This window comes from Lactuca sativa, chromosome 5, assembly GCF_002870075.4.
Source record: "Lactuca sativa cultivar Salinas chromosome 5, Lsat_Salinas_v11, whole genome shotgun sequence".
Classification (NCBI taxonomy): Eukaryota; Viridiplantae; Streptophyta; class Magnoliopsida; order Asterales; family Asteraceae; genus Lactuca; species Lactuca sativa.
The window spans coordinates 26552093-26696271 of NC_056627.2; the positions used below are offsets into that span (position 1 = coordinate 26552093).

The 144179-nt window shown below is 40.0% G+C and overlaps 1 protein-coding gene across 3 annotated transcripts; it reads right to left on the minus strand.

Annotated features, from left to right (window-relative positions):
- Positions 1-104662: 104662 nt before the first annotated feature.
- On the minus strand, positions 104663-106554 carry LOC111889978 (heavy metal-associated isoprenylated plant protein 7). Of its 3 annotated transcripts, none has more exons than XM_023886128.3 (5): positions 106356-106554; positions 106036-106225; positions 105749-105954; positions 105568-105655; positions 104663-105264 (listed from the first exon to the last, which is right to left on the minus strand). In XM_023886128.3, exons 1-5 carry the CDS (start codon positions 106362-106364, stop codon positions 104831-104833), a joined length of 927 nt encoding a protein of 308 aa, XP_023741896.1. In that variant the 5' UTR covers positions 106365-106554; the 3' UTR covers positions 104663-104830. The 3 variants fall into 3 exon arrangements, with proteins under 3 accessions (XP_023741896.1, XP_023741895.1, XP_023741897.1); XM_023886127.3 differs by having other exon boundaries at positions 105568-105658; positions 106356-106553; XM_023886129.3 differs by having other exon boundaries at positions 105568-105658; positions 106361-106551.
- Positions 106555-144179: the final 37625 nt, after the last annotated feature.

Consider the following 144179-nt stretch of genomic DNA (forward strand, 5'->3'; position numbering starts at 1 on the left):
ATGTTAGAGCCAACATATCTGATACGGGGGTTCATACTGATGCAACCGAACCTCCACCAGCACCCGAAACCATAAACACAACCGAAACCCAAAAAGAACCCGAACCTACCCCTACACCTACACCCGAAACAACCCAACCCGAACCTACCCATACCAGTATACCACCAGCCTCACCACCACCACCATCTCCCGGTCACGCCTCTGACGGAGACGACACTTTCCTTGGCGGGGAAAACATGACGTTTAATTCGGTCTACTACAGTCCATTTCAAGTTCAGAGCGATGATGATGATGACGCTTCGGTCACAAAGAAACTGTTGGATTAGTGTCTAAGTCCATAACTATTTTGGTATGTACTTGGCCCGATGGTGCATGGTCCTTTTGGGTTGCCTTCACCAAAGCAACTTGATTGGAGAAATGAATAAAGAGAGAGAGGATAATATGATTTATTAATATGTTATAAGAATAATATATTAAAGGAGAAATCATATTTGTTTAATTAATATTGGTCAATAATTAATTAAGAATTAATTTTGTGATCAAGTGTAATTAATTAAACTAGAGGGGCTGAATTGTAATTATGTGATAGTTACAAAATAAGGTAAGAATTATCTTATAAGTATGGTGAACGAATTTAAGGTTGGAAAGCCTTAGAATTCGAGTATGATAAGGATTCAAGGATTATCTTATTGGTTGCTTAATGGATAATCAACTAGATAAGGATAATGACTGAAACCCTATCTCTACACCTATATAAACAACCCCAAGGTCATGAATTCGTGTATCCCTTCCCAAGAGGTCCCAAATACGAATTCTAACCTCCCTCCTCTCTCCTTATACCTTCTCCACTTGCTTATGGTGTTTGTAAGCCATTAGAGGAGTGACACTTGTGACTCTCTGCTTTCCAAGGTCAATTCAAGGAGAAATTGGATTGTTATTGCTACATAACAATCAAGGTATGTTCTTAAACCTATTTACATGTGAATTCTGATTTCCATATGCTAGTATTAGGGTTCTAAGTCTTGGATTCAAAGTATGTACAATAGAGAAACCTAGATCCGAGCTTTAGGGTTTGTATGAGCACATATGATGTCTTATGACCAAAACCCATCAGTGGTATCAGAGCCATGATTGGTTTCTATTGTATTGATGCTTGATGTAACTAAAAATCGTGTTTTGGCCTCACTGTTCGACCTGACTCGGCGAGTCACTCTTGGACTCGGCGAGTCAGCCCTACTCGGCGAGTTCCAGAGGGTGACTCGGCGAGTCGGTGCGTCAGACAGTGCTTATCTCGGGATTTCTTGCTGTTTTTGCATTGGGATAATTACCTTATCATGTTAGATTAATATTAATCCGATTATATGATATATTTGACTATAATTTTAATCTAATTGAAGATATTTATCAATTAATAGGATAATTGTTTCCTTGTAAGATAATTGATTAATTATTTTGAGTAAATTGATAAATTATTTTGCAAGAAATCATCAAATATGGATAATTATGTGATTAAATGTTAATTTGAATTATTTGTTATTTGATCCTTGTTGTTATGAAAAGTTTCATATTTGACCCTTTAGGTTTTATAGTTTAAATTTGAACCCCAAAAGTTTTGTTGTTTTGAAATTTAAATAGTTGAAACCCTAATGTTTTAAAAAAGGTTTCAAAACTTGCCCTCAAGTTTTGGAATTTAAATTTTGATTAAATAGTTTAATTTTGATGCATATTTAAATTCTAAACCCTAATATTTGAAATGTTTCAAAATTTGCCCTCAAGTTTTGGAATTTAAAAGTTGATTAAAAGTTAATTAGGAATGTTAAATTCTAAAACCCTAGTTTTGAAAAAGTTCAAATACATCCTTATGGTTTTATTAATTAATTAAGGTGTATAATTAAAAGAGATTTAATAAATCCATAAAAGTTTAGGTTAACCATTTAATTAATAGTATAATTGTTAACCACATAGTATTTTAAAGTTATAAAATACACCCTATACTATATATAACATTAAAAGTCTAACATTATATATATGTATAACTAAAGGTCAGTCTTACCGTTAGTAGGCCTCATTCACGAAGCTGGTCTATAAGGGGTGTTTAAGGAAATTGCCTATAAAATGGCGATTGAATGGGTATCCACTCTTACCCACCGCACTCTTGACTAGTGGAGAGTCGTTAGCCGAACGGGTAGGATAGGACGAAACCTTCCATTATAAGTATAATGAATTATAAAAGTAACTAAATGTTTTCAAAAATTCCTAATCTTAGTTACTTAGGCAAAAGTGAATTGATGCAATTCCATGAAATTACACTTTGTGCCCTTGCGAAGACGTTAGTGGAGCGTGTGTGGTTAACCGGCACACTAAATGGGTCTAAGCAAAGGTAGCAAAGGGTGACTCAATGTTTGTCATAGTTCGGTGGAGCGTGTGTGGTTTACCGGCACATCGAATAGGTGACTGTAACATGTGAGGGCACCATGTAGTTTGCATGGTTATTCACACCCGCTTTGTGATCCTCGGCATCCCAGTCACAAACAAGAGGGGCATATCGAGATATAAACATGCCATTGAAAGTTCAATGTATCTCAAAGGATCTAGGAGTTTTCATAGATTTAAAACTTAAATGTCTTTTCGTTTTTCGTGGTGAAAATTAGTGAATCGTCATTCACTTACCTTCAAATGTTCTGCAATTAGGGTTACGGCATCCCTCTCCCGAGTTGTAGAATATTGTGTTGGGTCCTAGCCTTAGTATCTCATTTGGGTGATTTACTAAGGACTCATTCAATCAACTAACTTGAATTCGTCTTCTCCCGTATTATAGATGTCAAAGTTCGACAACTATGGTCTTCCTAAATCCCGTGGAACAAGCATTCCACATGAAGATGATATTCCACAATTCGATCGAGGATCAAGAAATCATGCTACACTTCCTCCTCCTCCTACAATTATTCTCCCTAACCCACAAGATTGTAAAATTGAAAGGTTCGATATCACTCAAGCCCTATTGGCAGGTAAACATAAAGAAGGAAAGTCGGTGTGTGCACACGTCCTAGGGATGAAGTCGCGCATTGATAGACTAAGAATGATGGGATCCGTTGTTAGTGAAGAGATGGCTGTTGATTGGGTTCTTCAGTCACTTCCCAACTCATATAGTGAGTTCGTAAGAGAGTACTATATGACGAACCACAACGTGACCCTTATAGATCTCACCTATATGCTTATTGCTGCCGAATCAGCAATGGTTTGGCGCAATAGAAAAAGCAAGGTTGATTGGTGAATCTGCCTTCAAGAACTCTATGGATATAGACAATGGCAATGAAAGACATGCAATGATCGAAAAGTTTGATCATAAGAGAAAGGCGATGTCTGAAGTAGTTCCATAAGAGTCAATTTGCTTTTATTGCCAAAAGAAGGGGCATTGGAGACGAAGTTGCCCTAATTACCTAAGAAATCTAAGAGATAGGAGAGTCAAAGGTATGACTGCGCTTTAGGTAAAAATCCACTATCTAACTCCATTAAGTTCCTATTCATTGATTCTTAATACATGATGTAATAAGATTACATTTGAGTGTTTTGTAGGGTCGGTGAAAAGAAAGGAAGCTTGATAAGAGAGCAAGATGAATCTAATCACAAGAGATGGATTTCGATCGCATGGACTTGAAGATTAAATTTTGAGCTTAGACAGTTATGATAGAGTTGTTAGAAATTTTCTTTTGTATATAGTTTTCAATGGATTTTGCATTGTAAGGACAAATTTTTTCCGCTGCTTTTATAAATAAAATAAATTTTGTTTGACTTATTTATTTATTTGTTTATTTCCTTACAATGAAATCGTTATGAAAATTGATGTTCGAATATTTCTACAACAAATGGATATGATTCTTAGTTATGCTATTTATGGAAATGTCAAGAATTTACCAAATAGGGAGAGTTTCTCATCGCCCAAAGTTTCAATTGGACAGAAACTTGGAATCATGCAACTTGGTTGCACGATGAATGAGAAATTTCATATTTGGAAATTAGACAAATTCATTGACAAAGTGTCAAGTGAAGGACTAAGATATCGAGTACACAAAGTTGTGTGTTGATCAAAGTCCACCATAAGAGTAACAATGATATTCGTCATGATTTACTAAAGGTTTAGTAAATACGATTATACTTACAAGATTAAGTGTAATTCTGAATTGATTAAAGGGTTTAGATCAATAGCAGAACGAATAAGAAGAATCAAGTAGGCAGAAAGATAAACGTTTCTCCATTCTAAGAAGATGGGAGAGTACCTTTTATGCTTTATGATAGGTCTTAATGATTAAGAACCATATCTCAATTCATCCTCTAAGTGAGTCTTAGTACAATTGAATGTCTAAGAAGAGGAATCAAGAATTGAAGAAATGATTAATCAATAAGTCAATCATACTTCGTTCCAATAACAAATCTTAAAGTTAAGATTGTGACATTGAGTGAAAGGTATTAAGAAGGTTTGTAACTTTCATTAAATGTGGAAAGTTGTGATGTCTTGGATAAGACAAAGACCAACTAGGACCAATTTATGAAGTGTTTTGATAAAAGCTACACTAACTCTTGAATATTTGTTTGTCAAGAAATGTTTTTGACAAGAGAATCTTATATGTCAAGGAGTCAGTGGGAGTCTTAATGGTCTTGAAAGGTTTCAAGAACAAATCAAATAAACCTTATCAATCATCACTAGCACACGAGTTGAGGTTTACAACTTATCGTGTTGACATTATTTTGATTCTGTGCCAATCCAATCGAGTTAATTATGCATGTGAGTTCTATGAGTACTCATTTTGAACGCATAAAAGGCAAAGCACCTTAATCAATGAAAGGTACATTGATAGGAAAGGGTGAGCTACTTAACTACTTGGAAGACATGGTGGGCAGCGGTGCTACCATGAGGCAAGTAATCAAGATTAAGAAAGTTCGATCCATAAGAGTTTGAATTTGTCGTAAACGTTGGTTTTGACAAATTCACATGGATAGGAACATTTACACCGTTTAAAATCTAAGTGTCATAAGATTTCCTCCTTCATGAAAATGATTGTGAGGAAATACTTTCACTAAGAAAGATTTTAAGAAGATAGTGAAATTGCATTCTCGAATTCAATTATGGTTACGGCATCCCTTTCCATAATTTGAATTGTGAAGTTTGGCAATTAGTCTTAATTGTTTAGACACACATATGAACTATCGAAGGCAAAGGTGTATAAAGAATCCTTGATAAAAGATTATCAAAGCACCAAGTATTAGAAACATGAACTTAAGAAATTCAATAAGCATTGTTTTCTGAAAGTTAAGATGTTTATGAATACATGTCGAAGCTAGTGGGAGCATAAGTGTTATGTTTTATAATAATCATCAAGATAGTGGGAGCATAAAAGTTATGATTGTATGATTATTAAGGAAAGTATTGCAAGGTTAGCAATATTAATTATAGAAAACATGAGTCATACTTTGCAAAGTCGCAATAGTTGAAAAGTTGTTTTGCTATAATTAAGGGAGAGAATATTATGCTTCATTTCAAATCTAAAGGTTTAGGTTGAGAAATGTTAATAAATTTAGTCAAAGGTACAAAGTGTGTTCTTAAAATTTCGATTATGATTACGGCATCCCTCTTCACAATTCGAATTTTGAGAACATAGCAAATAAAACATTATGCGTCGTGTCCCATACGCTTCGGGTATATTATCGATTGCAAATGCTTTAATGTTTGACCACTCTAAAATTTTCCAAATGTCGAGCACATTTAGAGGAAAAAAGGACTAGAATCGGTTTAGACTAAAACAATTAAACAACTATCAAAGGACAATCCAAAGTTCGACGAGGATTGGTCGCTTGTGAAAGTTGGAAGTATAGTATTGGAAAATATGGAAATGTTTCCATATTGGATGGACCGTATCGACATCATTACGAATAGATAAGATTCTATTAAGAATGAGTTGTCATATGGAACATATGGAAGTGTGTCCATATTGGGAATTGAATATTGAGAAATCCATGACTAGATTAGAAACTTCTATGCAAAAGGATGTTCAAAGAAAGTGCTTTGAGTGAGAGACATCACATCTATGGAATTGTCTTGTAACAATCTCCGATAGAAGACTTTGTAATATCATTGGCAATAGTCTTTGTGACTTTGGTGCAGTGACATTACAAAAGAAATCATTGCATAAAATGTTAGAATCTAGCATATTCTATAAGTAGCAAGAATTTGATATTCTTTCACTTATGAAAAGGATTTGGAGTTGTGAAATGAGAATGATTGGAAATGTGTTCAATGTGATCTATTTCACAAAGTAAGAACCATAGGTAAACATTGTGTGCATGCTAGGAGCATGAGACAAGTGTTGGAATTCAAGTAAGAAGTTGATTACCCGAAACGACAAATAATGAGTAATCAATATGGTGATAAATAAAAGGTGTTTTATTTATACTCAAAGGTTTGAGGCCATATGGGATTAGTATTATTCTTGTGTTTCACATTTGCATGTTTTGACTTCCAGAGTAATTGAGTTTATTAAGAATAATCGAATTATTCAAACGGGCCACAGTCGTTCATATGTTGGAAGTAGATATGAATGAAGACTGTCGTGAATTGGTGTGTGGAATGTCTAGAAAAGTATTAGACATAAGCAAATGTTTGCTGCAATGTTCATGAGTGCTTATGAATGTGATTTGAGCATTGGATTAGACCCACGCTCACTTGGATCACTCCATGGATTGTATCACGAGTGATTGGTGAGACGATAACATCTTATATTCTTGAAACCGAGATGTGTGAGTTGTATCTTGCAAATCGGTTACACATTGATAATATGTAAACGCACCAGTAACTTGGTGTTATAAAACATATTGTTGTGTGTGATTCGGTGCGTGAGTACAAGCAAGCATTGTATCAAGGTTTATCCGTTCCTTTTATCCAAAGTAGGATAAAAGCGATATCTTTGGGCCCCTCGATGGTTTAGTGATGACAAACGTAAATGCTCGGCCGGGCTAGGGCTAATTTGATTTGTTCAATTAGTCAGTCGTCATAAATCGGAAATCGAGATATAGTACAAAGAGAATGATTTGAAATCATATCTCATATGATATCTAGAATGGAGGAATATATGATCCCTTATCTAAGGACACGCGTATTTGATATGATCAGAGTTGACAGCGGCTTTGGAAAGCTACGATTGCAGATCGGGATCCGAAGTCATACGCAGAATAGTTGTTAGACTTATCCAAGTGGGAGACTGTTGGATTAGTGTCTAAGTCCATAACTATTTTGGTATGTACTTGGCCCGATGGTGCATGGTCCTTTTGGGTTGCCTTCACCAAAGCAACTTGATTGGAGAAATGAATAAAGAGAGAGAGGATAATATGATTTATTAATATGTTATAAGAATAATATATTAAAGGAGAAATCATATTTGTTTAATTAATATTGGTCAATAATTAATTAAGAATTAATTTTGTGATCAAGTGTAATTAATTAAACTAGAGGGGCTGAATTGTAATTATGTGATAGTTACAAAATAAGGTAAGAATTATCTTATAAGTATGGTGAACGAATTTAAGGTTGGAAAGCCTTAGAATTCGAGTATGATAAGGATTCAAGGATTATCTTATTGGTTGCTTAATGGATAATCAACTAGATAAGGATAATGACTGAAACCCTATCTCTACACCTATATAAACAACCCCAAGGTCATGAATTCGTGTATCCCTTCCCAAGAGGTCCCAAATACGAATTCTAACCTCCCTCCTCTCTCCTTATACCTTCTCCACTTGCTTATGGTGTTTGTAAGCCATTAGAGGAGTGACACTTGTGACTCTCTGCTTTCCAAGGTCAATTCAAGGAGAAATTGGATTGTTATTGCTACATAACAATCAAGGTATGTTCTTAAACCTATTTACATGTGAATTCTGATTTCCATATGCTAGTATTAGGGTTCTAAGTCTTGGATTCAAAGTATGTACAATAGAGAAACCTAGATCCGAGCTTTAGGGTTTGTATGAGCACATATGATGTCTTATGACCAAAACCCATCAGAAACATCTTAAGGAGCTCCATGACAAGGTCGATTTGCTAATTGCCTCTTCTTCCACGTCTCAATCATCACTCTCTGAAGCTGCTATTCAGAAGATTGTTGATGCTTTCTCAAGGGCTCAGCAAGATTCTATCGCTTGTAATAGCCCGGAATCTCAGGTATTGTTAAATTATGTTTTTGGGGTGATTTAAGAGGGGACTCGGCGAGTTGGAGCCTAGACTCGCCGAGTAGGATCGCAGACTTGGTCGCGGGTTCGCGACTGGACTCGACGAGTCCAGATATGGACTCGGCGAGTCTACGCTGTTTAGCGAAAACCCTAACCATTCAGGTTTGGGACGTATAAAGGAGACTTATTGGCCGTCATTGTTCATTTTAGCCTTCTGAGAAGAACCCTAAATCGATTGTGTGCATCTCGAGCAAGGATTATAGGCCATTGTTGATTATAGAAGAGTGGTTGTGCAAAGAAGAGAAGGGATTGGCTAAAGGAGCAGCAAGGGAGTCACATTCTGAGGATTGGGGACACAGAGGATACATCATCCAGGTAAGAATTCGAGTATACTCTGCTATGTTGATGTGATTATGGAATTAGGGTTTATGGAACCCTTTTTGTGAATAGATTGAATGTTACCCTAGTCCCCATGTCGATTGTAACCCTGTATTGGGACCTTTGGAGGTCCAGAATGTCCCATGTCTGTGCATTTCGGGAAATGATGAAGGTTTTGGATTGGAATCCTTATGCCTTAGGTCAAAATGAAAAATTATGAATCATATGGTGTATCATGAGCACTGAAATGAGGACTTTACGTGATGGATCAGCCTAGGAAGGCCAGACCTAGGATTGGTCGAAGCAGTTCTGACCTTAGGATGCAGTTTGAGCGGTTGCATGGCATGGACTCGCCGAGTTCGATGAACAGACTCGGCGAGTAGCTTGAAGATTAACTGGGACTCGTCGAGTTGTTCTTCAGACTCGGCGAGTTGAGTCGGGGTGGCCCCGCGATTCTTCCAGGAGTAACTCGTCGGGTCAAGGAGGATACTCGACGAGTAGATAGGGAATCTCAGAGAGTTGGAGGACGTCTAGACTCGCCGAGTCGCCATGGCACTCGCCGAGTCCGGTCGAGTTGACCGTTGACCGTTGACCGTTGACCAGAGTTGACCTAAGTCTGACTTCTTAGGGATAGTCACACTTAGAAGATATAAGTGTTAATGAGAGATTTGTGATGTTATAGGGGGTTGTAGCTCGTCGGATTGTGCACGAGGGATTTCAGGATTTGCTAGCTTTCAGCATTCACGAGGTGAGTCTTCTCACTATACTGTACCCGGAAGGGTTTGACTGTGTGACCGGAAGGTCAGATATGATATGTGCTATGTATGCTATATGTGGTAAGCTGTTTGTTATATGTGCTATGTATGTTATGGGCCGGAAGGCGATTATATTATGGGCCGGAAGGCAATATGTTATGGGCCGGAAGGCAATATGTTGTGTGATGGATCGGAAGGTCGGCGTGAGTAGGACCGGAAGGTTTACCCAGCAGGGACGGAAGTCCCCTGAGACACATGGACCGGAAGGTCAGGGCCTGGAAAGGCGTATGTGCGTAAGTTGTATATTGGGGAACTCACTAAGCATTTATGCTTACAGTTGTTATGTATATGTTTCAGGTACTAGCGAGGACCGTGGGAAGGCGTCGGCGTGATCGGTACACACTGGAGAATGTTTTTATGATCTTGGGGTTTAGACAATTTGTATTTGATATGACACTTAAATTATTTATGCCTTGTTTTGAATGGGAATACTTTATTTATAAAATGAAAATTTTATTTGAAAATTTGCGTTGTTACAATTGGTATCAGAGCCTTGGTTTGAGGGATTCGGGTGCACCTTCGGGAGTAACTGAACTCAAACCGAGGATTTGAGGAAATTTTTTTTAAATAAAGGCATAAACTTTTGTAAATGGTTTTGTAGTAAGCAAGAAAGAAGCAGTGTGTACGATCAGTGAGCGCCCGAACGGTAAAGATCCCCAAAATACCTTACAGTATTATATGATATGAATTGTTATGCATGCTAGAAGACTAGGTATTCATGATAGGACTAGAGTGGCCTGATTTGTGATGCCTTAGTCTAGGGAAGTTTGCCGATGTGAGATGCTTTGCTAGTGTGCGGGTAGATAGTGCATAACAGAAGTAGAGTACTCACTATCCGGGGTTTGGGGAGGAAGATTTGGGATGAATGCTGATGCGGTGTGGTCGGTAGTATTGGGCCCGTACTACCGAAGACACCGGGTCAGTGGGAGACCCAAGTAAGAATCCCTGGATATCGGAGACTGAGTAGGGTTGCGTTATCGAGTGCGATTATACTCGATGGGGTCTCTGATAGTTTTATGTTGTATTTTAGAGACATCATGGTTAGACCACGCCACGGAGCGAGTTCGAGCGGTGTGAGTGACGAGGAGATTCGTCAGATGATTCACGAGGAGGTAGCTGCGGCGATCCGGGCCGAGATCCCGGAGATGTTTGGGTCTATTAAGACCACCCTGATGGAGACGTTTGAGGAGCGGTACGCCGCATTGACTGAAGCTGCAGCCGCTGCAGCTACCGCAGCTGTGGCCGCTGCTAGGCCACAGGGGGTGACTCGTTGCTGTTCCGAGAGTTCAGCAACACGAAGCCACTAGAGTTCGATGGGACGCAGGATCCGATTGCTGCGATGAGGTGGATCGCGGATATAGAGGGGTGCTTCTACACTTGTTCATGCCCGGAGCACCTGAGGGTACGGTTCGCTTTGAACCAGCTCCGTCTGGGAGCGAAGGACTGGTCGAAGTTCGTGACAGCGAACTTCACTTTGGCAGAGATTACAGCAGTGACTTGGGAGGGGTTTACTTCTATGTTCAGGGACGAGTACGTTCCCCCGGTGGAGAGGGAACGATTGGTTCAAGAGTTCTTAACCCTCAAGCAGGGTACTGATTCTGTTGCGGTGATCACGCGGAAGTTTCATGAGAGGGCGATGTTCTACCCCGAGCTGGTGTTCACTGATCAGGCTCGAATGAGCCGGTACTTGGGTGTGTTGAGGAGGGATATCAGGGAGTTTGTGTCAAACTCCACCTACCATACTTTTGCTGAGCTTCAGGCCAGGGAGGAGGCCGATCGAGTTGGAGACCCAGGCCAGGGAGGAGGCCGAGTCTCAGCGGGTGGACTGGCGACCGGCTCAGTCTCAGCCGGCAGCCAAGCGGATAAAGTCCGCCGATTCGAGGACAGGAGGTTCAAAGGGTCGCACTTGCGGGAAGTGCGGAAAGAGTCATGATGGGGTATGTCGATCTGGTGCTTGCTACAAGTGTGGCAAGGAGGGGCACATTGCTAGGGAGTGTCCCAAGGGGTTTACGGTTTGCTTTCATTGCAACCAGACAGGCCATAGGAAGGCTGAGTGCCCTCAGCTTCTTCAGGGATCTGCACCTGCTGCCAGAGCTACTGCGACTCGACCGGTGAAGGCCGAGGCCCCGAGGGCTCGGGGGAGAGCCTTTCAGCTGACTGCGGAGGAGGTCCGCGCTGCGCCCGATGTTGTGGCAGGTATGTTGTAATTCATGTAATTATTTTAATGTCGAGATGTTATGCTTATGTTATTATATGCGTAGGTACTTTCCTTGTGAACTCTGTGCCTGCCTTAGTGTTATTTGACTCGGGTGCGAGTAGATCCTTTGTATCTTTAGCCTTTAGTCAGCATATCAGCGTTAGTCGTGAGTCGTTGAGTCGACCTCTGAGGGTTTCTATAGCTGACGAGAGAGTGATTTGTGCCACGGAGGTTCTCCGGGGATGCGTGTTAGAGATTTTCGGGCTCGAATTCCCGATTGACCTGATTCCTATTGCGATGGGTGATGTCTGTGTCATCGTGGGCATGGACTGGTTGAGCCGATTCGGCGCTGTCATCGACTGCAAGCGTCAGCTGGTGACGATACGAGACCATAGTGGGGGAGTTCTTTCGGTGTACGGCGAGGGTACTCGTTCGGGATCAGCTTTCTGTTCGGCCGCTAGGGCGAGGCAGTGTCTACAGCAGGGCTGTAAGGGTTTTGTGGCGTATTTGATGGATACGCAGGAGGTTTCCGAGTGACCGAAGTCAGTTGAGGAGGTCCCTGTGGTGCGTGAGTTTCCAGATGTTTTCCCCGAGGAGCTGCCGGGAGTGCCCCCTGTGAGGCAAGTAGAGTTTGGTATCGATTTAGTTCCGGGGGCCGCGCCTATTGCTAAGGTACCTTATCGTCTTGCACCTCCAGAGATGCAAGAGTTGTCCTCGCAGCTCCAGGAGTTGCTGGGAAGGGATTCATTCGGCCGAGCAGCTTGCCATGGGGAGCACCTATTCTGTTCGTCAAGAAGAAGGATGGTTCACACCGGATGTGCATTGATTACCGGGAGTTGAACAAGTTGACGGTCAAGAACCGTTACCCGTTGCCGAGGATCGATGATTTATTCGATCAGTTGCAGGGAGCATCTTGGTTTTCCAAGTTCGATCTGAGGTCAGGGTACCATCAGGTGAGAGTGCGGGACGAGGATGTCCAGAAGACAGCGTTTAGAACGCGATATGGGCATTATGAGTTTGTGGTGATGCCTTTCGGGCTCACCAATGCCCCGGCTGTGTTCATGGATCTCATGAACAGGGTATGCAGGCCGATGTTGGATCGGTCAGTGATTGTATTTATCGACGACATTCTGGTGTATTCGAGATCTAGAGAGCAGCATGAGGAGCATTTGAGGGAGGTCCTTGAGGTATTGAGGTCGGAGAAGCTTTATGCAAAGTTCTCTAAATGTGACTTCTGGTTGCGGGAGGTCCAATTTCTAGGACATGTTGTTAATCAGAAAGGGATATTGGTCGATCCGGCCAAGGTTGAGGCGGTGATGAGTTGGGAGGTGCCGAAGTCACCCTCTGAGATCAGGAGCTTCCTTGGGTTGGCAGGGTATTATCGGAGATTCATTAAGGATTTCTCCAAGATCGCAGTGCCACTCACCAGATTGACCCGGAAGGGTGTTGCATTCTCATGGGGGCCCGAGCAGCAGACCTCCTTTGAGACACTTCGCCAGAGGTTGTGCGAAGCCCCGGTATTAGCTCTCCCGGAAGGGATGGAAGATCTTGTAGTATATTGCGACGCATCGATTTCGGGACTGGGTGCAGTGTTGATGCAGAGGGGTCATGTGATAGCGTATGCGTCGAGGCAGCTGAAGCCTCATGAGGCGAGATATCCCACGCATGATTTAGAGTTGGGGGCAGTAGTGTTCGCTCTCAAGATTTGGCGTCACTACTTGTATGGGGTTCGATGTACGATATACATGGACCATAAGAGTTTGAAGTATTTGATGGATCAGCCCAACCTAAATATGCGTCAGAGGAGGTGGTTGGATGTGGTCAAGGATTATGATTGTGAGATCCTGTACCACCCAGGCAAGGCTAATGTGGTAGCCGATGCATTGAGCCGCAGGGCGGAGAGCACTCCATTGCGAGATGTATGCTTGAGACTGACTGTGATGACTCCAGTATGGGATGCTATTCGTGGGGCACAGGCCGAGGCTGTGCTATCAGAGATGCAGAAGAAAGAGCGGGTTGTGGGGCTAATTTCAGAGTTCGTTAGGGATGGACGAGGGCTTATGACGTTTCAGGGTCGGATTTGGGTACCGTTCGTGGGCGGTACGCGTATTACTTTGATGGAAGAGGCTCATAGATCGAAATTCTCGATCCATCCCGGTGCTACGAAGATGTATTTGGATTTGAGGAAAGAGTATTGGTGGCCCTGTATGAAGAGGGACGTGGCATGGTTCGTTGAGAGGTGCTTGACCTGCCGTAGGGTTAAGGCCGAACACCAGAGACCGCATGGCAAGTTACAGCCATTGGAGATCCCCGAGTGGAAGTGGGAACAGATCACTATGGATTTCATCACCAAATTGCCGAGGACTGCTAGGGGAGTTGACGCAATTTGGGTGATTGTGGATAGGTTGACGAAGAGTGCACACTTCCTTGCCATCAGCGAGAGTTCTTCAGCGGAAAAGTTGGCGGAGATATATGTGAGAGAAGTGGTATCTCGGCATGGAGTGCCGATCTCGATTGTTTCAGACCGTGATGTGCGCTTCACTTCCAGGTTCTGGAAGAAATTCCATGAGGAGCTGGGTACTAAATTGCATTTTAGTACCGCATACCATCCCCAGACAGACGGTCAGAGCGAGCAGACGATTCAAACGCTGGAGGACATGCTTCGAGCGTGTGTGTTAGACTCCGGGGGTAGCTGGGATGCGTATTTACCCTTAGCAGAGTTTTCCTACAACAACAGCCATCATTCGAGCATTGGTATGCCACCTTTTGAGCTGTTGTATGGTAGGAGGTGTCGGACCCCCATTTGCTGGGGAGAAGTGGGACAGAGAGTGATGGGCAGCACAGAGATCGTGCTTCAGACGTCAGAGCAGATTCAGCAAGTTAGACAGAGGTTATTGACCGCCCAGAGCCGACAGAAGAGTTATGCAGACAGGCGCCGATCCGAGCTTGAGTTTCAAGTCGGCGACTTCGTTCTCCTGAAAGTCTCTCCTTGGAAAGGAGTGATTCGATTCAGGAAGAGGAGCAAGTTGGGGCCCCGGTATATTGGGCCATTTCGTGTGATTGCAAGGATAGGCCGGGTAGTCTATCGGTTGGAGTTGCCAGCGGAGTTGGGACAGATCCACGACACTTTTCATGTGTCGCAATTGAGGAAGTGCATAGCCGATGAGTCGGCAGTGGTTCCATTGGAGGATATTCAGGTGGATGCGAGCCTGAATTATGCCGAGAGACCAGTGGCCATCAGGGATCGGAAGATCAAGGTTCTGAGGAACAAGGAGGTACCTCTTGTGTTGGTTCAGTGGCAACACCGTAAGGGATCGGAAATGACTTGGGAGCCGGAACGTGAGATGCGGGAGCAGCATCCGGAACTATTTTCAGAGTGAGACTTCGAGGGCGAAGTCTAATCCAAGTGGGGGAGAGTTGTAATAGCCCGGAATCTCAGGTATTGTTAAATTATGTTTTTGGGGTGATTTAAGAGGGGACTCGGCGAGTTGGAGCCTAGACTCGCTGAGTAGGATCGCAGACTTGGTCGCGGGTTCGCGACTGGACTCGACGAGTCCAGATATGGACTCGGCGAGTCTACGCTGTTTAGCGAAAACCCTAACCGTTCAGGTTTGGGACGTATAAAGGAGACTTATTGGCCGTCATTGTTCATTTTAGCCTTCTGAGAAGAACCCTAAATCGATTGTGTGCATCTCGAGCAAGGATTATATGCCATTGTTGATTATAGAAGAGTGGTTGTGCAAAGAAGAGAAGGGATTGGCTAAAGGAGCAGCAAGGGAGTCACATTCTGAGGATTGGGGACACAGAGGATACATCATCCAGGTAAGAATTCGAGTATACTCTGCTATGTTGATGTGATTATGGAATTAGGGTTTATGGAACCCTTTTTGTGAATAGATTGAATGTTACCCTAGTCCCCATGTCGATTGTAACCCTGTATTGGGACCTTTGGAGGTCCAGAATGTCCCATGTCTGTGCATTTCGGGAAATGATGAAGGTTTTGGATTGGAATCCTTATGCCTTAGGTCAAAATGTAAATTATGAATCATATGGTGTATCATGAGCACTGAAATGAGGACTTTACGTGATGGATCAGCCTAGGAAGGCCAGACCTAGGATTGGTCGAAGCAGTTCTGACCTTAGGATGCAGTTTGAGCGGTTGCATGGCATGGACTCGCCGAGTTCGATGAACAGACTCGGCGAGTAGCTTGAAGATTAACTGGGACTCGTCGAGTTGTTCTTCAGACTCGGCGAGTTGAGTCGGGGTGGCCCCGCGATTCTTCCAGGAGTAACTCGTCGGGTCAAGGAGGATACTCGACGAGTAGATAGGGAATCTCAGAGAGTTGGAGGACGTCTAGACTCGCCGAGTCGCCATGGCACTCGCCGAGTCCGGTCGAGTTGACCGTTGACCGTTGACCGTTGACCAGAGTTGACCTAAGTCTGACTTCTTAGGGATAGTCACACTTAGAAGATATAAGTGTTAATGAGAGATTTGTGATGTTATAGGGGGTTGTAGCTCGTCGGATTGTGCACGAGGGATTTCAGGATTTGCTAGCTTTCAGCATTCACGAGGTGAGTCTTCTCACTATACTGTACCCGGAAGGGTTTGACTGTGTGACCGGAAGGTCAGATATGATATGTGCTATGTATGCTATATGTGGTAAGCTGTTTGTTATATGTGCTATGTATGTTATGGTCCGGAAGGCGATTATATTATGGGCCGGAAGACAATATGTTATGGGCCGGAAGGCAATATGTTGTGTGATGGACCGGAAGGTCGGCGTGAGTAGGACCGGAAGGTTTACCCAGCAGGGACGGAAGTCCCCTGAGACACATGGACCGGAAGGTCAGGGCCTGGAAAGGCGTATGTGCGTAAGTTGTATATTGGGGAACTCACTAAGCATTTATGCTTACAGTTGTTATGTATATGTTTCAGGTACTAGCGAGGACCGTGGGAAGGCGCCGGCGTGATCGGTACACACTGGAGAATGTTTTTATGATCTTGGGGTTTAGACAATTTGTATTTGATATGACACTTAAATTATTTATGCCTTGTTTTGAATGGGAATACTTTATTTATAAAATGAAAAATTTATTTGAAAATTTGCGTTGTTACATCGCTTCTGCAACCTCCGCCATCGATGCCTCAACGAAAGCCTGTCAGGCTGCGACCGAAAAAGTCGATAAACTATTGTCTGATGCCTCTGCCCTGTTAAAGTCGTTACAGGAGAGTGCTAATACCACCAAGACTACGTTGGAACCAATTGTTCAACAGTTGGTCACGTCTGTCTCTACTGAGTTGAAGTCCTTTGCTTCACTTCGTCAATCGCTCACAGACGACAAATCAGCCTTCCATGCTACTATTGACGAGCGTCTCTCAAAGCTCCAAGAAGATGCTGAGAACTCATTGATGGATGTTTTAGCAAAGAAGACCACTGCCCTGAAGGTCAAGAGTGCTCAACTCTCCCATTCTCAACAGCAGATTGACTCTCTTCGGTCCGAACGGGAGGTCATTAAGACGTGTGTTTCGGATGTCCACTCAGCCATCTCCAACATCCTCGAAGCACATGATCCTATCCTTAACCATTCTGTGAGGCATACCCTTGCAGAGAAGCTCGCTCCTGCCCTAGACCTATTAAGCAAAATTGAAGGGCTACCCGATTTCGTGTCCATTCCGAAACAAGGGGGAGAAAAGGAGTCTGTATCCCAACCACCTCATTCCTCAAAGGCAACTCACACAACCGAACCTCCTCCTGTAGACCAAGCATCTGGTTCGGGTGTGAAAGATAAAGGCAAGAAGATTGCTGAGGAAGAAGAGAAAGATGACGAAGAAACCATTGCCGACTTGTTGAAACGTAAAAGTCGACGCAATGAGGCTGATGATAGTGCTCGTGTGGCAAAAGAAGCTGGAGAAGTTGAACGCAAACAGAAGGAAGCCCACGACCTTCTCGAGAGTAGGAAAACTCTTTTTCCTGCTTGGACTCTCGAGAGGATGATAAAGGAAGCAATCGACACTCCAAGCATCTTGTCGCTGGAACCAGTTATCTCTTTTGGCTGTTCCAATACTGTCGACTCTCAGTTCGACATGCCACTGACCCAAAAGGCATTCATCTTTCACGCCTTCTCCAACGTTGCAGAGTTCCCTCATCCTCATCCGCAGATTGATCGGGACTTGATTGAATTCTATCTGAAGGTTGCTCAACCCCAATATCAAACCTGGAGCGCTCAGAAGATTATCAACGTTCGGGTCTTGAAACCGTACACTGAAGGGAAGTTCATTAACGTTCGGTTCAAGGTGCTTAGGGGATCTGCCAAAACCGAACATGCCATTTCTTTAGCAGATCTTCCGAACCTCAATCCCCATGATTGGATCATCCTGCACAACATCCTTCTGACCAATGAAGCTGAATATGGTCCGATCATTGACCATCTCAAGAGGATGCTGGTGTGCTACATCATGGAAGTTGCACTGATGGATTAGGAGATAGCAAGCGTCTTCAAGAAGAAACCAACAATATCTCCTGTTGGCTCGGCCAGTGATTTGAACCAAATGCAGATGGGCAAAATTGACTTGAGGCGAAACTCAGTCATGTTCACTAGGAATGAAGGACAAAAATGTCTTTTTTCCTTAGCTGATAAACATCTGTACACCACTGCTTGCCTAGAGCATGTGTTGGGGATCATCCACAGATGCAAACAAAACACAGCGGATGATATCAAGTACTTCGACGACATGATACACTGGTACATTCGGTTCAGACAAACGATCCTTACGCTTATCTCACGTCTGTTTGATACTGTCAAGAAGAAGGTTCCCGCTGCTGGCCCAAGCAAGAAGAAGAAGTAATCTCGCTCCAATTTGACGCAAAGGGGGAGATTGTTGGGTAGCGTTTTGTTATAGATTGCATCTATTGGGCTCGCTTATTAGTCCAGTTTTGTAACTCCGGTTTGGGCCTGTCCAACCGAGAGCTTGATAGGGTTTAGTATAAATATATATGCTTGCACGCATATTAGGTTAACGATAGAAAAACGATTATTACGATAGATCAGAGCATTATTTCTTTATCGTTCCTGTAACCCTAAATCCTCTACAGTGGAAGTTCTTTATCGAGCTCTGCTTAGGATTGTTGATTTAATCATTCGACACACTTTGATCCATACTTGTGTTATTTGCAGTTTTCGCATTCATTATTTTACCTGTTATAAAGATCCAAACGATCTTCAAGTTAGATTTATATCTTATCAGGGGTGATGATTGAGGATTCAGAGAACGAAGGGTCTAGTAGTTCATTATCTCTAAGAATGGAGATAGTGCTATTCTAGGACCGTCGAAATAATTTCAGGTGAAGACGGACGAGGTTCTGGGTGACTGGAGATAGTCATATTGGGTAGTTTCGAGGATTTCATTAGAGATTCGGGATATATGGAGTCGCTTGGTCTTTCTTTGGAAGATCATCCAGTGTTACGTAGTGCACTTCAAGAGTCAAGTTTGGTGTATCTGGTGAAACATTTGGTAGAGTAGACTGTTGATATGTCGATTGGTTATGGTTGAACCTTGAGTGGGGGGGGGGGGAATTGGGTATTATGTTGAGAAGATCAACAATCTGTTCAAGTTGCGGTTAGAAGATTTGGTTATGGGATCTGCAGTACGGACATTGAGACTTGGGTTTATTGGTAGATGAGGCAAGGGGCAGAGCGAGATGATAAATATTGTACGTGTTCAGAAAAGAACGAGTGTATCCACGGTGAGTAGCCATGAGTCAGGGATCTTATTATGGTCACGGACTCTTTGGGGTTGCAATGGTTGAGTTCGAGGTGACTGGTTCGTTGAGGTCTAGTTTCAATTGTTGGGATTTTCCAGTTCAATGAATAGATTATTATCTATACTCCAGGAGGAGCATCATCTGATTTGTCAATTAGTTTCAGAGTCGGTATGAGTCGCTTTGCATGGGTTTTGATCAGTAAGAGGATGGGGTTCATATGGTTGTCAATGTGTTCTCAGTCATTGACGATTCCTCTGTGTTTCGATTTTGAGTGGATTATTTTGAGGTTATGAGTTGTGCGAGAGGAAGATCAGTGGTTGAGGTAAGCGTGCGTGAGATTCTGTGATAGTGTATCGGGGTATCTGAGTATGATGCCCTAAGTTGTTGGATTATTTTGAGACTCGAGTTTATGAGATGGCGAGTGGAGTACCGGGTAACTATTGTTCCAGTGGGAACCCATCAGCTAATTGTCATCGGATGGGGATTGTCCAAGAATGTGAATTATATCAAGGGAAAAGTGTTTTTAACGGTAATTGTTGTTGGGGGTAGTGATGATTAACCTGGGTGGGTATGTGCACCTTGTTAGGTTTTAAGCATTCTAACACTCCTATGGTGTACATGCAACCCTATAAACCTTGGATCTATGTTTTCTCCATTATACATGCAAATAAGAACTTTCCAAGGCTTTAATCCTAACTAGCATACTATGAGGCAACTATACTACAAAGACTAGTTAGATGACATACCTTTTGGTGTAGCTTGATGTCTTCAAGCTTTAAGAGCTTAGCCCCAATAGTGTGGAAGCCTCAAGTGGAATCACAAATCACCAAAACACCTTGGAAGACTTTGAGAATGAGACTACTTTGGTTCTCTTTAGTGAAATCGGCAAGCCCTCTTAGTGTACCCATACTAGTGCCCATTTCACCAACCAAGGACATCTTTATATAGTGTGGAGACTAGGCTTAAACCCATGACCTTTCATTTCATATGATCCATGGGTTAAACACTCCATGGACTATCCATGAAAGCTTAGCCCAACCTAAATGAATTTGGCCCATCACACACATATATCTAACAGTCCATATTTAATTAGTGCATTTTGATCACTTAATTAATTCTAAATTAATTCTTGATCAATACTAATTAAATAATATAATTCCATATTAATATATTAGAAATTATAATATATTAATATAATCATAAATATACTATTCTCAAAAGATTATCCATATAAATTGTGCTGGTGAAGTTCAACCCAAATGGACCATGCCGGGTCGGGTCAAGTACATACCAAATATAGTTATGGACTTAGACATTAATCCAGCAGTCTCCCACTTGGATAAGTCTAAAACTATTATTGAGTATGACTTCAAAACCTAACTTGCAATCGTAGCTCTTAAAGCGCTGTCGAACTCTGACCTTTGTCAATGACTTGTCCATTAGATAAGGGACCATATATTCCTCCATTCTAGATATCATATGGACTGAGACATGGATTATAATCATTCTCTCTGTCCATTTGCTGTTTCCCGATTTCCGATTCATGATGACTGACTGATTGAACAAATCAAATCAGTCCTGGCTTGGCCAAGCACTCACATGTGTCATCACTAAATCATTGAGGGGCCCACAAATATCGCTTTTATCCTAAAGGTAAAAGGAATGGATAAACTTCGACTCATATGGCTTGTTCTACTACTTGTTGAATCATACACAAAGGCACGTTTTATAACATCGAGTTACCAATGCGTTTCCGTGCAATCAATGTACAACCAACTCATAGTAACAACTCATATCTCTATGTTTGAAGAATATAAGATATTATCGTCTCATGATCACTCGTGATAAAATTCATGAAGTGATTCCAATGAGCGCGGGTTGAATCCAATACTCAGAACTTACAAGCACTCATGAGTGTTGTAGCACAACTTTGTCCACCAACTTGGACCTCTACAAGCCAACCCATGACAGTCTTGATTCATATCTACTTCCAACATATGACCGATTGTGGATGGTTTGAATAACTTAGTCATTCTGGAAGAATAACCTAGTTTATTCCGGAAGTCAAAACATGCAAAATGAAACAAAAGAATAATTAAATCTAATATGGTATCAAAACCTATGAACATAAATAAAACACCTTTTATTTATCACCATATGATTACACATTATTCATTGCATACAATTTCAGCTATCAACTTTATTCTTGAATTAAAACAATAGTTGTCCCATGCTTCGAGCATGTACACTATGTTTTTCTAAGCAATAGCTTTGCCATACATCAAGTATGCACTCTATGTTTGTCTATGATCCTTACTTTGTGAAATAAACCAATTGACCAAACTTTCAATGACTCTAATTTCAAACTCCTGAATTCTTAAGGCAAATGCAGGAATTCCAAATTCATGCCATTTTACCAAAATCTGTTAGATTCTAAACTTATATGCAATGATTCTCTTGTAATGGTTATGCACAAAGTCACAAAGACTTGACAACAAACATTACAGAGCATTCCAAAGGAGATCGACTCCTTAGAAACATCCTTCTTGCATTAAGTTTCCTAATCTTACAAAAATTTATTGAACAACTTCCACCTATGGGATCATTTCCATATTCCCCTTTTGACTATCACTTCTGAACAGGAGTTGCCTTTTTTCAGAATATGTCAATATGGTCCTTCCAACAATTAACACTATACTTCCAACTGTCCTTGAGCAACCAATCTTTGGTAAACCTTAGATTGTCCTCGACAATTGCTTTATCACTTTAGTCATATCCAATTCCAGAACTTTTCCCTTCTTAATGCCCTAGGCATTTGGAAAATTTTAGAAAGGATGAATATAGCACATGTAATCGATCCTATATCCGAAACATATGGGACACGATTCATGATGTCCCACATAAAGACTAAACCAATCTTTTGCTATAATATTTCCATTTCTATTTGCCAAGTTCTCATAATTTAGATTATGAAAAGGGATGCTGTAATCATAATCGAATTTTAGAACGCAAATAATGAACCCATAAACGCAAATAATGAACCCATATATAGAATTTCTTTATGTTGAGCCATTCCAACATGAAATTCATATATATTCTTGACTAAATTTGATTAGAATCTCAATCTAAGCTTTTAGAATTGAAATGAAGTATAATTTCCTCTCCCTTAATTATAGCAAAACAACTTTTTCAACCCCTGCAGCCTCAAGAATTGGAACTTTTGTTTTCTATAATTAACATTGCTAACTTGAAATACTTATCATAATTATCATGCTCCCACTAACATGACGATTATTAGCATAACACTTATGCTCCCACTAGCTTTGACATGTACTCAGAAATCAGCTAGACTTCTACAAAAAACATTCTTTATTGACTTTTTTACCAAAGTTCAGATTTCTGATACTAAATTGCTTTGATAAAACTTTATCAATATCATACACCTTATATTAGATATCTCACAGGTGTGTCTAAACAATTTTAAGAACTATGAAAAGGGATGTCGTAATCATAGTCTCGATTGTTTAGACCTTTTCCACTTCTCACAAGTCCATGTTAGTGTGCCGGTGAACCACACACGCTCCACTAACGACTTTGAGAATGCAAATATCACAATTGCCATCTAGCTAAAATCTACTTAGTGAAAGTGTTTCCTCACCATCATTTCCACGAATCAGAGAGAAACCTTATGACACTTAGATTTAATGGTGTATGTGTTCTTATCCATGTGAATTGTCAAAACCATAGTCACAAGACAAGGATAATGACAAATCCAAACTCATATGGACTGAACTCAATCTTAATTTCTTGCTACCTGGCAGCACAAGGGCCTACCATTGCTTCCAAGTTGTTATGAAACCAATTGAGAACTCTAAGTACTCATATGCAAAGCCAACCTTAACTGGAATGGGCACAGAACATGTCAACATAATAGGTTATAAACCTCAAGTCGTGTGCTAGTGAAGAACTTCAGGTTTTATTCTTGATTAGTTCTTGAGACTTTCAAGACCTTTAAGACTCCCACTGTCCTCTTGACATGTAAGACTCCCTTGTCAAACATCCAAGAGATAGTGCGTATTCTAATCAAGACAAACACTTCACACAATTGGCCTTAGTTGGTCTTTGTTTTGTCCAAAACATCACAACTTACCAATTTCAAATGTACAAGAGTAGAAAACTTTTACTCTTACATTTGACTAGTGTTAATAAATCTACTTTAAGATGTGTCACTCAAGTTACAATCTTGGAGTATAACTCTAAGAGTTGTTTTTGGAACGAAGTATGAATCATCTTCTTGATTTAACCACTTCAACAATTCATAACTCTTCTTAGCTATTAGAATTCACTTAGAGGATGAATTGTGATAAGGTCTCTTAATCTTTAAGATGATCATATATCCTGATACTAAAGTACTCTCCCATCTTTTCAGATTTGAGAAACTTTTATGCTTCTACCTAATTTGATTCTTCTCATTCGTTCTGGCATACACTGAAATCTTTTCAATGCTTCAAAATTATACTTAGGCCTGTAAGTATAACCATATTTACTAGACTTAGTAAATTATGACGAATAGTCTTATCTATCTTTTGTGGTGGACTTTGGCTAGTGCACAAGAATGTGTACTCGATCCCTTAGTCCTTCACTTGACTCACATATACATGTGAACAAGGAACTAGTCTTAATTTTCCAAAGATGAAAAATTCTCATTCATCATGCTATACAACTTGCATGATTCCAAGTTTCGGTCCAATTGAAACTTGGGTGATGAGGATCTTTCCTTATTTGGTAAATTTAGACATTACCACAAATGAAAGAATAAATTTCATATTTCCACTCTTGCTATTAATGGAATCATATAATCAACAATTTTTTCCTCAAATTCCATTGAAAGGTTATTTTAAAATAAATAAAATCAAAATTTTTCCTCTTATTTTAAAACCTTTGCCGAAAAACTATCCTTACAATGAAAATGCGCATGAAAACTTTGTTGTTATCTATTCCTAAGCAATATACCACAACTCCTAAGAAGTAGCTCAAGAATCCGATCTTCAAACTATGCGATAGAAATCCATCTACGCGATCAGTTCAGCATATTCTTTCTTTAAGTTTCTTCACCTTTCTTTGATTCTTAAAACATCAATATGTGACTCAGTCACATCATGTAATAAGAATCTCAGAATAGAAACTTAACAGAGTTAGATAGTGGACTTTACCTGAAGTAGAGTCAAACTTATTGACTTTAACATCCTTAGGTAAATTTAGCAGCTTCGCAATCAATGACCCTTCCTTTGGCAATTTAATATATGGACTCTTTGATAATGGTACATGGGACTATCACATACTTAGCATTTCTCTTTACCATTTGGTCAACTGAATTGACTATGGCTGGTCCCTTTCCATTGGGAAGAGAATGCTTTTTCTGGATTTTCAGTGTCACCATTGTCAATGTCCATAAAGTTTTAGGAAGTTGATCTTAGCATATAGATAAGATCATTATGGGTCTTGTCATAGTTTGTTTCATAGGAGTCCCAAAGGAACTCACTATGTGACTTAGAAAGTGATCGAACCACTAACTTTCTCAAGACTTTGACACCCAACTCTCCCGGCTTGTCGATATGTGACTTCATCTCCAAGATGTGATCACACCCAGACCTTGCCTTGCGAATAGGGCTTGAGTGACCTTGAACTTGTGGGTTAGGGAGAATTAATTGGGGAGGTGGAGGAAGTGAAGTTCCAAGAGATTTGGGAAGATCATAGATGTCTAAACTAGACATCTTTTTGGGAGATATTCAAGATAGTTGATTTAAGTCCTTAATATAAAACCTCAATATGAAATATTAAGGCTCGGACACAACAAACTATTTTATAACTTGGAAGAGGGATGCCGTAACCCAATCTATAAAAATATTTGAAGGTAGGTGAATGACGATTTACCAATTTCCACCAAGATAAACGAAATATATTATTAGGTTTTAATTGGTTTTGAAACTCCTAGGTCTTTTGAGATTCATTGAACTTTTCAATGGCATGTTTCAATCTTGAGTGTGCCCTTCAAGTTTTGTGATTGGGATGCCGAGGATCACAAAACAAGGTGTGAAGTAACCATGCAAATTACTTGGTACCCTTAAGTGTTTACCCCTCAATCGATGTGTCGGTCAACCACACACGCTCCATCGATACTATGATAAACATTAAGTTATCCTTTGCCTACCTTGTTAAATACGAGTTAGTGTGCCGGTTAACCACACGCTCCACTAACCGACTTAAACAAAGTACGAAGTGTAACTTCTTGGATTAGCACCTTATTCACATTTTCCTAAGTAACTAAGATTGGGTATTTATAAAAGGTTTAGTTACTTAGTATTTATCATTAATACCTTTAATGAAGGGAGAATTTATAGTCATTGTCCTACCCGTTCGGCTAACGACCCTCCACCAGTCAAGGAAGCGGTGGGTGAGAGTATACACCCATTAAACTGCCATTTTATAGGCAGTAACCTTATACCCCCCTTATATACCGGCTTCGTGAATGAGGCCTACTAACGGTAAGACTGACTTTACTCTTATACATATATATTATTAACTTATAATATTATAAAGTATAAGGGTTGAATTTTAACTTTTAAAATTATAAGGGCTAACTTGGAATTAAAGTATTCATAAGAGAAAACTTTTCAAATTCCAAAAGTTGAGGGCAAGTTTTGTAAGTTTCAAAACTGTTCTATTCCATAACTTATGTGTTTAAAGTAGTTTTAATTAAAAACCTCTTCAAGTTCCATAACTTGATGAAAAGTTATGGAAGACTTTAAACTAATTAATAAAGTGACTCTTCATAATTCATAACTTATGGAAGCTTTATGAGTTTAACTAAGGTTACACATATTTTATTTAATAAAGACACTCTTGAACCTCCACAACTTGAGGACAAGTTATGGAGTCATAAAACCATTTAATGAGAACAAGACTCTTCATTTTTGTAACCTATGACAATTTTTATGAGTTTTAAGAAACTTAAATGTCACTTTTCATGTAACTTGAGGACAAGTTACACAAACACATTTAAGAATCAACTTTTAGATTAAAATGGATTGAAAACAACTATTCAATTAACTTTTCTATTAATCTAAGCAACTCATATGAACAAAGATAATTCACATCAAACTTTTTCATGTAATTAGCATAACTTTTAAACTAATACAAAACATGAATCTATTGACAATTATCTTTGAAATTGGATTAGCATGAACATTACCACATCAAAAACAAGTTTATAAGTTCAAAAACAGCTTAGGGTAATGTTCCTAGTCCAATTCCAGCCAAAAAAACACGAAAACAAGCTGTCAGGGGCCAAAACTCGTCGAGTCCTATAGAGAACTCGTCAAGTTCATGCATTAAACAATGAACTCGTCGAGTTTATTGAAGAAACTCGTCGAGTTTTCTGTCTGGACAGCTTCTTGGCTTCGAAAAATCTATTTGCATCAAGTATAAGAGAAAGTAAGCCTAGGCTCTGATACCACTGTTGGGTTTTGAGCATTCTAACACTCCTATGGTGTACATGCAACCCTATAAACCTTGGATCTATGTTTTCTCTATTATACATGCAAATAAGAACTTTCTAAGGCTTTAATCCTAACTAGCATACTATGAGGCAACTATACTACAAAGACTAGTTAGATGACATACCTTTTGGTGTAGTGTAATACCGTAAATTTTCAAAATAATTTTTCGCAAATATAAAAACATTTCTCATTTAATTTCATAAAACGTTAAGATTAAAATTCCAAATCATGTCATACAAATCCCAAGATCTCATAAATACATATCAAAAGTCCCCTGAGTGTGTACGGATCAAGCCGGCGCCTTCCCACGGTCATCGCTAGTACCTGAAACAACAACACTAACACTGTAAGCACGAAGCTTAGTGAGTTCCCCAAAATACCACACATGAAACACATATTGGCCACTCGAGGCTGTAACTCTATGGGTCCGTGCACCCAGACTCTGTGAACCCTCAGGTTCTAACTCTAGGAACCTTCCGGTCCCAACTCTGTAAACATGCACAGCATAATCACATAGAAATAATGCAGTACCACACATAGCATACACATAACATACACACACCAACACATAGCTCTGATTACCTACTCAAGGTAGAGTATAGTGAGAAGACTCACCTCGCGTGTCTCGGTATCTCACGAATCCTGGAAATCCCTCGTGCTCGATCCACCGAGCTCTAATCCTCCTATAATATCACATGACTCTAATTAACACTTTTTATCTCTAAGGTTGACTATCCCTAAGAAGTCAACACAGGTCAACTCTGGTCAACGGTCAACGGTCAACTTTGACCGGACTCGGCGAGTGCACAAGGGCAACTCGGTGAGTCTAGACGTTTCCACCAACACCCTAGGATTCCCTTTTTACTCGTCGAGTACTCCCCCTGACTCGACGAGTTCCACCTGGCAGAATCGCGGGGCCACCCCGACTCAACTCGCCGAGTTCCAAGAACAACTCGGAGAGTCCTAGTTCGACTCAGTCCACCTGTCAACCCTCTCTAACTTGCCCTGACTCACTAAGTCAACCCATGACTCGACTGGACCACTCACTGGCCGGTCCAAGGCAATCTTCAAGCTACTCGCCGAGTCTGTTCATCAGACTCGGCGAGTCCATGCCATGCAGTCGCTCAAACTCGCTTCTAAGGTCAGATCTGTTCCAACAATTCATAGATCTGGCCTTTCTAGACTGATTCACCACGTAAAGCCCCAAACTTGATGCACATACAACCTCTATATGGCTATAAATGAAGGAATACCAACAAATATCACTACCCAAGGTCATGACCTCCATTGCTCTCCATAAAGCTTGATGAATGAGGCTCTCTGGACCTCTATGGATCCAGATCCAAAGCCTCATCACTAGCAAGGGACTATTTGGCCATCAAATCAACTCAACAAGGCCACAAGAAACCCTAAATCAAACTATACTCCACAAAACAGAAGATGAACCGAAATCGTACCTCTAGATCGATGATCTAAGCTTCAAATCCGCAGAATAGCAACCTCCTTTGCCTCCTCTTGGCTAGAACCTCCCTCCTCTTTGCTAGACAACACACAAAGGTCAAGAAATGCTTCCTTTCTCTCCCAAATCGCCAAAGCACTCTAGGGTTTCTCTCTATGGACTGTTGGGTACAAATGACGGCCATAAGGCCCTTTAAATAGGTCCCAAACCCGAGAAATTAGGGTTTCATTAAACAGCGCGGACTCGCCAAGTCCAGATCCTGGACTCGCCGAGTCCAATCAAATCTCGCGTCCAGAATCGCGATCCTACTCGGCGAGTTTGAGCTCCAACTCGCCGAGTCCCTTCTCAAAACACCAAAAATCAAAGCAATAAAGGATACCTGGAAATCCGGACTGTTACAACTCTCCCCCATTAGAACTAGACTTCACCCTCGAAGTCTCGCTCTGAAAATAGCTCCAGATGCTGCTCCCGCATCTCGCGCTCCGGCTCCCAGGTGATCTCCGATCCCTTCCGGTGTTGCCACTGAACCAACACCAGAGGTACCTCCTTGTTCCTCAGAACCTTGATCTTCCGATCCCTGATGGCCACTGGCCTCTCGGCATAATTCAGGCTCGCATCCACCTGAATATCCTCTAATGGAACCACTGCCAACTCATCGGCTATACACTACTGCAATTGCGACACATGAAAAGTGTCGTGGATCTGCCCTAACTCTGCGGGCAATTCCAAACGATAGGCTACCCGGCCTACCCTCGCAATCACACGAAAAGGCCCAATATACCGGGGCCCCAACTTGCCCCTCTTCCTGAATCGGATCACTCCTTTCCAAGGAGAGACCTTCAGGAGAACGAAGTCGCCGACCTGAAACTCAAGCTCGGACCGACGTCTGTCTGCATAACTCTTCTGACGGCTCTGGGCGGTCAATAACCTCTGTCTGACCCGTTGAATCTGCTCTGTCGTGTGAAGCACGATCTCTGTACTGCCCATCACTCTCTGCCCAACCTCTCCCCAGCAAATGGGGGTCCGACACCTCCTACCATACAACAGCTCAAAGGGTGGCATACCAATGCTCAAATGATGGCTGTTGTTGTAGGAAAACTCTGTCAAGGGTAAATACGCATCCCAGCTACCCCCGAAATCCAACACGCATGCTCGAAGCATGTCCTCAAGCGTCTGAATCGTCCGCTCACTCTGACTGTCTGTCTGGGGGGGATATGCGGTACTAAAATGCAATCTAGTACCCAACTCCTCATGAAATTTCTTCCAGAATCTGGAAGTGAAACGCACATCACGGTCCGAAACGATCGAGATCGGCACCCCATGCCGAGATACCACCTCTCTCACATATATATCTCTGCCAACTTCTCCACTGAAGAACTCTCACTGATGGCAAGGAAGTGAGCGCTCTTCGTCAATCTATCCACAATCACCCAAATTGCATCAACTCCTCTGGCAGTTCTCGGCAATTTGGTGATGAAATCCATAGCGATCTGTTCCCACTTCCACTCGGGAACCTCCAATGGCTGCAACTTGCCATGCGGTCTCTGGTGCTCGGCCTTAACCCTGCGGCAGGTCAAGCACCTCTCCACAAACCAGGCGACGTCCCTCTTCATACAGGGCCACCAATACTCTCTCCTCAAATCCAAATACATCTTTGTAGCCCCCGGATGAATCGAAAATTTCGATCGATGAGCCTCTTCCATCAAAGTAGTACGCGTACCGCCCACAAATGGTACCCAAATCCGACCCTGAAAAGTCATAAGCCCTCGACCATCCGTAACGAACTCTGAAACCAAACCAATGACCCGTTCCCTCTTCTGCATCTTCGGTCGCACAGCCTCGGCCTGTGCCCCACGAATGGCATCCAATACCGGAGTGATCACGGTCAATCTCAAACATACATCTCGCAGTGGAGTGCTCTCCGCCCTGCGGCTCAACGCATCGACCACCACATTGGCCTTACCCGGGTGGTACAGGATCTCACAATCATAATCCTTGACCACATCTAACCACCTCCTCTGCTGCATATTTAGGTTGGGCTGATCCATCAAGTACTTCAAACTCTTATGGTCCGTGTATATCGTACACCGAACTCCATATAAGTAGTGACGCCAAATCTTGAGGGCGAACACTACTGCCCCCAACTCTAGATCATGTATGGGATATCTCGTCTCATGAGGCTTCAGCTGCCTCGATGCATAAGCTATCACATGTCCCCTCTGCATCAACACCGCACCCAGCCCCATAATTGATGGATCACAATATACTACAAAATCCTCCATCCCTTCCGGGAGAGCTAATACCGGGGCTTCGCACAACCTTTGGCGAAGGGTCTCAAAGGAGGTCTGCTGCTCGGGACCCCATGAGAATGCAACACCCTTTCGGGTCAATCTGATGAGTGGCACTGCGATCTTGGAGAAATCCTTGATAAATCTCTGATAATACCCCGCCAATCCAAGGAAACTCCTGATCTCAGAGGGTGACTTCGGCACCTCCCAACTCATCACTGCCTCAACCTTAGCCGGATCGACCAATATCCCATTCTGATTAACGAGATGTCCAAGGAACTGAACCTCCCGCAACCAGAAATCACACTTGGAGAACTTTGCATAAAGCTTCTCCGATCTCAAAACCCCAAGGACCTCCCTCAAATGCTCCTCATGCTGCTCTCTAGATCTCGAATATACCAGAATATCATCGATAAATACAATCACCGACCGATCCAACATCGGCCTGCATACCCTGTTCATGAGATCAATGAACACAGCCGGGGCATTGGTGAGCCCAAAAGGCATCACCACAAACTCATAATGCCCATAACGCGTCCTGAATGTTGTCTTCTGGACGTCCCCATCCCGTACTCTCACCTGATGATATCCCGACCTCAAGTCGATCTTGGAGAACCAAGATGCTCCCTGCAACTGATCGAATAAATCATCGATCCTCGGCAACGGATAACGGTTCTTGACCGTCAGCTTGTTCAACTCCCGGTAATCAATGCACATCCGGTGTGAACCATCCTTCTTCTTGACGAACAGAATAGGTGCTCCCCACGGCGAGCTGCTCGGCCGAATAAATCCCTTCCCCAGCAACTCCTGAAGCTGCGAGGACAACTCCTTCATCTCTGGAGGTGCAAGACGATAAGGCACCTTAGCAATAGGTGCGGCCCCTGGAACCAAATCAATACCAAACTCCACTTGCCTCACAGGAGGCACACCCGGCAACTCCTCGGGAAAAACATCTGGAAACTCACACACCACCGGTACCTCCTCAACTGAACTCGGTCTCTCGGAAGTCGCTCGCGTATCCATCACATACGCTACAAAACCCTTACAGCCCTGCTGTAGGCACTGCCTTGCCCTAGCAGCCGAACAAAAAGCTGATCCTGAACGTGTACCCTCGCCGTACACTAAAAGAACTCCTCCACTAGGGTTTCGTATGGTCACCAGCTGACGCTCGCAGTCGATAACCGCGCTGAATCGGCTCAACCAGTCCATGCCCACAATGACACAGACATCACCCATCGCAATAGGAATCAGATCAATCAGAAACTCGACCCCGAAAATCTCTAACACGCATCCCCGGAGAACCTCCGTGGCACAAATCACTCTATCGTCAGCTATGGAAACTCTCAGAGGTCGACTCAATGCCTCATGACTAACACTGATATGCTGACTAAAGGCCGAAGATACAAAAGACCGACTCGCACCCGAGTCGAATAACACTAAAGCAGGTACAGAGCTCACAAGAAAAGTACCTACGCATAACATAATATAAGCATAATATCTCAACATCAAAATAAATACATGAAAGGAAACATACCAGCCACCACATCAGGCGCAGCGCGGACCTCCTCTGCAGTCAGCTGGAAGGCCCTCCCTCGAGCTCTCGGCGCCTCGACCTTCACAGGCCGACTCTCAGTAGCTCTGATGGTGGCAGGAGCAGATCCCTGAGATGCTCCGCGCAACTGCGGACACTCGGCCTTCCGGTGTCCGGTCTGGTTGCAGTGAAAACACACTACAAACCCCTTGGGGCAATCTTTGGCCATGTGCCCCTCCTTGCCACATTTGTAGCAAGACCCCGCTCGGCAAACTCCGTCATGACCCTTGCCGCACTTCCCGCAAGTGTGGCCCTTCTGGCTCCCTGGTTTGGGATCAGCAGGCTTGGCCCGCTTGGCTGTCGGCTGAGACTGTGCCGGTCGCCGATCCCTCCCCTGAGACTCCGCCTCCTCCCTGGCCTGAGTCTCAAGCTCAATCTCCCTCTTCCGGGCATTTGCCTGAAGCTCAGCAAATGTCCGGTACGAGGAGTTCGCAGCAAACTCCCGAATATCCCGCCTCAGAATGCTCAAGTAGCGGCTCATACGTGCCTGCTTAGTGGACACGTGCTCAGGGCAGAACATCGCCCTCTCCTGGAACATCCTCGTGATCGCTGTAACTGACTCACTACCCTGCTTGAGGGTCAGAAACTCCTGTGCCAAACGCTCCCTCTCCACCTGGGGAACGTACTCATCCCGAAACATGGTAGTGAACCTCTCCCAGGTCACTGCCGAAAGCTCACCAGGCGTATAATGCGCCGTAACAAACTTCCACCAGTCCTTCGCTCCCAAGCGAAGCTGGTTCAGCGCAAACCGAACCTTCAAATGCTCAGGAGACGAGCAAGTGAAGAAACACCCCTCAATATTAGATATCCACCTCATAGCTGCCACCGGATCCTGAGTCCCATCAAACTCTGGTGGTTTTGTGTTGCTGAACTCGCGGAACAGCAACGCATCACCACCCTGCGGCCTCGCAGCAGCAATTACTGCAGTAGCCGCTGCAGCAGCAGCCTCAGAAAGAGCGGCATAACGCTCATCAAACGTCTCAATCAAAGTGGTCTTTATAGACCCAAACATCTCCGGTATCTCTGCCCTGATGGCCGCAGCCACCTCCTCCTGAATGATCTGGCGGATCTCCTCCTCGTTGTTACCACTGCTCTCGGGCATCAAACGTGTCCTCACCATGATCAACCTCTGAAATACAACATACGATAAATTATAATCCACACGAGCATACTCACACTCGACAACTCTTCCCTCCTCGATTCTTGGCATTCCAAAGATTCTTACTTGGGCTGCACACCGCTCCGGTGCTCCCAGTAGTACGGGCCCAATACTACTGTCCGCACCGCACCAGAATGCACTCCAAGTCCTCCTCTTCGGATCCCAAATCCCAAGTACTCTATCATGCGTAAATCACTCTCTAATAGATCTCCCATAAGCCCCTCACTGCTACCTACTCACTCTCAAGCATCTCGTAGCAGCTCACCTCTCCCTAGGCTAAGGCATCACAAATCAGGCCACTCTAATCCTAATAGTAATACCTCGCCTATTCTAGCATGTAGATACATCGTATCAATATTAACATAATATGAAGGTATTTTGGGAAACCACCGTTCGGGCGCTGACTGATCGTACACACCTCTCTTGCTCTGCGTTTTTCAAAAATCTTTTACTCTCTTCTTTCTTTCTTTTTTTTTTTTTTTGAAAATACATCTCAAATCCTCAGTTTGAGTTCAAATACGCCCGGAGGTGTATTCGAATCCCTCAAACCAAGGCTCTGATACCAACTTGTAACACCGTAAATTTTCAAAATAATTTTTCGCAAATATAAAAACATTTCTCATTTAATTTCATAAAACGTTAAGATTAAAATTCCAAATCATGTCATACAAATCCCAAGATCTCATAAATACATATCAAAAGTCCCCTGAGTGTGTACGGATCAAGCCGGCGCCTTCCCACGGTCATCGCTAGTACCTGAAACAACAACACTAACACTGTAAGCACGAAGCTTAGTGAGTTCCCCAAAATACCACACATGAAACACATATTGGCCACTCGAGGCTGTAACTCTATGGGTCCGTGCACCCAGACTCTGTGAACCCTCAGGTTCTAACTCTAGGAACCTTCCGGTCCCAACTCTGTAAACATGCACAGCATAATCACATAGAAATAATGCAGTACCACACATAACATACACACACCAACACATAGCTCTAATTACCTACTCAAGGTAGAGTATAGTGAGAAGACTCACCTCGCGTGTCTCGGTATCTCACGAATCCTGGAAATCCCTCGTGCTCGATCCTCCGAGCTCTAATCCTCCTATAATATCACGTGACTCTAATTAACACTTTTTATCTCTAAGGTTGACTATCCCTAAGAAGTCAACACAGGTCAACTCTGGTCAACGGTCAATAGTCAACTTTGACCGGACTCGGCGAGTGCACAAGGGCAACTCGGCGAGTCTAGACGTTTCCACCAACACCCTAGGATTCCCTTTTTACTCGTCGAGTACTCCCCCTGACTCGACGAGTTCCACCTGGCAGAATCACGGGGCCACCCCGACTTAACTCGCCGAGTTCCAAGAACAACTCGGTGAGTCCCAGTTCGACTCAGTCCACCTGTCAACCCTCTCTAACTCGCCCTGACTCACTGAGTCAACCCATGACTCGACTGGACCACTCACTGGCCGGTCCAAGGCAATCTTCAAGCTACTCGCCGAGTCTGTTCATCAGACTCGGCGAGTCCATGCCATGCAGTCGCTCAAACTCGCTTCTAAGGTCAGATTTGTTCCAACAATTCATAGATCTGGCCTTTCTAGACTGATTCACCACGTAAAGCCCCAAACTTAATGCACATACAGCCTCTATATGGCTATAAATGAAGGAATACCAACAAATATCACTACCCAAGGTCATGAACTCCATTGCTCTCCATAAAGCTTGATGAATGAGGCTCTCTGGACCTCTATGGATCCAGATCCAAAGCCTCATCACTAGCAAGGGACTATTTGGCCATCAAATCAACTCAACAAGGCCACAAGAAACCCTAAATCCAACTATACTCCACAAAATAGAAGATGAACCGAAATCATACCTCTAGATCGATGATCTAAGCTTCAAATCCGTAGAATAGCAACCTCCTTTGCCTCCTCTTGGCTAGAACCTCCCTCCTCTTTGCTAGACAACACACAAAGGTCAAGAAATGCTTCCTTTCTCTCCTAAATCGCCAAAGCACTCTAGGGTTTCTCTCTATGGACTGTTGGGTACAAATGACGGCCATAAGGCCCTTTAAATAGGTCCCAAACCCGAGAAATTAGGGTTTCATTAAACAGCGCGGACTCGCCGAGTCCAGATCCTGGACTCGCCGAGTCCAATCAAATCCTGCGTCCAGAATCGCGATCCTACTCAGCGAGTTTGAGCTCCAACTCGCCGAGTCCCTTCTCAAAACACCAAAAATCAAAGCAATAAAGGATACCTGGAAATTCGGACTGTTACATGTAGCTTGATGTCTTCAAGCTTTAAGAGCTTAGCCCCAATAGTGTGGAAGCCTCAAGTGGAATCACAAATCACCAAAACACCTTGGAAGACTTTGAGAATGAGACTACTTTGGTTCTCTTTAGTGAAATCGGCTAGCCCTCTTAGTGTACCCACACTAGTGCCCATTTCACCAACCAAGGACATCTTTATATAGTGTGGAGACTAGGCTTAAACCCATGACCTTTCATTTCATATGATCCATGGGTTAAACACTCCATGGACTATCCATGAAAGCTTAGCCCAACCTAAATGAATTTGCCCCATCACACACATATATCTAAGAGTCCATATTTAATTAGTTCATTTTGATCACTTAATTAATTCTTAATCAATATTAATTAAATAATATAATTCCATATTAATATATTAGAACTTATAATATATTAATATAATCATAAATATACTATTCTCAAAAGATTATCCATATAAATTGTGCCGGTGAAGTGCAACCTAAATGGACCATGTCGGTTCGGGTCAAGTACATACCAAATATAGTTATGGAGTTAGACATTAATCCAACACACCTGTCCATGATGGATCGCGGACCATGAATGTAGTGAACGCATTATGGTGATGGTCTAATGACAAGATTGTGGGGTGATAAGAGAGTGGAGGGATTCAGGTGGGAGTAATCACTTGGGATTATCGAAAAAAAACCATGGGGTGAGCCCATGGAGAGCGAGTGAGTGATGTAAGACTGCGGGGAGCCGTAGTAATCACGAGTCAGTGAGAGAGTATCGTAAGACTGCGTTGAGCCGTGGCAATAACGAGTCAGTGAGAGAGTGCTGTAAACTATGGGGAGTTGTAGTATTCTTTAGTCAGAGCGTGACTCAGAGGTGTTCTTAGGCTTGGGTAGCCTTAACGACTGAGACTTTGGGAACCTGTTGGTCGGGCTAGGGGCGAGACTGGGGTCTCCATGATGGTTAGATCCGTTGGATCTCAAATTGGGGAGAGGTTTTCGCAAATCGGAAGGAATTGGAGAAGTATTGTATGCGTAGATTTACGGATCGCGAGTTATGAGTTGAGTATCAGTTTGGATATGAGTGGTTCCAATTTTGTTGTCAAACTAGATCCTCGAGTTTGTGTTTGGCCCTATCTGTGTAAAGGATAGATGAGTTGAGATTTTCAGATTCCTGATGGATCTCATTTTGAGTGTTTATGGTATGTATCTGATGATCTTGACCTGGGAGGGTCAGTTCGATTGGTTTGAGAAGGACCACAACATGCATGAAGTTAGTGAGTGCTAGACGACAGAGGTCGGTAATAATGTGTGACTGCAGATAGGTTGTAATATTACTTGCAGTAAAGAGAACTTAATGGTTACATGTACAATGTGGTTGGTTGAGATAGTTATGTTGGATTAAACGGCTGGTGTTATGCTTTTGCTTGTGGCCATATCGTTCAAGTTGTCAGGCGTGTAAGGGATGGTAAGAATGATTTCAAGGACGAAATCTAAATTAAGTGGGGGGGGGGAGGGGGAGTTATAACATCCTGTATATTAAATAGACAAAAGGATAAGGGTTTATATGAATAGTAGCCTAAAATCAATAATAATATAGCAAGATGTTGGCCTCGAGGAGTTAATTGTCACGATTTAAGAAGTTGGGGGTTAAAAGTGTAGGTTCCGGAGTGGTTTGTAAATATTTACGAAGGCAGGGGATGATTGGTAAATTATTGTGACCTAATTTGAATAGATTTTGGGAAGAAAGGACTAAATTGTAAATTTCGAATTCAATTTGTAAAGATTTATGAGGGTGGGGGTTATTAGGTAAAATTTTGGACTTAGTTTGAAGAAAACCGGGTAAAGAGGGGCTAGATGTGATAAAAACGAATGGAAGTTTGGAGGGATGCGAGATCAACCAGTGATCTATATTCCCTCCCGTATACACGACTCAACCCTAACCCTAGGTCATGGGATTTCAGCCGCCACCATGGGAGTACCTTTCGTTGTCGTTGCAACGCCAAGACTCGTCGCCGCCGCTTCAGTGCCGACGATGTCGCCATCATGACAACTGCTGTTGGAGGTGTTGTGTGCAACCGGAGGACCACCGAGATCAGTAAAAAGAAGGTAGTGTTCACCACTGTGTGTGTCTTGAACGGACATAAGGCGCTCAATAAGAATCACAACCACCCATATACCTCCTCTCCTTTATTCTCTCTGCGATGAGCATTGTGCACGTTGATTGGGGTCGCCGGTGGCCTTGGGTCACCATTTCTATGCTTTTAGTCGTCACCTGCCACCCGGAGTGGCTATGTTGGGAGTATTTTGGTGTTCAGCTTGTGTTTACGAGCATGTGTGTGTGTTTGCTCGGTCGGGGACCAAGAGAATCCACCACCACCACCACCGTGCAGTGGTGGTTGTCGCTCTCTACCACCGCCTGCCACCGAGAGGGTGGCTGTGTGTGTGCGTTTATTGTTTATTTTGGGTGTATATTGGTTGTACTATGTTGTTTAAGCGATGTTTTGGCCAGGAAAGTAACCACCACCATTGGAAATGGTGGTTGCCGCCATGAGTCATCGCGGATCACCACCGCCCAGGGCGGCAGTGGGTGGTGCCCAATCTAGTGAAACCCTAATGGGCCTAAACACTTAATCTTGGACCGGGCTGCTTTGTGATTGGGATAGAAACCCTAATTAGGTTTTAGAAAACCTTAATTTTGAGTTTGTTGGTTTGGACATTTTGGGACTCGCGTTTGTACCGATGGACTGAAGTTATGACTCTTACCGATTCCATTGTGTGATGGCTTAGTGGAATAATGGACTTAATGGGTTAAGTCCTTAATAGGTTAAGTGAGAACACTTAACCCTGATCGCCATTTCATGTGAAAATCCTAATTTTGCTTGCGCCTTGAGTTGGGCCTTTTTATTGGTGTTTGGTGTTTAGGCTATTGATGGGCCATCCAAGAACAATCATGTGGAATAGAATATATATGGGCTTTAGGGTAAGGCCCATATGAGGGTTTGGGCCCAATTTGGAAAATTGAGCCATAGTTGGGCCATTAGTGGACCTTTGAGGACCCATTTGGTATTGAGCCTTAGTGGGCCCAATAGGCTTAGGTTATTTATGGGATGGGTTGGTGGACCATATTTAGACCTAATACGTGAAAGTTTTGTCTTAGATCCTAATGGGGTTAATTGTGGGTTTGACTTAGTGTTAGAAGCCGGAGTACAACAACAACATTTATATGATCTGTTTGCCATTCGAGGTGAGTCTTCTCACTATACTTACCTGTGTGGTAATTTGTGTGTGACCGGAGGGTCTTATTCTTGTTAATGACCGGAGGGTCTTATTTACACTATTGACCGGAGGGTCTTAGTACATTATTGACCGGAGGGTCTCAGTACATTGTAGACCGGAGGGTCTTAGTACATTATTGACCGAAGGGTCTTATTTGTTTATAATGTGATATGTGTTATCATGCATACTGTCTTTGTGACTTATGTTGTTATAGTAATCTGTGTAAATATTGATCGTATGTGCTTATACTGAGGTATGTGATATCATGCATTCTATTTTGTGATTTATGTCGTATATTATCTTGCACATTGTTGGGATAGGACCAAAGCGTCCACCCGAGGTGTGGAACCGGAGGGTCTTACTCAAGATATAGCCATGAGAGGCTAATGAGATGTGTGTGGTATTTTGGGAACTCACTAAGATTCTTGTTTACCGTGTTATGTGTTATGTGTTTCAGGTATTTCTCAAAGATCACGGAAAGACGCCGGCTTGATTGTACACACGAGATGGAGTTATGTTTTTGAGGATCCTGAATTTTATTCAAATAATTAAGAACATGTGTTTTAATAATTTGACATTTTGGGGATTTTGTAATATGTGTTGATATGATTTATGTGAATTTAAAACGAAAAATTTATATGAAAATATACGGTGTTACATATTAAGATTTTTTAGTATGTTTATTGTTTTTCATCTAAAATTCTAAATTAAGTCCTTAATTTGAATTTATTCGGTTTGGTTAACACAAGTGTTAATAGAATGTAGAAGATGTTCTAATCACAATCTGCAAGCCTCTATCTTTATTGATTATAATGCTTAGTTTCACAAGTTTTATACTTAAAACAATCTCTCTTTCAAACTATAACAAAAAAAAAAAGCTAATAAATTAATATATAACCAGTTTGGTTTCGAACTGCACATGATCAAAAATTGATTTCTAAATAATATAAAAACAAGAACATATTGCATTAAGCATCAACAGTAGCTATATGAATTCCTATTATCATCTATGTCACAAAGATTCTAGCATCGGGGAATCCCAAAATTGGCTACTTTCGTGAGGAAATTATTGTCTAACAATATAGATGTCGACCCGTATAAGTGATTCTTTCGACCCCAAATTAATTGTTCAAATTCCGGCCCTGCATACACCTTCCATTTCACAAATATCATCAACAAAAATGTTAAAGACTGTTTTAATAACTTTTAAATTTAGATTAAATAATAATAAATAAATAAAAGTATTTTTTTTAATTTTTTTCAACTTTTATAATAGTTATTAACATCATTAGTGTTTCATTAGTTTATTAGTATAAAGTTTGGCCCATAAAACATGTGATCCACAGGACATCAGGTAGTCAAAGTAGGCTAAACAATAGTTTCACCTAACAACCTATACTCTTGACTTGGGTCCATTCTTTGTGCTTTTTGTTTTATTGTTTTTTTTTTTTTTTTTTAAATCTGTACGCATATGAAACTTTGATAATTTATCCAACACAAAATTTTGTACTTTTTGTTATTTTTTATATGGATGTTAAATGAATTTCAGATTTAATTAGCCCCGTTTGATAGTTGCTGACTGAGAAATGTCTGTCTGAATAAAAAATTTTGACTGGTTAAGAAATCATATTGTTTGATTATACTTCTGATTCAACGTGCTGACTGATGCAAAATGACTATTTTACCCTGATATGCTATTTGTTTTTATACAATATAATAATAATAATAATAATAATAATAATAATAATAAAGATAATACAAATAATAATAATAATAATAATAATAATAATAATAATAAACAGTGTTATACAATATATAAAATGTTCAAGCAACTATAACAAAAGAAAGCTTCTAGTTTAGTGGTAAATATATTGGTATGTGAGTGTGAGATGATGGGTTTGATTCCCATCCTCCTCTTTTTCAATTAGATTTTTAAAGACCATGGTAAGTTTGAAAAGTCTTTCTCTATTTCTCATCAGCTATCTCTCAATCTCTTTCCCATTCAGATCTTGCTCACCGAGTCAGCCACCTAAGTTTTGTTTATCAAACAACTTCAGCTGACCGAGTCAGCCAAATATGTCTGAACTGACTCGGTCAAACACATATCAAACAAGGCCTTAGTGTGATTTGAAAACCGAAAGTTCAGAGAAAAGCGTTTTTCTGAATCTAGTTTACATATGAGTTTTTAATTTTTACTGTCGGATAATTTTTGTTTTCATTTTAGGCATCCGTTTTAAAGAAATGTCACTGTCATTCTCGAGTTCGTTGTTTTCATTTATAACCGTTTGGAAGACTTTCCAGCTTAATAGGAAGGAAGCTTAATCGAAATCAAGCAGAAGTTTTCTTCAGGTAATGCTCATCATTTCCCTCTAGACTTAGCTGCTATCGAAGCTCCATCTACATTTATAATTTCTGAGACAAAGTTTAAACCTTCAAACTTTAATAAAAGGCAACAAGATTGATACTTATACGCTAGAAACTCTTTGATAGGGATGAGCAAAAACCGAACCGCAAACCAAAAAAACCGCATAAACCGAAATGAAAACCGATGGTGCGGTTTTTAGTTTTGGCAAAACCAAAAATACTCGGTGCGGTGCGGTTTCTAGTCTAGCAAAAACCGCAAAAAACCGAACCGCACCGCGTATATATATATATATATATATATATATATATATATATATATATATATATATATATATATATATATATATATATATATATATATATATTAAGTGTTGATATTTGTAAGAACCAATAACTTATGACAAATAAATTTTCTATAAATATAAATATCTATTTTATCTATCAGATGATGATTGTATATTTTCAAGCATACGGTCAGTGGTATTTACAATAACAAATAATGTTTAAGACATTTTTTAACATTTAAATATTAAGAGTACTAGTGATGATAGTATCATTTTTATTAATACATTAATTGATATTATTGCATGTATATACGAAACAAATATTATATTAAATTCGTATTATGTTCAAGCATTAGAAACATATTGGATGAGTGGTTATGTAATTTGATTTCAAACCAAGAGGTGATGGTATTGGTTCATCTCCAAAAAATGATTAACACTCCTCATATGAGTCAAAGTAACTCGCCGAGTTACTTGAGTTTTAGTAAAAAGGCAAAATGAAAACACAAAAAAACTAACAAAAAACCGCAAAAAACCGCAATAAAAAACCGTAAAAACCGAACCGCATAAAAACCGAACGGTGCGGTTTCTAAATTTCAAAAAACCGAAGTTGCGATTTTCGGTTCGGTTTTAGCCAAAAACCGCACCAAACCGCACCATGCTCACCCCTACTCTTTGATAAGTGTCTCGTATGATAAATGGCTTGATTTGTTCAGTTTCTTTCCAACTTCGAAAATAAATGTGGTAATTTGACGTTATTATTAATGTTATCACGCATCATATTATATTGCATAAATACTTGCATACATAAAATATTCAAATATATTATTATGAAACCATATAAAAAAGATAAGGGGTCCCAAAAGATAAATCACACCTTTCAGGACATACAATATCTAAGGATCTTTATAATAGATATAGAGTAAATTACACGAATGGTCCCTATGGTTTAGGGTAATTTGCGCGTTTGGTCCTTAACTTATTTTTTTAACTCGGAAGGTCCATACTGTTTGTTTTTGTTACACGCTTGGTCCCTATCTTACCTAAAAAGACTATTATGCCCTTGGTTTTTTTAATTTATTTAAATAAATACACCCCTAATCCCACCCCCTCACCTTACCTCATCTATCCATCATTTTAACCTCTTTAAATAATAGTCTTTTTAGATAAGACAGGGACCAAACGTGTAACAAAAATAAACAGTAGGGACCAAACGCATAACAAAAACAAACCATAGGGCCCTTCCGAGTTAAGAAAATAAGTTAAGGACCAAGCACGTAAATTACCCTAAACCATAGGAACCATTCGTGTAATTTACTCATAGATATATAATTAATTGGCTAAAATTTACGTGTTAAAATATTTTATTAGATTCTTTTTATTTTTGAACGACGTGATTTATTGTTAGCTGCGTCTACACCAAAAATAAAACTCAAAAACTTTAATCTACAATGCATAACTTCTACCAAATGAATTACTCCCATGTTAGAAAGTTATAGTATTAAATTTAATTTAAATAATATTGTTCCTCTCCCTAAAAAGTTGACAACTTTTAGCAATTTGCAAATGAAATTGTGCTTTTTCGTGTTTAAAGTTCAATGGACAATAACATTTTTTAATTTGCTTGTCTATATTTTTATTAATATTTTGTCTTCCCCAAAAGTATTATTTAATACCTATTTATTGGAACAGAAATTCTAACTGACTAACTAACTGTTAACTTGATTTATAAGGTTCATTTATCCTACTTATTCTTTAAACATTTTGAATATAACATTGGCCCATAGTAGTATTCTAAAAAATGCTTTTTGAGTCTATTTTTTTTTATTTGCATGCTTAATCCAAAATTAAAATTTTCATACATATTTGATCTCTCAAATTAACTTCATCTAAAAAAAACTCAAACTGCATATTTATATGGAACAAGTTTACAATAAAGTTTCAATTTTAGACATGCAAATGAAATAATAATAATAATAATAATAATAATAATAATAATAATAATAATAAAACTCAAATTACATTTTTTGAGTTACCATATGAACAATTTTATAATTTATTGTAACTGTAAAATAATATATACAAAGTTAAATATCAAAAAGTTTACATCACAAATTTCAACGAGACCTAATATAAGTGGAGCATGAGGGAAGACGCTACAAAGTAAAATTGAAACCGAACCCACCGTCACTCTATCAAGTCTTGTCGATCTTATCTTCAGCTTAAAGTCAAATATTAAATGAAACTAAATAGTAAATCTTTGTATAATTCATCAAATATTCAAACCAAAGAAAGAACATATTATAAAAATATGTTTCACATTTACTTTTTGTATACAAAATGGGCCAGGATCCATAAATCTCTATCTGGCAAATTTGAACGATGGGACGTGAGAATTTTCTAACACCGGTAGTTGTTTTTGTGCTATGTAGCAATATTCATTTGTTCCAAGTTAACTACCAAAAGACTAATGTTGCATTTAACAAATAACTTAAAACTAGTTTTTGTCTTATAAATAATTTATAAGAACGGTCACGAAGAGGTGTGGATTATATGACAGCAGTCCGCAAAGATGATAGAACCCTTGTCGCCAGATGTCCAAAATATTTTTATGTAAACTGAAAATTCGTTTGTACAATATAAACTTGTTAAAAACTCAACAAGCTTATCAACAATCTTTTTAGTTTCAAAAACTATTTTATATGCTATTTTATTAGTCTAATCAAACACAAAATCACATAAATTCAAAATGACAAAACTGTATTTTTGGTCCATGTGGTAATCCAAAAAGTGTGGATAAGGTCCAAAATGTTTTCAACTTGCACCATTAGTCCAAAAACTGAAACTTTTTGTGGTTTTGATCCCTGAAAATTTTAAAGTTATTTAGAAAGACTATTTTGCCCTTCTATTTTGTTTATTCCATTTTTTATGTATTTCAGTAATTCAATAGTTGAAAAAAAAAAGAAAAAAGAAAATATTATCAACACCCCTCCCACCCCCACCTCTTATGCAGATAACCCTACCCCTCTCTTACTGATTTAATTCACAATCGTACACTAATACACATACATAAACTATGAACACAATGAAGTTCTGGGAAAAGATTATGCAGATTCAACGCATATGAGCACACATAATGAAGTTTTGGTAAAATTGGTGCAAATTAAACACACATATGTGCACACACATACGTCTCTCTCTTGCTTCTCTCGTTCTTTCTTCCTGATTCAACAAACACACACACACACACACATATTGATAAACCAGATTGAGAACATTGATAAGCCAACACCTCCCTCTATTACTCTCTTTCTTGAGTCTCTCATTCCAGCAAAGGATTTTAACTGTCTGTCGCACCCCAAAACCGAGAACGGCGGAAACATTCTGGGGCGGAGGACGTCATGTAAAGTATCACAATACAGTATAACAATAAATAAGCAAACAACATCATCCATTGCATTAAATATATAATTTTAATACAAGTGTGTTCTGTACAGTTATAGACACCAAAAAGTAAATCAAAATAATAAGATGAGTCTTGAATGTGCTCCATCTTCTTAAAAGCTGGCATCAGTACTTGTCTATTGATGATCTGAGAATACAAGTTATTTTGAAAGAGTTTATCAGCATTAAGCTGGTGAATTCATAAGTATTTTAGTGTCGGTGTTTGTATCAAAACGTTTGAACGTGGTTTTAAGCATAAGTTTGTAAACATTGGTGGTGAAAGTATGTGAATGTTTGCAAGTGTTTGTAAAAGTTTGAATCTCTCAGAAAAACCTATATTTTCTATTAAAAGTAGCCTTCTACCAAGGCGTAACTGTTTTGTATATTCGTTTATCGTAAAAGTGTGTAATTTTTCCAAGTGTAACTATCATTAACAAAATATAGTTTGTACATTAATGTTTAAGTGAAATGATCACTAAATGTATGAAAATGGTAAATTATTGTAGTACTGTAGTGTTGTATTATAGGAACTACTGCTGTACTAACTACCTTAAACCGGATTTATATTAAGGTATCATGTGATAAATTGTACCATACTATCGACTAGGTAACAACGACAAACGTAGGTCGTAAAAAGATATGACGTTTGGTACCCGCAGACCTGCAGGTCCGGCTGTAGCTAGTAGCAAGGTGTAGGATAGTCAATCCAGTATAGATCTATACGCAAACTCACGCTCTCCCTCCAAGAGACTCTGGCTACAACTCGGGACATGACATTGAAGGCATGCTCCGATACAGTGGATCATAATTTGTTAACGTACTCATGTATATGTAATGCATTGTTACTCGTTCTAGTATCGTTGTATATGTTCTCTTTCTAGTATAGTTGTATATGTTCTTCTTCTAGTATAGTTGTATATGTTCTCATAGTAATGTAATGTATAAGTTCTCATAGTAATAAGTATTGACTCATGAATGAACTGACTCATTGAACATCTCATTGACCTAGCAATTGTATAAGTATTAACCCGTGCTACCCATATGGTAACGCACTAATGAAGTAACTAGTACACATGAATATGGAAGAACTTTTATGACTATATATGTACACATGATATATAATTAATATTGAAATGACCTTCGGACGGTTACCCGATTTCCCACCAGGCCACATCCAAATCGAGGAAAAGGAAACAGGGCGGACAACCTTCCTAAGCCTTTTAAACATTGCTTATATAACTATACATATACGGGCATGCAATTTATAATAAGTATAAAAGAGTTTAAGTAAAAGTAATTGATAAGTAAAAGAGTTTGTAAAACAGTTTGAACAGTAATAAAATCATTGGTTTTGTAGTTATTAATCACATGTCATCGATGTAATAACTAAAAGTATTAAACTTGTATCCCCCCCCCCCCCCCCATTAAAGCATTTAAAACATTTAAAATTATTTCAAAGGTTAGTTAAAGGGGTATGAACTCACTTGTGGTGAGTTAATTAGATTGGAGTGTCGGATACTATGCTAGGTGAGAACGGAGACTTGTACACACGCACGAGCCTAGTTATCATATAATGAACATATATATATATATATATATATATATATATATATATATATATATATATATATATATATATATATAACTAATTAGCCAAATTATAACTAATAAATTAAGTTGGGACACTCTAGAACATGAAAACACTTTGTATAAGTGTTATAAGTCCTAAGGGTTGCATCTAAGTTGTTGTGGGACAAGGCTAAAGGGGTTTAGGGTTCTAAAAGACCCTATACATGAGTTTACTCTTCAATAAACCCCACACAAGGAGTTTACGGTCGTAAACCCTTGAATTTACGGCCGTGAACTCCTAAGCTTGGTGTCATTTTGTGTTTTGAAGTTCTAAATGATCCCTAAAAGCATTCCTACTTGGTGGATTAATTCTTGGAAGGGTTTAGGGCATTAAGACACTCCTTTTAGGAGTTTTCGGCCCCAAGGCCATTTCCTTTTGAGTTTACTGCCGTAAACTCATACGGAAATGGATATTTTTATGCTTTCAAGTCCCAACCTCATGTAGGATAGGTTCTAAACAGTTATCTAAGGCTAATGAAGGCCTTAGGAAGACATTGGTACCCGTTCTTGATGTTCACGGCCCAAGAACCATTACAATTGGAGATTAGGGTCGTAATCTCTCTTTGGGAGGGGTTTTTGATGTTTTAAGGTCCCTAAAATAACTAGGAATAAATAGAGGCTATTGTCCAAGGCTTTAGGAGTGATTAAAACACTCTTTGGCTTTTGATTTTGGAGTTCACGGTCCAAGAACTTCTTGGGCCGTGAACACCTAAATCTTGGTGTTCTTGGATGATTTCTAGTCTTAAATACACCTACATATAAGCCTAAGATAGTTACTTAACAACGGGAAGGGACTAGGCATCATTTAACCCCTATAAAAGAGTTTACTCTCCAAGAACGTTCTTGGGCGGTAAACTCTCAAATCTTGCAGTTTTGCTATGAAATCTATGTTATTAAACACATTATAAGCCATATAATACAACTAGAGAGAGGTACTCACGATTTGGGATGAAAACCCGAAGATCCGTGAGAGAGAAAATGACTTTTCTCTAGTTGGAAATGTAACTAATGAAATAATTTGGTTAAGAATTATATATATATATATATATATATATATATATATATATATATATATATATATATATATATATATATATATATATATATATATATATATATAGTCCTGGGATTTTTGGCAGAAAATATTATTTTTCAGGAACTGAACTCTATTATCATAAAGTTTTGAAATAACCGAGTTGCACAAACCCATGTGCATCCACTCTCCTGATATCTCCTTAAATGTAAACCCTGAAATACTCAAACTTATTCGGAAAAGTCTGAAAATTTACTCCAACTAATCTAACTTCTATTGACTTGATAATGTTCGTACAGAATGGAAATTTCGGGTTGTCACACTGTCAGAGCTAGGTTTTCATTCAGTGAACCTCCAAGAGCAAAGCGGCCATCAGTGTATATGTGTAGTTGTTCAGATCCGAGAGTTTAGGGTTTTTAGATGTTCAGGTGGTGTCAATTTCTGTGTTCATCGGTGTATGTATGTGATGAAGGTCTGATTATCAAGCACTTGTTCAGCACCATTATTTACATATCTTAGTTTTTTGACGGCCTAATCTTTAGATTTCGATTCAATTTCTTGAAGGTCCAATATGCAGATTTTGATTCTTTACAGTGACTCAAGTTCACCACCGAAAGGTGTTGCAGATATAGGTTTTAACTTGTGGTTGTTCTTGTGTGCGATGAACCCAATAGCGAAAGGGAGTGGTGGGGTTTACGAATTGGGAGGGTGGGTTAGGATGCTTTAGAAGATTGAGACCTCATTTTTCACGAGAATCATTTTTTGGGGGAATTTCATTTGAGATAAAAAAAAATTGCTCCAGTTCTAGGAATCAATTCAATGATAGTGGTGGCTTAAGGTTTTTTTTAAGGTGACTTTAAAATTATGTTACCTGGTGTTTTTTTCCTTGAAGGGATGAAGAAGGCGATGAGAGAAAGAGGGTTTTACAGGTGGAGAGAGAGAGAGAGAGAGAGAGAGAGAGAGAGAGATAGATGGGGGAGGATTTTATCTTTTTTTTTAAACATTTAAATACTAAAATTAATAAAGAAAATAGAAAAAAAAACAAATCAAATGGGTAAAAGAGTCATTTCAAATTCTTTAGGGACCAAATCCACGAAAAATTGGTGATTTTGGACCAGTGGTGCAAGTTAAAAACTTTTTGGATTCTATCTATATTTATTTACTAACCACAGGGACCAAATTTGCAGTTTAGGCATTCAAAATATAAGTTAGTTTATTTATTACAAACACAACCATAATCTCTTATGATATTTTAATACTAAGGATTTGTACCAATTTCATAATTTAATAAGAAAGTAGAGAAATATTATTTAGGAAAAAAAAGTAATAAGCAGTACGTATAACAGTATCCATGCATGCACCACCACTTCTTAAAAGACACAATTTTTTCCACTAACAAAATTTTCGCTTTTTCCTTTTTATCATTTTCAGATAAATATTTTATTTTCACCACTTTCTTTTCATTTATAAAAGCAATCTAATGTAAATTATATAGCTTTAAATATCAGCATGACTTCGTCAAAATGAATAATAGTTATACGCTCGTATTTGACCTCAACTCATGACAAATGTAGCCCCTAGTCATATATATTTATACTAGATTAAAACTCATAGAACCTATGGATATTAATTTTAAATAAAATTAAAAACTTAATTAATTATGTAATAAAGTAATATATCATTAACTTAGAAAACTTATGAATCGTAATATTTATTTTTTTAATAACTTTTTGAGTTGAAATCAACAACACAAATCCATTAACAAGACCTGAAAAATCGTCATATCTTTAAGAATACTTTTTCAATTCAAAATTAAGGTTTATTTATGACCCGTAATACTAAAACTGTTATTCACAACCACCATTTTGGTTTTTAAAATAATATAAGTTTGGCCAGCCTTTAAAAGATCACTAAATCTGAAAGAATTTTGATTGAAAACACAAGAATGATATTTTGTATCCTATTCAATCAAATAAATAACAATTATTTTATTGTTTGAAACATACGTAATATTGAATGAGTTATTAAAAATCTACTACAACAAATCTCCTCATCCATTAAGATCATTTCAATTGATAAAACCATACTCCCTCCGTCCCAAAATAATAGTTCATAGACAAAAAACACACAGTTTAAGAAAACATTAATTACAATTAACTTTATTAAATGAAATGACAGTCTTACCCTTCTGTTGCATTTAATTCCATGGTAGTTGCATTTAATTTTATGGTAATTTAACTAATAATGAGGGGTATTATGGTAAAAGACATATTTATTTTTAGAAGTAGACAATTATTTTGAGACAAACTAAACATGAAACATGGACTATTAATTTGGGACGGAGGGAGTATTATTTTATATAAAGTTCCACATTTTTACCACCCGCACTTTGATATGTGAATCATCATCAATATGTTTAATGTTTTTAGGTATACTTTATTACCTATATTCATTTAATGCAATTTGAAATTGAAAGTTAAGTATATATTTCATTGTTAAAAGAAATAAAATGTCGAGTTTCAGTTTAATAATTTGGAAAATAGGATCCTACTTAAAATTACACCCATCTTTGATTTTCATATGCGATTTTATATCATTATTTTTTATCCACATTGACCAAACGATGCATCCATAAAAAAAAAGTATCCAGGGGTAACATGAATAGTATAAGTAATCAAATAATAGAGGTAATATGGTACTTTTTTTAATTTAAAAATGTAAATTTTATGTTAAATGAAAATACATTGCTATGAATGGTAAAAGAAACAATTAACATTGTTTGAAATGTAATAAGTTTAAATATTTAACATTGTAGAAAAGAATAATATAGCATAAATATGTTTTATAGAAATGGTCCCTCGTAGATTTGTGGAAATGTTACATAAATGGTCCCTATAGCAAAAAAAAAAAAAATTAGACAATTTGTCATTTTGGTGAAATTGAAAGCTTATTGAAATTGAAAGTTAAGTATATATGTTAAGTATATATTGCCTTGGTAAAAGAAATAAAATGTCGAATTTCAATTTAATAATTTGGAAAATAGGATCCTACATAAAATTACATCCATCTTTGACTTTCATATGATATTTTATTCATTTACTTATCATCATTAATTTTATCTACATTGGCCAAATGATGCATCCATAAAAAAAAGATCCATCGGTAACATGATTAGTATAAGTAAGAAAATAGTAGAGGTAATACGGTAATTTTAATTTAAAAACGTAAATTTTTTGTTAAATGAAAGTACATTGCTATGAATGGTAAAAAAAAAACAATTAACATTGTTTGAAATGTAATCATGTTTAAATATTTAACATTGCAGAAAAGAATGATATGGCATAAGTATGTTGTAACACCCATAAAATTTACGCCAAATTTAAACTTTTAATACTAACAAAAGAGTCAATAGTAATTGTTTTTACAAAACATTTCCAATTCTTTTATCATCAGAGTGTCCCAAAATAGACCATGAGGATGAGGAGCGGTACGATCACGCCTTTTCCTTCCCTCGCTCTCCTGAAGTACCTGAAATAATAAACTGAAAACTGTAAGTCCGAGGGCTTAGTGAGCTACCCCCAAAATACCAATACCACACTGGCAGAAACCATAGCCATAGCGATCAATCAAACATCATACATACTGGGCCATCGGCCGGACTGGTCCGCCCTACTACAGTCTATCTGAATCTATGCCAAGCTTCGGCATGACTGGTCCACCGCGTGGGCCTACAATCTCCCCAGACCGCTCAGAGGATGTGTTGGCCTTCAGCACAAAGCAAGACCGCCTCAATCCAACCAACAAGCAACTAACCATGTACGCATACTATCATATACTGGCACATACGCATAACAAACATATCTATCTCATTTACCATCAATCATATAGTTTCACTCGTAACTAGAGTATCGACCTAACAGGTCACTAACATACCAATCCTTACGGATCATAAAAGCATAACATACTATCTATCCTGATTTTGATCTAACATATCAGAATCATATGTAGCATACCATGACAACCGATCTAACCGATCTCTAGCATAACAACCATCCTAAACAGGATGAATTCTAACATAGCAATAACATAACACCCATCCTAAACCAGGATGAAATCTAACATGGCAATAACAAAGCAACCATCCTAAACCAGGATGTAAATCATAAAGGGCCGGCCTTGGTGCCGTAGACCCTATCGATATAATGAGGATAACTCACCTCGCAGATGTCGATTCGAAATGCAAACTCCAACTATCGGATCACTTGACACCAGCTCCACCACCTATAACCATAGCACAATATACTCATAAGTTCTTACTCTTATCAGACACCCCATAACCTCTTAGTGATTCCTGAGCAAGGTCAAAACCCTTAGTCAAGGTCAACAGTCCATGTTGACCTCAACTCGCCGAGTACACTCGGTCACTCGCCGAGTCCATGGAGCACATTCCAACTCGTCGAGTCATCGGAGTGACTCATAGAGTTCCTTCGAATGCCGATCAATCCTTAAGGCTACCCGTCGAGTTTCCTCCTTGCTACTCGACAGGTACACACACATGCATATCCTAGGGAAAAGCCATCTGAATCGCCGAGTTGTTCTTCAACTCGTCGAGTTTTATGTCGATCTTCATCGGACTCACCGAGTTATTCATCCAACTCGCCGAGTTCAATCACCATCTTCATGTGACTCGCCGAGTCCATACAGACTTGTTTTGAGCCATGCAGCGGCTCCAAATCATAGATCCAAGCTTCTAGGGCATACTTACCATGTAAAGTTGCAAACTTTACGTGCATGCATGGTTATAAAGTGTAACATCCCCCTCTGGCATGTATCACAATATTGTCCGCTTTGGGCCACTCGGCACGAGGACTTCCCAGGGGGTCACCCATCCCGGTACTACTCCCGCCCGAGCACGCTTAACTGCAGAGTTCTTATGGGATCTGCTGCCCTCACGGCTTTAAAACGCGTTGTGTTAGGGAAGGTATCCACACCCCTTATAAGGAATGCTTAGTTCTCCTTCCCAACCGATGTGGGATCAGATCTAACCCACTTTCACCCCCCATTATAGGGTTCGACGTCCCCGTCGAACACATCGACCCGTGCCTTGGCTCTGATACCGTTTGTAACATCCCCCTCTGGCACGTATCACAATATTGTCCGCTTTGGGCCACTCGGCACAAGGACTTCCCAGGGGGTCACCCATCCTGGTACTATTCCCGCGCGAGCACGCTTAACTGCAGAGTTCTTATGGGATCTGCTGCCCTCACGGCTTTAAAACGCGTTGTGATAGGGAAGGTATCCACACCCCTTATAAGGAAAGCTTAGTTCTACTTCCCAGCAGATGTGGGATCAGATCTAACCCACTTTCACCCCCCACTATAGGGTTCGACGTCCCCGTCGAACACATCGACCCGTTCCCTGGCTCTGATACCATTTGTAACATCCCCCTCTGGCACGTATCACAATATTGTCCGCTTTGGGCCACTCGGCACGAGGACTTCCCAGGGGGTCACCCATCCTGGTACTACTCCCGCCCGAGCACGCTTAACTGCAGAGTTCTTATGGAATCTGCTGCTGTGAAAGTGGGTTAGATCTGATCCCACATTGGCTGGGAAGGAGAACTAAGCATTCCTTATAAGGGGTGTGGATACCTTCCTTATCACAACGCGTTTTAAAGCCGTGAGGGCAGCAGATCCCATAAGAACTCTGCAGTTAAGCGTGCTCGGGCGGGAGTAGTACCAGGATGGGTGAACCCCTGGGAAGTCCTTGTGCCGAGTGGCCCAAAGCGGACAATATTGTGATACGTGCCAGAGGGGGGTGTTACAAATGGTATCAGAGCCAGGGCACGGGTCGATGTGTTCGACGGGGACGTCGAACCCTATAGTGGGGGGTGAAAGTGGGTTAGATCTGATCCCACATTGGCTGGGAAGGAGAACTAAGCATTCCTTATAAGGGGTGTGGATACCTTCCCTATCACAACGCGTTTTAAAGCCGTGAGGGCAGTAGATCCCATAAGAACTCTGCAGTTAAGCGTGCTCGGACGGATCCAAGGAGGGTCCAGATCTGAAGTTACAACTTCAGATCTAGCCCATAGCTCATCATCCCAACTTGAAAATCCATAAAAAGCCCTAGAACTCAACAAAAAGGAAGAAAAGGAAGTAAGAATGGCACTTTGATACCTTCAAAAGATGCTAGCTGAGGCAAAACCCGCTTCCCACTCCTTTCTTGCTTCAATTTCCTTTGCACCCTTAGCTTCCTTCCTCCAAGATCCTCTTTTCCAAGCTTCAAACCCACACCAAGGCACACACACACGAATTAGGGTTTTAAGGGCTCTCAAAGACTGTACGGAGGCCTAAAGGAGGCTGAGGCTCCTTTAAATAGGGGTGCAAACCCCGGGATTTAGGGTTTCATCTGCCAGCTCCTACTCGCCGAGTCCCAATAGTGGACTCGTCGAGTAGGTCACTAAACACGTGTTCTCACCCCGCTGCTACTCGACGAGTAGGTCGACCAACTCGTCGAGTAGAGCTTCATCCAGAAATTCTTAATTAATTAATACATGAGGATCGGGGCGTTACAATTCTCCCCCACTTGAACTAGACTTCGCCCTAGAAGTCCGCTGAAGAAAACAACGCTGGGTAATGCTCGCACATTTCCGCTTCCGGCTCCCACGTCCACTCGGATCCCCTCCGATGTCCCCTCTGCACCTTTACTAAAGGTATTTCCTTGTTTCGTAGAATCTTCTTCTTCCTTTCCAAAATAGCTACAGGCCTCTCCACATAGTTCAGGCGCTCAACGAACTGAATGAATCAAATGATACCACTGCCTCCTGGTCCATGATGCACTTTCGCAATTGCGAAACATGAAATGTGTTGTGGATCCGGCTAAGTTCCTCCGGAAGCTCTAGCCTATAAGCCACCCTGCCAACCCTGGCAACAATCCTGAATGGCCCGATGTATCGGGGACCCAATTTCCCTTCTTCCTGAAACGGATCACACTCTTCCTGGGTGAGACCTTCAGGAGAACCATGTCACCCTACTGAAATTCCAACTCAGATTAGCGTCGATCAGCATAACTTTTTTGTCGACTCTGAGCGGTCTACAGCCGTTGTCTAATCTGTTGTATCATCTCGGTAGTTTGCAGAAATACCTCTGTCCGACCCATCACCCTGTGCCCAACCTCGCCCCAACAGATTCCGCCCATACAATAGCTCGAAAGGCGGGGCGCCAATACTGGAATGATAGTTGTTGTTGTAGGCGAACTCTACAAGAGGTAGGTGGGAATCCCAACTCCCACCGAAATCAATGACGCACTCCCTCAACATATCTTTGAGGGTCTGAATGGTCCGCTCACTCTGCCCATCCGTCTGCGGATGGAACGCTGTACTAAAATGCAGCCTCGTACCTAGTTCCTCGTGGAACTTCTGCCAAAAACGGGAAGTAAATCGGACATCCCGATCGGAAACTATGGAAACTAGAACCCCATGGCGAGAGACAATCTTGCAAACGTATAGGTCGGCCAACTTCTCTGCCGACGAACTCTCCCGTATAGCTAGGAAATGGGCACCCTTGGTCAATCGATCCACGATGACCCATATAGCGTCGAATCCCTTTGCTGTTCTTGGCAATTTCATGATGAAATCCATCGTGATCCGTTCCCATTTCCACATGGGAATATCCAGAGGCTGCAGCTTACCATGCGGCCTCTGGTGCTCGGCCTTGACCATCCTGCAGGTCAAGCGCCTCTCAACGTACCCAACGATATCTCGCTTCATACCAGGCCACCAATAACTCAAAATCAAATCACGGTACATCTTGGTAGCCCCCGGGTGAATAGAAAAACGAGACTTATGAGCCTCCTCCATCACTATCTGCCTAACTCCTCCGGTTATTGGAACCCAAACCCGACCATATCGGGTCAATAGCCTACGGCTATCCTGAACAAACCGGGCGCTTCCGCCCTTAATCCTTTCCAATTTCCTGTTCTCCGATTTCATACCCTCGATCTGAGCATCTCTTACCAAACCCACCAGCGGGGAATCCACCACTATCCTCATACATCTAGCTGGGGTAGAAGACCCAGCTGACTTGCGGCTCAGAGCGTCCGCAACCACATTCGCTTTACCAGGATGGTAAAGGATCTCGCAATCATAGTCCTTAACTACATCCATCCACCTGCGTTGCCTCATATTCAAGTTCGATTGATCCATTATGTGCCTCAAACTATTGTGATCCGTGTATATGGTACAACGGACCCCGTACAGATAGTGCCTCCAAATCTTGAGAGCGAAGACCACCGCTCCCAGCTCAAGATCGTGCATGGGGTATCTCATTTCATGTGGCTTCAACTGTTGCGATGCATAAGCTATCACTCGCCCCCTCTGCATGAGGACTGCCCCCCTAAGCCTTTGATGGACGCATCACAATATACCACGAAATCCTCCACTCCCTCGGGGAGTGTCAACACTGGTGCCTCGCATAAACGCTTTTGGAGGGTCTCAAACGCCCTCTGCTGCTCCGGGCGCCACCGGAAATCCACTCCCTTCCTCGTTAGACGAGTGAGGGGTACAACAACCTTGGAGAAATCACGAATGAATCTCCGATAATACCCTGCTAATCCCAGAAAACTCTTGATGTCTAAGGGAGATCTCGGAGTCTCCCACTGCATAACCACCTCCACCTTGGCCGGATCGACCAAAACCCCATCCTGGTTAACGAGATGTCCAAGGAATTGAACCTCTCGCAACCAGAACTCACACTTCGAGAACTTGGCATAAAACCGTTCTCGTCGCAACACCTCCAATAGCTCCCTGAGGTGCTCCTCATGCTGCTCTCGGGTCTTGGAATACACCAAGATATCATCTATAAACACAATGACTGAGCGATCGAGCATCGGTCTGCAGACTCGGTTCATCAGATCCATGAATACTACTGGCGCGTTGGTGAGTCCAAACGGCATCACCACGAACTCGTAATGACCATAACGAGTCTGGAACGCAGTCTTCTCCACGTCTTCCTCCCTCACCCTAACCTGGTGGTATCCCGATCTCAAATCGATCTTGGAAAACCAAGATGCACCCTGAAACTGGTCGAAAAGATCATCTATCCTTGGGAGCGGATAACGGTTCTTCACCGTTAACTTATTCAGCTCCCTATAGTCAATGCACATCTTGTGCGAACCATCACGAAGAGGATCGGTGCTCCCCTAAGTGAGCTACTCGGACGAATAAACTGCTTATCCAGTAGTTCCTACAGCTGAGATGATAGCTCCTAAATCTCTGGCGATGCCAAACAGTATGGTGCCTTGGCAATTGGGGCCGCACCTGGCACTAGATCAATCCTAAACTCAACCTGCCTCACCGGAGGCACTCCGAGTAACTCCTCCGGAAACACATTAGCAAAATCTCTAACCACAGGGACCTCTGAAACTGAGAGCTGCTCTCTAACCCACATATCTACCACATACGCCAAATAACCGGCACACCCATGCTAAATATCCTGTCGAGCCCTGGCCGCCGAACAAAACCTTGATCCCGACCTGGTGCCCTCACCATATACTACCAGTTCTCCCCCAGTTGGGGTTCGAAGCAGTACCTGCTGCCCCTCACAGTCGATCATGGCGCCAAAACAGCTAAGCCAATCCATTCCTACAATCACGCATACATCCCCCATGGGGATAGGAATCAAATCTATCGGGAAAGACACCCCGAAAATCTCCAACTTGCATCCTTGGTAGACTGAAGAAGCAGAAACCCCGTGCTCGTTGGCGTTCGAAAGTCGCAACGGACACTCAAGATCATCTATCAGCACACTGAACCCTCTAGAGAAGGTCTGAGATACGAACGACCAACTGGCCCTCGAGTCAAATAAAACTAAAGCAGGCAAAGAATTTACTAAAAACATACCTGATCATAGGCACAACCAATAAGCATAGTACAAATACAATAACTGAGATAGAGAATAAAAACATACCAGCAACCACATCCGGTGCTGCCTTGGCCTCCTCGTCCGTGATCTGGAAGGAGTGACCCTAAGCCTTCGGAGGCTCCATCTTGACTGGCCTCCCATCTCCAATCCTCACAGTAGCTGGCGCGGAATCTTGTGTCGACTTGGCGGCGAGCTGCGGGCAGTTGGTCTTCACATGAACAACCTGATGACAATGGAAACAAATCCTCATATCTGCTGTAGGGTCGGACTGGTGACAGTCCCTGGCATAGTACCCCTCCTTGCCACATTTGTGGTACCCACCTCCTACTCGACAAACCCCTGAATGACCCTTGCCACACTTTCCAAAAGTGCGGCTCTGATGACCCCCGGACCATGTATCAGCGGTTTTAGACCTCTTAGACACCGGCTGAGACTGTGCCGGTGCCTGACGCTGCTCCTTCAGCTACAACTCTATCTCCAACTCACGTCGCCGCGTGGCTTTTTGAAGATCCAGAAGGGTATCGCAACGCTGTGTAGCCACAAACTGTCGTATATCTGTCTTAAGCATACTCAGATAACATGTCATCTGAGATTGCTCCGATGCAAACTCTGGGCAAAACATATCCCTCTCCGTGAATATCCTGGGTAATCTCCATCACTGACTCCCCATCCTGTCTCAAAGTCAAAAACTCCTGAGCAAGTCGCTCCCGTTCCACGCGCGGAACGTAGCGGGTGAAAATCATATCCCAGAACTACTCCCAGGTAATAGCAGCCCTTTGATCATCAGTATACAACCCAGTCGTCAGACTCCACCAGTCCTTCGCCCCAAGCCTCAGCAGGTTCAGGGCACACCTGACCTTCTGGTCAGCAGGGCATGAACACGTGAAGAAACATCCCTCCACGTCGGATAACCACCTCATAGCCCGAATAGCATCCTGTGTACCATTAAATGTTGGGGGCTTTGTATTGTCGAAGTCCCGGTACTGGAAATCCCTTACAGCTCCTCCTCCAACCCCTGCAGCAGTTACAGCTGAAGTGGCTGCAGCGGCAGCAGTCTCTACTAGAGCGACATGCCACTCATCAAAATACTCAACCATCGCGGTCTTAATCGACCCAAACATCTCTGGCAGCTGCGCTCGGAAGGCAGCATCAATCTCGTCGTGCATGATCTCCCGAATCTGGGCATCCAACTCCTCAGTTCCTATCTGAACTACGGGCTCAGGTGCTACCGCACCTCCAATCCTCCATCTCCTGACCCTGATCCTGATCTTAATCCTGAAGCAACACGTCTCGTCACCACCATACTACAAACACACTCAATGTCTCAGACAAATCATATAATGACGGAAGACCAATTACCCTCAATCCCTAGGGGTTGTGACTTCCTTGATACACATATGGGTCATATGCTTTTAGTAGTATGGGCCCTTACTACCTTCCACATCTACCCATATTTGTCTCAAGTATCACCACAACGCCCTAAACTATATTTAACAAAATATGCGCTCAACCCTCACTAACAGGGGACATCGCCTAACTAGCAACTGATCCTGTAGTTCCGCACCACTCACACCTCCATGAAACTTCCATCATCTCCTTTAGCGCTCGTTTACACTGGTTGCACATAGCGCTAGACCTGATAGACTTTTGATTATCCGATCCTACACTAAGGTTGAATCGGACACTCTCAGGCTATAAGATCTTGACTACACACAGTCGTGATGCATGCACTAAACATCTACAGTTATGATGTTAATCCTATATACAAGAAACCCTAGGCTAATAGGTATCATACAATCAGGCCAATCTATCATGTGATTCCTGAAAATACCTAGCCTAGCACTAGCATGCTATGCTAACATATCAGAATATCAAATAACTGTATGGTATTTTGGGGCTTACTTACAGGCTCCGACTGATCGTACCCTCATCATCCTCCATCCTTTATTTTGAAAACCATTTTAAAACTTATTTTCTAAAAATCTCCTTGATTTGAGACTGGATTCACACGAGTGTTCCTCCAATTCACTCAAACCAAGGCTCTAATACCAACTTGTAACACCCATAAAATTTATGCCAAATTTAAACTTTTAATACTAACAAAAGAGTCAATAGTAATTATTTTTCCAAAACATTTCCAATTCTTTTATCATCAGAGTGTCCCAAAATATATCATGAGGATGAGGAGCGGTATGGTCACGCCTTTGCCTTCCCTCGCTCTCCTGAAGTACCTGAAACAAGAAACTGAAAACTGTAAACCCGAGGGCTTAGTGAGCTACCCCCAAAATACTAATACCACACTGGCAGAAACCATAGCCATAACGATCAATCAAACAACATACATATTGGGCCATCGGCCAGACTGGTCCGCCCTACTACAGTCTATCTGAATCGATCCCGAGCCTTCGGTATGACTGGTCCGCCGTGTGGGCCTACAATCTCCCCGGACCGCTCAGAGGGTGTGTTGGCCTTCAGCATAAAGCAGAACCGCCTCAACCCAACCAACAAGCAACTAACCATGTACGCATACTATCATATACTTGCACATACACATAGCAAACATATCTATCTCATTTACCATCAATCATAGAGTTTCACTCGTAACTAGTGCATTGACCTAACAGGTCACTAACATACCAATCCTTACGGATCATAAAAGCATAACATATTATCTATCCTGATTTCGATCTAACAGATCAGAATCATATGTAGCATACCATGACAACCGATCTAACCGATCTCTACCATAACGACCATCCTAAACAGGATGAATTCTAACATAGCAATAAAATAACACCAGTCCTAAACCAGGATGAAATCTAACATGGCAATAACAAAACAACCATCCTAAACCAGGATGTAAATCATAAAGGGCAGGCCTTGGTGCCGTAGACCCTATCGATATAGTGAGGATAACTCACCTTGCAGATGTCGATTCGAACTGCGAACTCCAACTATCGGATCACTTGACACCGACTCCACCACCTATATCCATAGCACAATATACTCAAAAGTTCTTACTCTTATCAGACACCCCATATCCTCTTAGTGATTCCTGATCAAGGTCAAAACCCTTAGTCAAGGTCAACAGTCCATGTTGACCTCAACTCGCCGAGTACACTCGGCCACTCACCGAGTCCATGGAGCACATTCCAACTCGTCGAGTCATCGGAGTGACTCGTCGACTTCCTTCGAATCCTGATCAATCCTCAAGGCCACCCGTTGAGTTTCCTCCTTGCTACTCTACGGGTACGCATGCATGCATATCCTAGGGAAAAGCCATCCGACTCACCGAGTTGTTCTTCAACTCGTCGAGTTTTATGGCGATCTTCATCAGACTCGCCGAGTTCAATGACCATCTTCATGTGACTCGCCGAGTCATCCTTGTGACTCGCCGAGTCCATCCAGTCCTCTTTCCATACAGACCTGTTTTGAGCCATGCAGCGGCTCCAAATCATAGATCCAAGATTCTAGGGCATACTTACCACATAAAGTTGCAAACTTTACGTGCATGCATGGTTATAAAGGCTCCAAATGTCTATTTTAAGTTCTTAATGGAGCTTCTAGTCCAAGAGGGACTTCAACCACAACCAATACAACAACTTTATGACTCTAGCATCTAAGGAGGGTCCAGATCTGAAGTTATAACTTCAGATCTAGCCCATAGCTCATCATCCCAACTTGAAAATCCATAAAAAGCCCTAGAACTCAACAAAAGGGAAGAAAAGGAAGTAAGAATGGCACTTTGATACCTTCAAAAGATGCTAGCTGAGGCAAAACCCGCTTCCCACTCCTTTCTTGCTTCAATTTCCTTTGCACCCTTAGCTTCCTTCCTCCAAGATCCTCTTTTCCAAGCTTTAAACCCACACTAAGGCACACACACACGAATTAGGGTTTTAAGGTCTCTCAAAGACTGTAAGGAGGCCCAAAGGAGGCTGAGGCTCCTTTAAATAGGGGTGCAAACCCCGGGATTTAGGGTTTCATCTGCCAGCTCCTACTCGCCGAGTCCCAATAGTGGACTCGCCGAGTAGGTCACTAAACACGTGTTCTCACCCCGCTGCTACTCGACGAGTAGGTCGACCAACTCGTCGAGTAGAGCTTCATCCAAAAATCCTTAATTAATTAATACCTGAGGATCGGGGCGTTACAATTCTCCCCCACTTGAACTAGACTTTGCCCTCGAAGTCTGCTGAAGAAAACAACGCCGAGTAATGCTCGCGCATTTCTGCTTCCGACTCCCACGTCCACTCGGATCCCCTCCGATGTTCCCACTGCACCTTTACTAAAGGTATTTCCTTGTTTCGCAGAATCTTCTTCTTCCTTTCCAAAATAGCTACATGCCTCACCATATATTTCAGGCGCTCATCGACCTGAATGTCATCCAATGATACCACTGCCTGCTGGTCCATGACGTACTTTCGCAATTGCGAAACATGAAATGTGTTGTGGATCTGGCTAAGTCCCTATAGCAGATTTGTGAAAATGTTACAGAAATGGTCCCTATAGCAGTTTTTTTAGATAATTTGTCATTTTGGTGATAAACTATTTAAAGATACTTTGTCAACTTTTACCGAAATTAATGATAGTCAACATGATATTTTTTGTATTTGTAACGATTGACAGCATACGATGGGTATTTTCTTAAAAAGTAAAAATTAATTCATCAATCATTAACAAATATGTATGAATTCATGGAAATGCTCTTTTGTTAGGATAAAAGTAAGATTCATGTTAGACATGTGTAAATGTGACATCCTCATTTTCACGGCCAGAAAAGACCGATTTGTTTATGCTTTATTTTGAAAATCAAAGTAACCTTTTTGTAACATCCGGATTCCCAGGTATATTATTTTATTTATTTATTGGTGAGGTTCGCTGAGTAACTCGACGAGTTGGTGCCTCAACTCGTCAAGTAGAGTCGCAATTGGTGATGTGGATTAATGAGCTGACTTGACGAGTCTGTGAGGCGACTCGCCGAGTCAGCGTTGCTAAAGGAAACCCTAAATTATCAGGCATGTGGCCTATTTAAGGACACATATAGCCTCCATTTTGTCTCACCGATACCCTTTCACCCTTGAGAGAAACCCTAACGTCCATAGTGAGCTTGAGTGGTGAGGATAGCTAATCTTGTGATCATTTGGGCTCATTTCCTTGAAGAGGAAGGAAGGTTCATCAAAGAGCAAGAAGGGAGGGCCATTAGATCTGCTTCTTCTTCATCTCAAGCTTCGAATCAAGGTAAAAATCTTTTACCTTTCTTGTAGGATGGTTAGATCTCATGCTCTTGAGATTTGGGGCTTGTAACACCTTCTTGATGGGGCTATGGATGCATCACACACCTTTTTGAGTCTATACTTTAGATCTGGACCTTGTGAGGTCCAGAGAGTCCAAAATTTCAGAGCAATAGTTGATCAACTAAAGAGTTTTGCATTTTGGAAGCATTAATGGAGTGGTGATGGCATATAGAGCAATATATGCCATGCATGGCCATCAAGATCGAAACTTTATGTGACTTTTGGACATTAGGAGGATAGATATAGAGGTTGGAGTTGCAGATCTGCTCTCAGGTGCCTAAATATGGAACCCAATTGGGTAAACTCGACGAGTCAGATCGGGTATGTCCCAACGTTCTTGACCCAGTGATAACTCGTCGTGTTGGGGGTCAACTCGATGAGCTGAGTGAAACCTTAGCAAGACCTCTGAGGATACAAGTGGACTCAGCGAGTCACATGAGTGCACTCGACGAGTTAGGTCAACTTTGACTGTTGACTCATATCGACTTCTGTTGACTTTGAGGATGGGTTAATTATGAGAATTTGAGACCATGAAGGGTTAAAATAGTCTTTTACTCATCCTAAGGGTTAGAAAGAGAATAAGAGAGCTTGTGGTGTAATTGAGTAAGAGTGGGGTATTGATTAGAGATGCTTATCTAATGTGTTAGGTGGAGGCTAGTTCGAGATTTTCGAGAACGTGTCTATTACTTGCTAGCTACGAGGCGAGTCTTCTCACTATAATTTACCTAGAGTGGTAATTATGTGTGACTAGTTGGTCGTATGTGCTTACTTGAGTTATGCTTCTTCTGTGTAATATGTGTTATATGCTATGTTATGTGATACTTAGACCGGACCGAAGGGTCCAACAAGCTATGAGACCGGAGGTTCCTCACTTAGCCCGAACCGGAGGGTCCAACGAGCTATGGGACTTGAGGATCCCACTGAGACACATTGACCATAGGGTCTTAAAGAGCTATAGCCTCGAGTGGCTAATTATTTATGCATGGTATTTTGGGGAACTCGCTAAGCTTCGTGCTTACTGTGTTATGTGTTATGTGTTTCAGGTACTTCCGAGGATCGCGGAAATGCATCAGCTTGATTGTACACACACATCTGAGCTGGAGTTATATTTATTTTGGATCCTGGATTTGCGATAAATGAATTTTGAAAAATGTACTAATATTTGATACTTGAGGTTTTTGGTAAAATGTGATATGTGTTTTATTGTGTTTGGAAAATGGAAAATTTTGGTTTGAAAATTTACGTTGTTACAAGTTGGTATCAGACCCTTGGTTTGAGGGATACGGATGCACCTTCGGGTATGTCTAGACTCAAACTGAGGATTTGAGAAAAAGTTTCAAGAGAAACGATTTTTCTAAAATGAGTAAGAGTTTCTAAGAGAAAAACGAGAAAGAGCAGTGTGTACAATCAGCCAGTGCCCGAATGGTGATTTTCCCAAATTACCCTTACTTTTCGTGTTATGAGATATTTATGAGATATTATGAGATATGTTATGCATGCTAGAGATTAGACTAGGTACTTCATATTTTAGGACTAGAGTGGCCTGATTTGTGATGCCTTTGCCTAAGAGTTACTATGTAACGCCTGCAGATTCGGGCTAGTCAATTTAGAGACAATAAACATCAAAAATGACTTTTTAATAAGAGATTATTTAGAATAAATAATCTTAACCAAGTTATAGTATATGTCACAAGGGTTCTGTACATATAAAGAACGCCAAAGTCCAAGTTATAAGGAAGAAGTTATGACACGTCGAAGTTTTACGGCAAAACCGACACAACACCGGGAATCGTAAAAGCGAATTTATGATAAAATACTTTCTAGACTTAGCGATCTAAACGAAAGTCGTAGTATATGTTAAACCGATAGTGTGCATAAAAAGAACGTCCAAATATGACTTTGTATAAGGAAGTTATGATTTTTCTAAGATTTAGCATAACAATAAACAGCCTGAAAATTCGAATTTTAGATCGGTCGATTTTTAGCCAAAATAATCTAAAACGAGAAATGAAGATGTTGTTAATAGGAGTTAAACGATAAAAAGACAGTAAAAAACGGAGCTCGTATGCGAAAGATATGGACGAAGCTTAGTCTCTACTCTTCAAGCGCGTCGAATTCGATGCAGATTTGTAAATCTAAGATAGAATAAGAATTGGACGACGATGTCTAAATGAAAGTTGTAGTACTCGTAAATACCAACGCATGGATATAAAGAACGTCGAGAATAGAGATCGTATGAGAAAGATATGTACGAAACTTAGTATCTACTCTTCAAGCGCGGCGAATTCGATACAATTTTGTAAATTTAAGCTACAATGAGAATTAGCCGACGGGGTCTAAATGAAATTTGTAGTATTTGTAAATACCAACATGTGGATATAAAGAATGTAGAAAACGGAGCTCGTACGCGGAAGATACGGACGAAACTTAGAGACTACTCTACGATAAAACCCCTATAAATAAAGGGTGAATCCTTCATATTTCTCACACCTTTCACCCTCTCTTTCTCTCTCTACTTTCTCTCTCTAAGCCCCCTAAAACCCCTAAGCCTAGGTAAATCCCTAGCACCCGAAGGAAGCCACGAGGCTCCCGAAGTCCCGAGAAAAAGGGTCTTTCGGTTCGGAAATGTTGCTCCAAGCGAAGCTCGATTTTGGAGAAAACCCGCTGTAAGTGAGCTACGCCTACGCTATTTTTAATATAGCTTTTAATTAATTATACTAATGTTATTAGGACCTTATGGTAATTATTTGGGCTATTATTATGGGTTATATAAGTGTTCTTGTAATATCTTTTTAACCACTCGCGGTATGGGGAATCTGGTTTGGAGGGCCGCTTGGGTTGCTGGATTCAGAAGTGCTATATGCCAAAATGATCATGCCCTCCGGTGTTTCATGTCTGGCCGCTGTCTATACATAGTGGGTGAAGAGTATTATTTAACGCTTATATAATATTAATAATAGCTAGACTATTAATTAGTCTCGGTAAAATGTTAGACTAAACTCTAGTGGTAATGGTACTAGGTTTTGTCGAAGGAAATTATTTTAAAGTAAACGAAGTGCTGTCCAAGAACTGCGTCACCACCTTATCAGGTGAGTGCATAGTTACTTTCATCTTACACATAGATACAAAGTATTTTATATAAATTACGTGCTATGTGTGCATATTATCTGAATACTTGCTGTCTATGTTGGATAAACAATTTTATACATGCTTTAAATGAATTAAACTGTATATGTATTTTATGTCTACAAAATATGTTGGGTAAAACATGGGTAGATGAAATATGAGTCGGATGATGAGATGAAATGTGATATAGACCATGAGATAAGGGTGAGAGGTGAACAATGAGAGAAGCCTTTTACCCAAATGATGGAACCTTCATCTAGTAGACTATGGATGACAACCACGGACTATTCTAGACAGTTTAGTGGAACACTAGCAGGATCGCAACCTATACGTGTTGTGTACGATGTGTTCACCCGATGTACTCTAAAGCTTGGCGACTATGCAGCCTTAGTGCCTAAACCTTGGCGATCATGCAAACTTGATGCCTAAACCCTGGTGACTATGCAAACTTAGTACCTAAACCCTGACGAATATGCAGACTTAGTGCATTTTGTATAAACCCTGGCGACTATGCAGACTTAGTGCCTAAACCCGGTGACGATGGACTTCGTGCCAATTCCTTAGGATAATCCTTAGGAATAAATAAACGAGGAATATCTGATTTTTAGGGTAGATCCTTAAGAGTAAAGAAGATAATGGGGATGGGTAATTGGGTTGATTAATTGTTTGAGGATTAAACATAATAATTATATTATTGTGGGTTGAAAACCCTATGTACTCACCAAGTTTCCCAACCTGACCCACTCAATTTATTTATATCACAGGTGTTGATATGAAGTCACATTACACTGAGAGATTAAGGAGATAGAAATCACTAGTGATAATGAATGTATGTTCTGTTAATGCTTATGTTTCTATATTGACGAGGACATCCCAAATGTTTTAAAATGAATAAAAATACTTTTCTTCGGAAATGCTTTGATAATGTGTTTATCATGTTTTACTGGGAACAAATTTCGCAATATTTTTATTAAAAGATGTACTCTGATTTTTATAAAGCATAAACAAAATCAGTCTTTTCTGGCTGTGAAAATAGGAATGTCACATGCTGTTACTTGTGATTTTCTTTGAGTACAAGTATGCAGCAGAAATGAACTTATGAGAGTAGTATGTGTTCGGCGAGATATAGAGTACTTGCGATCTGGAATCCTAGGAGGAGGACTTGGGGTGATTACAGATGCGGTGTGGAAGGTAGTATTGGACCTGTACTACCGGAATCACCGGGTCGGTGAGCAGTCCAAGTAACAATCCTTGGGATGCAAGGGAACAATTTGGGGAGTGATCGAGTGTGAGTATACTCGAGCAAGTCTCTGATTATTTTGTGTTGTGTTTTAGAGACAGCATGGTGGTTACGCGCCACAACCCTAAGAGAAGTGGAGTTAGTGATGATGAGATTCACAGGATGATTTACGAGGAGGTAGCCACAGCTATCCGAGAGGCCATCTCAGAGATGTTTGGGTCTATTAAGACCACTTTGATGGAGACGTTTGATGAGCGTTATGTTGCGGTTACCGAGGCGGCTGCTGCTGCAGCCACAGCAGCCGTTGCTGCTGCCAGGCCACAGGGGGTGACTCGTTGCTGTATCGGGAGTTCAGCAACACGAAGCCACCAGAGTTTGATAGGACTTAGGATCTGATTTCCGCGATGAGATGGATCTCCGACATCAATGGGTGTTTCTACACTTGTTCCTGTCCCGAACATTTTAGGGTACGGTTCGCGTTGAACCAGCTTCGCTTGGGGGCGAAGGACTTGTGGAAGTTTGTGACAGCTAGTTACACTTCTGCAGAGCTCACTGTAGTGTCATAGGAGAGGTTTACTACGAAGTTTCGAGATGAGTATGCTACCCTGGTGGAGAGGGAACGGTTGGACAAGGAGTTTCTATCCCTTAAGCAGAGGATAGAGTCAGTGACAGTGATTACGAGGATGTTCCATGAGAGGGCGATGTTCTTCCCTAAGCACGTGTTTACCGATCAGGCACTTATGAGTTGGTATTTGAGCATTCTGAGGAGGGATATTCGAGAGTTTGTGGCGAACTTGACCTATCGGAAATTTGCTGAGCTTCAGGAAAATGCCCGAAAAAGGGAGATTTAGCTGGAGACTCAAGCCAGAGAGGCGGCGAAGTCTCAGGGGACGGATCGGCGACCGACACAGTCTCAGTCGGCAACCAAGCGGGTAAAGCCCGCTGATTCGAGATCTGGAGGCCAGAAGGGCAACACTTGTGCAAAGTGCGGCAAGAGTCTTGAGGGGGTGTGTCAAGCTGGTGTTTGCTACAAGTGTGGAAAGGAGGGGCATATCACGAGGGATTGCACCAAGGGGTTTGCAGTCTGTTTCCACTGCAACCAGACCAGCCATCGAAAGGTCGAGTGCCCATAACTGCTACAGGGATCAGCACATGGATCTACCCATGCTGCTATACGAGATACAGAGAGCCACCAGTGAAGGCCGAGGTACCGAGGGTTCACGGGAGAGCCTTTCAGCTGACAGCGGAGGAGGTCTGCGCAGCACCTGATGTCATGGCCAGTATGTATTCTTTTACTTATTCTGCTTCGAGGTATATTGTGCTTACATTGTAATATGATTAGGTAATTTTCTTGTGAGTTTTGTACCTGCTTTGGTGTTATTTGACTTGGGTACGAGTCGGTCCTTCGTATCATTAGTGTTTAGTCATCACATCAGTTTCCGACGAGAGGCGTTGAGTCGAACTCTGAGAGTTTCCATAACAGATGGGCATGAGGTGTTTGCAGCTGATGTGATTCAGGGATGTGTGCTCGATATTTTTGGTGTTGAGTTCCCGATATATCTGGTCCCAATCGCGATGGGTGATGTCTGTGTCATTGTGGTCATGGACTGGTCGAGTCGATTTGGAGCTGTGATCAACTACGAGCGTCAGTTGGTGATCATACAAGACCCTAGTGGGGGAGTGCTTACAGTGTATGGTGAGGGTAGCCAATCTGGGTCAGCATTCTACTTGGCTTCTAGAGCGAGGCAGAGTCTATAGCAGGGTTGCATGGGTTTTGTTGCGTAGGTGATGGATACACGAGTTGTTGCTGAGAGACCGAGTTCTATCACTAAGGTTCTGATAGTGAGTGAGTTCCCGGATGTTTTTCCCGAGGAGTTATCGAGTGTGCCTCCCGAGAGGTAGGCAGAGTTTCGAATTGATTTGGTTCCGAGAGAAGCGCCAATTGCCAATGCACCTTATCGCCTTACGCCGCCTGAGATGCAGGAGTTATCCTCACAGCTCCAAGAGCTGTTGGGGAAGGACTTTATCCGACCGAGTAGCTCGCTGTGGGGAGCACCGATCCTTTTTGTCAAGAAAACGGATGGTTCACACCAGATGTGCATTTATTACCGAGAGTTGAACAGACAGTCAAGAACCGTTATCTACTTTCGAGGCTCGACGACCAGTTCGATCAGTTGTAGGGCACGTCTTGGTTTTCCAAGATCGATTTGAGATCTGAATATCATTAGATGAGAGTTCGTGAGGAGGATATCCATAAGATGGCCTTTAGGACTCGTTATGGGCATTACGAGTTCGTGGTGATGCCTTTTGGAGTCACCAACGCACCGGTGGCATTCATGGATCTCATGAACCGGGTGTATAGGCCTATGTTGGATCGATCGTTGATCGTGTTCATCGATGATGTTTTGGTGTATTCGAGATCAAGAGAGCAACATGAAGAGAATTTGAGAGAGCTTCTTGGAGTATTGAGATTGGAAATGCTTTATGCCAAATTCTCCAAGTGTGATTTTTGGTTAAGAGAGGTCCAGTTCTTGGGCTACCTCGTTAATCAAAATGGGATTTTGGTCAATCCGGCCAAGATTAAGGCAGTTATGAGATGGGAGGTGTCGAGATCCCCCACCGAGATCAGGATTTTTCTGGGATTGGCCGGCTAATATTAGAGATTTATCCGAGATTTCTCCAAGATTGTCGTCCCCTCACCAGGTTGACCCGGAAGGGTGTTACTTTTACTTGGGGTCCCGAGCAGCAGACCTCATTTGAGACTCTTCGCTAGAGGTTGTGCGAAGCCCTGGTGTTATCTCTTCCCGAGGGAATGGAGGACTTTGTGGTTTATTGTGATGCATCTATATCCAGGTTGGGTGCAGTTCTAATTCAGAGAGGGAACGTGATATCATACGCATCGAGGCAGTTGAAGCCTCATGAGACGAGATATCCAACCCATGATCTAGAGTTGGGGGCGGTAGTGTTCGCCCTCATGATATAGCGCCACTATTTGTATGGGGTTCAGTGTACCATATACACGGACCACAAAAGCCTGAAGTATCTCATGGATCAACCCAACCTGAATATGCGACAAAGGAGATGGTTGGATGTGGTGAAAGACTATGACCGTGAGATCATGTATCATCCGGGAAAGGCTAACGTGGTAGCCGACGCCCTGAGCCGTAGAGCAGAGAGTGCCCCGATTCGATATGTGTGCATGAGGATGACAGTGATGACTCCGTTCTTGGATACCATTCGATAGGCCCAGGCAGAGGCCGTAAAACCGGAGAACCGCAAGGGAAAGCGAGTGATTAGGTAGGCGTCCGATTTTGTGACGGATAGCTGAGGACTTATGATTTTCCGAGGGTGGACATGGGTGTCCTATACGGGCAGAGCTTGGCGTATACTGATGGATGAGGCGCATAAATCGAGGTTCTTAATCCATCCTGGGGCCATTAAGATGTATTTAGACCTGAACAGAGACTATTGGTGGCCTTGTATGAAGATGTATGTTGCTTGGGTAGTTGAGAGGTGCTTGACCTGCTGCTGGGTCAAGGCAGAGCACCAGTATCCACATGGTCCATTGCAGCCTCTTGAGATTCCCCAGTAGAAGTGGGAAAAGATCTCGATGGACTTTATCACCAAGTTGTCAAGGACTGCGCAAAGAGTTGATGCAATTTGGGTGATTGTGGACCGACTGACGAAGAATGCTCACTTCCTTGGTATTAGTGAGAGCTCTTCTGCGGAGAGATTGGTCGAGATCTATGTAAGAGAAGTGGTAGCGCGACATGGAGTGTCGGTCTCGATAGTGTCGGATCGAGACGTGCGTTTTACTTCCAGGTTTGGGATGAAGTTTCATGAGGTGTTGGGCACGTGCTTGCATTTCAGTATTGCGTATCACCCACAGACAGACGGGCAGATCGAGCGGATGATTCAGACGCTTGAGGACATGTTTCGTGCTTGTATCATGGACTTCGAAGAAAGTTGGGACACCTACATACCACTGGCTGAGTTTTCCTACAACAACAGCTATCATTCAAGTATTGGTATGCCTCCCTTTGAGCTTTTGTGTGGGAGAAGGTTTCGGACCCCCATTTTTTGGGGAGAAGTGGGACAGAGAGTGATGGGTGGCATGGAGATAGTGCTTAAAAAGACCAAGCAGATTCAACAGGTCAGATAGAGGTTACTGATGGCACAGAGTCGCCAGAAGATTTATGCGGACTGGCGACGATCTGAGCTAGAATTTCAGGTCGGAGATTTTATGCTCCTGAAGGTATCCCCATGGAAAGGGGTGATCCGATTCAAGAAGTGGGGTAATCTAGGACCCCGATACATCGATCCTTTCAGAGTGATCACCAGAGCTGGTAGAGTAGCATACCAGTTGGAGCTACCTGCGAAGTTGAGTTAGATCCATAACACTTTCCACGTGTCCCATTTGAGGAAGTGTGTAGTCGATGAGAGGGTAGTGGTATCACTGGAGGACATTCAAGTAGATGCAAGCCTGAATTACATTGCGAGGCCAATCACGATCTTGGATCGAAAGGTGAAGGGTATGAGAAACAAGGAAGTTCCCGTGGTTCAGGTTCAGTGGCAGCACCGGAGAGGGTCTGATTTGACTTGGGAGCCAGAGTCAGAGATGCGGGAGCAGCATCCATAGTTATTTGTGGAGCTTGACTTCGAGGTCGGAGTGTGATTCTAGTGGGGGAGAATTGTAACATTCGGATTCCCAGGTATATTATTTTATTTATTTATTAGAGAGGTTTGACGAGTAACTTAGCGAGTTGGTGCCTCAACTCGTTGAGTAGATTCGCAATTGGTGACGTAGATTAGTGAGCTGACAAGACGAGTCTGTGAGCCGAATCACCGAGTCAGCGTTGCTGAAGGAAACCCTAATTTCTCGGGCATGTGGCCTACTTAAGGACACTTATAGCCTCCATTTTGTCTCACCAGTACCCTTGCACCCTTGAGAGAAACCCTAACATCCATAGTGAGCTTGAGTGGTGAGGATAGCTAATCTTGAGATCATTTTGGCTCATTTCCTAGAAGAGGAAGGAAGGTTCATCAAAGAGCAAGAAGAGAGGGCCAGTTGATCTGCTTCTTCTTCATCTCAAGCTTTAGATCAAGGTAAAAAGCTTTTACCTTTCTTGTAGGATGGTTAGATCTCATGCTCTTAAGATTTAGGGCTTGTAACACCTTTTTGATGGGCCTATGGATGCATCAAGCCCCTTTTTGAGTCTAAACTTCAGATTTGGACCTTGTGAGGTCTAGAGAGTCCAAATGTTCAGATCAATAGTTGATCAACTAAAGAGTTTTGCGTTTTGGAAGCATTAATGGAGTGTTGATGGCATATAGAGCATTATATGCCATGCATGCCCATCAAGATAAAAAACTTTACGTGAATTTTGGACATTAGGAGGCTAGATCTAGAGGTTGGAGTTGCGGATCTACTCTCAGGTGCCCAAATATGGAACCCGATTGGGTAAACTCCCCGAGTCTATGAGATGACTCGACGAGTCGGATCGTGTTTGTCCTAGCGTTCTTGACCCAGTGATAACTCGTCGAGTTGTGGATCAACTCGATGAGCTGAGTGAAACCTTAGCAAGATCTCTGAGGATACAAGTGGACTCAGCGAGTCACATGAGTGCACTCGACGAGTCAGGTCAACTTTGACTGTTGACTCGTATCGACTTCTGTTGACTTTGAGGATGGGTCAATTATGAGCATTTTGAGACCATGAAGGGGGTAAAATAGTCTTTTACGCATCCCAAGGGTTAGAAAGAGAATAAGAGAACTTGTGGTGTAATTGAGTAATGTTGGGTCAAAAATATGGTTTATATTTTGCTTTTCTAAGCATTTATTGTATTTATTATTTGGGCAAAAAATAATATAAGATTATTAGTATTTTGGGCTTGGCCTTAGGTCCATATATATATAAGGTGAGGATCGCATGTGGGGGACATAACCAAGGAGCTTAAGTCTGTGTATTCTAAGGTGTGAGAGAAACAAGAGAGAAGAGTGTGTATGAACTATGTGTATGGAGCATCAATCATTTCATTAATACATCATAGATTCATCATCTTCTTCTTTTCCTTCTCTTCTATTTTGATCTGACATCATCCAATTGATTAGGATTCCGCACCATCAATTGGATCTGATTGATACACAAGCAGATTTGAGGCTTACAAGTGGTATTAGAGCTTAGTTGTATCAATCAATTTTTTTATTCAGATCTGGAGCTTATTTGATCTTGTTTTGAAGAGATTTTTATGTTTTTGTATAGATATTGGCAAAATAAGGAGGGTGTGTTCTTCGCGTTTTTCATAAAAACGAGTTTTTGATCGAGTTTTGGAGCAAAAAGGAGCAAAAACACTGTTTTTCGTCGTAAACAACGATTTCCGAGGTTCTCGGTCACCTTTTCGGTCAGAGTTCTCGGCCGGAGCTTGCGGTCCGAGGTTCGCACATGTTACGTCCGAGTTTTTCGGTCCACAGCTCAGTAGCTTCGCTCTTGGCTCAGCAACGTTTCCGGCTTCGCACCTTCGTCCTCGTGTCAGCTTCATATATTTAAAAAAAAAGAAGGCAGAATTGGAGGATGCCAGGGATCGAACCCGGTACCTCTAGTTCATCAAACCCACGCCTTACCCAACTCGTCTAGCAGATCCTTTGTGACAATCCCTCGAAATTTAATTCAAAACACCTCCTTCTCGGTTCATACGTTTGAAAATTAACATTTTTAACCCAAAAATTCAAAATTTTATTTTTAAAATCCTTTTTTCAACCCAAAAAAAAATTATTTTTAATTTTTAACTTTTATTTTTTTTACTTTTTACTTGAAATTTTGACTTTGACTTTTGAAATTAAACCATTGACTTTAAACTTTGATTTTCTCATTTGGCTTTTAAATTTTCAAATTTGGCTTTTCGGTTTGACTTTTAAGTTTGACTTTTGAGTTTGACTTTTAAGGTTGACTTTTAACTTTTTACTCAAAGAGCATATTTTTGAAAAATGAGTTCCTCATCCATTCCGGTAAATGAGGTTTCATGTAATCCATCTTGTGAAGCTACGATTAAATATCTCCGAGAACAAATTGATTTGCTAAAAAGGGAAAATGAGGACCTGAAATACGAAGGATATACCCTTAGGAAATGTCAGAAACCTCTGAAAGCTCAATTAGAAGCCAAAATCAAGGATTTCCGTAAACTCCAAGAAGATTACAGCAACACGTGTGAAAATTACGATCACATTAAGAAGAAACTTGTTTCTGTAACTGAAGAACTTGATGCTTTGAAAATTAAGTGTGGAAAAACAGATGTTAGTTTCAAAAATTATACTGCATCAAGTAAGACAGTCGAGTCCTTATTTGAAAACCAATTAAAATTCAAAGATAATCAAAACAAGGGTCTAGGGTATGATAGTGTTCCTCCCCTTTTCAATCATAACTATATATCCATCTTTATGACACATGAAGAAATTGATAGGGAGGCACATCTTCAATATGGGAAAGCTGCTGTGGTTGTGCCAGAAAAGGTTGAGGTGAATGTTTCTAATGATTATGTTACATGTGCAGGTAAAGTAGCAGAAGATGAGAATAAGGAGAAAACAACTGAACAAACCAATGAATACTTGAACTCCGAATCTGTTGCTTCGAACTCAGTTGCTTCTGATCAACCAACTGTTGAGAAATACAGGCATCCAAAACAAGCAAAACCGACGGCTTTCTGTAAAAGTGCATGTGGGAACAACCAGATACAAGGCAAGGTCACGCCACCAGGGGCAGGAAGAAACAACTTCACATTGAAGAAAAAGACATGTTTTCACTGTGGAACACTTGGACACATTGCCAGAAATTGTCCAAATCGCGCATACAATCCCTACTACGCACAAAGCTGGCAGAACGCGCCAAGAGGGAGATTTTCTAAAAGAAACCTCTCTAGGTCACATTCAGACAATGGTGACTGGAATGCGCAGAAGGCCAAGAATCAAACCCATAAGGTGAAGAATCTGAATCCTAAGAACAAGAAGGGAATGTCGGCTGAGAAGCCAAATCAAAGAGATGTTCCTATAAAGTCAAAATCAAAGTCATCTCAATGGCCGACATCAAGATCAAAAGCAAGTACCGAGCCACCCATCGGATCGAAAAGGAAATGGGTTAAACCCAACTACCAATGGGTACCGAAGGTTCAATCTCCCAAATCATCTAATGCTTCATATATTTCTACATTTTCTATTTGTGTTAAACATGATATGTCACGAGAAAAAGTACCTTGCGTTGATGACAAAGGTTAACCCAGTTTCAAAATGGACTAGGTTCCAAAGACCAACTGACCCCGCTCAGTGTCGGAACAGCTATGGAGGCATATCATCAGACTTCAGTTTGTTGATATTGGATGTTCCAGGCACTTGATAGGAGGCATCTCTCATATGTACAACATTCAGAACTTTTTTTGAGAGTGTGTGTCCTTTGTGGGAAAGGAAGAAAGGAAGGGATCACACATGGGATTAGTGCTTAATGACATGAAGAATTTTCGGATTTGTTCTAAGATTATGCGTGTTGTTCTCAGACCTTCTGGATGCAAATTCAATTGGTGAATTACGGTTTGCGTTTTCTTCTCTATACTCTTGACTTTATCTTACTCTAATTCGTTTTAAAGACAATTTTTCATTTTCTTAATAGTTTTTTGTTAGTAGTTATTTTTGGGAAGTGATATCAACAAGTGATAACAGGCAATCTGAATCCGTGTAAGGTACCAAAGTTGAATTGTCTAGGCTTTGTGTTCGATGCGCTGGTAGGCACGGAAAGTTTAATGGACTTGACTAGGTACAAATGAACTTAAGGAATCTAGAGACTTGATAAATCTTGACCTAGATAGTTCCATTAGCCTGAAAATATGACACTTGGGTAGGTTGAGCAGGGAGATATACATGAGAATCCACGAGTCACATCAAAAAACCCGTATCTAGAACTGTGGTTAAACTCTTCCTCGATGTACGTTTTTTGTCCTTAATTCCGGTATTAATGGGGTGACTGGGGAATTCCGATAAATTAGGCCTGTAGAAACTTATTTTCTTTCTTTCTTACTGTTAGTCATATGTTGCCTCCTCTGTGTGATTGAAAGATCCGACCTGGACTGCAACATATGCAACTCTGTCTCTCTGCATCTTCTATCTATTCTATTCTTTCTGTCTGTTATCCATATGTTGTCTCCTTTGTGTGATTAATAATCCGACCTGGTACACAACATATGCAATCTTCTGCTTCTCAATCCCTCTGAAATTCTAGTCAATCATATGTTTCACTCTCTGCGTGATTGAAAGATCCGACCTGAGTGTACAACATATGCATTCTACATCTATCCTCTCTATGAATAATAGTCTGCTCACCTAAAGTAAGGAGTATCTCGGAAGTTCTTGATTATTGGGGTATATCAGGAAGCGAGAAACACGTTCTAGTACAACTAAAGTAAGGAGATTGTCAGAAGTTCTTGATTATTGGATAAAAATATCTTTGGTCGTCGTCAGATAAATGGCCCTTAGGAATTTTATCTAGTAACTTAGGATCAATCTGTCCAGTCACTGACAACATATCCAAAATTTGTCACAATTTTTCATGCTTAAGTGGACCATAATACCGGTGATCGACCAGATTTATTCATGAAGGGGAAGGTACTGACAAACGGATTAAGACTGTCTAACAACTTTGATCCTAAATATTTTTGTTTTTGTTAAATTTGTTCATAGTTTTCCACTATGCACAAATTTAGGGGGAGAATTAAAATTTAAAATTAAAAAAAAAAAACAAAAAAAAATCAAACAAAAATTAAAAAAAAATCAGAAAAATTCAAAGATCAAACAAAAATCTGAAAATAAAAAAAAATCCAAAATTTTTTTTGTGTGCTAATTTTTCTTTTAGTTTTGTTTTGTCTTGAAAAGTGATTTCAGGCATAGATGAGACTCGTGGAGACTGTATCGAGATTCTTAAGCCAACGCTTCATCCGTGATCATCGAAGAATTCTCATTCGAAGGAGCAAGAAATGAAGTTTATTCTTTCGACATTCAATCCTTCAACCCCAGAAGCAAGGTGAAGTTGACTTCAAGATTATGTGACGGATTGCATTGAAGCCTCCTCAATCAGTATGCTGCTATCTTGTACATGCTGAAGTGATCTAGAAGATTATTTCTCTCCATTGTTCTCTCTGAAGATTCTCAAGCTGAAAGTGCTATCTTTCAAGAATCTTTTCATCAAGCCTCCTCACCCAATGTACGTTCAATATCAAATCTTGAAGAAGCGCCCCAACTACTCCAGATGAAGTCATTCATTGAAGATTCATCAGGATCATCTTGACGTTGTGAAGGATTTGAAGATAATAGCTGAAGCCAAGCTCCCAATGATGATTGACAAGAAGTGCCAGCTACTTTTTAGGGGTAGCTTGTTGCGTCAATTAGAAAAGAAAGCTATAAACCAAGGGGGATTGTTGGGTCAAAAATATGGTTTATACTTTGGTTTTATAAGCATTTATTGTATTTATTATTTAGGCCGAAAATAGTATTAGATTATTTGTATTTTGGGCTTGGCCTTAGGTCCATATATATATATATATATATATATATATATATATATATATATATATATATATATATATATATATATATATATATATATATATATATATATATATATATATATATATATATATATAGGGTGAGGAGTGCATGTGAGGGACATAACCAAGGAGCTTAAGTGTGTATATTCTAAAGTGTGAGAGAAACAAGAGAGAAGAGTGTGTGTGAACTATGTGTATGGATCATCAATCATTTCATTAATACACACTACTAGAAAAACAGCCTTTTACGACACTCATTGCGCGTCGTAAAAGGCTCAGACGACGCACAAATGCGCCTCAAGGAAGGCCCTGTCATAAAGAGAGACGACGCGCTTTTGAGCGTTGTCTATAGACAACGCGCAATTACGACGCGCGTTTACGACACGCAATGCATATCAAGGAAAGCCCTGTCATAAAGAAAGACGACACGCATTCGCGTGTCGTGACCTTACGACGCGCGTGTTAATGACACGCAATGCGTATCAAGAAAGCCCCTGTCAAGAAAGGCCATGTCATAAATGAAGATGACACACATTTTTGCGTATCGTAAATTTAAATGTTTAAAAAAAATATTTATATATTTATTAGTTTTTAAATTAAATTTTCATTTAATGTCTCATAATAAAAATAAAATACCATATACAAAAAATACAATACATTGCACAAAATTTAATCTGATACAATTCTATTTGTTACAATATATAAATTAAATTTACATTGTTATTAAGAGGTTTTCCCTAACAATATAACCTAATACTACATTGCTATAAAGGGGCACCTTCTTGTTTCAGTAACTTGTCATTAAGGTGTCTGAAGAAGCTCTAAAACCCTTCATCATGTCTCTTAGCTTCAATATTAATCCCAACTCTTTATCAAGAACAACACGAAAATCCTACACAATAATCATGTCAGTTGTACAATATCAATATCAACTAATTAATAATACACATGGTATGTATGAGAGTGGAATCAACCATATTCAAATCAATATCAACTAATCAATAATCATGTCAGTTGTACAATATCAACTAATCAATAATCAATATCAACTACACCACAACACAACTAACACAAAGATATTAGCCACTTTTTTTGCATCAGAAAACAAAATGAACTTAACAAACCTGCAAATCAAGAGAAGTCATCAAGAGAAGTCTCCCACTCATGATTGCATTAATGATATAAATTAATAAATTACCAGAGTTGCAAGTCCATGACCAGCTAGGCCACACCAATGACACCAAGGGGTGACAAGGCTGCAGTAAGAGCTGAACAAACACGTCTTAAATCTTAATTTAGCTTAAGAATAACAAAGAATGGTTATATTTTTGTAGTTTTTAAGTAGTAATTTCAAACAAAATCTTTAATTCTTTAAGACCAATTACTTACCAATTGTAGAGAAAAATGATTTATCACCCTATTCATCTACAAACACTAAAAGAAAAGTGCTAATGATTGTGCTAGCTGCAGTCAGAATCCTACTCCTACTATACAGATTACTGTTGGATAAATCCATTGGGCATGGGCCCATCACAGATAGGGCACCTTCACCTACTTACCTTCTTCACTCCACCGCTTTAATATTCTTGTTCCTGAAGAAAATTGTAAAATTGAATCACTTTAAAGCATAAATAACAACTATATTGTCTAGGGATATTGTATGCCATGTCCTTCTTTCAACATATGAATAAAAATGTTGTGCTTATAGATGATATGATTAGGGATGCAGGATGAGTTGGCAAACAATACTTTGTAGTGGGTATAATTTGTATCATAAAAACAAAACTAGGAACTTAAGGGTTCAGTGGGTGAATCTTGACCAACTGACAGAGTGTTCGATCCTTGTTTTTCTATAAACAGGAAAAGAAACTTTCAAGTTTCAAGAACAATACACCTACACAATCCATGTTTAAAAATTATCAAGTTACGGGAAAACTTACTAGTTTGTAGAAATCAAATCGTTATAAACAACTTAACAGCCGACAGTTTAAAGCAACATTGAAGCAATGTAGTAACACTATCATCAAGATGAAGGTCCATGTCACCGAATCTGGCATTCAAGATAATATATTATTAGGATGAACGAATAAAATGGATTTAATTACCATCAATTAAAGAGAAAAGAAACCTGAAAGGAAGGATTTCATCTATATAGTAAAAAGTTCGCCCAAGGACAACAAATATGATAGTCATTATCCTAATAATTCATAATAAAAGTTGGGTCAAGATTATAAAAAGGAAAGTTACAGGGACCAATTTGAGACAAAATTTCATGTTTAGTTACCTCTTGCTGTAGAAAGTGTGTAAATTGGTGTTTTAGAGACATCTGAAATAGTTAGTTGGCCAAGTTTGGTGTTAACCCAAAATTATAATAATCAATTTTCAACACAATAGATAAATAAATAAATGAACTCATACAATTACAGTACCTGTCGCTTCATTCACAGGTTTTCCATTTTTAAGTGTACGAGTCAATATAAATAGTTATGCTTGTGAGGGTTCCTGCCCATCAGGCCTTTTTGCCTTCTGTCACGGTTTAAAAGGTCATAATGGTCATTATGATAATATTTTCTACAAGGAATAACCTTAAAAAGTATATAAAAAAAAGCAAGTATAATGTCGCCTCCTCCTCACAGATTCTGGCATAGCTTTTTGATCCTGCAATGTGCCTGAATTTTACCCTTGCACAAATGCCCTTCTCGTCCTAATCCTCCAAAGTATCCCAAAAGAAACATAAATTTTGTGTAACAAAAAAAAAACTATTTTTTTCGCTCTCATCATGGGCTAACTAAAACTCATTAACACACTAACATTTTACTTCTTTGCTCTTATTCATTTTACCTCTCAACTGCTCCCACGTTGAGATTGATGAATATCAAGAAATTTGTTTTTTTAATAGGAGTAAAATCGTAATTTAGTCTCGTTTTGACTCTTTACTAAGTCTGTTTCCTTAAGTAAGACAATTTTAAACTTTTATCAAGAGGTAAAAGTCTGAATATAATGAATGGATCCCTTTCACCAAACTACGGATTCAATTTTGGTCATTACATCGGAATCAAAATGCTGCAAAGGGCTTCTGGAATCAGCTCATTTCATTTGTGGTGTGAACAGGAGCTTGGAATTCAGCTTTGCTGTTTTTTCCAGCAATACCCCTGAGAACCAGTAAAGGTGATGTCACCAAACTCTACATCAAAACAATCACAACAATTGTACCAAAGGGTAGTGCAGTTGTGGCTGTGTATGCGATTACAACCGTGTTTAGGAAGCAGAAAGTCAGAGTGAGGGGACCACAAACGAGGCATCCGGTTAAAAGTTGGTTTCTCACCTGTATAGCAAAATTGAAATATTTTAGATCAATGATCAATTTGTTAATTTACTATAAACTCCCTTTAGTTACCTTTATTTGTTTCCTTATATGCAACATAACTTATTGTAAATACATAATAGACAAATACATGTTTTTGAAGATATCACTGATAAGGGCATTTACTTCTTTGTCTTTTATGATAATCAGGGCTCCTACTCCTATTGTCTTTGTCCCTTCCATAATATATGTCCCTATCCCTGCTTCTGCTGCGACTTCTCCTCCTGTAGCTCCTGTATTCATCTCTATACCTGGAACTACATAATCATACTATCACACTGCTACATTAACAATAAAAAAACCCTAGCATTTTATCAGTGTACTACACTCATGAAACCTGTAATTAAGAAAGAACTTATCATAAGACATTATAATAAGAAAAAAAACTTCAACATTTACCTCTGTTGTGATCTGAGTTCACCATTGCTCTAACTGACCTAAGCCTCCTTTCACATATTCACCATTTCTAAAGGTGCAACACTCGATGACCAAAAAAGAATCGTGGACCTTCATTAACCGGAGTCCCACACTTGTCCTTAGAATTAATAACTCCACACTGGTCAACAACAAAAGAGAAAACATCAAAAGCGGGGGCGATTTCAACATACAAGAAACAAAACCTGCAATTTCAAAAAGAAATTTATATATAAGAAAGATAGAAAACCGAAGGAAACAGTGGTATGAGGAACCTCTCATGGGCGTACTGGATTTATCGTTAAACCCATTAACAAGCACTTTGATTTCTCCATCTTTGCCACTGTCAAACCTACCACCAAAATATTTAGGTTTTCGACTTAGGGAGAATATGTGGACGGTGGTCAATGATGATGTTACGATGCCTCATCATTTCTCCTTTCTTCTTCCTCAGTAGATGGTATAATCAGAATCATCATTTTAGACATACCGACTAGGTCATATTTAGGGGTTTTTTCAGAATTGAAAATGTGTTTCCGCTGTAATGCAATAGAAAGGGATTCAAAAAGGAGGAGAAAAGGAATAGACAAAAAATCAAAGATAGGTGTCTGTGAAATCGAGATTTAGGGGAGTAATGGCGCATTGAGATTAAGGAATGAGTTGCGACGTCGGTTTGTATGACCCAATCGACGACGACTTGTACTCAATGAAGATGAAATTAAAACAATGAAGTCTTCTGAATCTGAACCCCTCCTTTTGCCTCTCAATTTGATCTCCAGCACCTGCTCATTTTCCTTTTATCTTTATCACTTAATATTTTTTCTTTATCTTCCGCCTCTCTCTCCTCTTCTCTTTCTCTCTTTTAGAACTCTTCTTTTCCCTTCTTCGCCGATGTGGATGAGTCTAGTTGCTTTTGTGCCGCCTCGTGGTAGATTCATCGCCGCTTTCATAAGAAGAGATCACAACAATTCTTCTCCCTTCTCCTCATAACCCCTTGAAAACCTTCGAACAAAACCTCACCTAGAAATCGAAAAAAATAATAATAAGAAGAAGAAGGGAGAAGAAGGGCTTTGATCGAACCAGAGGAAGAAAAGAGGGAGAAAGAGGAATAATAGGCACATCTTTTCTTTCTTTTTTTTTCTTTTCACTCTCAAACTATGGTTGTAAATAGGAAAGCGCGAGAGATATTGAGAGAATAGACACAAGAGAGACAGATATATTGATTCAGGTACGGTTGAGAGGTAAGAACATATAACCATTTGAAGAAGAAGGAATTTGGATGGGTGAGGGTGGGGACGAGGCAAACTTGTTTCCTGTGAGATCCAGAGCACAAAAGCCCTAGTTCTTCTAATTTTGGGATGGCGTGTCTTTAACGTCCCAGAGGGAGAAAATGGTGGATAAAAGGGGATAGTTGACATCGTTGACCATTGTATGCCTGCCAAGCTCCAAAAATACGAAAGGGAGGAAGAGTTGCAGCCGCAAAATGTGGTCTAGGGTTTACAGAGAAAAGGAGAAGCAAAGAGTGAAGTTTGTCGGCTGGTGGAGAGGATGAATTCGTTATTCCTTCCCGAACAGAAACAACTTGACTAAGAACGAAACCTTCAAATGAGGTCTAGGGTTTACATGGAATCCCTAAAAGATGGATGAAAGGCAAAGTTTTTAATTTTTTAGGATTTCATTTCCCCCCTGCTATTAAAAAGGATGGAACGCGCGCTTCCACTAAAATTTATAAAACGACATCCTTAGATGACACACATGCGCCCTCCGTGTTTTTTATTTTTTTTCATTAAGACAATAATCTAAGGGCACGCAATAATGCGTGACCTAAATGCTTAAATTTTTTGAAGAGACGACACCATTTTAAGGTCACTCCCTTTTGCGTAACATAAATCACTGAGTGTCGTAGATTGCATGTCATAAAAGGCTATTTTTCTAGTAGTGACATCATAGATTCATCCTCTTCTTCTCCTTCTATTCTATTTGGGGACTTACAAGTAAGAGTGGGGTATTGATTAGAGATGCTTATCTAATGTGTTAGGCGGAGGCTAGTTCGAGATTTCCGAGTACGTGTCTGTTACATGCTAGCTACGAGGAGACTCTTCTCACTAAACTTTACCTAGAATGGTAATTATGTGTGACCAGAGGGTCGTATGTGCTTACTTGATTTATGCTTCTTCTGTTTAATATGTGCTATATGCTATGTTATGTGATACTTAGACCGGACCGGAGGGTCCAACGAGCAATGAGACCAGAGGGTCCTCAATTAGGGCGAACCGGAGGGTCCAACAAGCTATGGGATTGGAGGGTCCCACTGAGACAAATTGACCGGAGGGTCTTACAGAGCTATAGCCTTGAGTGGCTAGTTATTTGTGCATAGTATTTTGGTGAACTCACTAAACTTCGTGCTTACAGTGTTATGTGTTATGTGTTTCAGGTACTTCCGAGGATTGCGGGAAGGCACCGGCTTGATTGTACACACACATCTGAGCTGGAGTTATATGTATTTTGGATCCTGGATTTGTGACAAATGATTTTTAAAAAATGTACTGATATTTAATACTTGAGGTTTTTGGTAAAATGTGATATGTGTTTTATTGTGTTTGGAAAATGGAAAATTTTGGTTCGAAAATTTATGTTGTTACACTTTTAAAGAAATGAGTTGCAGAATTTGTTCCCAAAAAACATGATAAATACGTTATCAAAGCATCTCTGAAGAAATGTATTTTATTCATTTTAAAACATTGGGATGTCATCGTCAATACAGAAACATAGGCATAAACAGAACTTACATTCATTATCACTAGTGATTTATGTGTACAATCAAGTCGGTGACTTCCCGCAATCCTGAGAAAAACCTGAAACACATAACACATAACACAGTAAGCACGAAGCTTAGTGAGTTTCCCAAAATGCCACACCCAGCTCGTTAGCCACTCGAGGCTATAACATTGTAAGACCCTCCGGTCAGTGTGTCTCAGTGGGACCCTCCGGTCCCATAACTCAGGTGGACCCTCCGGTTCTAACTCAGTAAGCACAAAATAATACACAACATAAATCACATAGACATAATGCAGGATATCACATTACTCAATATAAACACATAAGACATCTCAGTCACACAAGGATACCACTCATGGTAAGTATAGTAAGAAGACTCACCTCGACATCAAGCAATCATCCTCGCACTCAAACGTCGAACTAGCCACCAACTAACACATAGGGTAATTATCTCAATAAATAATCGATTCCCGACTCTATGTAACCAGATGCTATTCTTCTCTCTCTAACCCTTGAATTGGGTAAAATACCATTTTACCCCTTCAAGGTCTCTAATACTCATGTTGACCAAACCCTAAAGTCAACAGAAGTCAAACCTGAGTCAACAGTCCATGTTTGACCTGACTCGTTGAGCGCACTCTTGCGAATCGTCGAGTCCCCTTGTTTCTCTAGAAGTCTCAAGAAAGTCCAGCTCAACTCGTCGAGTTGACTGCTAACTCGTTGAGTTATCGCACTATCAAGCTCACCGAGAGAAACCCTCACCGACTAGTCGAGTCAGGCCATTGACTTGGCGAGTCCATTTAAACTCAACCCACATTTAGATTATTCTAAGCAGATCTAGAACCCCACACTCCAGATCTATCCTCCTAAGGCTCGAATAGCACGTAAAGTTGCAAGCTTTATGTTCATACCTGGCATATAAGGCTCATAATGCCAATAAATGCACCAACAACGACTAGATGCACAAGAGCTTGCCTCCAACTCAATAAAGCTCGAGTCTATGGACTCACAAGGCCACTTATAGTACAGATCTGAGGTTCCAACCTCAATCCATGCACAAATCACTCCATGACACAAGATAGGATGATTTATTAAGAGAGAGTAAATATTATTAATATATTATGTGAATAATATAATGAATAATATATTGTTATTTGATTAATATAAGTCATAGAATTAATTAGAATTAATTTGGTGACTTAAAGAGATTAATTAAATAAAGGGGTATAAACTGTCAATTGTTTGATAGTTAAGCTTTAGACTGTAAATCCATTGGGATATGCTTTGGACGAATTCTAAGAGTGTTAGGATAGCCTAAATCGTCCAAAGGCTTATCTATGGAATGGATTTGGATAGCCTTAAGAGAAGATTATCCAATTAGGGTTTAGGTTGTAACCCTTAAGGAGTCTACAAGTATAAATAGACCCCATAGCATAGGGAATTCGACACATCTCCTAAAGCAAGGAACCTCTGGTCGAATTCCTTCCCTCTCCTCTCTCCTAAATCATTCTTATTGCTATTGGTGTTTGTAAGCCATTAGAGGAGTGACACTTGTGACTCTAGAAGCTCCAAGACCTCAAGATCAACTAGGAACTCAAAGGTATGATTCTAGATCTGGTTCAATGTTGTTATTTAACCTAATTAGTCATTAGAAGACTTGGATTCAATGCATGTTTATTAGAAAGCCTAGATCCAAGCATTAGGGTTTTGCATGCGCACATAGGAAAGATCTTATGGCTAAAACCCAACAGTGGTATCAGAGCCTTGCTTGGTTTTCTTTAAATTGTTGCTTGATTAACTGAAACAAACCTGCAAAATTCGATTTTTTGGTTTCTGTGTCGCTGACTCGGCGAGTCCCAAGGTGGACTCGGCGAGTAGGCCTGACTCGGCGAGTCCCCTTGTGCACTCGGCGAGTCAAAGCGTCAGGAATGGCCAGATTCGGGATTTCTTTGTGTTTATCTTATGGAAACTTACCTTAATCATAATAGATCAACCTAAATCCGATTTTATGATAAATATGACTATTATCTTGATCTAGAAAAAGGTAATTATCAACTAATTAAATATTTAATTTCCTTATATGATAATTAATTAATTATTTAACTATTTTGGTAATTATCTTTCAAAGAAATCTTGAATAAATCAAATATAGATAATTAGGATATTAATTGTTAATTGGAATTATTTGTTATTTGATCCTCCATGTTTTAAATGTTTAAAACCTACCCTCTTGTTTTGAAATTTACCTTTGTGATTAAAAGTTTTAATTTAGACAACTTAAATTTCAAACCCTAGATTTTAAAAGTTTTAAAATACAACACTATACAAATATGATATTACTAGAATAATATATATATGTATGACTAAATGCTAGTCTTACCGTTAGTAGGCCTCATTCACGAAGCCGATCTATAAGGTGGGTATAAGGTTGCGTCCTATAAAATGGCGCTTAATGGGTGTACACTCACACCCACCGCTTGCTTGATTGGTGGAGGGTCGTTAGCCGAACGGGTAGGATAGGGCAACCTCATTCTCTCATTAAAAGTATAATAAGAAATATAAAGTAACTACATATATTTTGAAATTTCCCAATCCTAGTTACTTTAGGAAAAGTGAATTGATGCAATCCCATGAAATTACACTTTGCACCTTGCTAAGATGTTAGTGGAGCGTGTGTGGTTTACTGGCACACTAATTGGTTCTAAGCGAAGGTGGCAAAGGGTGATTCATTGTTTATCATAGTTCGATGGAGCGTGTGTGGTTTACCGGCACATCGAATAGGTAATTGTTACAATGAAGGCACCATGTGAATTTGCATGGTAATTCACACCCGCTTTGTGATCCTCGGCATCCCAGTCACAAACGAGAGGGGCATATCGAGATTTAAACATGCCATTGAATAGTTTCAATGAATCTCATCCGAACCTAGGAATTCTCAAAAACACTTAGGACTAATAGTGTAAGCTTTTGATGGAGAATTAGTGAATCGTCATTCACTTACCTTCAATTTATTTGCATGTTAGATTACGGCATCCCTTTTCTAGTATGTAAATGTTATTGTTGGATCCTAGCCCTAATTTTCTTATTGGGTGATAATTAGGGATTCTTATTCTAATCTGTCTTTGTCCTTTTCTAATTATAGATGTCAAACGCAAACAACGCTGCTGCTAGTTCTTTCACGTTGATGAGCCTTTGCCAAAAGGTCACCTTCGATGGAACGAATTTTAGCGAATGGATAAGATACATTCGCACCATTGCTCGCTATGAGGATAAGGAGTATGTCCTCGATGAGAAGCTCGAGAAAATCAACCCCGAAATTGCTACTCCCGCCGAAATCACCGCCTTTGAAACTCATGAGCGAGATGCAACGAAGGTACATTGCATCATGATCGCCACCATGAACTCCGAATTCCAAAAGTCCTACGAGGACATGTACCCGTACGAGATGCATCAAGACTTATTGGAGAGGTACCACCAAAACGCGAGACAAGAGAGGTACGAGATTTTCACTAACATGATTTCCGCGAAGATGGGTCATGGAGAATCTCTTACCGTGCACTTGCAAAAGATGCAAAGGTATGTTGACCGCCTCCGCAAGTTAAATGTTGACTTCGGTGAAGACTTGGCGATCGACATGGTGCTTCACTCTTTGCCTCCGATGTACAACCAATTTAGGATGACCTACCACATGAACAAAGAAGAGGTCACCCTAAGCAAGCTCCAAGGTCTCTTGAGGGTTGCTGAGAGCAACTTCAAGGACAAGTCTGTTGCACCCACTCCCAATCCGCCCGCTGCTCCTGTCTTGGCTATTGGACAAGGGAAGGGAAAGAAGAGGAAAGCTTCATCGAAGAACTATCGCAAGGTGAAAGCCCGAGATGGTGCCTCTTCTAGTGGGACCAAAGTTGATCCCGCCAAGCCCTGCTCTAACCCGAAGGAGGCAGAGTGCCACCACTGCCACAAGATAGGACATTGGAAGAGAAGCTGCCCGGATTACCTGCAAGCAATCAAAGAAGGAAAGATCAAGCCATCTTTCGCAGGTATATATACAATCAAATCTAACGATTCTAATCATGCTATTTCTTGGGTTCTTGATACCGGTTGTGGTTATCACATTTGTTCTAATGTGCAGGGACTAAGAAGAAGTAGGGATGTGGAGCAAGGAAGGATCAATCTAATCATGGGGAACAGAAGATCGTCGCCTGTGACCAAGATTGGAGTGTATTCCTTAGTGCTTAGGAATAGTTTAGTTTTAGATTTGAACAATTGTTGCTATTCGCCAGAAATGGCAAGAAACATCATTTCATTTCATGGTTTATATAGACAAGGATTTAGATTTTCTTTTAATAATGAGAATGGTTCTATTTTGGCTTATCTAAATGGTGTCTTTTACTTTGAAGCTATACCATGTAATGGAATATATGAAACCGTTATGATTGTTGATAACTTAGGAAATGATGTTTTGAATATTGATTCTTCCACTAGTATGGATAAAGCATCCTTGTGGCATTGTCGTCTTGGACATGTCAACAAGAAACGCATAGCCCAACTCCAAAAGGATGGAGTGTTGGAGTCATTCGACCTTAGGGAAGATGACACATGCGAGTCTTGTTTACTTGGGAAGATGACTAAGTCGCCCTTCACAAATACATGTGAAAGGGGCGAGGGTCTATTGGACCTAGTACATACCGATGTGTGTGGACCATTTAGATCAACCACGAAGGATGGGAACCGCTTCTATGTGACTTTTACCGATGACTATAGTAGATATGGGTATATCTACTTAATCAAGCAAAAGTCAGACACCTTTGAAAAGTTCAAAGAATTCAAGAATGAAGTGGAGAATCAATTGGGCAGGAAAATCAAGATGCTTAGATCCGATCGAGGAGGAGAGTATCTAAGTCTTGAATTCCACGATTATCTCAAGGAGTGTGGAATAGTTTTACAATTGACGCCTCCTAGGACACCGCAGTTGAATGGTGTGGCAGAAAGGCGTAATCGAACCTTATTGGATATGGTTCGCTCTATGATGAGTCGTGCTTCGCTACCAATCTCTTTTTGGGGGTATGCCTTAGAGACTGCCGCCCATATCCGTAACCGAGTCCCTACTAAGAAGGTTGTCAAAACACCTCACGAGATGTGGACAGGGAAGGCTCCCTCGTTGGCACATATCAAGGTTTGGGGTTGCGAGGCTTTCGTAAGACGAGATGCTCACGACAAGCTTGAACCTCGAAGTGAGCGATGTATTTTCATCGGCTACCCGCAGACATCCTTTGGATATCTCTTCTATAGACCGAAGGACAATGTTGTCTTCGTTGCAAGGAGAGGAGTTTTCCGAGAGCGAGAACTCATAAGTCAAGGAGACAGTGGGAGGCAAATCGAGCTTGAAGAGATTCAAGAGTCGATAGATGAAGGAACCTCTACCGCTGGCACTCAACCCGAGGAGGAAACTCCGGTTGAACCGATTGACGAATCCTTACCTCTTAGACGTTCCGATAGAGTTAGAGTTCTACCCCAGTTTTATGGTTTTCATATTACTACCGAAGGGGACACGTATATTAGTGATGGTACACTAGTAAATCTTGATGAACCTAATAGCTATAAGGAAGCCATGGCAGGCCCGGAGTCTGCAAAATGGAAAGAGGCAATGGATAGCGAGATCCAATCCATGTATGATAACCAAGTTTGGAATTTGGTTGATTTTGTGCCCGGACGTAAGACCGTTGGGTGCAAATGGATCTTCAAGAAGAAGACCGACGTGGATGGAAACGTACACACATATAAAGCACGATTGGTTGCGAAGGGCTTTACTCAAACTCCTGGAGTTGACTATGATGAGACCTTCTCACCAGTTGCGAAGATTAAATCCATTAGAGTGATGCTAGCTATTGCCGCATTTCATGATTATGAGATTTGGCAAATGGATGTCAAGACCGCTTTCCTTAATGGGAAGCTGGCTGAGGATGTGTACATGGCTCAGCCCGAAGGGTTTGTGGATCCGAAGCATCCGAATAGAGTGTGTAAGCTTGAGAAGTCCATTTATGGACTTAAACAAGCGTCTCGCAGATGGAATCTTTGCTTTGATGAGAAAGTCAAAGAGTTTGGGTTTGTACGAAGCGAAGACGAGTCTTGTGTATATGTCAAAGCCAGTGGGAGTATAGTAAGCTTTCTCGTCCTATATGTTGATGACATATTGCTCATAGGAAACGACATCCCGACCCTGCAGGAAGTTAAGTCTTGGCTCGGGAAGTGCTTCGCTATGAAGGACCTCGGAGAAGCTTCTTACATTTTGGGAATAAGGATAGTGAGAGAAAGAAGTAAGAGACTAATTGGACTTAGTCAGAACACTTACTTGGAGAAGGTACTGAAACGTTTTAGTATGGAAAACTCCAAGAAGGGAGAACTACCGATACAAAGTAATGCCAAATTGAGTAAGACTCAAAGTCCGAGTACCGAAGCTGAGATAGCAGAAATGAGCCGAGTACCATACGCTTCCGCAGTTGGCTCAATCATGTACGCTATGACTTGTACTCGCCCTGATGTAGCCTTCGCTTTGAGCATGGTTAGCAGATATCAAGGGAATCCTGGCAAAGCACATTGGATTGCGGTGAAGAATATCCTTAAGTACCTTCGGAGGACAAAGGAATGGTTCTTAGTCCTCGGAGGGAGTGATGACTTGAAGGTGCGAGGGTATAGTGACGCCAGTTTTCAAACCGACAGGGACAACTACCGTTCGCAGTCGGGCTGGGTCTTTACCCTAAATGGAGGAGCAGTGACCTGGAAGAGTTCCAAGCAAGAGACCGTAGCTGATTCAACGTGCGAATCAGAGTACATTGCAGCGAGCGAAGCGTCGAAGGAGGCAATATGGCTAAAAGAACTTCATCGGTGATCTTGGAGTCGTACCTGCCATAAAGGAGCCCATGGAGATTTTCTGTGATAACGAAGGTGCGGTTGCCTTAACCAAGGAACCGAGGGATCATGGTAGATCAAGACATATCGACAGAAAATATCACTTCATCAGACATCGTGTAGAAAAAGGACAACTCGTAGTGAAGAGGATATCATCAGAAGATAACCCAGCAGATCCGCTTACGAAGGGACTGAGTAGGGTTAAGCACTTACAGCATGCTAGGAGTATTGGGCTGAAGGATGATATTAGCATAGATTAGATAGTATTAGAAACGTGTAATAGATAAATGTAAATTGACATTTGATGATTAAATAAAGGAGTTTTATTTATGAGTAATGATACTATCTTATGTTAATTGTTTAGCTATTGTTTCACTTTGCATGTTTTGACTTCCAGAATAATTGAGTTTGTTAGGAATAATCGAATTATTCAAATGGTCCACAATCGTTCATATGTTGGGAGTAGATATGAAAGAAGATTGTCATGAATTGGTGTGTAGAGTGTCTAAATGGTGTTAGACATAGCAAAGGATTGCTGCAACGTTCATGAGTGCTTATGAACTAGTTTTGAGCATTGGAATAAACCCACGCTTGCTGGAATCACCTTGTGGAATACGATATAAAAGGTGATCGCAAGACGATAATATCATATAGTCTTAAAACCTAGATATATGGTTTATTATTTGTTAATTGATTGTACATTGATAATGCGAAAACGCATCAGTAACTTGGTGTTATAAAACGTATTGTTGTGTATAGTTGGTTAATGAATAAGTAAATGCATATAAGTCGAAGTTTATCTATAACTTTTATCTAAGAAGGTAAAAGCGATATCTCGGCCGCTCGATGATTTGATTTGACTTATGTGCCGGGCCCGGTCAGAACTGAATTGATGTGTTCGATTAAGTTCTATGTCGAATAAATCAGAGATCGAGAAACCTAAATGCTAGACTAACCATTCCATAGGATTGTCAGCATGATATCTAACAGAGGACTGTACGTTCCCTTATCTAAAGGACAAGATTGATTAGATCAGAGTTGACAGCGTCTTTGAGAGCTATGATTGCAAACCGAATTGTACTTGTATAGTTGCTAGACTTATCCAAGTGGGAGACTGTTGGAATAGTGTCTAAGGCTGCAACTATATTAGGCAAGTATTTGATCCGGTTGTGCATGGTCCTTTTGGGTTGCCTTCACCATAGCAACTTGATAGGATGATTTATTAAGAGAGAGTAAATATTATTAATATATTATGTGAATAATATAATGAATAATATATTGTTATTTGATTAATATAAGTCATAGAATTAATTAGAATTAATTTGGTGACTTAAAGAGATTAATTAAATAAAGGGGTATAAACTGTCAATTGTTTGATAGTTAAGCTTTAGACTGTAAATCCATTGGGATATGCTTTGGACGAATTCTAAGAGTGTTAGGATAGCCTAAATCGTCCAAAGGCTTATCTATGGAATGGATTTGGATAGCCTTAAGAGAAGATTATCCAATTAGGGTTTAGGTTGTAACCCTTAAGGAGTCTACAAGTATAAATAGACCCCATAGCATAGGGAATTCGACACATCTCCTAAAGCAAGGAACCTCTGGTCGAATTCCTTCCCTCTCCTCTCTCCTAAATCATTCTTATTGCTATTGGTGTTTGTAAGCCATTAGAGGAGTGACACTTGTGACTCTAGAAGCTCCAAGACCTCAAGATCAACTAGGAACTCAAAGGTATGATTCTAGATCTGGTTCAATGTTGTTATTTAACCTAATTAGTCATTAGAAGACTTGGATTCAATGCATGTTTATTAGAAAGCCTAGATCCAAGCATTAGGGTTTTGCATGCGCACATAGGAAAGATCTTATGGCTAAAACCCAACAAATAGGTCACTAAGTGTGTACAAGTCTTTACTTGACACCGAGCACCCAACCGACACCTTCGTCGGATCCACTTACATCAGGTGAGTTCATACCCCTGAATTAACCTTTTAAATGTTTTTACATGTTTTATGGGGGGATACAAGTTAAACATGCCAGTTATCATATCAATCACATGTGATTGACAACCTGCATGCATAAGGATTTATTTCACTGTTAACTGTTTTACCAAATTTGATATTGTAATGTTTTTCTAAAATGTCTTTACTTGTTCAAATCTTTACTTATACTGTTTATCAAAGATATAATCAAATGCATTTATGAAAGGTTTTCTAAGGATTTTTAAAGGCTTACAAACTTATTTTACAAAAGAATACCAAGTCATGATTTTCGTAAGTATAAAGGTCTTCCTAAAGTTTTTCATCAAAGATTTCTCCCATGTTTTTATACTTCTACTTGGCTAAGATACCACTGCTTCACTTCTACTTAAGTTTAAACTCCTACTTGATAACGCTTTCCCTTCGTGATACGCTTATACTTGTTATCACTTTTACTTCACTTATACTTGTTACGCTTATACTTCACTTATACTTGTTAACGCTTATACTTCACGATACGCTTATACTTCACGATACGCTTATACTTTATACTTCACGATACGCTTATACTTCACGATACGCTTATACTTCACGATACGCTTCTACTTCACGATACGCTTATACTTCACGATACGCTTCTACTTCATGATACGCTTCTACTTGTTAAACACTTAAACATAGTTAAATGTACGCTTGTGCTTGTATATATATATATATATATATATATATATATATATATATATATATATATATATATAATGTTTAAAGGACTTAGGAAGGCTTGTTCGCCCTATTTCCTTTTCTTCGTTGAGATGTGGTCTAGTGGGATCGGATGTCCGTCCGAAGGTCGTTTGATCATTACTTATATATTATGTATAAAAGCATAGACATATAGGTTTACATTAGTCAGTTCAGTTGTGAGTCTCTATCATTAGTCCAGTATTTTACATCAGATCTCACTACACGAGTTACATCTTAAGTACACGGCCTTCTCCGTTGTCAAGTTCGTAACCAGAGTCTCTTGTAGGGAGAGCGGACATTGTGTGTAGAGATCTATACGGGATTGACACCCCCACACCCTGAATGATAGCTACAGTCCACGGCCTACCAAGCCAAGGGGTGACAAATGTCATACTTACACCGACGCTTGCAGGGCGTCAAGTTCTCTAGTGTCTATCAGTATGGTTACGAGTATCTCGGGGTTACCTTATAATTCATGGCTTTAAGGTAACAGGTTTTTAACATTGTTCTCACTGTTTTTAGACCTTGCTAGACGTATCATTCAGTTGACACTGTCTGGGGTCTATTCTCACTGTTTTTAGACCTTGCTAGACGTATCATTCAGTTGACACTGTCTGGGGTATGCTCTCACTGTTTTTAGGCCTTGCTAGACGTATCTTTCATTTGATACTGTCTGGGGTCTATGTCTCCCTTTTGTTAGAGTGAGCCAGGCGTGTCGGCCATTCGACACTCTCTTGGAGTCTATGATTTCTTTGCCTTAGTCATCAGTCTTCACTGCTGAGGCATATGTTATATTTTTCCCTGATATTCTTCTACTTTCTTTAAAGTCAAACACCGTATTTTGATAATGATAGTGTTTAAGGGAAAACTACTTTTTACCACATAACTCTATCCAGTCTTGGTAGAAGACTGCTTTTAATTAGAAAATATAGGATTTTCTGGAAAGGACTCTAATTCATTGTATACTTTAAAACTACTACTTATATAAAGTTATTTGTATAAAAATGACACTAAATACTTATGAACTCACCAGCATTTGTAAAAATGCTGATACTCGCTTTCAAATAACTTGTATTCTCAGGTCAGCAATAGACAGGTACATTCCAAGAGCTTTTGATGAAGACGGTTTAGTACCAAGCTGTACCTATATTATTACTTGTATGACGTTGATGATGATGTAATGTAATGTAAACCATGTAAAACTATTACTATTAATGCAATGGTTGTTGTACTTTGATTACTATAATACATATGTTGTGATACTTGACATGACGTCATCCACCCCAGAACTTTTCCGCCGTTCCGGTTTTGGGGTGTGACATACATGCTTCTAATTTTGTGTTTTCTTGTATACAACAGAATTATCTATAACATCCCAAAAATAAGACCCAAAAATTTCATATTTCAATTAATAAAGCAATATCCCAAAACATCACATAAATCTCGAAAGGACCAAATGTATCAAACATCATAAGTTATCAGAGTTACCATGAAAATGAGTACCTACATCGTGAGTGCACTGAAATCACCCTGAGCTCTTACCTTTTGCACTAGAAGTACTTGAAATATAAACTGAAAACCATAAGCACGAAGCTTGGTGAACCCCCCCCCCCCCCCCACACACACACACACACACAAATACTACATACTACTTATATCAAACATATAACGGGCCTCGGACGATAAGTGTAACGGGTCCCGCCCTAACTCACATAACGTGCCCTGCCCACTGAATATAAAGGGCCTCAACCTAACTCACATAACGGGTGCCGCCCACTGAGTGTAATGGACCTTGTCTTAACTCTCACGATGTGCCCCGCCCAGCATACAAGTATAACAAGTAATGGCATACAGATTACCCATTGGGTCCCACCCGCTAAGTATACATATATACTATTGGATTAGGTGTCTAAGTGCATAACTATTTCTGGAATGTACTTGACCAAGTTGGCATTGTCTATTTGGATTGCATGGCATTGCAACACTTGGATAGACTAAATGAGAGAAAGGACACTTAAGGTTTATAAATATATTATAAATTCTAATATACTAATAATCTTATTTAATCAGTATTGATCAAGAATTAATTTGGAATTAATTAAGTGATCAAAAGGAGACTAATTAAATATATGGGTTTGATTGTGTAAATCATCCATTCTTATATAGTGGGCTAATGATTTATGGTTTATTGAACTGGGCTAAAACATATAAGGTGCTCCATGGATAGTCCATGGAGGTTATAAACCCACGGATCATGGAATATGAAAATCCATGCATATTAGGGTTTACATGGAGTAACCCTACATGTGGCACACTATATAAGAAGCTCCATAGTTAGAAAAATCGGCCACTAAGAAAAGAATAAGAGGGCTAGCCAATTTTGAGTGTTAGTGAACTTCTCTCAAAGTTATTCCAAGGGTTGTGGTGTTGTGTGAGACATTTTAGGCATCACACTTGAGGTGCTAGGCGCACAATCTTCTCAAGGAATCCAAGCAACAAAAAGGTATGCTCTTCTACTAGCTATTACGTTTCAAAGTTCCCCATGTCATGCTAGTTAGTTTAAGAACCTTGGAAAATTAAGTTTGCATGTATCTTAGTAAAACATAGATCCAAGGTTTCTAAGTTTTCATTTACACCTTAGGAGTGTTAGAATGCTCAAAAGCCTTCAGTGGTATCAGAGCCTAGGCTTATTTGCTTGATACTTGATGCAAACTTGTTGAAAAAACTCAAAAAACTGCTATCCGCTGAGTGAACTCGCCAAGTCCATGGGGGGACTCGACGAGTCCATGTGTTAATTCATCCTACTCATTGAGTAGGCTCTTGCACTCGACGAGTAGGAAGCCCTGAACGCAAATTTTTGAGCTTTGCTGCTGGAAATGGACTAGAAACAGTACCCTAAACTGTTTTGGTATTATAAAACTTATTTTAGATGGTGTAATGGTTATGCTAATCGATCTACAATTGTTATTATCAAAATTTCAAGTTTTATATGTGTTATTTATGATTCTTGAAATTGTTGATATAATGTTCATGAACTTATGAGTTTAGAAGATCACAGAAATTATTTGCAAGTCGTTTTACCGTTAGTATGTATCATTCACAAAGTCGGTCTATAAGGGGGTATAAGGTTGTTGCCTATAAAATGGCAGCTTAATGGGTGTCCACTGTCACCCACCGCTTCCTTGACTCGTGGAGGGTCGTTAGCTGAATGGGTAGGACAATGACATTAATCCACATTAAGAGTATGATGATTGTAAATTCACTAAATGTTTTTATAAATTCCAAATCTTAGTTACTTTAGGAAAATGTCAATAAGGTGCTAACCCATGAAATTACACTTTGTACTTTGCTTAAGTCGTTAGTGGAGCGTGTGTGGTTAACCGGCACACTAACCTGGACTTAACAAGGTAGGAAAATGGTGGCTTAAGGTTTATCATAGATCGGTGGAGCGTGTGTGGTTAACCGACACATCGGTTAGGTGATAAACATTAAGAGTACCAAGTAATTTGCATGGTTACTTCACACCTTGTTTTGTGATCCTCGACATCCCAATCACAAAACTTGAAGGAGCACTCGAGATTGATACATGCCATTGAAAAATTAAATGAATCTCAAAAGAATCTAGGAGTTTCAATACCAATTAAAACCTAATAATTTTCATGGTGGAATTTGATGAATTGTCATTCACCTACCTTCAAATATTTTATAGCTTGTATTATGGCATCCCTCTTCTAAGTTATAAAATATTGTGTTGGGTCCTAGCCTTAATATTACATTTGGGTGTCTTATTAAGGACTATCTTTATATCTAATCTAAACTTGTCTTTCTTTTTCAGATGTCTTCCAACAATGCTGCTTCTAGCTCAAACCCTACCGACTCCTTATCTCTCATGAACCTTTATGGGAGAGTCATCTTCAATGGTTCCAAATTTATGGATTGGATCCGAAACATCAGGATGGTCAATCGTTATGAGGACAAGGAATATGTCCTTGACAAGGATCTTAAGGAACTTGATGAGTCATCTGCTACTCCTGAGGAGATCGCTAAATTCCAGACTCAAGAGAGACATGCCACTAAAGTGGCATGTATCATGTTGGCCACAATGATAGCCGAGCTCCAAAAGTCCTATGAGGACTATTACCCTTTTGAGATGCACCAAGACTTGATGGACCACTACCATCAAAGTGCTCGTCAAGAGAGGTATGAAATCATCCCCTCCATGATAACAACCCGGATGAAGGATGGTGAACCCATAACGGGCCACTTACAAAAAATGCAAAGGTATGTGGACCGGTTGCTGAAGCTAAATGTGAACTTCCCCGGGGAGTTGGCAATTGACATCATTTTGCACTCCCTACCATCTTGTTATGATCAATTTCGAATAACATACCACATGAACAAGGAGGAAGTTACACTCAGAAAACTTCAAGGAGTCTTGAAGACTGCTGAAAGTGGTCTTAAGGGTAAATCGGTTGTTACCACTCCTACTCCTACTACGGCCCCTGTCTTGGCAATCGGGAAAGGCAAAGGAAAGAAAAGGAAGATCCCTTCAAAGGGTACCAAGGGAAAGTCCCTTGATGACTCCTCTTCAAGTGGAACCAAGAGAGGTTCTGTCATAACTTTTGCTAACCCTAAAGAGGCAGAATGCTTCTATTGCCATGAAAAGTCGCACTGGAAGCGAAACTGCCCAAAGTACCTGCAAGATGTTAAGGATGGGAAAGTAAAACCCAACCATGCAGGTATATACACTATATTGTCTAATAAATCACTCCATTCTAATTCTTGGGTCCTTGATATAGGTTGTGGTATTCATATATGTTCTGATTTGCAGAGACTAAGAAGAAGTGAAAATGTGGAGCATGGGAAGATAAACTTGATCATGGGGAATAGGAAAGCTTCACCTGTAACCAAGATTGGAGTTTAGTATTTGTTTCTAAGTAGTGGGTTAGTGTTAGATTTGAATAAATGTTGTTACTCGTCTAAAATGGCGAGAAATATTATTTCCTTTCATGGTTTGTACAAACAAGGGTTTACCTTTTGTTTTGATAATGAATGTGGTGGTATTAATGCTTTCTTTAATAATGTTTTTTTATTTTAAAGCATTACCTTATGATGGTGTATATGAAATTGTTTCGGTTGTTGATAACCTAGGAAATAATGTGTTGTGTATTGATTCTTCCAATAGCTTGGATAAACCATCATTATGGCATTGTCATCTTGGACATGTAAGCAAGAAACGTGTAGGCCAACTCCAAAAGGATGGAGTCTTTGAGTCATTTGACCTAAAGTCGGATGACAGTTGTGAATCTTGTTTTCTTGGGAAAATGACAAAATCACCCTTCACTGGTACTTTTGCTAGGGGTGAGGGTTTGCCTGACCTCATACATACTGATGTGTGTGGACCCTCAGAACCGCCACAAGGGATGCTAACCCCTTTTATGTGAGTTTTACTGATGATTATAGTAGATATGGATATGTCAACTTAATCAAGCATAAGTCAAAAACCTTTGAAAAATTCAAAGAGTTTAAATAGGAAGTGGAGAATCAGTTGGGCAGGAACATTAAGATGCTCCGACCTGATCGAGGTGGTGAGTATCTTAGTACAGATTTCCTTGACTATCTTAAGGAATGTGGGATTGTCTCATAATTGACACATCCCAAGACACCACAACTTACTGGTGTGACTGAGAGGCGTAATCGAACCTTGTTGGACATGATTCGTTCCGTCATGAGTCGAGCTTCACTACCAATCTCATTTGGGGGTATGCCTTAAAGACTGCAGCCCATATTCTTAATCTAGTCCCTACCAAAAAGGTTGCAAAAACACCTCACAAGATGTGGACTGGTAAAGTTCCCAATCTAGACCACGTCAAGATTTGGGGTTGCAAGGCTTTTGTGAGGTGCGAGACTCACGATAAGCTTGAACCTCGAAGTGAGAGGTGTATTTTCATCGGCTACCCATAGAAATCCTTTGGTTACCTCTTCTATAGACCCATTGATAATATGGTCTTTGTAGCAAGGAGGAGAGTCTTTTGAGAAATAGAGTTCATAAGGAAAGGAAACAGTGGGAGGCAAATTGACCTTGAAGAAATTCAAGAGTCAAGTGGTGAATGAACCTCAAACCCTTGCAATCAACCTGAGTAGGAAACTCATGTTGATCTGACTGGCGAGTCTGTACCTCTGAGGCATTCCACGAGAGTTAGGAATGCACCTGAGTATTACTATGGTTTCCATATTACTACGGAAGGTGATACAGTTATCAATGATAACACACTGATAAGTCTGGATAAACCTAACAGCTACACGGAAGCCATGGTAGGCCCTGAGGCTGCTAAATGGAAAGAGGCTATGGATAGCGAGATACAGTCCATGTATGAAAATCAAGTTTGGAACTTGGTTGACAATGTACCAGGTCGTAAGACAGTCGGGTGCAAATGGATCTTCAAGAAGAAGACTGACATGGATGGTAATGTACAAACTTATAAGGCGCGACTGGTTTCAAAGGGCTTTTCTCAAACTCCGGGAGTTGATTATGATGAGACCTTTTCACCTGTAGAAACGATTAAGTCTATTAGGGTTATGTTAGCCATTGGTGCATTTCATGATTATGAAATATGGCAAATGGATGTCAAAACCATTTTCCTTAATGGAAGGTTGGTTGAGGATGTTTACATGAGTCAGCCAGAGGGTTTTGTCAGTACAGAGTACCCTAAAAGAGTGTGTAAGATTGAGAAATCAATCTATGGATTGAAACAAGCACCTCACAGATAGAATCTTTGTTTCGATGAGAAAGTCAAAGAGTTTGGCTTTTCAAGGAGCGAAGATGAATCTTGTGTATATGTCAAGGCTAGTGGAAGTATAGTTAACTTTTTGGTATTGTATGTGGATGACATACTACTCATAGGAAATGACATCCCAACTTTGCAGGAAGTAAAGTCCTAGCTTGGGAAGTGTTTTGCTATGAAGGACCTTGGAGAAGTTGCCTATATCCTAGGGATAAGGATTTTGAGAGACAGGAGTAAAAGACTAATTGGACTTAGTTAGAGTATCTACTTGGATAAGGTGCTGAATAGGTTCAGCATGTAGAATTCCAAGAAAGGAGAGTTACCAATCCAGAGTAACGCCAGATTGAGTAAAACTTAGAGCCCGAGTACAGAGGCTTAGATAGCTGAGATGAGTCGAGTACCATATGCTTCTGCTGTAGGCTCGATCATGTGGCCTTTGCATTGAGCATGGTCAGCAGATATCAGGGGAACCTTGGCAAGGCTCACTGGACTGCGGTAAAGAACATTCTCAAGTACCTGCGGAGGAGTAAGGAATGGATCCTTACCCTCGGTGGGGGTTATGACTTGAGAGTAGTAGGGTATAGTGATGCTAGCTTCCAGACTGATAAGGATAATTTCCGCTCTCAGTCACGTTGGGTCTTTACCTTAAATGGAGGAGCCATTACTTGAAAAAGTTCCAAGCAGGTGACGGTGGTTGATTCAACTTGTGAATCAGAGTATATAGAAACAAACAAGGCAACAAAGGAGGCTATATGGCTAAAGAACTTCAGTGGAGACCTTGGAGTTGTACCAGATATAAAGGAGCCTATGGAAATTTTATGTGATACTGAAAGTGCAGTTGCCTTAGCCAAGGAACCAAGACATCAAGGAAGATCCATACACATCGACAGGAAATACCATTTCATCAGAATCGAATAGAAGAAGGACTCCTTGTCGCAAAGAGGGTATCATCGGATGAGAACCCAGCAGATCCCCTCACGAAGGGACTGGGTAGGGTTAAGCATCTTCAGCATGCGAGGCGCATAGGGCTAAATGATGATATTAGTTTTAGAAATTAGATAGCTTTTGAAATTTGTAAAGTGTAATTGACATTTGATGATAAATAAAAGTTGTTGTTTATTTATAAGTAAAGTGTTGCTATCTTCTGTCAGTCGTTTACTATCATTTCATTTTGCATGTTTGGACTTCCAGAATAAATATGTTATGGTATATCATATTATTCAAATTCTCCACAGTCAGTTATATGTTGGAAGTAGATATGAATCAATACTGTCATGAGTTGGCTTGTGGATGTCTAAGATGTTGGACATAATTATCATAAAGAGAACATATCTAAGTGTTTTACCTCTTTCAAGTAGCTTTGAATCCTTGTAATCTTCTTGATCTTGAGCTTAGAGTCACAATTGTAACTCCTCTAATGGTTCACCAACCCCACAAGCAAGAAGGCAATATGAGGAAAGATGATAGGTGTTGAAATCAGCCCTAGGGTTCTCTTAGAAGCATGTGTAGCCGATTTCCATAGCCTAGGGGTCTTATTTATACTTACAGACTGCTAGGGTTTTAGTCTAAACCCTAATGGACAACTTAACCACCAAGCAGCCCAAGGAACCTTCTACAATAAGGCCTTGGACGAAAATATGATGGATCCCCATCATAATTTCGTTCCCCCTTAAGCCCATGAGGTTTCCTTAGCCCAAATCTTAACTATCATACACTTGACAATTTATATCCCTTTATTTAATTAATCTCTTTAAGTCACCAAATTAATTCCTTATTAATTTATGACCAATACTAATTAAATAAGTATGATTTCTCCTTTAATATATTATTCTTATAATATATTAATAAACCATAATATTCTCTCTTTCTCCTTAAATTACCTTGTCAAGTTGCTTTGGTGAAGGCAACCCAAAATGACCACGTACAACCGGGTCAAGTACATACCAAATATAGTTACAGGCTTAGACACTATTCCAACATGGCCTTCTACATGTCATGTTGTGGAGTTCGGAAACGTGTTTTATGCACTGTCATTCCATGTCGTGGGTACCCATTCAAAACGTCGTGTCACAAGATTTTTTTTCCAAAAACCTTACATTTGTTTCCTCTAAGTCATCAACTAATTAATTTTGGAGAATAGATGTTCATTTTTTTAATAGAAAACATCCGATTATTTAATATTTTGTCTAAATTAACGAAAATGTTCTTATGTTTATTTTAATAGAAAATGACAAATTATCGTGTAAAATTAAATAATTGAAACTTTTGTGCTAAAAAAATAATTTAGGATTTTATAAAAAAAAATTCTTAAAATAACAGGACTTTCTCTCTCTCTCTCTCTCTCTCTCTCTCTTATATAATATATATATATATATATATATATATATATATATTATATATATATATATATATATATATATATAAGTAGGTTTATGCAAAAACATAAATAATAATTTTTATCTTATAAAAATCAAACACATGTACTTTATAAATTAATTTTATTAGTAATAAACTAAAGATAATAAGTTTACATTTTTTAAGGGGGGGGGGGGGGGGGGGGGGGGGGGGGGGGGGGGGTGGTGTTATGCTAATATAAATTTAAAGGTGATATTACCAACTGTTGGGCTACGACAATCTCATAGGTTTTAATTGTTTTCGTGTTTTCGCAAATTATTTGTATTTTTGCATGACCCTCCCCAATATATATATATATATATATATATATATATATATATATATATATATATTCCAAAGTAAGTTGTATTATTATGGAAACTTAATAATTATCATTCCTTTTGAGTTGTATTATATCTGATAATTGAGAAAACTTTAATGGTTCTTGTGGTTTGTAAGTATATATATATAATATATATATATATATATATATATATATATATATATATATATATATATATATATATATATATATATATATATATATATATATATATATATATATATATATATATATATATATATTCCAAAGTAAGTTTTATTATTAAGGAAACTTAATAATTATCATTCCTTTTGAGTTGTATTATATTTGATAATTGAGAAAACTTTAATGGTTCTTGTGGTTTGTAATATATTAATATATATATATATATATATATATATATATATATATATATATATATATATATATATATATATATATATATATATATATATATATATATATTATATTCCAAAGTCTGTATTTTGGAAACTTAATAATTATCATTCCTTTTTTAATATTATTATATTTCATAATTGAGAAAACTTTGATGGTTCTTGTGTTTGTAATTTTTTATTTGAATAAGGTTTAAAAAAGATTATATTTACAAAGTGTACTTATTTATGAAGTTTGTTATGTATTTGTTTCAAATTCTAACAGCCATTAACCAAAAGTTGTTTTGCCACCCACGTGCCACGCATGTAGTTTTAAGTCCATAGATTAAATTTAAGGTTATATAATTTTGAAGATTAATATATTACAATATAACACGAACCTTTTTTTACATAAAATGAATTTATAACCAGTTATAAAGTTATAACTATATAATAAAATATTAAACATGATTCTAGAAGTATCACTACAATGTTAAGAAATAACTTAATATCAAATGTAATTATCATTATAAATATATTATAATATTTAATGTAGGACAAAATATTAAAAATAATCATAAATATCAAGTTAAGCACGTTTCATCATTTTGACTACTTTGAAAACGATCTATTTGGTAATTGTCCACAAAATACACCCCAAAATCATCTTGTCAAAAAAACATGTTCACGAAGTTGCGCTACACAAATATTGTTTTAAAATAATATATGCATCATGTTAACAAATATTATTTTATCTAAATTTAAAAAAGGTTTCACAAAATTCTACAGCTTCTTCCTGCAGACACTTTACAAAAGCTCGAAGAACTATGGCCATAGCTTGTTTCCATGTGCTTTTCCAATTATACCCCTTCATTATTTACATTACACTGCACGCATTGGGGTTTTCGTCACTGAACATTTCTGGAGCTGGTGGGTACGCATAGGCCGCCTCTGCGGCGTATCGTGGAGGGTATAACTGGTAATTTGCTGGCTGATAATAGTAATATTCATTCTTCCTCAGCTCCAACACCGCCGCCGCCGCCGCCGCGTCCTCTGGTTTCGCCGTTGCTTCTTGCTTCTCACCGCCTTCATCGGCTTTCTTCTCTTCTTTCTTCTCACCACCGCCGTCGCCACCCTTTTTCTCATCTTTACCGTTAGCGTCTTCCTCTTTCTTTGGCTCCGGATCTTGCTTCACGATCACGGCGATTTTCCCTGTTCTTTTGTGCACGTAATCAACCAACTCCGCCGCCGGAAAAGTCCCTTTCACCTCCACCTGTGAGCTCTTTAGATCCGGCACTACACTTTCCACCCCTGCAATCATACCCACAAAAATCCAAAGTCAAATTATATTTAGAGAGATTTTCTTGAGTAAATCCAAGATTATGAGATTTTTTGACTTGGAAACGAAGAACAAAACAGTACAAATAAGAGAATATACAGATGGTGATAGATGAATACAAGTATATTGAGTTGTTAAAAATTACAAAGGAATTTAAATTAATATTTTTTTTTCTGTAGATTCAATAAATAAAGAGAAAAGTCCAACAAGATTCTAGTTTTCTAAAAAAGGTGTTTTTCTGTTTATATTTGAAAAAATTGTAAACAAAAATTTACCCTTCATCTTGAGAATACGTTTTCTGATCTCTTGAGCACAAGCTTCACAATGCATGTGTACTTTCAAAACTACTGAAATAACCGTTGGCTGCTGCATTTAAACGAAAAAAAAAAAAAGTTACAAGAAAGCTCACAAAATTAAATCAATTTAATCAATATTACAACAAATTAATTAATTAACCTCATCTTTCTTTTCTTCCGATTTTGCAGGTTCTTCTTGTTCAGGCTTCTTGGGCTCCTCCGCCTCCGGTGTCGGGATCGGCGACAGAAGCTCGACTTTCCGGTGACTCTTTTTCTGGACTCTTTCTAAAACCTTCAATGGATCTGCTTTTTCTCCCTTCACTACAACCTTATGAGTCTTACAATCCGTAACAACATCTTCAACGCCTGTTTCAATTAATTTTCTGAACAAAAGGAGCTAAATACAAAATCAAGAAACCAAGAAGAAGGGTAAAAGCGAATACAAACCCTCAAAGCCTTTAAGACATCGCCGGACTTTTCTAGCACAGCCTTCACAATGCATAAAGACTCTCAAAACTACCTCTTGCGGCGGCGGAGGTGTTGGCGGTTCTTTTGAATCCTCTCCCTTTTTCTCATCTCCGGCGGCCGGTTTTGTTTCTTCCTCAGGCTTCTTCGCCTCCTCCGGCTTCTGTATCTCCTGAACAACAACAACAATAAAACAACACCCACATCAAAAAGCTTTCATTTTTATCGAGACCCACATGTGAAAACTCGTTTTTTGTATTAAAAAAAAAAGATGAAACGAATTCATATGGACATGAACAGACCTCACCCATTAACAGTTGAATATTACTGAATGAACACAAGATTGAAAGAAGGTAGGGTTTTATAATGGGATGATAGACCTGTAGACCTGTGAGTAGAGGCACAAAAACACACAGTAATGCACAGTAGTGTGTGATTTAATCGAGGTGAAAAGGGAGTGTGAGATGTGTGTGTGATTGAGTTGGATGATGAGGAGGACCATCAGATCTAGCGAGAATAGCACTCAATTCTGTCATCATAATCTTGACGTGGATTTTTGTAGGTGCCACGTGAGATAGAGGGTGCTTTGGTTCTACGACATCGTTTGGTTCAACGAGTTTACGTTCCGCTGCTCTCTAGTCCTCCATTGCTACCGTGTGGCTTCTCTACTCTACCGTCAGATGCATTATATATTTTGATAACATGAGTAAGGTGCAGCACATGTATTATATTTTTTTGTAAAATATATTTTCAAACTTTATATTGTCACGGGTTGCAGCACATGTATAATATTTTTTATTTTACAGTTGTTTGTTTTTCAGAAGTTTTCGGAATAAAAAACTTATGTGTGTATTTTGTTTGCGGCAACACTTATATTACCTCTTTGAACATCTTCTTCTTTTTTTCTTGCTGAAATCTTGATTAATATTGATTATATGTTGTTGTAGCGGTGAACATAATTGTAACATCCATAAAATTCATGAAAATTTTTAATTTTTTCAAGCATCCAAAAACCATTATTTATTACAAAATATTTTCAAAATAGTTTCATATCAGAGTATCACAGGAATCAAAATCATGAAATGTGAGGAGATGCACGATCAAGCATTCGCCTTCCCACGATCATCCAAAGTACGTTAAACAAAATCCAAAAATGTAAGCCCGAAGTTTATTGAGTTCCCCCAAAATACAAACGTCATACAAACCATAACAATATCATAACAAACAACATGCATACAGAGACTTCAGTATTACTGGACGGCCCTCACCGGGCCTTCAGTCTATCTGGTACACTCTCAGAGTCTTCAATATGACTAGACCACCCTCACCGAGACTTTAGTCTATCTTTCCCACTCTTAGAACATTCAGCATGTCAGGTCTGCCCTCTCAGGCTTTAAGCCTGTTTAGACCGTTCTCCGAGCCTTCGGACTGACTAGTACGCCCTGATGGGTCTGCAGTCTATCTGGGCCGCCCTGGGTATGTTGGCCTAGAGCACAAAACAGAACCGCCTCAACCCATCTCCAAACACATAATCAACACATAGATATCAAACGCTAGCTAGCATGTACAACAGTTAGACAGATCTAACAGATCATTAATCATAACATCATACTTACTATATACCAGGGTACCGACCTCAGGCCAACACAAAGGGGATTCGCACTTCCGGCCATAGAGGGATTCAAATGGAGCAAATTTGATACTAGTATGGTAGATGTTGTTGTATGAAAACTCGACCAATGGTAAATGGGTATCCCATGCTGTATCAAAGTCGATCACACAAGCTCTCAGCATGTCTTCCAACATTTGTATCGTCCTCTCACTCTGTCCATCAGTTTGTAGGTGGTAGGCTGTACTCATGTCCAGCCTAGTTCCTAGGGATTTTTGTAGCGACTACCAGAATCTTGAGGTGAATCTACTGTCTCTATCGGAGATAATAGATACGGGAACACCATGCAGTCGTGCGATCTCTCTAATGTATGTTCTAGTCAGTTTCTCCATCTTGTCGGTTTCTTTGATTAGTAGGAAGTGCGCGGACTTAGTTAACCTGTCAACGCTCACCCAAATGGTATCAAGACCACCTGTTTTCTTGGGCAATTTGGTTATGAAATCCATTGTAATCCGCTCCCACTTCCACTCAGGTATCTCTGGTTGTTGTAGTAAACCTGAGGGCTTTTGGTATTTGTAACAACCCGAAGTTGTTCATCGCCGAAAAACCGTTCTACCCAAATAACTCGTCGGAAATCGAAATGTCCCGTTATCGTTTTTGGGCTTAGTTAACTAAAATTATATATTTATTTTCATTCAATGAGGATCCAAATCATTTAGGAACTCACGAATTTAGCCCAAAACATTTATTTCTTAAGTTTTAGAAATATCCTCGTCGGGTGACGAAAACTCAATCGGGTGCGACCCAAAGCATCGTTTAAGGCCAGTATCGGGTAGAATTCCACCGTGTCCAAGTCTTAGGGACTATATAAACATGTTTTAGCACTCATTTGAAGCTTTTTCCTTCTCTCTCTACTCTCTCGCTAACCTCTCTCCTAAATCCAAAGATTAAGTGTCCAAAACTCAAATTTAAGGCTTCAAATCCTTAAGGTACCTTCCTAGCCCTAATCTATAGCATGTTTAGCTTCGAAATTAGACACTTAATCAAGAAATTGGACAAAGTATGTGAGTTTACGACCCAGGAGGCAGCCTAGGCCGTAAACACCATTTTGAAGGGTTTTTAGCCCTTAAACTCCTTCCTTAACTCATTTGGACTTTAGATATGGCTAAGGGACTTCAAGATATGGACTTAGAACACTTAAATCTATGATTTTGTGGACTTTGAAGGAGTTTACGGCCAAGGCATAAGCTTGGGCCGTAAACTCATGAAAATGGTGTTTTTCATGTCTTTAAACCCTTCCAAATCACCCCTACAGCTTAGATATGAATTATAGGACTTTGATTCTTGCATTTGGACACTTGAAACATTAATTTTGAGGGACTTAGATGAGTTTACGGCCAAGGAGAGTTCTTGGGCCGTAAACTCCACAAAACTTGGCATAAAATCAATTCTAAGGTGTTAGAAAGCCATCCAACACCACCAAAAGCTTTGGAATAAATCAAGGGACCAACCAAAAATACTTTGAAGGCCTTAAACACATATTTTATGGGGTTTCTAAGAGTTTACGGCCAAGACATGTTCTTGGGCCGTAAACTCCAAAATTTTTGGTGTTAGAATGCAAACTACACACCCCTAAGGCCCTTAGATGAATTTTAGAAGTCCTTTCATGCATGTTCTAGGCCTTGAAACACTTTGGAACACCACACACAAGAGTTTATGGCCATGAAGGGGGTTTCATGGGCCGTAAACTCCATAAAATCCCCCAAATTCCCATATAAATTCATGTTAGGCCTTGGAATAATTCTATTAATCACATGTGATTTGTTCTAGCACCATTTAGCACCATTTCCTTGAGTAATTAGGAGTTTACGGCCAAGGACCTATGCTAGGCCGTAAACTCCCATAAATTAATCATTCTAGTGATTTTAATCCATTCCATGCATTTAGAACAAAGCCTAGAATCATTTCCCATGTCCATGTAAGCCATTTAAGCCATTTAAACACCCAAAACCACACCCACATGAGTTTACGGCCGTAAACTCATGTATGTGTGTGTTTTATGGTTGTAAACTCATGTAAAAGTTTACTCATGGGGAGTAAACTCAATTCCCAAGTCCCTAGTGTCATTTCCCATCCCTAAACGCCACCCTGGTCCCTCCAAACACTCGTATCGGAGTGTTTTCGCGACTTGAAGCAATTGTCCCTATCCAACAATCAATCTAAGTCCTAATTAGATACAAATGTGTATCTTTACATTATAATTAGGAATCTCGTGTATTTGCAAGCCCCGGATCAACTCTTAGCATCCAAATCGTCATACTTCTCGTCCGGTGAGTTCATACCCCTACGCCTTTTTCACTGTTTTTAACTGTTTTCAGGGGGGGAATACAAGCAAACCAAAACTGTTTACAAATCATAAACTATGTGTTTCAAATAATATCTGGCAATCTTATAATCTCTTTTACTTCTTATGTATTATGTTGAGCATAAGAAACGATTTATCGATTTCAACTAAATGGATTTTAGTTAAGAAAATAATCAAACTAATCAAATTATTATGGGAATAATTTGGGGTTCTATGTTTCTCTTTTTATCATGTACTGATATCTGCATTAATTATTAGATAAACTATGTCTGATTCAGTTTATCTCTATATCATTCTAATGTTTTGCCAGATAGTTTCGTTGTATGTATCTATTTTTCACTGTATCATGTCTTAAAGTCTATGTATGTTTGTAATCGTATGAGAATCCTGTGAATAGTTTAATACTAGTTTGTGAGATAGTCACTACCCTTTATGGATGATCAAGTAAATCCTCTCCGGAAGTGTAACCAGAGTCTCCTGGAGGGAGAGCGAAGAGTTTGTGAATAGATCTATTCGGGACTGACAATCCCACACCTTAACTGCTAGCTACAGTTAGGCGGGCACGCCTGGGGTGACAAATTCTGGATATCATTCGACGTCTGACTAACGTCAAGGAGGTCTCGTTGTCATATCAGCATGGTTACCCGACTCACAATACGTATTAATATAACTTATTCACAGCTAGGGTTTGTTTAGAATCTATATCTTGTTCGGGATGGTAATCCCATGGTCTTGTAATCTATATCTCGTTCGAGATGGTAATCCCATGGTTTTATGTCTATATCTCGTTCGAGATGATAATCCCATGATCTTGAGTCTATATTTCATTCGGGATGGCAATCCCATGGTTTTGAAACTAAATCTTATACGGGATGATAATCCTATGATTTTATTAAGCTATCTTATATCTAGTTTCGGGTTAGTGATCCCATGGTTTATCAAACTATCTTATATCTACTTTCGGGATAGTGATCCCATGGTTTTATCGAATTATCTTATAACTGGTTCGGGATATAATCCCAAGGTTTTCAAAATACTTTCTATTTACAGTTCGTCTAAATTATAGTTTTGTGTATTAAACTATACTATGTGTTATCAAATCAATCTTACAATTAGGAAAATATGGGATTTTCCTGGGGTTAACTTATATCTGTAATAGAACTGTAACGAAAGATAACTTAACTAATTAACATAAGAAAATATGGGATTTTCTTGGATATCAAATCTTTTCAGAAAACTAAAGGAAATCGATTCATTTTCACAAAACAAAACCGCTTATGAACTCACCAGCTTTATGCTGATTTTCAAACTGCTTGTATTCTCAGGTCCAAGTTAGACAGGTACCCGGCGATATCTTTTGGTGAAGACGAAGTGCTCTGAAGACTCGTCTCTTTTGTTCATATGATATATGTATAACTTTGTACAATTTACTTTTGAACTAAATGTAAACTTTCATATATATGTAATGTAATGGTTGTTTACTGTGATTACTATGTACATTGGATTTGATACACAACATGGAGTCAACCCCGGGAACGTTTCCGCCTTTGGTTTTCGGGGTGTGACAGTATTCGACCTTAACCTTGGCGTAAGTAAGACACTTGCCCATGAAGGTAGCAATCTCTGCTTTCATGTTAGGCCACCAATATAACTTTTTGAGATCCATATATATCTTGTCTGAACCTGGATGAACGGAGTATCGATTATTGTGTGCTTCATTCATGACAACGTCCTTGAAACCACCAAGTTTCGGTGTCCAGATCCGATACATGAGGTATAAGACTCCGTCAACCTTGACTTTTAAGTTCTTATCCATCCCTCTTAGGGTTTCACCTGCCACATTTTCAGGTTTCAAGGCTTCCTGTTGACCCTTCTTAATTTGTGTGGACAGATGTGAAGGGATTGTCATAGTCAATGCCTTGACTCTACGACCTGAGTACTCTTTCCGACTTAGGGAGTTAGCTACTACGAGGGCTTTACCAGAATGATAACGAATTTCACATTCGTAGTCAATTAGTAGCTTGACCCACCGTCGTTGTCTCATGTTAAGCTCCTTCTGATCAAATATACGTTGAAGGCTTTTGTGGTCTGTAAAGATAGTGCTTTTCGTACCATACAGGTAGTGTCTCCAGATCTTCAGAGCAAATACCACTGCTCCTAACTCAAGATCATGTGTGATGTAGTTGACTTTATGTGTCTTAAGTTGTCTTGAGGCATAGGCGATGACCTTTCCCGGTTGCATAAGAACACAACTAAGCCCTTGGTTGGATGCATCGTAGTATACTATAAAATCTTATATCCCTTCTAGGAGGGATAATGTAGGTGCGTTGCATAAGGCTTGCTTCAGCGTTTGGAATGCCTTTTCTTGTTTCTCTTCCCAGTCAAAGGTCACATCATTCTGGGTCAATGTGGTAAGTGGTTTCGCAATCCTTGAGAAGTTCTGAATAAATCTGAGATAGTAGCCAGTGAGGCCTAATAATTGACGGATTTCCATAGGCGTCCTCAGTGCTGACCAGTTCTTGATGGCCTTGATTTTGGAAGGGTCCATGTGAACTCCCTCTTCGCTGACCATGTGACCCAAGAATTTGACTCTTTGAATCTAAAATCCGCATTTAGAGAACTTTGCATAAAGCTTCTCTGCTCGTAGTGTTTCCAAGATCTGTCGTAAGTGTTGACTACCTCCTTACTGCGAGAGTAGATAAGTATGTCATCAATGAATACAATAACAAACTGATCTAAGTAAGGACGACACACCCGGTTCATCAAGTCCATGAACACCACGGGTGCATTGGTTTATCTGAAAGACATCACTACGAACTCATGGTGACCATAACAAGTTCGGAAGGCTGTCTTGGGGACATCTTCTTCTACAACTCGTAGCTGGTGATACCCGGATCTTAAGTTAGGGATGTCAAAAAGGCCCGTGGGACCCCGATCCCATGGGGGCCCCGTCCCATATGGGGGCATTTGTTGAAAAAAAAATCGGGGATGGGGGCGGGGGCGGGGGCAAGAATAACCCCCGTTTTAATTTCCGGGGCGGGGGCAGGGGTTGGTAGTCCCGTCCCGAAACCCCCGTGGGGGCCCCGTTAATAAATTATATAAATTGACATATATTGATTATATAAATATAATAAACAGTAAAACGATTTTTACGTACAAAAATTCAACAAAAAACATGTTTTTAAGTTGTTTGTAACATGTAAAATTATGTTATAAATATCTATTTGTTACCCAAAAAATAGTTTCTTTTAGCCCAAACAAGAACTTATTTTAGCCCAAAATAAGTTAGCCCAAAATCAATCGGGGGCGGGGGCGGGGGTCAGAAGGGGAATTCGGGGGCGGGGGCGGGGGCGGGGGAACGGGAAAATTTTGGGGGCGGGGGCGGGGGATGCAATCCCCGTCCTGTTTACCCCCGTTGACATCCCTATCTTAAGTCAATCTTTGAAAAGTAGTTTGCTCCTTGAAGTTGGTCGAACATGTCGTCTATCCGCGGTAGAGGGTATTAATTCATAATGGTAAGTTTGTTTAGCTCGCGATAGTCGATGCACATACGGAACGATCCATATTTGTTCTTCACGAATAAGATCGGCGCTCCCTAGGATGAGAAGCTTGGTCTAATAAATCCTTTGCTGAGAAGTTAGTTCAGTTGACTGGATAGCTCCTGCATCTCAGCCGGTGCTAGTCGGTAAGGCGATTTGGCTACAGGGGTCGCTCCTGGAATTAAGTCGATTCTGAACTCGACTTGACGTTATGGAGGTAATCCTGGAAGATCATCGGGAAAGATGTTGGGAAAGTCGCGGACTTCTGGGATGTTCTTTATGTCATTCACCTTTTGGTTCACATCAATCACATGAGTAAGGAACACATGATATTCCTTTTGTAAGTACTTCTGGGCTTGAATACTTGAGATGATTCGAAGGTTCGTGCATGGTCTTTCGCCATAGATAACTAAGGTTTCGCTATTCGGCAGATTAAGACGAATGGCTTTCTCAAAACATAAGATGTCAGCACGATTAAGACTCAACCAATCCATGATAATGACGTTGAAACTTTTAATTGAGACCGAGATGAGATCGATTGGAAATGAATAGCTATTTAGAGAAAGGGTACATCCGATGTATATATCATTAGTGCTCTCATTCTTCCCGTTAGCCACTTCTACGATGAACGTTTCTTTTAGTGTTCATGGTGGTTGTTTAAGTAGGCGTTTAAAATTTTCATTTATGAAACTCCTATCCGCTCCACTATCAAATAGTTGTTGGGTTTTGAGCATTCTAACACTCCTAAGTGTACATGCAACCCTAAATACTTTGGATCTTTGTTTTCTCTATTATGCATGCAAATATGAACTTTCCAAGGTATTCATCCCAACTAGCATAATAACATTGATTCATATGAATATATCAAGTTAGAATTACATACCTCTTTGATGTAGAATGTCTTCATGAAGCTTGAGTGCCTAGTGCCCCAAGTGTGAAACCTCAAATGGTTCACACAACACCAAATACACTTGGAATAGATTAGAGAGAAATCCACACTTCATAAAAAACCGGCTAGCCCTTTCTCTCACCCATAGTCGCCGATTTTGTCAACAATAAGATGCTTATATAGCTAGTGACAATTAGGGTAAACCCTAATTGTCATGGCTTTCCATTTCCTTGGATCCATGGGTTTAAATATACCATGGAGCATCCTATGGGTTTTAGCCCAACTTGACAATCCATGGAGCATTAGCCCACTATACAAGTATGGATGATTTACACACTCAACCCATATATTTAATTAGTTTTCTTTTGATCACTTAATTAATCCTAGATTAATTCTTGATCAATACTAATTAAATAATATTATTAATATATTATAAATTATAATATATTAACCAATCTTAAGTGTTATTTCTCTCATTTTAGTCTATCTAAATGCATGATGCCATGCAACCCAAATGCACCATGTCGGGTCAGGTCAAGTCTTACCAATTATAGTTATGGACTTAGACATTAATCCAATAGTCTCCCACTTGCATAAGTCTAAAACTATTATTGCAAGTATGATTTCAAAAACCGACTGACAATTGTAGCTCTCAAAAGCTTCTGTCGAACTCTAACCTTGTAGATGAACTCTAGCCTTTGTCAATGACTTGTCCATTAGATAAGGGATCATATATTCCTCCATTCTAGATATCATATGGACTGATACATGGATTATAAATCATTCTCTCTGTCCATTTGTTGTTTCCTTATTTCCGATTTATGACGACTAACTAATTGAACAAATCAAATCAGTCCAGGCCCGGACGAGCACAAACATTTGTCATCACCAAATCATCGAGGGGCCCATAGATATCGCTTTTATCCCGAAGGTAAAAGGAATGGATAAACTTCGACTCATATGGCTTGTTCTACTACTTGTTGAATCATACACAAAGACACGTTCGAGTTACCAATGTGTTTTCGTGCAATCAATGTATAACCAACTCATAGTAACAACTCATATCTCTAGGTTTGAAGAATATAAGATATTATTGTCTCATGATCACTCGTGATAAAATCCATGAAATGATTCCAATGAGCATGGGTTGAATCCAATACTTAGAACTTATGAGCACTCATGAGTGTTGTAGCACAACTTTGTCCAACGTCTTAGACCTCTACAAGCCCAACCCATGACAATCTTGATTCATATCTACTTCCAACATATGACCGACTGTGGATGGTTTGAATAACTTAGTCATTCAGAACAATGACCTAGTTATTCTGGAAGTCAAAACATGCAAAGTGAAACACAATAATAATTGAATCCAATATGGTCTCAGAACTTATGAATACAAACAAAACACCTTTTATTTATCACCATGTGATTACACATTATTCATTATATATTGTTTCAGCTATCAACTTTATTCTTGAATTAAAACAATAGTTGTCCCATGCTCCAAGCATGTACACTATGTTTTCTAAACACTAGTCATGCCATACACCAAGTATGCATACTATGTTTGTCTATGATCTTTACTTTGTGAAAGAGATCGATTGAACATAATTCCAATGATTCTCATTTCACACTCCCAATTCCTTACGGCAAATGCAAGAATTCCAAATTTATGCCATTTACTGAAATCTGTTAGATTCTAAACTTATATGCATTGATCCTCATGTAATGATTATGCACAAAGTCACAAAGACTTGACAACAAACATTACATGCCATTCCAAAGGAGATCAACTCCTTGGAAACATCCTTCTTGCATTAAGTTTCCTAATCTTACATAGATTGAATAATTTCTAACTTTGAAACATTTCCATATTCCATTTTGACTATCACTTCTGAACAAGAGTTGCCTCCTTACAGATTATGTCAATATGGTCCTTCCAGAATTAACATTATACATCCAACTGTCCTTAAGCAACCAATCTTTGGTAAACCATAGATTGTCCTCAACAATTGCTTTGTAACATCCAAAAATACGACCCAAAATTTTTTGTTTTAATAATACTAAAAATCACATCATTGATAACATACCAACAAAACTGTGGAACAAGTATCCTAAAAGATCATAACAAATGTAACATAACAACTGTATCAAAACATATCACAGTTCCTAATGAAAACTCCCAGGATAAGAAAAACTGAAGCTGTGATGTGTGTGATGCTATCATCCCGAGCTCTTCCCCTTACTAGTGGAAGTACCTGAAACCAAAAACTAAAACTGTAAGCACGAAGCTTAGTGAGCTCCCCCAATGCTCATGCCGCGTTCATGGACCTCATGAACCGCGTGTGTAGACCGATGTTAGACCGGTCTGTGATAGTGTTTATTGATGATATCTTGATTTACTCCAAGACACAGGAGGAGCACGAGGAGCATCTGCGAGAGGTTCTGGAGACTTTGAGGAGGGAGAACTTGTATGCTAAGTTCTCCAAGTGTGAGTTCTGGTTGCGCTAGGTGCAGTTCCTTGGGCATCTCATCAACCAGAACGGGATCTCAGTGGACCTGGCCAAAGTGGAGGCCGTGATGAGATGGGAGGTTCCGAAGTCTCCATCCAAGATTCGGAGTTTTCTAGGATTCATCCAGGATTTCTTCGAGATAGTCGTACCCCTGACCAGGCTAACAAGGAAAGTCGTGGTCTTTCGTTGGGGGCCTGAGCAGCAGGCCACATTCGAGACTCTGAGACAGATATTATGCGAGGCGCCAATCTGAGCCCTGCCAGAGGGCATAGAGGATTTTCTTGTGTATTGCGATGCGTCCATCTCAGGTTTGGGCACGGGTCTGATGCAGAGAGGGCATGTCATCGCCTACGTGTCAAGGCAGCTGAAGCCTCACGAGGCGAACTACCCGACACATGATTTGGAGTTGGGGGCTGTTGTTTTCGCCCTCAAGATTTGGTGTCATTACCTCTATGGGGTTCGCTGTACTATCTACACGGACCATAAGAGTTTTGAGGTACCTCATGGATCAGCCGAATCTAAACATGAGGCAGCGCCGGTGGATGGACGTGGTAAATGATTATGATTGCGAGATCCTTTATCACTCGGGTAAGGCCAATATGGTGGCCGACACGCTTAGCCACAAGGCAGCGCCGATCAGGGATATCTGCCTGAGGATGATGGTGGAGACTCCGCTGTTGGAGCGGATTCGGGAGGCCCAGCAGGAGGCCATGAAGGAGGAACATCGGAAGAGTGAGGAGATTATGGGTCAGGTCTCCTCCTTTAACTATGATAGCCGGGGGGTTGTTGACTCTGCACCGTAGGGTGTGGGTCCCGTATCATGGGGGTGTACGCAAGGCATTGATGGAGGAAGCGCACAAATCTCGATTCTCCATTCACCCCGGGGCGACGAAGATGTATAGGGATCTTCGTCTGGACTATTGGTGGCCCTGCATGAAGCGGGATGTGGCATGGTACGTAGAGCGGTGCTTGACTTGCAGGAAGGTCAAGGCCGAGCATCAGAGACCTCACAGCAAGATGCAGCCATTAGATATTCCGCTGTGGAAATGGGAAGACATCACGATGGATTTTATCACTAAGCTTCCCAGGACCGCGCAGGGAGTGGATTCGATCTGGGTCATCGTCGATTGATTGACCAAGAGCGCCCATTTTATCCCGATTCAGGAGAGCATCTCGGCCGAGAAGTTGGCCGACATCTATATCCGGGGGTGGTGGCGTGGCACGATGTGCCAGTTTCTGTGATTTCAGACAGGGATGTGCGGCTCACTTCCAAGTTTTGGAGGAAGTTTCACGACGAGTTGGGTACTCGTCTTCATTTTAGCACCACCTTTCACCCGCAGACAGATGGACAGAGTGAGTGGACCATCCGGACTTTGGAGGATATGATGCGGGCGTGTGTCTTAGATTTTGGAGGTAGTTAGGATACTTACCTTCCTTTGGCTGAGTTCTCGTACAACAACAGCTATCACGCAAGTATTGACCGTCCTTCCTTCGAGATGTTATACGGGAGGAAGTGCAGGACCTTGATATGTTGGGGTGAGGTTGGTCAGAGGGTTATGGGGAGTACCGAAGTGGTACTCAAGACTACGGAGAGGATTCAGCAGGTCCGGAGCAGGCTTCAGACTGCTCAAAGTCATCAGAAAAGTTATGCCGACAAGCGCCAAGCCGACTTGGAATTCCATGTCGGGGATATGGTCCTCCTGAAGGTGTCACCTTGGAAGGGTGTCATTCGATTCAGGAAGCAGGGCAAGTTGGGCCCTAGGTATATTAGACCTTTCAGGGTTGTAGCCCAGGTGGGAAAGGTGGCATATAGGCTGGATCTTCCAGCTGAACTCAGTCAGATTCATAGCACCTTTCACGTTTCCCAGTTGGGAAATGTTTGGTGGACGATTCGGCAGTAGTGCCTTTAGAGGACATTCAGCTTGATGACAGCCTGAACTACATCGAGCCGCCAGTGGTGATCCTTGACAGGAAGTCAAGGGATCTGAGGAACAAGAGAGTGGAGCTGGTAAAGGTGCAGTGGCAGCACTGAAAGGGCTCAGAGTCGACTTGGGAGCCAGAGGATGAGATGATGGAGCTTTACCCAGAGCTTTTCCAAGAACAAGCAGCAGACTTCGAGGACGAAGTCTAAAATAAGTGGGGGAGATTTGTGACACCTGGTTCCTGGTACATATTTTTTTAAATTAAGTATTTTGCATTTTGTCCTGGGACTCGGCGAGTTGGTGGCCCAACTCGTCGAGTAGAAGTGGTTTGGACACGGGAGTTAAGCGGCTGACTCGGCGAGTCAGAGACCGGACTCGACGAATCCGTGCTATCTGGACAAAAACCCTAATATGAGGGTTTTCACCCTATATAAACGCCTTAACTCAGCCTCCCTTGTCCCTAACCCTCTCCTAGAGTTGCATATCGAAACCCTAGCCGATTGTGTGTGTTAAGGCTATTTTGGTGCTTTTGTTGGCTTGTGAAGCTTGGAAGGAAGAAGCTGAGCTTGAGTATTCGACTTGGGGCTTGCGGATCCAGAAATCTCATTCCATCTTCAGCTTAATCAAGGTAAAATGCTCCTGCTTTGGTCTTCCATTTGGTTGTTCATCTTTAGATTGTAGATCTTGGGTGCATTTAGGGCTTTCAAGCCATTTTCGGATTTAAAGGGTGTTATGTGGACTCTAGCCTTCAGATCTGGGCCTTAAGAGGGGTCTCATGGCATAAAGGTGCCAAATTTGGGGCCATGAGAGCTCCATGCACAGTGTAGGACACTTTATATGGATTTTTGAGCTAAAAACCCCATGCATGTGCATCAAGTTTGGAACTTTACGTATAAAATGGATATTAGGAGGCCAGATCTCTGGTTTTGGTGTGTTAGACCTCATTTAAATCGACTGTATGGAATTGGTCAAGGTTAGACTCGACGAGTTGCTCTTGGCACTCGACAAGTCGGTGACCATTGTGAATCCCAAGCCCTTTCGGTGAATGGGTAAGTGTTAGGAAGGAAGTCCCTTGTGGGCTTAGATGTGAAAAGGGACCTGGAAGTCATGGGACTCGGCAAGTGGTATGAGTAGACTCGGTGAGTCCATAGCAATCTCCCAATCTTTGAAGTTGGACTCGACGAGTTGTTCATACAACTCGGCGAGTCATAGACTGGACAAGTTCTTAAAACGGAGATGAACTCGACAAGTTCAAGAAGGAACTCGGCGATTCAGATGAAGATGGTCCTGATGTTATGATTGAAGGAGAACCCGTCGAGTTTTTGCTAGACTCGACGAGTGGAGCCGGGGTTTTGTGTGGGATTAGAGAAGCATGGACTCGACGAGTTGGTAGGCCAACTCGCCAAGTCAAGTCAATTGAATGTTGACTTTGACTGAACTTGGGCTGACCCTGTTTAGGGTTGTATGTGATGTGTGTTGACTTGAAGGTTGTCGTGTAGGGATCGAGGAGTCGTTGGGAGTCGACTTATGCGCCGAGGATAGTTTAGACTGTAACACTCTACAAATTTAAACCAATTTAAACTTTTCAAAAACAACCCAGTTTCATAAAGTTATTACAAAAAGGTTTTCAATACAATTATTATCAGAGTCTTCCCAGAATCACATCATAAAATATAATCATGAGGAGCGGTACGATCACACCTTTGCCTTGCCACGGTCCCCTGAAGAACCTGAAAAACATTATACCACAACTATAAGCCCGAAAGCTTAGTGAGATACCCCCAAAATACCAACCACATATACCATACACGCACAACAAGCCATATCATAACAGAACACAGAACAACCATGCACTTCGGGTCTACTGTGTGACTGGTCCGCCGTACCGGGCCTTCAGTCCACCTAGTCCACCCTCCGAGTCTAGCCATATACATCGAGTCTACAGTGTGATTGGGCCACCCGCACCGGGCCTTTAATCCACCTAGTCCACTCTCTGAGTCTATAGTATGACTGGTCCGCCCGCACTAGGCCTTCAGTCGGCCTGGTCCACTCTCCGAGCCTCGGTATGTCTGGTCCGCCCTCTTGGGGCCTACAGCCTATCCGGACCGCTTGTTGGGCCTTCGGGATAACTGGTCCACCCTGGGTATGTTGGCCTACAGCACAAAGCAGGACCCGCCTCAACCCAACCCCAGTCCAACAACCATTTGCACATAAACATTCAATCATATAACAATTCACTTCCAATCAAACCGATCTACCAGATCACATAACATATCATTATCTTAACCAGGATACCGACATAACCGGTCACTAGCATAGCATCATCCTATATACCAGGATACCGACCTTAACCAGGTCTCTAACATATACCATCCTAACTACCAGGATGCAACATACCAAAGCAATAACATAACAACGATACCCGGATTGCAATCCGATAAAGGGCCGACCTTGGTGCCGTAGACCCGGTCGATATAGTGAGGATAACTCACCTCGCAACTGCCGACTGAAAAGATAAGACCGAGCTGCTCCGACCACTGACACGATCTCCACCACTAGCCAACACCAACACTAAACTCAAAACAAATGCCAACAATTACCAAAATGCCCCTGGAAGTCAACTGGTCAACCCTTGGTCAAAGTCAACCTCCTGACTGACTCTACTCGCCGAGTCCCCATGCTCAGAACTTCCCAATCCACGACTCAACTCGCCGAGTCCAACAAACTCTGAGTCCTTTCTCACTCAACTCACCAAGTCATCCATTGACTCACTGATTCACAACTTAACCAGAAAAAGGTTAGGACCTCACGACCAGACTTGCCGAGTCCAAGAACAGACTCGCCGAGTCCAAGGCTATCTTCAACCAACTTGCCGAGTTGTTCTTCCAACTCATCGAGTTCCTACCCATCTTCAAGCAACTCGCCGAGTACACCCTTGTGACTCGCCGAGTACCCTTTGGTCTTAATCCATACAGAGGCTTTCCAGGCCATGCAGATGATCCAAACCATAGATCTACCCTTCTACAAACCATCCATCACATAAAGTGGCAAACTTTACGTGAATCCGAAGAGATCTAAGCATATAACACTCTAGGGTTAGGGTTTGGGACGAGATGGCTCCACTAATCACTCAAGAACAGGGACTTTAATGAACTTTAGACCTTCTCCATTCCAGATCTGAGGTAGCAACCTCAGATCTAACCTTCAAACTCAAAATATCACAAGTTATACTTTCCAAAGAATCCAAAATGATGAATCTAGATGAATAATAGCCCACGCAACGAAATAATACCTCAAAAGAAAGCTCCAACAGAAGAGAAATCCGAATCCTTGCAAAGCCCCTTGCTCCAAGCCTCTTAACTCTCCAAGATCTCTTCCAAAATCTCTTCTCCAAGGTTCAAAAGCTCTCAAATCACTCACAAACGCGCAATAGGGTTTTCTGGACTTCAAGAGAGGGTAAAGAGGCTGGGGAGAGGGTATAATGTCCTTTATATAGGGCTCAACCCCTGAAATTAGGGTTTTCTTCACACAGCACCAACTCGCCGAGTCCAGCCGCCGACTCGTCGACTTGGCCACTTAACACGTGACCAGAATCGCGACCCTACTCGCCGAATCCACTCATGGACTCGCCAAGTTGCCCATTCACATTTTCACTTTGAACCCTGAACTTGCACTCCTGAACTCGGGATGTTACACAGACACTGCACGACATTGAGGTGAGTTACCTTCCAGTAGGGGTGGGTCTAAGGCTAGAATGTCGGCCCACCAAAAGGGGTATTTAAAAGATAATGGTCTTTGTGACAATTATCTTGGTCTGGTTATGTGTTGGTTATGAGGTTTATCAGGATAGTATGTTATGTGTATGATAGGGATTAGTTTCCCTGACAATTGTCCCTAGGACGCAAGGGTAGGTCAGTACCCGAATATGCCTGACTGTATGCTTATATCTGTCAATTTTATGCTAGTTGTAGGGGTTGAAATAGTCCCGGTTACCAGTTGAAAGATACCGATGTTGATTACCGGTTGAAAGATTCCGATGATGGTTACCGGTTGAAAGATACTGCCGATATTGTATAGTATGTGGTATGATGGGGGAACTCACTATGTAACACCGTAAAAATTTAAAAAAAATTTCGCATTTTAAAAATCATATAATTTCATTCACATCCACGTTTTAAAACATTGTATCATCATTATATTAATACATAACCCCAAGATCAAAACATATAAACTCCAATGTGTGTGTGTACGAGTCATGCTGGCGCCTTCCTGCGATCATCACTGGTACCTGAAACACCACACATAACACTGTGAGCATATTTGCTTAGTGAGTTCCCCAGAATACCACATAAACACATATCAGCCACTCAAGGCTGTAACTCTGTTGACCCTCCGGTCGAATATCTCTGTGGGACCCTCTTGGTCCCATAACTCTGTGGACCCACTGGTCCTAACTTTGTAACTCTGAATCATGCATATCACATATCACAATAAATCATAATAAATCACAACACATAATAACATGCAAATACCCTGGCATATAACTCTAAAATACTCTGTCACATAATTATGTTACCACACTAGGTAAAGTATAGTGAAAAGACTCACCTCAGATGTCTCGGTAAATCTCTGACTCGGTAGAAATATGATCTAGCCTCCGCCTAATCACATAAAGTAAATATTCTCATAAATATAACTCTTGGGAATAGGCTCAACCCTCTCTAGGCAACCTCAACAGGCAAAAGACGATTTTACCCCTCTTTTAGCTCAAAGGCCACATTGTTGACCAAACCCTAAAAGTCAATGGTCAAACTTTGACCCGACTCGTCGAGTGCACTTGGGCGACTCGGCGAATCTACACGTGTCCACTAACTCTTTAGTCCCGCTTGGCACGTCGAGTTCCTCCCCTAGCTCGACGAGTCACACCTGGCATGAATCGTGGGGCCACCCCGACTCAACTCGCCGAGTCTCAAGAACAACTCGGCGATTTCCGCCTTGAACTCCAGTCCCCTAATCCCCCTCTGACTCACTGAGTTATTTCCCCAACTCAGAAAGTCTACTCACTGAGTGATTTACGGGAAACCCTAACCCTACTCGCCGAGTCTGATCTTTGGGCTCGGTGAGTTCATGCCATGCATAAACTCCATAGACCTGCTGAGGTTAGATCTGTTCCTTTAATCCATAGATCTGACCTTCCCAAGCATGCTAATCACGTAAAGTTCAGACCTTGACACATATATAACATCTAGATGGTCTCACTTGGTGATTTAGCCCCAAAAATAACATCCTAAGTTCATGGCTCCCAAAATAACTCATAAAGCTCCAAGGGTTAAGGTCTTTGGACCTCTTTGGGTCCAGATCCAAAGCATAAACTCGAGAGGGGACCAATTGCTCCACATATCCATCCTCTAAATGGGGTTAGGGTTTCATTAAACAACGTGGACTCACCGAGTCCACACATGAACTCGTCGAGTCCAGCTGTAAACCCGGATACGAATCCGCGACCATACTCGGCGAGTCTAAACACAAACTCGCCGAGTCCCCTCCCAACCTCCAAAAATAAAGGAATAAAATAATATACCTGGGAATCCGGGTGTTGCACACTAAGCTTTGTGCTTACAGTTTTGGTTTTGGTTTCAGGTACCTCTTCGTCGAAGGGGAAAGAGTCGGCGGTGTAGTAGCGCATCACACACACACACACATGTTTCCGCAAGAAGTTTTTGGGACTGTACTCTGATTTAATACTTATGATGTTATGGTTTGAAGTACAACATTATGATTTTGTAATGGAATGTTTTATTAACAAGGTTTTGGTAAAATGTTTATTAAATGTGTTAATTCAAAAATAAATTTTTGGCCTTGAAATTTGGGTCGTTACACAAACCCTTAAAATTAGGGCTTCATCCAGACAGGTAGACTCGCCGAGTCGTAGCGTATGGACTCGTCGAGTAGCCAGCTTAAATCGCGTGACCATCATGTCTCTACTCGATGAGTCATGCTATAGACTCGTCGAGTACCCCTCAAGAAATGAAAATACTTTATTTAAATCACATACCAGAATGGGGCGTTACATGCTTAATCCTTTTAGTCATATCCAATTCTAGACATTTTCCCTCCTTAATGCCCCATGCATTTGGAAAATTTTAGAAAGGATGAATATAGCACATGTAATCGATCCTATATCCGAAGCATATGGGACACGATTCATGATGTCTCACATAAAGACTAATGTAACGAACCAATTTTCACGTCCAAAAATTTCGTTTTTAAAACATTACTTTAGAAAACGTTAATAATTAAAAACATTGTTTGATCAAACCACATCACAACGTAAACCATGTTTAAAAGCCAAATCATACAACCAATCGAAATATCAGAGTATAAATCCCAGAGAAATCTAGTAAATGCGGAAACCAATGTGTGTGTATGATGTGCCGCTACCGCGCCAGCTCCTTCCCCTTTAATGAAGAGGTACCTGAAACCAAAACTGTAAACTGTAAGCACAAAGCTTAGTGAGTTCCCCCATCGTACCACATACCATACAAACACATAACATATATACTGCCAGACTATTCTGGGGTGTCTGTCTACCCGGTACGACCATTCTGGGGGTGTCGACTACCCGTGCGGCCATTCTGGGATGCCGTCCTACCCGTGTCAAGCCATTCTGGGGTGCTGACTACCCGTGTCAAGCTATTCTGGGGCACTGACTACCCATCGGTCCTAACAACCGATCCTCGGGGACTATTTCACCCTCTACTGCTACTTACACATATATCATACATAGCATATTATCAGACATATCTGGGGTATCTGGGCTACCCTTCGGTCCAAACAACCGAACTCGGGGACTGGTCCCCTCCTACTACCTCTATCGCATATAACATAACAAGCCAGCATACAACATATCATCACGTACTGTCAGACATTTCTGGGGTGTCTGCACTACCCTTCGGTCCTGACAACCGATCTCTATTTATATAACATATCATGCTAGCATATAACATATCAGGTAGTAGCAACCTAGATGATATCACAAAGACAATCACCTAATCATACGACTCCTATTGGTGGGCCGACATTGTGGCCGTAGACCCACCGCTACTGGAAGGTAACTCACCTCGAAGTAGCTGCTGATCTAATCAAGAACTGACTGTCTACTGTTGTTGTTGCTGCTCCGGAAATCCTCCGGCTGTAATTCCCATAACATACTTAATCAAACACTGCTAACTGACCTTTGGGTAAAATGACCATTTTACCCCTGATCATGCCCTAAGTCAAAGTCATAGTCAACTTTCAGTTGACCCGACTCGCCGAGTTGGCTCGCTAACTCGCCGAGTCCCTGTCCAATCGACTGGCCTGGATTCCGTTTCTACTCGTCGAGTTAGGCATTGACTCGACGAGTTCTCCTTCCAAGCTGATGTTCAAGTCCTTCATCCTACTCGCCGAGTTGTATGAACAACTCGGCAAGTTCATCTTCATCCGATGAATACTTATGCTGTGACTCGCCGAGTTGTATGAACAACTCGCCGAGTTTGATCTTGATCTAAGGAGATTGTCTTGAACTCGCCGAGTCAGGGCAATGACTCGCCGAGTTCCTTCATGGATGAGTTCGGCTTCCAACTCACTGAGTCACACCCCGTGACTCACTACTCTACTCGACACAACGAAAAGGGGACAAACTCGGAGACTCGCGAGCAGACTCACCGAGTCATATGAACGACTCGCCGAGTTGCTACCATGCAGTCTCTAAATGGTCGATTTTGCTTGGATCCAGCTTATGCTATCCACAGATCTGGGCTCCTAGGGCCTGGTTTACACGTAAAGTTTCCAACTTTACGTGTAGATCACCACCAATAAAGGTTCTAAGGCTTAAAGTGCAACAAAAGGGGTAGATCTAGGGCTTGTGTGCAATATGACTCCATAAAGGCAATAGATCCAAGCTCCAGGGACTGAATAAGGTCTAGATCTAAAGGCTAGCAACTTGAATCAACCAACAATGCACAACTAAGCTTGGGACATGGTTCAAGGAGGTCTTTAATGGAGTAATAAGGATAGAAACAGAGGGAAAACGAGTCATACCTCCAAGAAACTACTGAGAGAACACAAAGATGCTTGGCTTCCTTCCCTTCCTCTTGATCTACTCCACTTCCTTCTCAAATTCTTCAAGAAAACACACTAAAAAGCCTCAAACTCACAAGAACAAGAGCTAGAACATATGGAGAGCTTATGAGGGTGAATGGGGGGGAGTTGGGGCGCAAATGGTCGTTTAAATAGGGTGCAAACCCTTGGAAATTAGGGTTTCATCAGACAGCGCGGACTCGCTGAGTCGCCAACTTAACCGCGCCCCAAGTCTCGTCTCTACTCGGCGAGTCGGGCCTCCAACTCGTCGAGTCCACGGCCAAAAATACAAAATACTCAGATATATCTTACGTACCAGGAACCAGGTGCTACAACTAAACTAGTCTTTTGCTATAATATTTCCATTTCAATTTGCCAAGTTCTCATAATTCAGATTATGAAAAGGGATGCCATAATCATAATTGAATTTTAGAACGCAAATAATGGACCCATATATAGAATTTCCTTATGTTGAGCCATTCCAACATGAAATTCATATATATATATATATATATATATATATATATATATATATATATATATATATATATATATATATATATATATATATATATATATATATATAGGCTTTTAGATTTGAGATGAAGTATAATTTCCTCTCCCTTAATTATAGCACAACAACTCTTTCCCAATTGAAACCTTTTGTTTTCTATAATTAACATTGCTAATTTGCAACCTTTATCATAATTATCATGCTCCGACTAACATGATGATTATTAGCATAACACTTATGCTCCCACTAGCTTTGACATGTACTCAGAAATCAGCTTGACTTCTAGAGGTCAATACTAGATTGCTTTGATAAGACTTTATCAAAATCACACACCTTATCTTAGATAGCTCACATGTGTGTCTAAACAATTTTAAGAACTATGAAAAGGGATGCTGTAATCATAGTCTCGATTGTTTAGACCTTTTTCACTTCTCACAAATTCATGTTAGTGTGTCGGTTAACCACACACACGCTCCACTAACGACTTTGAGAATGCAAATATCACAATTGCTATCTAGCTAAAATCTACTTATTGAAAGTGTTTCCTCACCATCATTTTCATGAATCGGAGAGAAACCTTATGGCACTTAGATTTAATGGTGTATGTGTTCTTATCCATGTGAATTGTCAAAACCATAGTCAAAAGACAAGGATAATGACAAATCAAAACTCATATGGACTGAACTCAATCTTAATTTCTTGCCATTTGGTAGCTCAAGGGCCTGCCATTGCTTCCAAGTTGTTGTGCAACCAATTGAGAACTCTAAGAACTCATATGCAAAGCCAACTTGAATTGGAATGGGCACATAATATATCAACACGATAAGTTATAAACCTCAAGCCGTGTGCTAGTGAAGAACTTCGGATTTTATTATTGATTACTTCTTGAGACTTTCAAGACCTTTAAGACTCCCACTGTCCTCTTGACATATAAGACTTTCTTGTAAGATATTCAAGAGATAGTGTGGATTCTTATCAAGACAAACACTTCACACAATTGGTCTTAGTTGGTCTTTGTTTTATCCAAAACATCACAACTTACCAATTTCAAATGTACAAGAGTAGAAAACTTTTACTCTTACATTTGACAAGTGTTTTAAACCTTCTTTAAGACATGTCACTCAAGTTACAATTTTAGAGTATAAGTCTAAGAATTGTTTTTTGGAACGAAGTATGACTCATCTTCTTGATTTGACCACTTCAACAATTCATAACTCCTCTTCTTAATTATCAGAATGCACTTAGAGGATGAATTGTGATAAGGTCTCAAAATCATTAGGATGGTCTTAAAACATTATACTAAAGTACTCTCCCATCTTTTCATATTTGAGAAACTTTTATCTTTCTGCCTAAATTGATTCTTCTTATTCGCTCTGTCATACATTGGAACCTTTTCCAATGTCTCAGAACTACACTTAAGCTTGTAAGTATAACCATATTTACCGAGCTATAGTAAATTATGACGAATAGTCTTATCGATCTTTTGTGGTGGACTTAACCAGTGCACAGGAATGTGTACTCAATCCCTTAGTCCTTTACTTGACTCACACGTCCATGTGAACAAGCAATTAGTCTTAATTTTCCAATGCTTGAAAGTTCTCATTCATCATGCTATACAACTTGCATGATTCCAAGTTTCTATCCAATTGAAACTTGGGTGATGAGAATATTTCCTTATTTGGTAAATTTAGACACTACTACAAATGAAAGAATCAAATTCATATTTCCACTCTTGCTCTTAATAGAATCTTATAAGAAACAAAAATTTTCACAAATGCCATTGTAAGGATATTTTAAAATAAATAAAATAAAAAATTTTCCTTTTATTTTAAAAACATTGCGGAAAAACTATCCTTACAATGCAAAAGCACATGAAAACTTTGTTGTTATCTATTCCTAAGCAATATATCATAACTCCTAAGAAGTAGCTCAAGAATCCGATCTTCAAACTATGCGATAGAAATCCATCTACGCGATCAGATTCAACATATTCTTTCTTTAAGTTTCTTCACTTTTCTGTGATTCTTAAAACATCAACATGTGACCCAGTCACATCATGTATCAAGAATCTCAGAATAGAAACTTAGCAGAGTTAGATAGTAAACTTTACCTGAAGTAGAGTCAAACTTATTGACTTTAACATCCTTAGATAAATTTGGCAGCTTCGCAACCAATGCCCCTTCCTTTAGCAATAGATACCTATGGACCCTTGATAATGGGACTATCTCAGACTTAGCCTCTATCTTTACCATTTGGTCAATAGAGTTGACTATGGCCGATCCCTTTCCATTGGGAAGAGAGAGCTTCACTGGATATCCAATGTCATCATTGTCAATGTACATAAAGTTTTAGGAAGTTGATCTTAGCAAATAGATAAGATCATTAAGGGTCTTGTCATAGTCTGTTTCATAGGAGTCCTAAAGGAACTCACTATGTGACTTAGAAAGTAGTTGAGCCACCAACTTTCTCAAGACTTTGACACCCAACTCTCCCGGCTTGTCAATATGTGACTACATCTCCAAGATGTGATCACACATAGACCTTTGCCTGCCAATAGGGCTTGAGTGACCTTAAACTTTTCAAGAGCTTGTAGGTTAGGGAGAATAATTGGAGGAAGTGAAAGAAGTATGATTTCCATGGGACATCATCTTCATTTAGGGAAGCTTGTTTCAAGAGATTTGGGAAGATCATAAATGTCTAAACTAGACATCTTTTTGGGAGATATTCAAGATAGTTGATTTAAAGTCCTTAATATGACACCCAATATGAAATATTAAGGCTAGGACCCAACAAAATATTTTATAACATAGAAGAGGGATGCTGTAATCCAAGCTATAAAATATTTGAAGGTAGGTGAATGACGATCCACCAATTTCCACCAAGATAAACGAAATGTATTATTAGGTTTTAATTGGTTTTGAAACTCCTAGATCTTTTGAGATTCATTGAACTTTTTCAATGGAATGTTTCAATCTCGAGTGTGCCCTTCAAGTTTTGTGACTGGGATGCCGATGATCACAAAACAAGGTGTGAAGTAACGATGCAAATATACTTGGTACCCTTAAGTGTTTACCCCTCAATCGATGTGCCGGTTAACCACACACGCTCCATCGATACTATGATAAACATTATGTTACCCTTTTCCTACCTTGTTAAATACGAGTTAGTGTGCCGGTTAACCACACACACTCCACTAACTGACTTAAACAAAGTGCAAAGTGTAATTTCATGGGTTAGCACCTTATTCACATTTTCCTAAGTAACTAAGATTAGTTATTAATAAGAGTTTAGTTACTTAGTATTTATCATTATTACTTTTAATGAAGAGAGAATTCTAGTGCTTGTCCTACCCGTTCGGCTAAAGACCCTCCACCAGTCAAGGAAACGTTGGGTGAGAGTGGACACCCATTAAACTGCCATTTTATAGGCAGTAACCTTATACCCCCCTTATAGACCGACTTCATGAATGAGGCCTACTAATGGTAAGACTGATTTTACTCTTATACATATATATATATATATATATATATATATATATATATATATATATATATATTATTAAATTATAGTATTATAAAGTATAAAGGTTGAATTTTAACTTTTAAAATTCTAAGGGCTAACTTGGAATTAAAGTACTAATAAGTGAAAACTTTTCAAATTCCAAAACTGGAGGGCAAGTTTTGAAACTATTCAAAACTAATTAATTCCATAACTTATGTGTTTAAAGTAGTTTTAATTAAAAGACTCTTCAAGTACCATAACTTGAGGACAAGTTATGGAAGACTTTAAACTAATAAAAGAATGTAACTTTTCTTTATTTTGTAACTTATGGAATTAATTAAGTTTATACATGTTATTACTTAATGAAGTGACTCTTGAACCTCCATAACTTGAGGACAAGACTCTTCATTTTTTTGTAACCATTGCCAACTTTTATGAGTTTTATGAAACTTAAATGTGACCTTTCATGTAACTTGAGGACAAGTTACACAAACACATTTTAGAATCATCTCTTAGATTAAAATGGATTGAAAACACATAATCAATTAACTTTTCTATTAATCTAAGCAACTCATAAGAACAAGATAATTCAAATCAAACTTTTTCATGTAATTAGCCTAATCGCTAAACTAATACAAAACATAAATCTATTGACAATTATCTTTGAAATTGGATTAGTATGAACATTACCACATCAAAAAAAAGTTTATAAGTTCAAAAATAGCTTAAGGTAATGTTCCTAGTCCATTTCTAGCCAAAAAACACGAAACTATGATGTCTGGCGCTCCAACTCGTCGAATGCACGAACCAACTCGGCGAGTTGGATACTTTTTGCCTTGGACTCGGCGAGTCCATCAGTGGACTCAGCGAGTCTGCTGTGCAGACAACACCAAAATTCGATTTTTCAGCTAATTTTCCAAGTATAACAAGAAAACAAGCCTAGTCTCTGATACCACTATCGGGTTTTGAGCATTCTAACACTCCTAAGTGTACATGTAACCCTAAATACCTTGGATCTTTGTTTTCTCTATTATACATGCAAATATGAACTTTCCAAGGTATTCATCCTAACTAGCATAATAACATTGATTCATATGAATATATCAAGTTAGAATTACATACCTCTTTGATGTAGAATATCTTCATGAATCTTGAGTGCCTAGCATCCCAAGTGTGACACCTCAAATGGTTCACACAACCCCAAATACACTTGGAATAGATTAGAGAGAAATACACACTTCATAAAAATCGGCTAGCCCTTTTTCTCACCCATAGTCGCCGATTTTGTCAACAATAAGATGCTTATATAGTTAGTGACAATTAGGGTAAACCCTAGTTGTCATGGCTTTCCATTTCATTGGATCCATGTGTTCAAATATACCATGGAGCATCCTATGGATTTTAGCCTAACTTGACAATCTATGGAGCATTAGCCCACTATACAAGTATTGATGATTTACACAATCAACCCATATATTTAATTAGTTTTCTTTTGATCACTTAATTAATCCTAGATTAATTCTTGATCAATACTAATTAAATAATCTTATTAACATATTAGAACTTATAATATATTAACCAACCTTAAGTGTTATTTCTCTCATTTTAGACTATCCAAATGCATGATGCCATGCATCCCAAATGGACCATGCCGGGTCGAGTCATGTCTTACCAATTATAGTTATGGACTTAGACATTAATCCAACAATAGTATGTATGCATTACAGTTATCGAGGAGGAACGTACCCGTCATCACCGTAGGATCTGGCACAGCTTCATGATGGCCAATAGCCAAAAATCTCCCTACTCCACCCGTATTCCCCGCCTTAGGGCAGTTTCGTTTGTAGTGCCCCACTTCACCGCACCCGTAGCAGGCCTGGCCTGCTCTAGTGTCAGGGACCTGGGATATTGGTCTTCTGGTGCCTTACATAAACGGGCAATGTACCCTTTCCTGTTGCAGTTAGCAAAGTGCATCTCTCGGCAAGGTCTATTATGATGGAAGTTGCACTTGCTACATTTTGGTAGACTCCCAACGTACTACTTTGCTAGTGCAGAGACAATAGTGGTTGTTGCGACATGAAGAACCACAATCTGCTATTTCTTGGTGGAGCTCTGTGCTGACTGGTTCTTCTTTATGTCCGAAGACTTCCTCTTGTTGTCGTATGTTTTGGCTGGTTCAGGGACAACAGGGATTGCCGCTTGTGGACGGACTCCATGGTCAATGAGTCTCTGTGCCAATTGTTTGGCACTATCGAATGTAGAGGGGTTCGAAGACAATATGTTTCCCTTTGAAATGGAGGTACCAGTCCCCAAATGTACCTCTCGATCTTCTTACTCTCCATGGGGACCATCTCTGGACATAGAGCCACCAGATCACTGAACCTAGTCATGTAGGCCACTATGTCAGAACCTTTCATAGTAAGGCTCCAAAGTTCTTGTTCAAGTTTTTGAACTTCGCCCCTCGGGCAGTACTCCCCTGTCATAAGATCCTTCAGTGCCTCCCAACCCATCGTGTTAGACACTATGAGAGTAAGTGACTTAACATGGCCATTCCACCATGTGAGGGCTCTATAAGAGAAGGTGCAGACAACAAATTTTACTTTACTTCCTTCTAGGCAGGAGCAGATCTCGAAGATCGACTCAGTTTTCTCAAACCATTGCTATAGAGCAATGATTCCGCTAGTCCCATTAAAGGCTTTGGGTTTGCAGTTGGTGAAGTCCTTGTATGAACACTCCCTATGGTGTCCATGACAATCACCTTGGGTAAAGTTAATACTTGTTCCAGCCCCACTAGTACCGAGAGTGTTGATCTGAGTTAAGGCTACCGTTATAGCCGCGGTCACTGTAGCTTGAAAAACCACAGGATCGAATTGAGGTGGAGGTGGTGGTTGAGTTGGAGTTATTGGCGGATTGCGCCTGTTTGATTTACGAGGAGGCATCTTTCAACTATAAGTTTACAAAGATGAAGATAATTGTAAGAATTCAATAGTGAGTATAATAAGAGTGCTCCTTGAACTAATTTACCCTAGTTCAATATGTAACTGATGAAGTGTTTTCAATAGAGGTCTACCACTAGAAAGATAAAAGAATTTGGATAAAGATTTTTCTAAGAGAATTAGATGCCTGTCAATATCATTGGTATTATAGATGTATAGAGTTCAGGAAAATTTGACCTTGTAATAGGTCTACAACATACCATTATAGAGAAAACTTTGACATCACAAAGACCTAACAAACTGAAAGTTCAAGGTCTAAACATAAGTAGGAAAATAATACTAGAGTTTAAAAGTAGACTTACTCTATATCCAAAAGAGTGAGTAGAGTATGTTCTACTAGCGAGAAGTGTTTTCCTTATTAGTACTAGATTCTGCCCTGGATTCAGCCAACTGGTGTTCTGTTTCCCACACACGTCTTTCCAATGTAACTTGGCTCTGTCGAAGTTCTCTAACTTCGAATCGGCTGGCATCTAGTACCCTCTGTAGTGCATCAGTGTTAGACCTTGTCAACTCCTGGTCATCGGTCAGATGATGGAGGCGAACTGTGTTGACTCCTGAGTTAGCACGAATTTCCATGACTTGGTCGATGGCTGCTCGTCCTTGTTCAACATTGCGAGCAACACGATGAACCAAGATAGGGAGGATTCTGTCAGCTGAGCCTTCCTCATTCAGGTTGTAGAAGATTTGGTCTCCATTATAATGAGGTGGTTGTCCCTGTTCGTGACTCAACCTTCCCAAGTTTACTGCCCATACCGGCGTCGAGCCTTGAAAATCCTGTCGAGGGTTGGGATTTTGGGCAACTTGAGGTGGATTATAGACCTCTGGTTCTGAGTCAGAGTCTTCTTGAACTTCCTCTTTGTTCTCTTCCTCAGAACTCTCCTCGGGGCCTTCTTCTATTGGAACTATCGGGTTATCACCTTCTGGATCAACTTCGAGCCATCTACCATTCCCATGATCAGGAAAGTACGGGTCTCCCGGCAGATGAAATTCAACCATGATATCTAAGCGAGAATATGGGTGTAAGAAACATGAAATAGATGTATTACTAAAGATAATTATAGAATGATCCTTACCAGTTACTTCTATACTTACGTAGTTCATACCAGCTATATATAACTAAAGATAGAATAGACCTTCGAATAAGTGATCCAACTCTAAGACCACAACCAAACAAGGAACAGGAAGTAAAGAGAAGATCACAGATTCTAAGTCTATAACATCTTGGTCACATATAACCTAAGCATATCCACTTAGCAACTATAGACCTACTACTAAGGGTCATTTTTAGTTTTCACATAAGTAAATTATAGTACCACAAAATACTCCGATACTATTTTAAGTTTTTGTTAAGTTCTAGTGTTTCTTTATAGTAGAGTTGGTAAGTTCTTAGACTTGTTGCAACACCACAACCATTCCTAGGCATATGCTAATCACTTCACGGATAGATATGGTTGATCATTCTATATCAATCCCAGACCTGATTATATATATCCCCAAGCCTACTTGTGTTGTTCAACAATCGCAATACTTTTATTTTGTTCTAGTATGAATACTTTAGTAAAATATTTGTTATATTTAAAAAGTATAACTCTTGGTCAGAGTGTTTTTAATCCCTTTGTATTTATAGTTGTATATCTTATGAATTGATATACTTAGTTCACTATAAACAATGCTCTGATACCAACTTGTCACACCCTCAAACCGGAACGGCGTAAACGTTCGGGGGCGGAGGACGTCATGCATAGTATCATAAAAAAGCACAATAGTAAAACAAGCAACAACATCCATTGCATTAATAGAATAGTTAATACATGTGTGTTCTTTGTATAGTTGTATGACACCAAAAATGTATAACAAAATAAAAGACGAGTCTTGAACACGCTCTGTCTTCTCAAAAACTTGTACTTGTGTACCTGTCTACTAGTTCCCTGAAAACACAAGTTATTTTAAAGAGAGTATCAACATTTAAGTTGGTGAGTTCATAAGTATTTTAGTGTCAAGTGTTTGCATTTGTTTCATGAAAATGTTAGTAATTGTTTAGTGAAAATGTTTGTATTTGTCTAGTGAAGATGTTTGTATACTTCCCAGAAAATCCTATATTTTCTGCTCAAATGAAAAGCAGTCTTCTACCCCAGACTCAACTGTTTGTATGTTTGTTCTCTTGTAATAGTGTAAAATGTATGTTTATACTTGAAATAGTATAAAATATATGTTTTACATATTTGTAACTATCTTTACTAGAAAAATAGTATGCATTTCTCATGTGAGAATATCACTGTATGAATGTAATGGAAAACGAACATTTATAGTAGTATTGTGAAAATAAACTTCTGATGCATTAATTGCCTTGTACTAAACTGGTTAATTAAGGTTAAAATGTGATTAAGGTCATAACCATGATTGATTGACTAGTGTAAAACACGACGTTCTTCAGGCGTCGAAAATGATATGACATTTGTCACCCGTAGACCTGCTGGCCCCCCTAAAAGCATTTAAAAATGTAAATTTTAGGGGTATGAACTCACCTTGTGTGAGTGATTTGTTTGAAAGTTCGATATAGGATGTTATTTCCACAAGTGAAGTTCCATAGCGTAACCGATTCCTAATTAGCATTTTATGTATTATAAATGAATACGATTAGTGTATATAAACATAAGAATGATAAGGAATTAGACTAATTTGTAAGTTTAACTTACAAATAAGAGCGTTAAAAGCAAAATGGAAGGCTGCTAAGAGTTCACGGCTAGCCCCAAGAGTTCACGGCTCAAGAAGATCTTGGTGTTCTTGGGTTTATGGTTGAGTATTCTTGATGAAATGAAGGAGATTCAAGTGTTTACGGATTAATGTTCTTGATGAAATTAAGGAGATTCAAGTGTTTACGGCTCAATGTTCTTGATGAAATGAAGGAGATTCAAGTGTTTACGGCTCATTGTTCTTGATGAAATGAAGAACACTTGAAGACCTAAGTAAGATCCTAAGAAGATTCAAAGGATGAAGGATGATAGTTGAGAGAGAAAAGGTGTTCACGGTTGGAGTTCTTGAGTGTGGAATGTGGGTTTTCACCTAGAATTGAAGAAGTGAGGAGGAGTTCATGGTCTAGCCCCCATCTAGGGTCAAAACTGATGGGACATCCTCGTTGGTTTCCACACCGAGTGGATAAGACCGAGGTTTACTGTAACATTGTGATTTTTCACCCAATTTTTTTTTATTTTCAAAACATTTATTTAATAGAATACGTTGCGGAATACTTATTATGTTTATTTCGAAAACATCACCAATGTTACTTTCATGTCAAAACAAACCCATCTAAATTTAAAGTTCACAAAATCGTAATGATGACAACCCAACATGTTTGAATGGTATCATAACTAAAGATACTAACTAAGACTACCCAAAAGCTCCCATCCTCACCAAGGCATCATGTCAAGCTACCTGTTCCAACACACAAAGAAAACCAACAAGCAAAGAACAAGTGTTAACATAAGCTAAGTGAGTCAAGATAGTACAGTGTTAAGAGAACACACATATCATAGCTGGATTCACACTAAATATCCACACTCAGTCAAAAACTCACTAGAAAGACATACAACTTACACCACATAACAAACACATGTTTAGCTCAATTTATTTTAGTTCGTCAGTTAGAGCTTATTTTATTAGTTACTCTCCTCAACACCGCTGTAACTAATTCAATCTTATCGATTCACCGCTTGAATATTATTATATAATATTTTGTTTCTCCGCTTTACATTAATAATTAGTCACCGCTCATCGTTATAATTATTAAAGTATTACCTCTTATTTAGGGTCTATTTATTAACCGCAAAACCCCCCAAAGCAAGACCCCGCTCGCTACTAACGTGACCGGCACGACCCAATGCACTAAGTGAGGCATGACTCTCACCCGTAATCATTGCTCCCGATGCGCTGCGTTCGCTACTATGACTGTTCACATACATGTACATGCGTTGTCGTTAAGGATTGGTACGAGCGGTGCCAATTCCAACAGATACACCTCCCAAATCCCACGTGATATTTGTGCTGGTCTTACCGCTTGACCAACATCACTCCAGTCCCGGTATACCAAGGTGTACCAAGACCATGTCCCAAGTGGTTGTCTAGAAAAACCACTAGGCGTCATAATATCCGAATTGGGTATATACCTATGTCTAGGTTTCTACCCTTCACCCCGCTAATGTGTTCCCCTTTTTAATTTAATAATGATTAATTAAATAAGGAGTCACACTTTTACCCTTTCAAGTAATCATGTAATTATTATGAATATTCTTTTATTAACATATTACCTCCTTAAGGGTTATTTTCATGCAAACATGTAATTTCATGAAGTTATTACATTTTACATCACACACTACTTCCATACACAACACATCAATGAAGCTGATACAAACTAGCATGCTTGTCCTAAAACATTTTAAACAAATATTTTCAAACAGGAATTATCATGCTCACATCACATAATGTTCATACACTTAACTCAATCTAGCATGACCCTAACTCACATCTCACACCAAACAAGGAAGAGCCTAGCATGCAACACCCTAGATGTCATTACACATAAAACATTTCAACAATAATGACATAATAATCAATCATCAAAAGGGGCACATGCATCCTAGGTAACTAGGTTCATCCCAATCCATCTAAGATATGGGATACTCCTAATAATGTACTTTTAAAACCACAAGTTGACTCACCTTTGTCAAAAATGTGACCAACTCACACTTCAAATATTGTATTGGTTGAAGTATCACCCTTTCCCTTATTATATTTCCAATAACAAGGTTATTGTAGTTCTACAATGCCAAATATGACAAATTTCTAAGCCAAACACATAAATCAACTAGCAAGTAAAATTCCCAGTTTTGAACCCAAAACAGCCACCTGTTTAGAGCTGTTTTAGCAAAGTTAGAACTTGTATAACTTTTGTTTTTTATTTCATATTATAGAAGCTCAGACTTTTAGCTTTTAAGAATGTACTTTTTAAGGTCCAAACGATTTTTCTACAATTTTATATGATTTTTACAAATCTTCCTATCAATGCAGCTAAATTCTGACCAGCCGGTGAAAAATGTGATTTTCACATAAGTTAGAAGCAACAACTGGTTCTGGAAAAATTTATGGATAAACTAGACTCAAAATGGAAACTTTGAGAGTTTACAAATCATTAATTCTATTTCTGATGATTTTTCTATAATTTTTCCAATACAGGGACAGATTGGTAATTTTTGCTGAATTTTCCAGCTTTGGGTTTTAAAGACTTTTTGACCACGTAACCCATTAAGCCATCACTAAAAACACCTTAAAGAGTAAAAATTAACTTCTTAACAGAAATAACATGATTTAATCACAGAAACATATCCATTTAATTTATGGTGGAATTTAAAATAAGTTTTAGAAATCAAGGAGAAGAATTGTGACTCCAAATCTTTGATCAAAATATAAACTTGAACAATGAAGTTATTGAAGGTGTTCACTAGAGATTTTTGACAGCAATTGAGCCATCATAAACACCCAATAAAAGTGAAATTGAACCATATGAACCTTCAAGGTTTCTAGGAAGAAGAAGATGATATTGTAATCACCAAATAGGAAAAGAACCGACAACAACAATCACCAATTGATAAGGAATTGATAAATTAACACCAGAAAGAGATTAGAATATGTTTTTTTTTAACCAATTCCTGGCCAAAAACGCAGCCCTATTCCTCCCCTCTAGGATCGATCAAGCAAGGCCTCTCTTCCTCCCTCCTTCCTCGTTGCTCACCGATCCTTCCTTCTTGCTGTCGATGACGCACAAACACACAAGGGAGGTTCGTTTTTTTAATGCATTCGTATAAGGAGTAGGGAAAAGAACGCACAATTAGTTTTTCCTAACGTTACCCTAATTAATAACATAAAGGCTTAACCCAAGAAAGAAACGGAAACATTTACGCATAGCATTAATTGAAATTGCTTTAATTCTCAAGTTACAACATTAACCCTCTATCTATGCACCTTTGTTCATATCCAACCTTCTATTTTTGTTTGAATTAATTTTAACCTTGAATTATATTTAACATTTACTTATATATATATATATATATATATATATATATATATATATATATATATATATATATATATATATATATATATATATATATATATATATATATATATATATAAACTAATTATCTTAAATATTAATTAACATCATTTTTACTCATTTTATTTTAACTTATTATCATAAAAACTAAAAATCATTTACAATAATTATTATTCGAGTAACGGAAGTTAATGTCGTTTACGGTAGGATTTTCGGGTCGTTACATTTATGGTCCAAGGAATGAGTTCTCGGCTGTGAACCGAGGTTTACGGTTGCTAACCGTTTGCGGCTGCGAACCGTTTGCGGTCCGAGGGTTTACAGCCCAAGCGAGGGTTTGTGGTTCAGACAAGGTTCTTGGTTTCAAGTGTTTTCCTCCTTAAACACACAACACCTTTGAATACAAGGTTTATACACCTATAACCCATTAATCTAACTATATTAAGATAATTAAAGAAATAAGTTTGACTTTTATTTGATATGTTTTACTTTCGTTGACTAAGATTGATGTTTACAAGATTTGAAATTACGAGTTGTCACAGCTAAAATACCTGAAACTAGTTTTGGGAAGAGGTTTAGGGCATGGAGAAGTGCCAAAGCGTGATAAAGTCGAGAACTTTATGTCCATGAGGGCCTAGAGGAGTCCAAATCTGAACTCCTCTCTTCAAAACGTGCTCAATACCAGAAATGCCTCAAGAATAAGCTAGAAATGACCCTAAACTCTTGAATGGAGAGATCTAACAAAAAAATGATCAAGGTAATGACTTTTTACCTTCAAATGAATGCGAAAACGAAGTAGATGCTGGATCTACAAGCTCTTTCTCGTTCCAAGCTTCTCAATCTTCAAGTCTCTTCATTAAATGCACCAAACACGCACTCTTTAGCCTCACACACACTGAAAATAGGAAGTTAGCTCGATTAGGGTTTGTTTCTAGACGTGAAGGTGGTAAGGGAGCCTGGAGGGAAGACTTAAGGCCCTTTAAATAGGGTGCAAACCCTAAAAATTAGGATTTTCAAGCACAACCTCAACTCGTTGAGTAGTCAAGTTCGAGATCTTAAGAAGAATCATCTGGTTGGAAAACATCAGGAAGTTTTGGTGGATCCTGATCAAGTTTCTTAAACGTGATAGCTCATCAAAAGTTAAAGAGGTCACTTAGGGGGAAATTGTTGAATCATAAAAAGTGACCCTCTTGAACTTCAGCTACCACAGCCGACAAACACCTGCAGTCAAGTTTCTTTATTAGCAATCGCAACCACAGTCTTTACCTACCACAATCTCTTTACTAGATTACTTTACTTGTCTTTTATTGTAATACTCTCTATTGTCCAGTATGCCTTGCGTGGCTACTCTTAGAGATGTAATCTAGTGTACTTCATCAGTCTTCATAAATAGAGGTCATTCTCTTGTATCCAAAGACTTACACATCTAATTCTGAATTGCAATCTCTAAAGTTATATTTTCTATCTCTCTTACTCACTCTTCTTACTATCATAATCGATTACAATCTCTCTTCGGAGCAAGTCTCTTGAGACTTAATCACTAAGTTTGATCTCACTTATTAACTTGGATTGAATGCATTCCTCGTTATGAATCAACTTAAGTGTATACTTGATATACCAATTATTGTCATTTCCATTTCTTTACTTTTCCGCAACTAACTCTCTAACCATCTAACTCTAAATATTATTGTTGAGCTTTTAGATCCTTAGAGATTAACTATTCTGCAATATACTTGTTCTAACGTTTGTTCAAGTGTGTCTCAAAGTTTTTCTCTCAACAATTGGTATCAGAGCCATAGTGGTTGCTTTTTGAAAATCGGAACTTTGATTTTTCAAAGAGCCTTCTATACTACTGAAGCTCATCTCTTAAACAAAAAAACTTCAAAAATATGGCACAATCGTTATCTCTGAATGTTTCCAACAGTGTTGGTGGTTCTAATCGAGCCCCAATACTGGTTGCAAATGAATATCATCACTGGTCACAAAGAATGGAAAGATACTTAAGGAGACTTGGTAGAGATGTATGGTGATCCGTAGAAGAAGGACCACATGTCCCTGTCCTTACACCAGTCCAAACTGACGGAGCCACAGCAAGACTAGGAGGAGGTCAACCAGTTATGAACCGTCCCACCAAGGACGATCTCGATAAAATGGAAAATGATGTTGTTGCTTTTTATGAAATCTCATGTTTAGTTGCTCCCGACAGCTTCGATATTATCATAAATTGCAAATCAGCAAAAGAGATCTGGGATGTTCTCAAGAATCGTTATGAAGGCTCTGAACAAGCACAAGACAAGAAACTTGCAACTGAACTCAATGAGTTCAACAACTTCAACGCTCATACTGGCAAAAGTTTGGAAGACTCCTTCAAATGGTTCAACCTGATTGTCACAAAGTTATCCAATGCGGGCACCATCTGCAGTAACCTTGAAACAAATCTTCAGTTTCTTAATGGTTTGGGAAGACATTGGACTACGGCTAAAATGATAGTCCAAGGCGATAGAAAGATTCATTCTTTGTCACTCTACAAACTCTATGGAGAACTGCAAGCACAGGAATCCACCGTACTCAAAGACTGTGTTGACTTCAGAGGACCTATTGCTCTCATAGCGCAAACTCCACATAATCAATCTTACTCTCCCTTGTATGACACTTCACCTCATTCATACGAAGCAGATTCAGAGTACGATGATGAAGAAGAATTTCAAAAGGCAATTGCTCTCGTTAGCAAACAATTCAACCGGCTACCACCTCACTCTTTTCGCAAAAATCAACAATTCAACAAACCACCCTTCAATCGTAACTTCAAACCACAAAAAAAATCACTCTCATTATCCTAAAAGTTGTCATCCACCACCGCAATCTCAAAATACTTAACCAAAGGAAGCACCGAAGTCTACTCAAACCACTGACTCTGGTACTCCCTCTGAAGACATGACTGATGTTGTATTTTGCCACAAATGCAACAAAGAGAATCACTTTGCAAGAGATTGTAAGGCCAATATAGTTAAATACAGAGCATTATACCTTAGAATGGCTTAAGAGTTGGAAGAAAAGGAGAAAGCAAGGGAATACGTAGCCCATGTCAAAAGAGACAATCAAGTTTGGTCATCCGGAGATGAAGATGAAGCCATCAGTAGTGTCAGAGGAAAAGGGAAGATCTGCATGTTGGCAACTACTGATGATGATGGGTCTACAAAGCTGGACAAAAACTACTGTTACATGGAAAATGATGGAACTCTAAGCATCATCAAACAGATAAAACTCATGATCCAAACTCTAAACTATAGCATGCATGATTGTCAACCTTACATAGCTAATCTTAATGACACATGTGTTGCCGTCCTTATAGACTATAACAGAGCCTTAGATGAGAAGAACATTGTGTCCCAGGAGATGTTCCATGTGAGAGGACAACTGGATAACAAAAGTCTCAAAATGGCTATTATAGAAAGAGATTTAGAGTTAGAAAAAGATGCAAGAATGTTGAGTGAAACCCAATTAGAGATAGCTTTGAACCAGAGAGATTTATTTCAGAGTGAAATTGTACGCTTAAATCTTTTAATCGAAAAATTGTTCAATGAAAGCGAAGCTATTGAAAATTTGGTAAATAATGGAACCGTGGACAACACATACATTTAGGGTTGATCAAATGGATATCCTACCAAAATGGATTCCTCACTGCGGTTCAACAAAGGCAGACTGTATGTCCCTCTAGACCGAGAATTTCATTTCCCAATCAATGACAAGACCTTTCCCGAAGATATCAAAACTCACTTCGGTAGACTGCATAATCTAAGCATCAATTGTGTCATTGAGGAAATTGTGCTTGAGGTTTCGGGTCACACATGTGATCAAATTACTATCTGTGGCACTACCTTCCCAAATTCTCAAAACTCATCCGTAGTTGATGAAGAAAAATTGTCATTGAGAATAATGAAGTCTCGAAAGACTTTCCATCCCTGTCCTCAGACCGCAGTGTCCCTCACTGTAGTCAAAAGTCCCAAAAAAGCCCCACTGAAGTCCCAACTAAGACTTACTATGATCTATGATA

Coding starts and splice junctions, on each gene's coding strand:
- LOC111889978 (XM_023886127.3), bottom strand. Junction 105,955..106,035: donor ATGTCTTAAAGGCTTTGAGG/GTTTGTATTCGC, acceptor TAATTGAAACAG/GCGTTGAAGATGTTGTTACG. Junction 105,659..105,748: donor CGGAAGAAAAGAAAGATGAG/GTTAATTAATTA, acceptor GTTTAAATGCAG/CAGCCAACGGTTATTTCAGT.